Below are 121896 nucleotides of genomic sequence, written 5' to 3'. Positions count from 1 at the left end.
CCAAGATGCCACTTGCCACCAGTTTGGCCATATTTCAGAGCTGCAACATCACTGGAGTGCCCAAAAGCACAAGGTGTGCAATACTCAGAGACATGGCCAAGGTAAGAAAGGCTGAAAGACGACCACCACTGAACAAGACACACAAGCTGAAACGTCAAGACTGGGCCAAGAAATATCTCAAGACTGATTTTTCTAAGGTTTTATGGACTGATGAAATGAGAGGGAGTCTTGATGGGCCAGATGGCTGGATTGGTAAAGGGCAGAGAGCTGCCAGTCCGACTCAGACGCCAGCAAGGTGGAGGTGGAGTACTGGTTTGGGCTGGTATCATCAAAGATGAGCTTGTGGGGCCTTTTCGGGTTGAGGATGGAGTCAAGCTCAACTCCCAGTCCTACTGCCAGTTTCTGGAAGACACCTTCTTCAAGCAGTGGTACAGGAAGAAGTCTGCAAGGTAAGAAAAACATGATTTTCATGCAGGACAATGCTCCATCACACGCGTCCAAGTACTCCACAGCGTGGCTGGCAAGAAAGGGTATAAAAGAAGAAAATCTAATGACATGGCCTCCTTGTTCACCTGATCTGAACCCCATTGAGAACCTGTGGTCCATCATCAAATGTGAGATTTACAAGGAGGGAAAACAGTACACCTCTCTGAACAGTGTCTGGGAGGCTGTGGTTGCTGCTGCACGCAATGTTGATGGTGAACAGATCAAAACACTGACAGAATCCATGGATGGCAGGCTTTTGAGTGTCCTTGCAAAGAAAGGTGGCTATATTGGTCACTGATTTGTTTTTGTTTTGTTTTTGAATGTCAGAAATGTATATTTGTGAATGTTGAGATGTTATTTATTTTTACCAGTGAAACCAATATAATTGAAATGGGTATATATTTGTTTTTTTTTAGGTTGCCTAATAATTATGCACAGTAATAGTCACCTGCACACACAGATATCCCCCTAAAATAGCTAAAACTAAAAACAAACTAAAAACTACTTCCAAAAATATTCAGCTTTGATATTAATGAGTTTTTTGGGTTCATTGAGAACATGGTTGTTGTTCAATAATAAAATTAATCCTCAAAAATACAACTTGCCTAATAATTCTGCACTCCCTGTATAACCTACAGACATCACCCTACTACACAGCCCCCCTCTCAGCATACAATGCAACACAGACCCCCATATACAATCCAGACAAGACACCTTAGAACACAGCCCCCACCCCCCCCATACAACCAGATACCCCCTGCCTCATCCATAACCACCCCACTACCACCTCAGTGTACAATCCCACACAGTCCCCCTCAAATACAACCCAGACACCACCCTCCTACACAGCCCCCCATTTCAGCATACAATAAACACAGCCCCCCCATACAGACAGATACCCCCTCCCTCAGCATCCTCAACCGCCCCCTACCATCTCAGTGTACAATCCCTCACATAAAACCCACAGATACCACCCTACTACACAGCCCCCCATATACTACCAGATACCCCCTTCCCTCCGCATACACACAGCTGCCCCCCATCTCAGTGTACAATCCCACACAGCCCCCCCATACAAGACACCCCCTCCTCATACACACAGCTGCCCCCATCTCAGTGTACAATCCCACACAGCCCCCCCATACAAGACACCCCCTCCTCATACACACAGCTGCCCCCATCTCAGTGTACAATCCCACACAGCCCCCCCATACAAGACACCCCCTCCGCATACACACAGCTGCCCCCCATCTCAGTGTACAATCCCTCAATGCACGTGCGCTACACAGCCGCCATTCTCCTAACCACAAGCATCACACAGCAGCCCCCACGTCTCAGTGTACAGTCCCTAAGTACAAAATAAGTTACTAAATCAGTAGGTTCCGGTACTTCTACTGCAGGGGTTTTAGTTCACGCCCCGCGCTGCTGACACTCGCGGCTCTCCTGTTTCCGATCCACGTGATCTGGGAGTGCCACGTGATGTTGTGACGTCAGTAGGTCCTTGCCAAGTACAGTATTTAGCCATTACCCTATATGTTGATGGCAACAGTGGGAGGGAGTCATATTATTTACATGGGACGGAATGTTGGAGGTGTCTGGGGGGAGGAGTGATGTTATTTACATGGGACTGAATATTGAGGGGGGGGTTATTTACATGGGACTGTATGTTGGAGGGCGCTATAAATAGAGAGGGATGTTATTTACATGGGACTGTATATTGGAGGGGGCTGGAGAGATGGTATTTACATGGGACTGTATATTGGAGGGAGGAAAATAGTGTTATTTACATGGGACTATATGTACTCCTCCTCCAGTCATGTACCAGTAACTATATATGATGTACTAGTTATGTACTCCTCCTCCAGTCATGTCCCAGTAACTATGTATGATGTACTGGTATGTACTCCTCCTCCAGTCACATTGTATGCCGAGACTCATTTGCATATTAATAAAATGCTGGAGTTCTGTGCATCCGATCTGTGTAGTTAGTTTACTATGGGTAAGGGTCTCACAGAGCAGCCCCTTCCCCAGTATATAATCTCACAGAGCAGCCCCTCCCCCAGTATATAATCTCACAGAGCAGCCCCTTCCCCAGTATATAATCTCACAGAGCAGCCCCTCCCCCAGTATATAATCTCACACAGAAGCCCCTCCCCCAGTATATAATCTTACACGGCAGCCCCCCCCCAGTATATAATCTCACATGGCAGCCCCTCCCCAGTATATAATCTCACACAGCAGCCCCTGCCGCAGTATATAATTTCACACGGCAGCCCCTCCCCAGTATATAATCTCACACGGCAGCCCCCCCAGTATATAATCTTACACGGCAGCCCCCCCCAGTATATAATCTCACACAGCAGCCCCTCCCCCAGTATATAATCTCACACAGCAGCCCCTCCCCCAGTATATAATCTCACACGGCAGCCCCCCCCCAGTATATAATCTCACAGAGCAGCCCCTTCCCCAGTATATAATCTCACAGAGCAGCCCCTCCCCCAGTATATAATCTCACACAGAAGCCCCTCCCCCAGTATATAATCTTACACGGCAGCCCCCCCAGTATATAATCTCACATGGCAGCCCCTCCCCAGTATATAATCTCACACAGCAGCCCCTGCCGCAGTATATAATCTCACACGGCAGCCCCTCCCCAGTATATAATCTCACACGGCAGCCCCCCCAGTATATAATCTCACACGGCAGCCCCCCCAGTATATAATCTCACACAGCACAGCAGCCCCTCCCCCAGTATATAATCTCACACAGCAGCCCCTCCCCCAGTATATAATCTCACACAGCAGCCCCTCCTCCAGTATATAATCTCACACAGCAGCCCCTCCCCCAGTATATAATCTCACACGGCAGCCCCCCCAGTATATAATCTCACACAAAAGCCCCTCCCCCAGTATATAATCTCACACGGCAGACCCTCCCCAGTATATAATCTCACACAGCAGCCCCTGCCGCAGTATATAATCTCACACGGCAGCCCCCCTGCCCCAGTATATAATCTCACACAGAAGCCCCTCCCCTAGTATATAATCTCACACGGCAGCCCCCCCCAGTATATAATCTCACACGGCAGCCCCTCCCCAGTATATAATCTCACATGGCAGCCCCTCCCCAGTAGATAATCTCACACAGCAGCCCCTCCTGCAGTATATAATCTCACACAGAAGCCCCTCCCTCCCAGTATATAATCTCACACGGCAGCCCCTCCCGCAGTATATAATCTCACACAGCAGCCCCTCCCGCAGTATATAATCTCACATGGCAGCCCCCCCCAGTATATAATCTCACACAGCAGCCCCTGCCGCAGTATATAATCTCACACAGCAGCCCCTGCCGCAGTATATAATCTCACACGGCAGCCCCCCCTCCCCCAGTATATAATCTCACACAGAAGCCCCTCCCCCAGTATATAATCTCACACGGCAGCCCCCTTCCCAGTATATAATCTCACATGGCAGCCCCTCCCCAGTATATAATCTCACACAGCAGCCATATAATCTCACATGGCAGCCCCTCCCCAGTATATAATCTCACACAGCAGCCCCTGCCGCAGTATATAATCTCACATGGCAGCCCCTCCCCAGTATATAATCTCACACGGCAGCCCCCCCAATATATAATCTCACACAGCAGCCCCTCCCCCAGTATATAATCTCACACAGCAGCCCCTCCCTCAGTATACAATCTCACACAGCAGCCCCTCCCCCAGTATATAATCTTACACAGCAGCCCCTCCCGCAGTATATAATCTCACACGGCAGCCCCCCCCTAGTATATAATCTCACACAGCAGCCCCTGCCGCAGTATATAATCTCACACGGCAGCCCCTCCCCAGTATATAATCTCACACGGCAACCCCCCCCCCCCAGTATATAATCTCACACAGCAGCCCCTCCCCAGTATATATTCACTTTAGAAAAAAGACGACTGAGAGGAGATCTAATTAATATGTATAAATATATCAGGGGTCAGTACAGAGATCTCTCCCATCATCTATTCATTCCCAGGACGGTGACTGTGACGAGGGGACATCCTCTGCGTCTGGAGGAAAGAAGGTTTGTACACAAACATAGAAGAGGATTCTTTACTGTAAGAGCAGTGAGACTATGGAGCTCTCTGCCTGAGGAGGTGGTGATGGTGAGTACAATAAAGGAATTCAAGAGGGGCCTGGATGTATTTCTGCAGTGTAATAATATTACAGGCTATAGCTTCTAGAGAGGGGTCGTTGATCCAGGGATTTATTCTGATTGCCTGATTGGAGTCGGGAAGGAATTTTTATTTCCCTAAAGTAGGGAAACTTGGCTTCTACCTCACAGTTTTTTTTTGCCTTCCTCTGGATCAACTTGCAGGATGACAGGCCGAACTGGATGGACAGATGTCTTTTTTCGGCCTTATGTACTATGTTACTAGCCCCTCCCCCAGTATATAATCTCACACAGCAGCCCCTCCCCAGTATATAATCTCACACGGCAGCCCCTCCCCAGTATATAATCTCACACGGCAGCCCCTCCCCAGTATATAATCTCACACGGCAGCCCCTCCCCAGTATATAATCTCACACAGCAGCCCCTCCCGCAGTATATAATCTCACACGGCAGCCCCCCCCCCAGTATATAATATCACACGGCAGCCCCTCCCCAGTATATAATCTCACACGGCAGCCCCTCCCCAGTAGATAATCTCACACAGCAGCCCCTCCTGCAGTATATAATCTCACACGGCAGCCCCCCCCAGTATATAATCTCACATGGCAGCCCCTCCCCAGTATATAATCTCACACAGCAGCCCCTCCCGCAGTATATAATCTCACATGGCAGCCCCTTCCCAGTAGATAATCTCACACGGCAGCCCCCTTCCCAGTAGATAATCTCACACGGCAGCCCCTCCCCAGTACATAATCTCACACGGCAGCCCCTCCCGCAGAATATAATCTCACATCTCTCCCCTGCCAGTGCTACAGACTCTGCAAACTGTCTGCCAGTGCCCGTGATACCAGAGCGTACCAGCTGACGACCCACGTGACCTAGGGATGTCATGTGATATTGAGACGTCAGGACTCTCAGGAGGTCCTTACGGAGTATAGTACACGGTCGGTGACATACCGGACTGGCATCCGGTGCTATGCCGCCGCCGTACAGTACTACACTCCTGTGATCTGTACTAGTGTAGTACTGTACAGCGGCGGCACAAAGCAACCAAGGCCGCCTGCGCTACCGCACTAAGGATGCCAGTCCGGTATGTCACCGACCGTGTTCCATTTATTGGCCTTCACCGACTCGGAAAGCAGAGAAGGGCGCACACCCGGAAGGGGCGGAGCCAGCACACAAGTCCTCCCACGTGCTATATCCGGCTGCCGCGCCAGCGCTTCTCTCCCTCTCATTCACCGCGTGGCTGGAGAGCAGACATGGCGGAGGACGCTGGTGAGCGGAGGCCTCGGAGCCTGAACGCCTTCTTTATGGGGCCTTCAGTAAAGGGCAGAATAACGCAGGTCCACGTCACGTGGTGCGGCTCCTGATTGTTTAATTTTTTTTTTTTTTTTTTAAAGGTTCAAAGAAAAAGTCCAAGAAGCGCAGGAGTCAGACGCTGGGGGAGATCGCGGTGAGTGAGTCTGCGGCTTCCCTCCCTGTGCGCCGTCAGCTGAGCACGTGGTGCGAGTGGCTGCAGCCGCCTGTGGGCAGAGACCTCCACGTGGGCAGCAGCTCCAGAGCCTTTATGGCTGCAGCTGTCCTGTGGGCAGAGACCTCCACCTGGGCAGCGGCCCGAGCCTTCGTGGCTGCAGCCGTCCTGTGGGCAGAGACCTCCACCTGGGCAGCGGCCCCGGAGCCTTCATGGCTGCAGCCGTCCTGTGGGCAGAGACCTCCACCTGGGCAGCGGCCCCGGAGCCTTCATGGCTGCAGCTGTCCTGTGGGCAGAGACCTCCACCTGGGCAGCGGCTCTGGAGCCTTCATGGCTGCAGCTGTCCTGTGGGCAGAGACCTCCACCTGGGCAGCGGCTCTGGAGCCTTCATGGCTGCAGCTGTCCTGTGGGCAGAGACCTCCACCTGGGCAGCGGCTCTGGAGCCTTCATGGCTGCAGCTGTCCTGTGGGCAGAGACCTCCACCTGGGCAGCGGCTCTGGAGCCTTCATGGCTGCAGCTGTCCTGTGGGCAGAGACCTCCACCTGGGCAGCGGCACCGGAGCCTTCATGGCTGCAGCCGTCGTGTGGGCAGAGACCTCCACCTGGGCAGCGGCTCTGGAGCCTTCATGGCTGCAGCCGTCCTGTGGGCAGAGACCTCCACCTGGGCAGCGGCTCCGGAGCCTTTATGGCTGCAGCCGTCCTGTGGGCAGAGACCTCCACCTGGGCAGCGGCTCCGGAGCCTTCATGGCTGCATTTCCTGTTGCCATTACTCCTAGAAGCTCGGTCTTCCCTGCAGCTGGTGCGCCCCCTTGATTGGCAGGCACGGCCGGGCATTGTGGACATCCTCACACCTGGCCCGTCCTTCAAGTTTCCTGCTGCTCAATGCGGTTCAGTAACTGGCGCAGTACAGCAGAGCCGCTGCCCTGTACTACACCTGCATCTTACGGAGCAGCGTCGGGTGCGGTGACACTGACGTGATATCAGGCAGACTTCGTTTGGAGTAATTCGGAGATATTGGGTTTGCATCAGCCATAGATACATTTATCAATCAATACAAATCTACAACTGTAGATAAAATAAAAAAATAGCCGGCATTAAAATATCCAGCTGCCCCTCTGTTTGCTGTGTATGGAACAAGCGGATTAGATTATCTCCCTCACAGCAACCAATGAGGGGCTACAAAAATCTTTTCCTCTAATTGAATCCAGTTGTTAATGTTTTGTAGATATCAGAAAACATTCTGTAAAAGGTATATAGAATATGTAATTCTATTGTCTTTCTTTCCAGTATAATATATGACCATTTCCAAAGGATACTCTGTATTGTATAATTATATAGTTCACTTAAACAAAACATTTTCAAAAAGGTATATAGAATATTTAATTATATATATTTTTTCTCCAGTATAATATAAAATATATGAACGGTTCCAAAGGATATAATTATATAGTTCACTTATATTTCCTGTGTGCTGATCGGCGATATGTAAACAAACAACCGCTTCCAATGGATGCTTTGTGTTATATGATTGTGTGTATATTTACCGTATATTCACAGTGCGCTGATTTCAGTCTTTTATAATAATGTTCACTTTATAATGAGTTTGTACTCACTGTTTAAAGATAATATATTGCTCCCCTCCGTGGCATCCCACGTGGTAGCTACAGCTCTCCTATCAGATACATCGTCTCTTGCTGTCTCTTGCTGTCTCTGCCACGGGTAGTCATACCTGTATTGTGATGACTGAATCCTGGCGTCCCACGTGGTGAGGCACTGTCTTGACTGGCCACTGAAGGAGTCGGTATAAGGGCTCATGTGCACGGCCGTTCCATGCATTGCTGACTACAATTTTCGTTCCCCAATGCACGGGCAACATCGGTGCGGCAGCCAGGATGGATCGAGACCCATTCAACTGGAATGGGTCTGTGAGCCTTCCGCACCGTGTAAAAAAATAAATAAATAAATAAATTTACATGTTTGTTTTTTTTTTTTGCGGCGGCACGGACAGAAACATCACAGAAGCACTCCTTAGTTCTTCCATTCCACATCTCCAGGATTCAAGTGAATGGGTCCGCATGCGGGTTGCACACGGCTGGTGCCTGTGTACTGCGGAGCCGCTGTATGCCGGCCGTGTGCATGAGCCTTAACTCCGATACGCATCTGGTACAACAGAAATATTAAGTCCAGGACCCACCTCTTTGGAACAAGGATAGATGAAGTGCGGAGCGCTCCACATACAATACGTGAGACGCTGTATGTCTGGGCAGTCAAGACACAGCGCATCTCACCACGTGGGACGCCAGGATTCAGTCATCGCAATACAGGTATGACTACCCGTGCCAAAGACAGCAAGAGACGCTGTAGCTACCACATGGAATGCCACGGAGGGGAGCAATATAGGGTATTATCTTGAAACAGTGAGTATAAACGCAACTATTATAAAAGACTGAAATCAGCGCACTGGGAATATAAATGAACCACACAATCGTATAACACAAAGCATCCATTGGAAGCGGTTGTTGGTTTACATATCGCCGATCAGCACACAGGAAATATAAGTGAACTATATAATTATATCCTTTGGAACCGTTCATATATTTTATATTATACTGGAGAAAAAAAATATATAATTACATATTCTATATACCTTTTTGAAAATGTTTTCTGATATCTACAAAACATTAAAAACTGGATTCAATTAGAGGAAAAGACATAAATAGCAGGTGGAGACCATATTTGTAGTCCCTCGTCGGTTGCTGTGTGGGAGATGATCTAATCCGCTTGTTCCATACACAGAAAATAGAGGGGCAACTGGATATTGTAATGCCGGCTATTTAACTTTTTTATTTTTTTTTATTTACATTTTTGTATTGATTGATAAATGTATATATGGCTGATGCAAACCCAATATCTCTGTAGTCTGCCTGTCTATTTCTGTAATCCATTTAAGTTTGACGGGGTGAGACATAAAGTCAGAGCACCTTATCCAGAGCAAGAAGGGGGTGAGCCGCTAAATGAAACATTTCTGATGATTCTCCGTGTCTGGTTCTGTCAAGGTGGAGGGAGAATGGCGCCTCAAGGAGTAATGTCGATGCCCCAGTTGCCCCTAGAGGCTCATTTCTGTATATTAAAACTTCTTTCATCAAAATGCAGCCACGTATCAGGATGGGATCAAGACAGATCCGTTCTGACCAGCGTGGAGGTCTAAGGTTAACCTGTTCTAATGCTATGAAACTGGTGGCCGAAGCCCTTTATCCACAGTACAAATTGTTTGTGTTGAGACTTGTTCCCTTCTTTACAGGATATACAACATGAAGAAAGCTTTTTGATACAGCCAGAGTCCAAAATTGCCCAGTTGGATACATCTCAGTGGCCCCTGTTGCTTAAGGTTAGTATTGGTGGTCATGTCCGTATACCCTGTAGTGCTGGGCTTGTCAGAGTGGAGGATCTTGCTAATAGATTCCATACATTGAAAACGTAAGATGTTTGTCCATTGGGGATTCATGTGCGTTTCAGTTGACTTGTGGCGCATGTCCCATTGTGTAGAATATATTGTGGACCCAGCCCTTGCAGACAAACCTGAAGTCGTTTTCTCCTGACCCGAATCGTGAATCTCTGATTCAGTCGGCTCTGGTCAGTTCAGGAGATGCGGCCGACACAGACCCTGTTTGAGCGGGCACAATGAGTCTTAAGGTGGGTTTAGATGGGCCGACTGCTTATGTGGTGGTCTTAACTTATTTACATGCAGTGAATCGCTATATCTGTCGTCAGAATCGTGGCTTCTGAGCAGTAGATTGCTGTTAAGACCTCACGATCTGCTGCTCCGGAGCCAGGATCGGTGGTGCCTGCATGAGTAACAGGATCAGCCGATGAGTGAGCATTTCGCTCGTTTATTAGGTGATCGCCGGCACACTTAGACGGCTAGATCGGTCTCTCCCAGTAATCTGTATGCTTATTGGTGCGTCTAAATGCGCCTTTAAGCTGCTCAAAATGACTTCAACGCTGAAGCCCAGACTTGAGTTTGTCCTGTGGTGGGTGTGGGGAGGCTGCATCTTGTATCTGTCCACTAATTTATCTATCAATTTGACAGAACTTTGATAAGCTAAATGTTAGGACAACACACTACACTCCCATTCCGTCCGGGTCAAACCCTTTGAAGAGGGACATCACAGAATACGTTAAGTAAGTATTAAGGGGTGTGGTAAATTCCGTACTCTGCACGTTCAGATTAGGCCCATTGAGGAGAATGGTGTGAATGGCGGTCGCAATGCTACCGGACAACCTCTTTAATCCGCATTTGTTTGCATTGGTCATTTTGAGCATCAGCTTGTCTGTTCCGTCAGACTTGTTGTTTTTGACGGGAGAAAGTCCTGTCTTGTAATTAACACTGAAAGTTGAAAAGTCATTCCATTGATCAGATATTCAGTCCATGTAATGGATGCTTTTTTTTTTTCTGTTCCTCTGGAGCACAGTCGCCTACATTTACTAATGTCTGAGCCAAACATGTCTGCAGCACAATTTTGTCAGATCTAGCTGTAAAAGTATGAGCCCACCGATCATGAGGGCACACCTCCTGTACAATGACACAACTACATCATGGATAGCCTTGCATATAAACAGTTTTGACTAAAGTAAGCTAATGGCTTTTATCATGTAGATAAAGTTAAAAGAGTTATCCTATGACTAATGCAAAAAATGATAATCGGACCTTATACAGTACGTGACCAACAAAGCTAGAACCAGCCCTGCACCTCGCATGGGTCCTGAGATCTCCCCAGTCATTGCTCTGCTAGATTTATATCAAGCTGGAAGCTCAGGGGAGTGTCTTTTCTGCTGCAGCTAAGGGGGCATGTCTCAGCTCTCCCTATCACAGCTCAGGAGGCGTCTCAGCTCTCCCTATCACAGCTCAGGAGGCGTGTCCATGCTCTACCTATCGGCTCAGGAGGCAGTTTAGGATGAAACTGAGCATGTGCGGCCATCTCAGTGAGCTGGACAAATAAGAAAACTGGTGGCGCCATACAGAAATGTTGTTGAATAATTTAATGACTAAGTTTAGTACATGCAGTTACAAAAGAATCGAGGTCCAACCATAGAATTTTTTTAATGGAACAACCGCTTTAATGCAAGGCACTTATTAATGTATGTGGTTTTCCTTCCTGTTATACACTGCACACTTCCAGGGGCCATCAACATCACTGCAGCGCAGATACAGGATGGGAGCTGCTGTGCATGCGTGCTCCCACGGTCACAGCCACCATTGCTGGACTGCACGGTGGTTGTAACCCTTGGAAACAAACAGTTTATAATGTGATGGAAAAATGAATCGCCAGCAAAGGAGGCAATATGGATAATCGCAGTACATAAGTAAATTTCTTGTATTAAATGAGTGTTCTAGTTCCAATCTCCTATCCACAGCGTGTTCTAATGACAGTAGAAAAAAAAAAACACCTCCCTGGATGTGACTCTCTCCGCTGTGATTAGACCACGCTACAGCCAAGGAGAAGGAGACGCCCATTGAGAAACGGGGCCATCTACTCCTCCCTGTTCAGATGCTAAAATAAGCATACCAGGCGGGAGAATACAAAAGGGGCCACAGCGGGGGAACTGAGCCGCGCACAGTAACAAGAGTAAGGACAGTTAGATCCCTGCTCTATTACCTACATATCCTGCTACTTATTTTATAATGTCCAGACCTATAAAAGGTCCTCTTTAACCTCTGTAATAGCATGTACGGCGATGGTCACACTAGCGTTTAGATTTTCAGTTATCGTGATCAGTCATGGGATCTCAATACCGGAGAAAAAACGCTTCCATTTTGTCCCCATTAATTGTCAGTGGGGACAGAACGTACTGCTCCAAAATGCATTCTGTTCCATTTGGTTGCGTTCCCGTACCGGAGGGTAAACTACAGAAAGCTGCGTTTTTCTTTCGGTCATGGGATGCAGAGCAAAATGGATCTGGCATGACCCACATTGTAAGTCAATGGGGACGGATCAGTTTTCTGACACAACGGATTCGTCCCCCATCTACTTTCAATGGTGGTCATGACGGATCACTCATTGCTATGTTAAATATAATACAATCAGATCCATTCATAACGGATGCAGATGGTTGTCTTATCAGTAACGGAAGCGTTTTTGCTGAACACTGCCGAATAAGGCGAAAGCTCAGGTGTGAAAGTAGCCTAAGATGTCGTCTTCATTTTTTTACTTTGACAATACTTGCTTTTAGTTTGTGTATTATGTTCTGTGCAGAGCTTTAATTGTGACTCCTTTTCAGAACAGGTTTTATTAATCTGGATAAACCGGCTAACCCGTCCTCGCACGAGGTGGTTGCATGGATTCGTCGTATTTTAAGGGTAGAAAAAACTGGTCACAGTGGGACGTTGGATCCTAAAGTCACTGGTTGTCTTATAGTATGCATTGACCGTGCCACCCGACTTGTGAAGTCACAGCAAAGTGCAGGTGAGCTAAAAAAAAATATTTAAACTCGATGGGATACAATGTAATGTAAGCAAAAAGTGCTGCCATCTCCCATTTTTTTTTTATATATGATTTTGTTTTTATTTTTCTGTTCCTCCAATCAAAACGGAATAGTTTGAATTGCTTCCCTGGTGATCACTTATTATTCTTGTGCAGCCTTGCCTGGCTCTAAAATGGTTGGAGCCTTCCTCTACTGCTCTATCTGCAATACGTTCAGGTATATTAGAGGTTGTTCCATCTGGAACATTTATGGCTTATTTCTATGATATGCCGTAAGTGTTGGATAGGTGCGGGTTTGGGACCTGCTCCAATCTCCAGAACAAGGACCCAAAATGAAGGGGGATTAAGCCATGAATGTGCTGCCTCCCACTATTTACCCTTTGAGACTTTCAAAAATAGCTGTGCGCTGAAGGGGACGTCCGCTTTCAGCCTTGCCTTTGGCAAAACCTGCCAGTTTAGCTGCAGGTGTAAGGGGTTACGCTACTTTGTCACTATACCATCTACTGGTCGGTTTACATGTGGAGACATTTTTACGGCATAATTGTGACACACATGGACCTCTTGTGCCGACCTTCTCACAAAGCTCTGCCTCTTTCTGCTAAGCCCCAGCTCTTGCAGAGCATGTCAGGAAAAATGAGGCACCAATTTGCACCACGTTTTAGACACATTTTTGGCACACATTTGTAAATATTGGCCACTTTTGCACAGACTAGTCAAGATTTTCTTCTGCTTGCTTCTATCGTTCATATTTTGGTTAAGTTAGGCTACTTTCACACTTGCGTTCGGCTGTCCGCTTGTGAGTTCCGTTTGAAGGGACTCGCAAGCGGCCCCGAACTGATCCGTCCAGCCCTAATGCATTCTGAGTGGATACGGATCCGCTCAGAATGCATCAGTCTGGCACCGTTTGTCCTCCGCTCCGCAGGCGGACACCTGAACGTTGCTTGCAGCGTTCGGGTGTCGCCTGGCCGTGCGGAGGCAAACGGATCCGTCCAGACTTACAATGTAAGTCAATGGGGACGGATCCGTTTGAAGTTGACACAGTATGGCTCAATTTTCAAACGGATCCGTCCCCCATTGACTTTCAATGCAAAGTCAAAACGGATCCGTTTGCACGTTTTTTTTTTTTTTTTTTTGTTCATGGTAATGCAAACGGATCCGTTCTGAACGGAGCCACCGTCTGCATTAATATGAGCGGATCCGTTCAGAACGGATCCGATCGAACGCTAGTGTGAAAGTAGCCTTAGAAGATATTTGGAAATATGTCACCACTAAAGCAAATTATTGGTTGCAGTGGTACACGTGGCCATGCCCACGTCCCAAATGGAAGATTGAGAATCAGGGAGCAGGTAAGTGTTAATCCTTGAGGAGCAATACATGCCGGAGGCTTTATCTCAATGGCTAATATTACCGGAAAACCCCTTTTAATATTTTCATTTAGGTCTGTTTGATAAGTAGCTTTTATAATTTTAAGATGTTGTCCCTAATCCCCTAAATAAAATGAATATACTTTATTTGATTTAGCAGAGCAGGCAGAAGCAGGAATCCGCTCCCCTCAGTTAATCCTGGCAGGAACCCGCTCCCCATGTACTATGCCAAGAGTTAGTAATTGTCCATGCGCTGCTGCGGCCCCATTCATAAATGAGTTCTCCATACACTGCGGAGCTGTCAGCGGCGCAGGGAGAACAGAGTTCTAAGGACACACTGGTGCACTTTAGGGATATAAAAGTACAGTAAAAACAGGAAATTTATAAAGTATATTGGAAAAACTTTAGGGGATTAGGGACCACATATTAACGTTTAGTTACTCTTTAAGGCTGAACTCGCATGTCTGTGGAGCGCGGTCTGTGAGATCCCAGCCTGCTGAGTGCAGGAGCGCACGGTGTCATTGGTTGCTATGACGCCGTGCGCTTCGTGCCGCTGCTGCTGTACAGTAATCCTCGAATGTATTACTGTCCTGCACTCGGCAGGACGCCAGGCCGGGATCTCACGGACCATGGTCCAGACGTGTAAATTCAGCCTAATGTCAAACATATTTTATTAAAAGATCAATATTTGGACGATTTTAATTCCACATTCCAGGGATGTCTGTTTCCTAAGCTAGACCTGTCCATGACGCGTTTTTAGCATGAAGAATGTTTAAATTTTGTTTTACAGGGAAAGAATATGTTGGTATTGTCCGACTGCACAATGCAATAGAGAATGAACTGCAGCTTTCGCGGGTAAGTGACCTCTCCTCGGTGCTTTGGTTGCTCTTAAGGAAGTGGACCTGCCGGTTTACATGATGACACAGTTTATCCATTCGCTGATCCTTGGTCTGTCTCTAAAGCACTTGCTTCCTGTATTGGGATCTGGTGTGCTCGGAACACTGTTGGAGCCGGTGACCTGCGTCTTGCAGTGTGACTTGCCCCTAGTGTGAAGAGCAGGAGGTAACAGACCAAGGTCAAGAAGAGACTTGCCGTCTGATTAACCTGGAATGTCTTGTTGGTTCTGCGCTGCGGTGATCATTGCTTTTTCTGAATCTTGGTTCCTCCCTTGCAGACTCTTGAGACCCTCACCGGTGCACTGTTTCAGAGACCGCCATTAATAGCTGCTGTAAAGAGGCAACTGCGCGTCAGAACAATCTACGAAAGCAAACTCATAGAATACGACCCCGAGCGTAGACTGGGTGAGTAACGGCTCGCCAGATTAATGCCATAAAGAATAGTCAGGCTGCTCATTCACACAATCGTATTTTGCATCTGTCCCCGTCTGGATCGTGGTTTTTACGCAAATTATAGAAAATGCTAATCTTGTCTGTATTGTGGACAAGAAGAATGGATTCTAGTGATGGGAGTGAGAATAAATGGGGATCGCACACTGAAGGAATCTGGTTTGTAGGCCTCAATTCGGCTATGGTTCTGCCTGAGGCCTAAATCCCTACTTTCCGCTGTGAGGCCTTATGCCCATCCACATCGAAGTCATTTCTGTACCTATTTTCACACAATGTTGAAAGGCATCAGTCACCCATAGGTGCCCACATTTAAGTGTGTGGTGTTTTCTCTAGGGCTTGCCTCTGTAGAACAGCGTGGTCTGCTTCATGTGGTCAGGATGTGCGTTGTTGTCGTGGCTCCTGCCTGTGGTTGGCTGCAGTGACTGCTGTGTGGCTAGTTATTACCCAGGTGGAGATGACTGGTAGCAGCAGATGTATTGATCAGGGGATCCTCCGGCCGCCTTTTATTGCTCTCTGGACAAGTGGCGCTTAACCTTTTCTCACTAGTATTTCGTGTCTTTATATTTGGTACGTAGGTATTGAGCACGTTGAGCCATATGATGTATGCAAACGGTCATGAACTTTGTGATGGTGACATTTATCTATCACCCAGTGACTGATGGCTCTTAAGCGAAATAAAATGTGTATTTTTTTTAAAAGGACAAATGTGTAACTTCTATCTTCACTTTCCTCAGGTATATTTTGGGTGAGCTGTGAAGCCGGTACATATATCCGTACTTTATGCGTTCACATGGGTTTGCTGCTTGGGGTTGGTGGCCAGATGCAGGAGCTTCGCAGGGTTCGTTCAGGTGTCCTAGGAGAGAAGGTAATTACCTTTCACAGTATACTAACCCCCCAGCCCCCCTTCTCCCCAAATGCGTTGAGTTCAGCCACAGGCTTCTCCCTCTGGTTTGATAATTGGCTTTGGGACAATAATACGCTGTCAGGATAAGGCAAACTTAGTCTTGCCCTGGAGCTGACAATTATATCTCAACAATATCGGTTTTCTCTAATTTGTGTGTAATCTTTTCTAGGACAATCTGGTCACGATGCATGACGTTTTGGATGCTCAGTGGCATTATGATAACAATAAAGATGAAAAGTATCTTCGCAGGGTTGTCTTTCCACTGGAAAAGCTTTTGGTGTCTCATAAAAGATTGGTTATGAAGGACAGTGCAGTAAGTTGGCTCTTCATATTGTGTCGCTAGATTACCGGAAGCAGAACGTCGCCCAGTGACTTCATGGCGCTTTTTTTTCCCCCCCCCCCTTTTAAGGTGAATGCTATATGTTATGGGGCAAAGATCATGCTTCCCGGTCTTTTGAGATACGAGGATGGCATTGAAATGAACCAGGATATTGTGGTAATCACAACCAAAGGGGAAGCTATCTGCATTGGTAAGTATAATATGGTAATGATTGGATAGAATTTATAGCGGGAAGCTTAAAATGTAAAGAGAATAATAAAAAAAAAAATGACCTGGCTTCTGGGCCTTTAGTTAAAACATTGGGGGCCATGTTTCCCCGATCGGGGGGCTGGGGGACCCGATCGGGGCATAATTGAGAACCTTTGCAAGGGTGGCGGTGGCCGGCTTATAGTGTGCGCATGCGCCAAGCCGCCGCCATCTTTGAGGACGGTGGGGGGGGGCAGGGGGTGAGGATTGGGACCCAGCTTTCCCTTATGGGGAAGCTGTGGGGACCCTATCCCTGCACCGGAAACTTTCTCCCTCCTCTTACATGAGGGAGGAAGCTTAATAGCTCCCGGCATTTTCGGTGATCACTGCAATACACTATCGCGGTGATCAGAGACCGCTTGTCACAGTCTCTGATCACTGCCCCGAGCCCTCACTACCTCTGGTAGCTGCGGGCAAGGAACTACAGTGCTTTGATTTAAGCGCTAACTTAGGCTGAAGTGCTGCCGTAAAAAGGCGGCGCTCCAGCCCAAGGCCCCTTGGTGACCGCTGTAAAAACACACGAGTGGTCACTAAGGGGTTAAGTTTCAAATATGTGCAGACCTTAATCCTCACCGTCCTGAATGTGACATGATGACACAGTTTATCCATTCTCTGAACTTCCAGGCTTCCTTGCATCTCTGCACTCCTAGGGGTGCGGAGTCCTGCTCGCTTGTTGGCGCCGGTTGCTGTGTTCTGCAGATGACTCGCCATAAGGGAGTGGGAGCAGGACGGCTGGCTAAGTGCGCAGGATGATGAAGCTGCTCTGATCACACCTTCTAGAGGCTTAGGCTAAGCAAATGTTTTGTACTTGACCATCAAAACGTGTATCCCTTTCCAGGTACTGCCCTTATGACTACAGCTGTGATATCTACATGCGACCATGGAGTTGTGGCAAAAATTAAACGTGTAATTATGGAGAGGGATATCTATCCCCGCAAGTGGGGCCTTGGTCCTAAGGTAAGTTTGTACAGTCTACATTGGCAACCGTTGCAGTTTGCCAAGGACTTTGAGCCATATGATGTGTATGTTTGATGAACCCTGTAATGATGACTCTACATCTATCACCCTATAACTGATGGCTCGCCCCTAATCTCACAGGGAATCGGTCACCACTTTACACTGCCCACTTGAGGGTGGAATTAAGTAGTAACTGACTAATTGGTTTCATCATTGTATATTATGTGCCCATGGTGTACTTAATGCTGCCAGTGTTCACATCGTACTGTAAGCCCGGAGTCTGATATTCATGAGCTGCGGGTTCTTCCATCCACTGAACTTTATCCCTATGGAGAGTAACTGGGGAGAAAGCTGTCATTTATGGTAGGGGCCCAAGGTACATGAATGGGCAGCACGGCTTAATGCAATCGCTGCAGCAAGTCTTCCCAAAGTACACCATGGGCACACATAACGGTCTTACATTGTGCCACCACTTCATGCCACCCTCAAGGCATCATGAACATGGTGACAGATTTCCTAGGTCATAGCATGCATTATATTCTGACCCACTTTACATTTCACTGTTCAGGCCAGCCAGAAGAAGATGATGATCCAGAAAGGAATGTTAGACAAGCATGGAAAGCCCAATGAGAACACCCCTGCAAGTTGGAGCCAAGGATATGTTGATTACAGGTAATGGCGGCAATGTCTAACTACTTAGGCCTCTTTCACACGGGCGTCATGTTTTTGGCCCGGAAAAGATGCGGGTGCGTCGCGGGAAAATGCGCGATTTTTCCGCGTGAGTGCAAAACATTTTAATGCGTTTTGCATGCACGGGAGAAAAATCTGCATGTTTGGTACCCGAACTTCTTCACAGAAGTTCGGGTTTGGGTTAGGTGTTGTGTAGATTGTATTTTCCCTTATAACCATGTTATAAGGGAAAATAATAATTATCGGGTCTCCATCCCGATCGTCTCTTAGCAACCGTGCGTGAAAATCGCACCGCATCCGGACTTGCTTGCTATTTTCATGCAGCACCATTCATTTCTATGGGGCCTGCGTTGCGTGAAAAATCGCAGCATGCTCTATTTTGTGTGTTTTTCACGCAACGCACAAGGCATGCGTGAAAATCACTGCTCATGTGCACAGCCCCATAGAAGTGAATGGGTCCGGATTCAGTGCGGGTGCAATGCGTTCACGTCACGCATTGCACCCGTGTGAAAGGGGCCTTAGGGTTTCTGTTTTACACTGGGTTTATTATGTGTGTTTTTCTTTTGTAGTGCGGGACAGAAGAATGTGATCAGTACAGCGGTAGAGCCACCAGTGAAGGTTCGTTCTTGCTCTACTATTCACATATGCAGGAAGTTATCCCCTTCTTGCCGATCTGTGGTATTTTAGGGGAGTCGCCCTGCAAAATCAACTTGCTTGTCCTAATCGGAGAAGCAGCAGGTTTCTTCTGTTAAGGTACCAAGCGCACATGTGACCGTTTATTTTGCTTTCTGATAACCTGGATTTTAATTTTTTTCCTTAGAGGAAGCATGTAAGCGAGTCAGATAGTGACACAAGAGCGCAAACTTCCACCAAAAAGAGAAAGGTAAGCCGTATACACAGTACAGCTGTCCCTGCGTTTTGTTCAGTAAAGGGTATACAGTACTTGTTCGATCAACTGAGTTACAGCAACAACCCCGACAAACATGTCTCTAAACAGCCAGCGTCTTCTCCTCCACATGAACCCGTGGCAGCTGTAAATAAATGTGGCCAGACCTGTGGAGGGAAGTAATACATACCTGCTCCACACCCCACGTGTCCACTAACAGTTTGCCGGCTGCCTCAGCAGTTACACGTCCTGTGACCTATTGATGTGATGCAGGGGAACGTGCCCCTGCTGTGGCCAGTGAATAAATCCTATATAAACCAACAGTAGCAATATGTGCCATATACATCACCTGGAGGGAGCAAGTAGATATTTGCTTCCGTCGTATGTCTGGCCATGTGATTTTGATGGCTGCCTAAAAGGTCCCTGAAGGTGGGAACCCATTTATTGATGGCTTGAGAGGCTACATACACTTACTTTTTTTTACCTTTGATATCAATACTTTGGGCTCTAACAAATTTAAATTGAGCTTTATTTCGACTCTACTTTAATGTAGCCTTACATGAGGTCCGCAGAACACCTTTTGAGGGGCTGGAGAATGACCAGTCTGATGGACCTCACTGGACAGCATTTTGCAGCATAAACTGGGAAACCTAGATGCGGTTTCATCTGTCAGCATGATTAACCGTATTAATCTAGGCATATTGCTTGCTAGGGTTAATAATGCCAAGTAAAATGTTTAGCTTTTTACATCTAGTCTAACTCTGCGTTCTCGTGCCTGCCCCGCATTGATTGCTTGCTGAGTGGACCAGATGCGGCTTCCAAGCTCATCAGATTAGCGGCACAAGTGCAGCCACTGAGCAGACTGGACACTTACACAATGGATCTGCTACTTCCCAAAGCGCGAAGCAGTATCTCATCCACTGCCCTGTAATTCGCAGGCCTGCACAGTGGCTTTCTTAGCGGTGACCTAAGAGCTGAGGCCAGCCCCTTGGTGCTCAGAATTGCTAATTTGCATACATTTAAATACAAATATGAATCTGCAGCAATGCAACCTACAGTAATCTATAATGTTACTTGGCATTATCACCCCAGGCAATATGCTTGAGTTGATCATCACGACAAATGCTCTTTAAAAGTGAAGCCTCTTAATAATGTTAAATTAAGTTTTGTTCCCCCCCTTTTCATTACAGAAAAAAGGCAGTGACGGTGAAGAACCAGATGCAGACACATCTGTAAAGGTAACATTGACAGTACATGTAGAGGCTAAACTGCCACTTGTGCTCCGTGCCGTCTGCTGTAGTTTATGTAGTGCGGTTGTGCTGTGTATGTTGGCACTTTTCTCCGGTCATTGTGGCTCAAACCTCACTCAATGCGTTCTTGTGCTTTTATGGATTTCCTTTTGGTTTAAGTTTCTCTTTGGCGTCCACCAAACTTTATCGTTGACTTTTTTCATGATGAGAGAGGTAGCCTGACTAAGGAGTAATTACAGTCCCTTGGGAACAGTGGTCAGTGCTCTGTAATCCCATATAAAGATTTGACATGTTCAGTGGTCCTAAAGACTAGGACACTCAGAGACAAGCAGTTAGGATATAAGTGTCTGAAAGGTAGGTTCCTTGCTCTGGATCCCTCCCCTGTCTGGGCCACTGCAGAGAATGCTATTAGAGTAGCTGCCCACATACTAACTGGAACTGCTTAATGGGCTAAAATGCTTGAATTTAAAAGGAGAATACAGTTTCAGTAATCTGAAGGATTATCTGCATTCAGAATTGTGATGGCTTGTCAGAATACGCCATCAATATCGGATCAATGTGGTCCAACGCACCGCTGCAAATGAGCCATTTGAGGACACTAATCGTTGAGCTTGGCAACCCCTTGAAACGGGGTATATGTTTAGATGTGCACCCTTAGCGGTATGTCATGTATTCAGGTGTAGGGAAGGGGTATAATAATCACGATTACCCCAAAAAATTGGCAGCACTGTGTTTGGTTGTTTGGAAGGAAATGAGAAATAAAAAGGAATAACTCCTAACTTATTAATTCTTCTGCTGGATCCACATCTTAAAATGCTGTGAGACTCCACCCTAGAAGGTCCCACCATTAATAACGTCTTTCCCCACAGATTACCGGTAAATCGGAGACTGGTAGTGACGGTGAGAGTGCCTTAAAACCAAAGAAAAAGAAGAAAAAGAAACAAGAGGAAGAAGTGACTGTGACGGAGTCTCCTCAGGTAAAAGCTTGTCTTTCCAAAACTGTCCAGAATTGTTTTGATGCGAAAATGGGTTGTCTGGGAATGCTACCATGAAGACGCCCCCTCCTTTTCTAATGTGTCAGTACTTGTGGCGAACACTTCACGTATGCTCCATATCCGTAACAGAATGGTCTGTGTAATAACTGTCCGTATCCCTTCTTGGAAAGACAGATTTATGTGAACTTTTTTTTCCTGCCTTTATGAGCTATAATTTGACAAATGTGCCATAATTCAGTTGTATAACTCGTACGTTCTACGCCAACATCTCATGATGCGCTTTTTCTTTTCTAGTTGACAAAAAGCATGAAGAAGAAGAAAAAGAAACACAAAGAAGATCTTTCTGAATAAAAATATCCGTGCCTACTATTCAGTAGTGAACCGTCCAGGCTTCTTGGCTACGACTACTGAGCTATGTCCTGTTTTAAGGATTGTATAGACTTTTTACAATGTGACCCTTTTGTACATGAGTAGATAAATGTCATCGCCATTATTTTAGGTTAGTCCCAAACATTTGGACTATTCCTATGGATCTTGTTTGGAAAAAGATTTGGTTAAACCCAGATTTTTTTCCCCATTAAACATTCTTTGAGTACTATATTATTGGTCTGCCATTCGCTGGTGCTCGAGTGCTGCTAATATGGGCGCTGTTACTAGACAGGGGGCGCAGTATGGATGCCTGTGGGCCACATTAGTGAGCAGTTAGGCCTCTTTCACACGAATGATACAGATTGTCAGGATGTGTTCAGTAAAAACTTCAGGCAGTTTTGTCTGCAATTGCGTTCAGTATCCTGCACCCCCGCGTGGGTGCAATTAGTTTTGATTTTAATTAGGGGTGCACCGAAATGAAAATTCTGGTCCGAAACCGAAAATTCAGGATGCCCTTGACCGAAAACCGAAACTGCCTTTTTGCCCAAATACTTTTAAAATACTTTTTTTTTTTTTTTTTTTTTTAATGATTTTATAACAGTGCCATCCACAGACCCCCACCCACCCCATAACAGTGCCATCCACAGAACCCCCCCCCATTGCCGCTCCAGTACAGACTAGTTATAAAATGTGTACAATTAATAAGGATTCTATTCATGAGGCCCCCTCTGCAGTAGAACATTCAATATAGCCACATCCTACTCACAGGGCTGTTATCTTAATGCTGGCCGGCCGGGCAGACGAGCGGCAGCGTCACGACTGATGTCACATGCCTGCGCCGCCTCCTTCATTCAGAAAGTAGGCCGGGCACATGACGTCAGTCGTGACGCTGCCGCTCGTCTGGCCGGCCGGCCAGCATTAAGATAACAGCCCTGTGAGTAGGATGTGGCTATATTAAATGTTCTACTGCAGAGGGGGCCTCATGAATAGAATCCTTATTAATTGTACACATTTTATAACTACTGGAGCTGGGGGCCGGAGCACAGTGAACGCACCGGCCCCCAGCTCCTCCTCCCAGTCCCTCCCCGCTGATACATCGCAGGCTGCGATGTCAAAAGGTGGCGGAACGCCGTTCCGGTGCGTTCCGCCAGAAAAAAAGCCCTGTATATAACCAACCATATTTTCTGCCGATATGTACCAATATCGGCCGAAATGGATTAGGCCCATTATCGGCCGCCGGAATTTCGGTGCACCCCTAATTTTAATGCGTGTGAACAATATCCCCTAGCAACCATCAGTGAAAAACGCATTATATCTGGTTGCAATGCATTTTCCACTGAAGCCCCTTTCACTTCTATGGGGCCAGGGCTGCGTGAAAACCGCAGGATATAGAACACGCTGCGATTCTCATGCGACACAGAAATGAGTGGAAAATTCAGTGCGGGTGCTGTGCGTTCACTTCATGCATTGCACCCAGGCTGAAAACTCGCTTGTGTGAAAGGGGCCTTAAGGTTCTTAATGGTGGAGATGGCTAAAGGTAAAGGACCTGAAAGGGTGGGAGGGTATACAGTTACTTTAGCCCTTTTCCTGACTAGTGCTGTACTAGTATGGCGCTGGCCCGGTCTTTAAAGATGGCGCCCTCTCCTGAGTGTGTGGGGGTCATGGATGGAGGAGTCAGGATCAAAACGATTGATTTGTTTACCTTACTATACAAACCTATGGGGTCGTTTATCAAACTAGTGTAAAGTAGAACTGGCATAGTTACCCATAGCAACCAATCAGATTCCAGCTTTCATTTTCCAAAGGAGCTGTCAAATATGTAAGGTGGAATCTGGTTGCTATGGGCAACTAAGCCAGTTCTACTTTACACCAGTTTGATGCTATACAAACCCATGGGGTCATTTTAAAGTAAACCAAATCTGCTTTGGTCCAGACCCATCATCCATGAACCCTTAGCTCCCCCTGCTAATTCCATCAACTTCATGTGTTTGGGCGGCTTTTGGTTGATCATCATTATAGCTTCTAGTTTTCAGACTTCACTCTGGGGCCAACACAAAACATATTACCTAACTTGATCAGCTGTTTGAGGAGGCTGCTCCACTACTGTGTGCGCCATGACCAGCTCTGTGCCATGCACTGAATAGCGGGCGGGCGTTCCATATTGCAATTGAGCCCTATTCACATAAATGGGACTGGACTGCGCCTAGGCCACATGACCAATGACATCACTGAAGAGGCCACAAAGCACCAAACAGCTGAGCAATGTGGTCCTGGATTTGGGGCCTCTGCCTGAGCATAGGTCATCAATATTAGAATCTCTTTTAACCTCCTTTTTGGCCCCCATTAGCTCCAGCGCTTGCGCAGCAGTCTGCTGTGCTGGGACTTAAATGCCTTGGGTTTCATCCTTTTTTCCATCCGACATTTCGCAGAGGCTCTGAACAGATCCAATGACTAGATTTGTGACACATGCGCCAAGTCTTTTAAATAAAAATATGCGGATCTAGTTCTCGGACTCCGGTGCTGTTCATCTCTAGTCACTTTTGTTATTCGAGCCATTATGTGTTAAGGGCAGATTCTTCTGTCACTGTGAACCCATTCCCTACATTGTAATGAGGTTGGTCCTGCAGCACGTGCATAAAACCCATCTGATGTGGGGACTAGTCACCGCAATCTCTGCAGCCAATCGCACAAGTGCATCCGTTCGTCCGTCATTTTTGGTGACGGTTCGTGCTGCCTCAGTTTTACAATTGGAACAAGCGGCAAATGATGCAGTCATTAACTCTTTAAGCCCACCTGCCCTCTTAGTGGAATATGCGTGGATCACTGCACACTGGTGTTTGCTGCATTGCAGAATCGAATGTAGTTCTGAACAGTGCAGCACTTCCAGGTGTACTTTACCTGTACGAGCACTAGAGCTGTGACCGTTTTATCCCATGGTAGGTTGCGCTAATTGTACCACATCCCCATAACTATTGAAGGGTAGTTCTGAATTTATTTTACTCTTATATAGCGCTGACATAATCCGTAGCGCTTTCTAGACATTGGCACCAAGCTGTCCCTGCTGGGGCTCACCATGTAAGTTTCCTATCAGTCTTTGTGTGGGTTTCCCACCGCACACGCTGTATTGGAACGCCATCCCCTTACGCTACCAAGGGTTAAAAAAATAAATATCTAAAATCAAATTGAAGATATCCAGAGGAACAAGACAAACTGCAATCAACCCGTGAGATCTGACCATGAATAATTCCAGCTTAACCCTGTAAATTGAGTGGGTGGGCACAGACTCTGTGCCAGTAGCAGTGGGTGCCTGCTAGGACTGTAGGTAACTATCAGCAATCTTCACCATTTAGGTCTGTGATGGCTTTACCTCCTGTACTCCAGCTGTGGTAAAACTACAACTCCCAAGATGCATACTTACTTGCTTGGCTGTTCTCAGAACTCCATACATGCTGAGTGTTGTAGTTTCACTGCTTTTTTTTTTAAATCAAATCATTTTTATTGAAATTGAAATTTCTGTTTTCTTTTTTTCCAAAAAAGACATTTTCAGGGTTCACAATCACAATATGACAAAATGAATAACAGAATAAAATTCCATCATGGCTCACAGCAACAAGCATAATAATTATTACCATAGCACAGCATACTCACACTTGAGTACATGAAATCGCAGAGAGTAAACATCCCCCAAAATCTACCATATCCCTAAACAGGTCAACTTTCCCTTGACCAACAGGACATCTCCCCCCCCCCTCCCCCCTCGTCCCCCCCCCCCCCCCCAACAAAGAAAAAGGAGTATTAAACCTTCAAACCCATTTTATAACATGAGATGAGTATGAGACAACCATTCATTCCACAGTTTTTCAAACTTCTGAGGGCAGCCACGCTTTACAAACACACTCTTTTCCAAGATCAACATGTCATTCACCTTCCTTTCAAACTCTTCTATAGTTGGCGGACTCCCCTGGATCCACCTCTGCGCCACCAGTTTCCTAGCCACATAAAGCAGTCTTCCCACCGCCACCTTAACCAACTCACTCTCTCCAATCTCAGCTACATATCCCAGCACACACATCTTAGGATCTCTTTGCAATCTCAGCCCCATGTTCCGGTTAATCCTATTCATCACCCTTTCCCAATATCCACTTATAACCGAGCACGACCACAACATATGCACCAGATCCGCTCCTTCCACCATACATTTCGGACACCTATCATCGGTCCTGACCCCAATTTTCCGTAAAAACACTGGTGTCTTATACACTCTGTGAATGATAAAAAGTTGTGATAATTTTGCCTGCTCGCTGAGAGACACTCTGGGAACCGCCTCCAATATATCATCCCACTGATCCTTCGAAACTGCACCTAAGTCCCCTTCCCACTTCATCATCCTTGACCGGGGGAATCCCTCCAGAAAGCTATCCAATAACACCGTATATACCTGAGAAATCAGTCCTCTCTTCCCGCCCTTCGGAAGGATAAGTTTCTGCACCACATCCATTGTAGCTATACGACACCCTTTTCTCACCGTGACCTCATATGCATGCCGCAATTGCAGATACTGATAGAACCAATTCTTGGGGACATCAAACTCTTGTTGCAGACCCTGAAAAGATTTGAATACCGTGCCATCAAGTAATTGACCTATCCTCATGACTTCCCTAGACTCCCAGTTCCTAAGTCCCGACAGTGACATGAATTCTGGCAACAGACAGTTGTCCCATATTGGGGAAAGCTCCCCCACTCCTCCCACACCCCTAATTTGCTTCACCGTCGCCCACACTTTCTTCATAAGATCAATTACTAGGACCCTATCTTTCCCCCCATGCATGCCCGCCCCCTCCAAAATGCACATAAGGTCCCTACTACCCACCCAATGCTGTAATATCTTTCCCGTCACATCCACGGCCTGAAAGTCAATCCAGCCCTTAAAATGCTGACACTGAGCCGCCAGGAAATACAACCAAGCATTAGGTACAGCCAAACCGCAGTTTCACTGCTTTAGGTGCTGTGGTCAGCAGTAACATCCCGTCGGTACAATGCCTTTGTGGTTATCGTGGCAGCTGGGTTCTGTGTTGACCTGTTAGCTGCTGCATGAAGAAAAATCCTTTGCTGCCCATGCGTTTTTACAGGTGCATTTCAATAAATGAGTATCATTGAGCAGTTAATTTATTTCAGTAGAACAATTCAATAGTAGAACACATTCTATAGTCACTATACATTGATGTATTTCAAGTGTTTTTCCTTTATTGCGTATTATTTGATACAGCTAATGAAAACCCAAACATTAGTATCTCAGAAAATTAGATTATATAATACTACCGTAATTAAGATTTTTAATACAGAAATGTTGGCCTACTGAGAAGTATGTAGAGTATATGTACTCACTCGTATGTGCGCTCTTTTTTGCATTAATTACTGCATCAATATGACTTGGCAGGCTCGGGTGTTATCAAAGCCCATCTGGATTGTTTGGTCTGGTGTCTTCTTCTTGACAATACCCCATAGATTATCTATGGGGTTTAGGTTGAGTACGTTTGCTGGCCAATAAAGCATAGTGGTACCATGGTTCTTAAACCAGGTATTGGTACTTTTAGCAGTGTGGGCAGGTGCCAAGTCTTGCTGGGAAAAATAAATCAGCAACTCCATAAAGCTTGTCTACATTGGGAAGCAAGAGGTTCACGGACTCTGAACTTGATATAACACAGTGGACCAACACCAGCCGTTGACTGCTCCCCAAACTATCACTGAGGGCTCGAGCACACGAACGTATTATATTTCTGTTCCTTTTTTTTTTTTTGCAGACAGTATGCGGAACCATTCACTTCAATGGGCCGGCAAAAACAACGTAAGGTAATAGTGTGCATTCTATTTCCGTCCCGCAAAAAAGTAGTGCATGTCCGCAAATCACGGTCCGAGGCCCCATTCAAGTCAATGGGTCCGCAAAAAATATCGTAGATTCGCTAACAGGGATGTTAGCATATGCCAGAGACACTTGTAAGTCTTTAGCTGACACTCTATGATTCTTCTTCACCTCATTGAGCAGTCTGCGCTGTGCTCTTGCAGTCATCTTTACAGAACGGCCACTCCTAGAGAGAGTAGCAGCAGTGCAGAACTTTCTCCATTTATAGACAATTTGTCTTACCGTGGACTAATGGACAGCAAGGCTTTTGGAGATACTTTTATAACCCTTTCCAGCTTTATGCAAGTCAACAATTCTTAATCGTAGGTCTTCTGAGAGCTCTTTTGTGCGAGGCATCATTCACATCAGGCAATGCTTCTTGTGAAAAGCAAACCCAGAACTGGTGTGTGTTTTTTATAGGGCAGCTGTAACAAACACCTCCAATCTCATCTCATTTTCCACCTGCACTGTGAATGTTTACATGGTGTGTTCAATAAAAACATGGTAACATTTAATTCTTTGTGTTATTAGTTTAAGCAGACTGATTTTCTATTGTTGTGACTTAGATGAAGATCAGATCACATTTTATGACCAATTTGTGCAGAAATCTATATCATTCCAAAGGGTTCACATACTTTTTCTTGCAACTGTATATAAGTACTAAGCAAAAGTAGATTGTATATATCCCCTATAACAAGAAACCCCACCCCAACATAACCAGAGCAGGTAATAATAATAAAGTCCATGTATGGTCTCCTCCTAGACAAGAAAATAGACATACAGAGCAATAAGCGTAATACCCATTATCAGTAGTATGACCCATTCAGTCACCTCCGGGGTGTCAAATACTTCCGGGGAAGAAGCCAGGTCTACTGGCGAAACGGCGTTGGGTCAGGAGTTGGCTGAGAGATCTTTGCACCATTCAGGATATGTTTTAATAGTGTTCCTTTGTGTTCCCTTCATCTCAACCTCAATCTCTATAATCGCCTCCTTTGCATTGAGTTTGGAGCGTTGCTGCTATGAGGTTTTGAGGTATGCTCTTTTTCGCTAGCATTCTTTTTCCCTGTGTTTTCGTGCACTGACCTCCCGGCCTCTCCTTGGGTCCTGCTCCTTATCTTTGTGTCCTGCCTTGTGCTGCCTATTTTATAATACATGTATGTACTGTTCATATATATTTTTTGTATGAGGTTCTTCACGGACATACACCTAGCCAAACTCCGGCCAACACATGAGGTTCTCCGAGGTACTCTACTTCTTGGATCGACGCACATGATTAGGGAAGGGGGGGGGGGGGGGTAAGATGTTCTGTTTCTTATGATTGTTCTGTCCACTGATGATTATATCCTCTAGTATATACTGTTTTGATACTATATTTGTCGAATTGCATATACCTGTAATATGTTGGAAAGCCAATAATAAACAGATTTATAAAAAAAAATTGCATACTATAATATTGAGATTACCAGATAGCAAACAATATGAAATAATGAAAAAGCGCAGCGCAAAGATACCTGGGACACCAGGAACAGACAACGAAAGAAGAAAAGACAGTAAAAAAAAAAGTGGGCAAAGAAAAAAAGCAACGACGGCAGGTCAGGCCAGGACTACACAAATCCCCAAAAAAGAGCACTAGGCCACCGGAGGGGGAACAACTATTACCCTGGCAGCAAAACTCTCTATTTCTTATCAAGGAGGCTGACAAAGAATGTAATGTGGTTTTGTGGGCTATCAATCTCTATTTGAGAGAAGCCAAAAGAAAACAAGAAAATCACTACTTTTATACTTCTTTACCTACAGATCCTACCATGACTTTTAAGGCTAAAAATTGCATAGGCTTCTTCAATCTGCATTGCAAATGAACATCATCACTAGGAGAGAGAGGGATTTCCTGGAGATGAAGAGCCCAGTGGTACCTACTTTTTATATGCTCCCTAAGGTACACAAAGATCTGAATAATCCTCCGGGGCGCCCCATTATGGCTGGTAATTGGTCTGTGTGAACAAGCGTGTACGGTATTTATCTTGATTTCTTTTCACAACCTTTTGTTCTAGGACTTGACTCTTACCTTAGGGATTCTATGCATTTGATTGAGAGTAGAGATGAGCGAATCGACTTCGGTTCTAACATCCAAAGTCGATTTGCATAAAACGTTGTTCTATTACAGTATGGAGCGAGAGCTCCGTACAGTATTAGAATGTATTGGCTCAGATGAGCCAAAGTTATTACGTCGCAAAGTCTGGCATGACTTTGATTAATAACTTCAGAGATTAATTTTTACTTTAAAAAAAACATTTTTCCGAACTGGGGTTTGGTTCCAAGTGGTAATCATAATTACTTTTTGTTTGATCGCACTGTTTACAGACAGGTCTCTTGGACCGCGATGGGTGCACATTGTGGGCCTTTCTATGCTAAACTATTTTTAGGTTGGTGGCAGGAGAAACATGTGTACCCATCGCCACTTTACAAGAAACACATTTTAGGTTGGCATTGTTACATTGACAATGTTTTAATTTTTTCAGAGGGCACATAAGAAGATTGCTAATACTTTGTTTGTAAAAAAAAAAATAATCAAGATAAATACACGCTTGTTCACACAGACCACCAATACCAACCACAATGGGGTATGCCGGAGAATTATTCAGATCTTTGTGTACCTTAGGGAGCATATAAAAAGTAGGTACCACTGGGCTCTTCACCTCCAGGAAATCCTTCTCCTCCTAGTGATGATGTTCATTTGCAATGCAGATTGAAGAAGCCTATCCAATTTTGCCTTACAAGTCATGGTAGGATCTGTAGGTAAAGAAGTATAAAAGTGGTGATTTTCTAGTTGTCTTTTGGCTTCTCTCAAATAGAGATTTATATCCCACAAAATCACATTACATCCTTTGTCAGCCTCCTTGATAAGAAATAGAGGGTTTTGCTGCAATCCTTGATGGCTATAAGTTCTGAATTGGCCAAGTTTATATTTATAACAGGGTTTGGTCGAAGTCTTCTAATTTACCATACCATAGCTTGGAAAAAATAGGCTAATGTTAGTATTTTCCCTAAGAGTAGGAGTAATGGTTGAAGGTCTGCATGATGTGAACCATCTCCTACCTGTATCTGACTCATTTTCTTTCAGTTGATCCATCAAATCCAAAAATGCTCCTCTTTCATCATCAGTGAGTTGGTGTAAAATGTGTTAAATCTCTTTTTATTATTCAATGATATTCTGCAGGTCATAGAATACAAAATACAAAGAAAGTCATTTTCTCACAATAAACAGCACAATCATTTAAAGGTTTAAATATGAGCCATTAAATATGATCCAAATTGTTCTAATACAAACAGACTGGTCTCCAACTGACTGCATTTGGATGTCTACCTCTACAGTGGTAGTGAGATGTGGATCAACACATTCGAAAAAACAGAACAATAATTAGAGTGGTAAAAAGAGAGAGAGAGAGAAGAAAAAAAAAGTTCAGGGTGCAAGTAGTAAACTATAGATAAAATAAAATTCAAGGCTGTGTAGAAGCCAGGCGGGATGTGTCCATGTATTTGGATTGTATCCAGGGATCCCATATTTTGAGGAAGGATGTTCTGGTCATAGCTTTCCAGTGAGCTAGATCCTCTAGTCAAAGTATTTGATTGACCTTATTGGCCCAGTCTTGTAGGGTTGGAGGCCTTGGGTTCCGCCAGAATGTTGGGATAAAAAAATTTAGCTGCAGATAGTAATGATGTGGGTAGATTGTGTTTCCGTGGCGTAAAAGGAGGAGGTTGGGCACCACAGAAGAACCACTTTACTTCATTTATGCCATTTTCGATAGCTCCCCAACAATCTTTGATAAGAGGACAATGCCACCAAAGGTGAGATAAGGTGCCTCTACCAGATCGACATCTCCAGCAAGTATGTGGGATCTCGGGATTTAATTGTGTGGAGAAAAACCAGGGTTTTGTACCGTGTTAATAATTTAAATGAGTTCTCTTGAAGCTTTACACAACGTGAAAATCCATGTGATCTGGAAAGCAGAAAATGTAATTCTGGATCAGAAAAAGTCTTACCCAATTCCTCTTCCCATTTAGACACATATTGGGGTTTAAATTGAGAATCATTGGTTAAAAGCCAATTATATAGAAAAGAAATATCTTTGGAGTGAGGCGACCTTTTCAGTAAGTGCAATTCTAGCCATGTATCCTGACGGTTGGATGGCAGTTTCTTGTAAGCAATTTTACAGACAGAGTCGTGTCGCTGTACAAAGTTGGGAGGATGAATTTTGGTCTTTTGTAGTCAAATGTCTGATGTGGGAAAAGTATCTGTATAAAATACATCTGCTACTGTTAGAAAGTTGATCCCAGAAGTTTCATGAGGTTCTTATAACTGGGTTAACATACTTCGGTAGGAGGCTCAAAGGCATTATAGGCGATGGTGCGGAGATCAGAGCTGTTTGTTTATTGAGCTTTTGCCACACATCGGCAAAATAGGAGGATGATAGTTGGCGGGTTTAGAGATGCCCCACCAACAGCAGCGGTCTGCCAGGGTGAAAAGATGGTTTTCAATGTTGGCATATAGATTAGATGGTGATTGTGATCCTTCTACTAAGCTGGTTCGCTTTATAATAGGTGAGAAGGTCTGGGAGCCCAAAACCTCCAAACTTTTGTTTGCATTTCAGAAGTCTAAAGGGAAGTCTAGGGCTCGTTGTGTTCTATAGGAATGAATTTACATGGATTGTATTTTGAAAAGAATGAAACGGGAAGCCAAATAGGGAGTGTTTGTAAAAGCTAAAGTGATTTGGGTACAATATAAGCTTTAAGGAAGTTTTTCCTGCACGTCCACGAAATGAAAGGTAGATGTAGCTTTTGAAGCTGTTGAGTTATGTCATAAAGTGCTGGCAGATAGTTGGCTTTATATAAGGCAGCTGGGTCCCCCGTTAGGTTAAGACCCAGATATTTAAAGGGAGTCTGTCACCACATTTGACCATATTAGACAGATCCTATAGCGTTATATGTGCCACCCAGCAGTTAAAAACGGTACCTTTGTTGCATATAACCGAGTCTTCTTTCTGCCAAAAATGAACTTTGAAGACTGTGTAAACGAGCCCTCTCAAGTGCCCAGGGCGGTGTCTCAATCTTCCGAGCCCAAGACCGGACCTCCCTAACGGCTCATAACCCTGCCCTCCTTGTGCCTGTGCCCGCCCGTTTACTCCCCTCCCCTCGCCTTTTCCATTGCGGCTGCGCGGACAAATTCGTAGCCGGCGCATGCGCAGTAGGTATTGCGATGCCCTGCCAGGACCGGGCATCGCATTGCGCATGCGCCAGCTACGAGACTCGTAGCTGGCGCATGCGCAATGCGATGCCCGGTCCTGGCAGGGCATCGCAATACCTACTGCGCATGCGCCGGCTACGAATTTGTCCGCGCAGCCGCAATGGAAAAGGCGAGGGGAGGGGAGTAAACGGGCGGGCACAGGCACAAGGAGGGCAGGGTTATGAGCCGTTAGGGAGGTCCGGTCTTGGGCTCGGAAGATTGAGACACCGCCCTGGGCACTTGAGAGGGCTCGTTTACACAGTCTTCAAAGTTCATTTTTGGCAGAAAGAAGACTCGGTTATATGCAACAAAGGTACCGTTTTTAACTGCTGGGTGGCACATATAACGCTATAGGATCTGTCTAATATGGTCAAATGTGTTGACAGACTCCCTTTAATGGAATCTACAGGCCGAGTGTATTTAGATTGAAGCTGAAGTTGGTGTGTCTGATGTAGTAGAAGCGTTATATTTAGAATTTCCGATTTGCTGAAGTTGACTTTAAAGTTTGACAGACTTCCATATTGTTCCAGCAGAGCAGAGATACGTGGAAGAGACTGCAGAGGATTTTTGGTCAATATCAGCAAATCATCTGCAAAAGCCGCAGTGGTGTGTGAAAGATCAAGGCCTGTATTGGAAAATGGTAGATGAAAAAGAAAGCATTAAAAATCAATGACTGAAATGAAATTAACATTACTATGGTCACTAAATAGGGCTAACCCTGACCAACTAGCAGTTCTAAAGAGTAAACCTAGAGAAGGTAGATAAATCTGTTAACAACATTCTACAAAACAGATGAGTAACACCTAAAGAATAAACTACGCCCCACACATATCCACAATAGGTGGAGTAAAAACATATTGCGGCTAATAGAATCCCTTTAAAAAAGAAAAAAAGAAAAGGATATCGGTATCAAGAAGGTGCTTCTTCCAGAGAGTTGAAGTGTTATCCAGTGGCAAGGTGTCTTGAGGTGAATTTCCCAGTTTTCTTCTTCAATCAACTACTTCCCATGGGGTGGGAGGAGCAACCAAAGTGATTGTAAGGAGGTCTTGACCCATGGCCCAGTCTGGTATGTGGAGATGAGGAGCTTCTAAAGCATGAAGAAGCGGCGGTAGTTCTGCATGTTCTCGGATAGTGAATCTTTTACCATCTACGGACAAAGTGAGATCAAACGGGAACAGCCATCTATGAGGAATTCTTCTATCACGTAGCAGATCTGTCAATGTTTGAGAGTCCTTCTTTTGTTGAGAGCTAGATCCTGAAAAGAGATATATCAATGTCTTCAAAAGAGATAGCTCTACTGTCCCTTGCACATTGGAGAAAAGCTTCTTTGACTCTAAAGTCCACTAGTCTACAGATGGTGTCACGCAGGGGTTTAGTAGGTCTTGCGCGTAAAGGCCTATGAGCTCTTTCTATAATGATTTGTTCTGAATAGTCATCCCCTAGTAGAGATGTTTCACAGTATCTGATATTGATTCTGGTGGGATTGCTTCGGGTAGGCCTCGAATTGTCAAGTCTTTTCTGTGGCCTCTGTTTTCCTGGTCTTCTAAGTGATCAAATGTTGGGGTAAAAAGCTAAGGTCACATGGGCATTTACGCCATAATGAATACAAAAATATCAGATTAGTAAGGTTTGTAAAGTAAAATGAGATAGATGACCACTAGATGGCAGTGTGGATTTATAGCCAAAGGCAGATGGTGTTTTGTGAAGACCTCTAGCAATGCTTGGGATCCAAGAGGCTCCACTAGGTAAAACTTCAATATGGATTTTGCAGGCTTCAATTGGCAGACATGAAGTTTAGGTACCATGTAGCATGTAAAAAAAGAAACTAACCAGGATTCACTTAGTTACGGCCAGTGAAGAGGGAGGAGCCCAGCGCTAAATCCCTGTGCACCCGGCGGACGCGGGAAATATGGCGTACGGGAGATCGAACCTACTCCGACGTCGCTCGCAGGGGCCCAAGTCTTTGTGATCAAGGCCCAGTCCGCAGATGGTTTTAAGCCGGTAACTGCACCTAGCCCGGTCTCCCTGCAGCCCAAAGCGGGTGGTAAACTCCATCTTTTCTTTTCTGGCGCTGAGTTCCGTCCTAGGGGTTAGTGTATGAATGCACTGGAGGCGGGCCTCGACTGGGCAGTAGATCAGGGGGTAGGCCGCTAGGTGTCCCAGGTATCTTTGCGCTGCGCTTTTTCATAATTTCATATTGTTTGATATCTGGTAATCTCAATATTATAGTATGCAAATTTCTTAATCATGTTGCATTTTCTAATTTTGGATCTATTACCCTAATTCAGTATTATTTCCACATGGGTAAATATAATTTTTGTTAGGATTATTTATCAATCCTCATTATAAATTCACCATTTTATGGCCTCCACCCCCTGTATTGGGGGGTCACTATTTACACAGGGACACAGTTATGGGGGGATCTGTGGATAACACATATATAGCATAAGAGCAGGGGTGTATCTATCACAAGGCAAACAAGGCATTTGCCTAGGGCGGCACTTGCCAATGGGGCGGCAAAATGCCTTGTTTGCTTAGTGATAGTTACACAATATGCTAAATATTTTTTTTGCCCCTTGTCCGATCCAATCCTTCACTATGCGAGCGGCATCGCCGGCGCCGAGTGAAGGAGTTGAAAGACTTACTTCCTCCTTCTCCTGACTTCCTCCCGACGTCCCCTGCCTTTTGCGTCCGCACGTTGCCGTTGTGACGTCACACGGAGGTGGAGTCACGGGCCGGCAACGCTAGGGTGAGCCTTATCTCCTCCAAGTGCAGAACGGACCCTGCACACGGTCACTGTGAAAACTGAGGCCAGGCCCCGGCCACCTATGCACTGATCCCTGAGCCTGCTGTCTTCAAAAACTGTAAGTACTTAAATTACAGTAATTCACAAAACATGAATTACTTAGTTGTTTTATGGGGTAAGGGGGTTGGGACCCGTTGGGTGGTTAGAGGGGGGAGAATTAGGGAGGGGTTAATACTGTACTATCGCTAGCTCTAACAGGAAAGGGTGGGGCCTAAAGAGGAAGGGATGGGGTTTACAGATGAAGGGGTTTGGCCTTGACAGGAAGGGGTGGGTCAAATTTATATTAGGGGGGTGCCCGAGTTTAGTCTTGCCTAGGGCAGCACAAAACCAAGATACATCACTGCATAAGAGTATATGTATCCACAGATCCCTCCCATAACAGTGCCATCCACAGATCTCCCATAACAGTCATCTACAGATCCTCCATAATAGTGTCATCCACAGGCCACCATTCGTTTTTTTTTTTCGTATTTCCTCCTCAAAAACTTAGATGCGTCTTACGGGCAGGTGCGTCTTACAGGGCAAAAAATACGGTAAATATTTTTTCATTGATTGCTAACTATGTCCTATTTATATTATATGTGTTTTCACTATGATCGATTATCTTATGTATATTTGCAATATTAATTTTGTACACTAATTGAGCTTATTTATTTTATTTTGTTCTATTTAGTTTGCGCACTCTATAACTGGGACGCATGATACTTTCTCTTATGGCCAATTGACTTCCTTTCATTTGGAACGCAAATGTGTTTCATGCTTGAAATAAGTATTTCTTGCAATCAGCATTTTTCTTTGTCACTTCCGGTTTTCGTCCATTTTGCGCAGGCGCGATCTGTAACCTGTGACACCAGTAACACACGTACTATGTCTCCATCAAATAAGCCGATACAGGTGATTGTATTTTATATGTGTTAGGCCCCTTTCACACCAGTGAGTTTTCCGCGGGGTGCAACGTGTGACGTGAACGCATAGCACCCGCACTGAATACTGAACCATTCATTTCAATGGGGCTGTCCACATGAGCGTTGTTTTTTACGCATCACTTCTGCGTTGCGTGAAAATCGCAGCATGTTCTATATTCAGCGTTTTTCCCTCAGCACTGGTCGCATAGAAGTGAATGGGGCTGCGTGAAAAACGCAGACGCAATGCGTTTTTCACTGATGGTTGCTAAGAGATGTTGTTTGTAAACATTCCTTTTCACACAACAACTAAACACAAATCGCAGACAAAACTTGCTTGCAAAATGGTGCGAGTTTTACTAAATGCATCTGGACCAAATCCGTATAGTTTGTGTGAAAGGGGCCTTAATATCTTAAGTATCTAACTATCTGGGTATTTATAGGGCAATCGTACATGAAGGCTTTTACCCCTGAGGAAGCTGGGTTCACTCGGCGATACGCGTGGGGCGTTCTCTTTGACATAGGCCACATACGTGTCTGGGATTAGTATTTTTGCACTTCATCTTCTTCAGGTATTGCTGAACATTATTACTATATTATTTATTTTCTTCTTTTGGTATTGGATTGAATTTTGTGTTACCCCGGACTGCACATGTTTGGTCCCTATTTGTGGGCTTGTTGTCTGTGCCTGGTTTTACCCATACCAGCACATCTGTCATTGTACACAATAAAATTGTTTATGGATTTTATAATTACTGGATGTGCATCTCATCGCGGTTTTCTAAGCCCACTGGCTTTTTGGTAGTGAAATGTGGTGTCATATTCTAATCAGCTAATCAACACAATACCTGCAAAGGTTTCCCCAAACCTTTAAAGGGGTTTTCCCATCTCAGACAATGAGGGCATATCGCTAGGCTATGCCCCCATTGTCTGATAGGTGCGGGTCCCACCGCTAGGACCTGCACCTACAATGAGAACGGAGCTGGGAAATGAACGGAGGACGCACTGCGCATGCAGCCGCCCTCCATACATTTCTATGGGGCCGCCGAAAATAGCCGAGCAGATGCGCATGTGCTTCCATTCACTTCTATGGGAGCAGCGCTTGGTGGTGAATGGCCCCTTGGGAAATCCGGGGTCCTCCAGTCACAGTGCTCCCCGCTTAGTTCTCGTTGTAGGTGCGGGTCCCGCACCTATCAGACAATGGGGGCCTATCCTAGCGATACGCCCCCATTATCTGAGCTGGGAATATCCCTTTAAATGGTCCATTAGTCTGGTTTAGTAGGCTACACAATCATGGGGAAGACTGCTGACTTAGTGGTCCACACTATTTACTGTCTCTGCTCTCCTGAATGTACAGTCGTGGCCAAAAGTTTTGAGAATTACATAAATATTGGAAAAGTTGCTGCTTAAGTTTTTATAATAGCAATTTGCATATACTCCAGAATGTTATGAAAAATGATCAGATGAATTGCATAGTCCTTCTTTGCCATGAAAATTTTACTTATTCCCAAAAAAAACTTTCCACTGCATTTCATTGCTGTCATTAAAGGACCTGCTGAGATCATTTCAGTAATTGTCTTGTTAACTCAGGTGAGAATGTTGACGAGCACAAGGCTGGAGATCATTATGTCAGGCTGATTGGGTTAAAATGGCAGACTTGACCTGTTAAAAGGAGGGCGATGCTTGAAATCATTGTTCTTCCATTGTTAACCATGGTGACCTGCAAAGAAACGCGTGCAGCCATCATTGCGTTGCATAAAAATGGCTTCACAGGCAAGGATATTGTGGCTACTAAGATTGCACCTCAATCAACAATTTATAGGATCATCAAGAACTTCAAGGAAAGAGGTTCAATTCTTGTTAAGAAGGCTTCAGGGTGTCCAAGAAAGTCCAGCAAGCGCCAGGATCGTCTCCTAAAGAGGATTCAGCTGCAGGATTGGAGTGCCACCAGTGCAGAGCTTGCTCAGGAATGGCAGCAGGCAGGTGTGAGCGCATCTGCACGCACAGTGAGGCGAAGACTTTTGGAAGATGGCCTGGTGTCAAGAAGGGCAGCAAATAAGCCACTTCTCAACAAAAAAAACATCAGGGATAGATTGATCTTCTGCAGAAAATATAGTGAATGGACTGCTGAGGACTGGGGCAAAGTCATATTCTCCGATGAAGCCTCTTTCCGATTGTTTGGAGCATCAAGAAAAAGGCTTGTCCGGAGAAGAAAAGGTGAGCGCTACCATCAGTCCTGTGTCATGCCAACAGTAAAGCATCCTGAGACCATTCATGTGTGGGGTTGCTTCTCATCCAAGGGAGTGGGCTCACTCACAATTTTGCCCAAAAACACAGCCATGAATAAAGAATGGCACCAAAACACCCTCCAACAGCAACTTCTTCCAACAACAGTTTGGTGAAGAACAATGCATTTTCCAGCACGATGGAGCACCGTGCCATAAGGCAAAAGTGATAACCAAGTGGCTCGGGGACCAAAACGTTGACATTTTGGGTCCATGGCCTGGGAACTCCCCAGATCTTAATCCCATTGAGAACTTGTGGTCAATCCTCAAGAGGCGGGTGGACAAACAAAAACCCACTAATTCTGACAAACTCCAAGAAGTGATTATGAAAGAATGGGTTGCTATCAGTCAGGAATTGGCCCAGAAGTTGATTGAGAGCATGCCCAGTCGAATTGTAGAGGTCCTGAAAAAGAAGGGCCAACACTGCAAATACTGACTCTTTGCATAAATGTCATGTCATTGTCCATAAAAGCCTTTGAAACGTATGAAATGCGTGTAATTATATTTTACTACATCACAGAAACAACTGAAACAAAGATCTAAAAGCAGTTTAGCAGCAAACTTTGTGAAAACTATTTGTGTCATTCTCAAAACTTTTGGCCACGACTGTACATGCCACACAGCATGGATAGATTTAGAGTAGGACCCACCTGGTTGAGACCACCTTGGAGTGAGTAGGCGGGCAAATTTGTGTTTTGATCAGTCTAAGATTTTATTCTATCAGAATGAGGGCATATTCCATATATATGTTTGCATCTATGTTTTAGCGCATTATTTTCTGATGATTTTCTTGCAAAATTGTGGCCATGTATTTTTTTTGTCAAGAGCCACCACACAAAGATGTATCTAGAACGTGGGCTACAACTTTCCTTGTGTCAAGCCACTGATGACTGAGAGGCATCAGAAGTGTCTAGTCCTTTTTCTCTATAGCGCAAGGTAAAACTCAGTGGTCCAAAGTCCTGCTTTCAGATAAAAAATTTAGCATTTCATTGAAATCAAGGTCCTAGAGTCTGGAAGAAAAGTGGAGAGGCCGTGTGACGTTCCCAGTCAGTGATAGTTTGGGGAGCAGTCAAGGGCTGGTGTTGGTCCACTGTGTTATATCAAGTTCAGAGTCTGTGAACCTCTTGCTTCCCAATGTAGACAAGCTTTATGGAGTTTTTTTTCCCCAGCAAGACTTGGCACCTGCCCACACTGCTAAAAGTACCAATACCTGGTTTAATAACCATGGCACCACTATGCTTTATTGGCCAAACGTACTCAACCTAAACCCCATAGATAATCTATGGGGTATTGTCAAGAAGAAGACGACACCAGACCAAACAAGCCAGATGGGCTTTGATAACACCCGAGCCTGCCAAGTCATATTGATGCAGTAATTAATGCAAAAATGGTGCGCATACGAGTACATATACTCTACATACTTTTCAGTAGGCCAACATTTCTGTATTAATAATCTTAATTACGGTAGTATTTATATAATCTTATTTCCGGAGATACAGCTAATGAAAACCCAAACATTAGTATCACATAATCAGCAATAAAGGAAAAAACACTTGAAATACATCAATGTATAATGACTCTATAGAATGTGTCACTTATTGAATTGTTCTACTGAAATAAATTAACTGTTCAATGATATCCTAATTTATTGAAATGCACCTGTAAAAACACATGGGCAGCAAAGCATTTTTCTTCATGCAGCAGCTAACAGGTCAACACAGAACCCAGCTGCCACGATAACCAGAAATGCATTGTACCGACGGGATGTTACTACTGACCACAGCACCTAAAGCAGTGAGGGCTAACCTCCAGCTGTGGTGAAACTACAACTCTCAGCATGTATGGAGTTCTGAGAACAGCCAAGCAAGTATGCATCTTGGGAGTTGTAGTTTTACCACAGCTGGAGTACAGGAGGTAAAGCCATCACAGACCTAAATGGTGAAGATGGCTGATCGTTACCTACAGTCCTAGCAGGCACCCACTGCTACTGGCACAGAGTCTGTGCCCACCCACTCAATTTACAGGGTTATGCTGGAATTTTTCATGGTCAGATCTTGCAGTTTGTCTTGTTCCTCTGGATATCTTCAATTTTTATGTTTTAATCCTTGGTAGCATAAGGGGATGGAGTTCCAATACAGCATGTGCGGTGAGAAACCCACACAAAGACTGATCGGAAACTTACATGGTGAGCCCCAGCAGGGACAGCTTGGTGCCAATGTCTAGAAAGCACTATGGATTATGTCAGCGCTATATAAGAGTGTAAAATAAATTCAGAACTTCCCTTCAATAGTTATGGGGATGTGGTACAGTTAAGAGTAACCTACCATGGGATAAAACGGTCACAGCTCTGGTGCTCGTACAGGTAAAGTACACCTGGAAGTGCTGCACTGTTCAGCACTACATTCGATTTTGCAATGCAGCAAACACCAGTGTGCAGGCGCGTAAGATATGCCGATTACTGCGCTCCTGCAGCAGATTAGATGCAGTTTTTCTGCAGGGTGAAATCCACAGATCAAATCAAATCTGTTTTGGTACAGACTCATCCATCCATGACCTCCCCTTCAATTTGCTGGTTTCCTATGAAGCTTTATTACAGGCAAAGGCTCCATAGGAAATACTATGCAGCAGCTTCCTGCCATTCACAAAGACCGGCTCCTCCGATCACCACACGGGAAGACAGAGCACAGTGCATGCTTCCGGTGTTACCCGTGGTCAGGATTGCCCACGGCATCTGAGGGGTTAGATATCCGCGATAGACATTACTGCTGGTTGCGGACATTAGCCGCTTATGTCTGCTATAAGAAACAGCAGGCCACCCGCGGCTATGGCACCAGCTCAGGAGAGGGCACCATCTTTAAAGACCAGTCCAGCACCATACTAGTACAGCACAGGTCAGGAAAGGGCTAAAGTAACTGTATACCCTCCCACCCCCTCAGGTCCTTTACCTTCAGCCATCTCCACCACCAAGAACCTTAAGGCCCCTTTCACCCAAGCGAGTTTTCAGCCTGGGTGCAATGCATAAAGTGAACGCACAGCACCCGCACTGGATTTTCCACTCATTTCCGTGTCGCATGAGAATCGCAGCGTGTTCTATATTCAGCGGTTTTAACGCAGCCCTGGCCCCATAGAAGTGAAAGGGGCTTCAGTGGAAAATGCATTGCAACCAGATAATGCGTTTGTCACTGATGGTTGCTAGAAGATAGTTTTGATGTGTTTTTCACACGTGTGAACACCACATCAAAACTAACTGCACCCGCAATTGCAGACAGAACTTGCAAAATAATGCAAGTTTCACTGAATGCGTCCTGACAATCGGTATTATTCGTATGAAAGAGGCCTAACTGCTCACTAATGTGGCCCACAGGCATCCATACTGCGCCCCCTGTCTAGTAACAGCGCCCATATTAGCAGAACTCGAGCACCAGCGAATGGCAGACCAATAATATAGTACTCAAAGAATGTTTATTGGGGGGGAAAAAAAAAAATCTGGGTTTAACCAAATCTTTTTCCCAAACACAAGATCCATAGGAATAGTCCAAATGTTTGGGACTAACCTAAAATAATGGCGATGAGATTTATCTACTCATGTACAAAAGGGTCGCATTGTAAAAAGTCTATACAATCCTTAAAACAGGACATAGCTCAGTAGTCGTAGCCAAGAAGCCACGACGGTTCACTACTGAATAGTAGGCACGGATATGTTTATTCAGAAAGATCTTCTTTGTGTTTCTTTTTCTTCTTCTTCATGCTTTTCGTCAACTAGAAAAGAAAAAGCGCATCATGAGATGTTTGCGTAGAACGTACGTACGAGTTGTGCCATAATTCAGTTGTATATTTGTCAAATTATTGCTCATAAGGCAGGAAAAGTTCACATAAATCTGTCTTTCCAAGAAGGGATACGGACAATGAGTCGATGATTCAGTTATTACACAGACCATTTTGTGTTACGGATATGGAGCATACGTGAAGTGTTCGCCACATTAGAAAAGGAAGGGGCGTCTTCGTGGTAGCATTCCCAGACAAACCATTTTAACATTGCATCAAAATTCTGGACAGTTTTGGAAAGACAAGCTTTTACCTGAGGAGACTCCGTCACAGTCACTTCTTCCTCTTGTTTCTTTTTCTTCTTTTTCTTTGGTTTTAAGGCACTCTCACCGTCACTACCAGTCTCCGATTTACCGGTAATCTGTGGGGAAAGACGTTATTAATGGTGGGACCTTCTAGGGTGGAGTCTCACAGCATTTTAAGATGTGGATCCAGCAGAAGAATTAATAAATTAGGAGTTATTCCTTTTTATTTCTCATTTCCTTCCAAACCAAAGACAGTGTTGCCAATTTTCTTGGGTAATAGTTATTATACCCCTTCCCTACACCTGAATACATGACATACCGCTAAGGGTGCACATATAAACATATACCCCCCGTTTCAAGGGGCTGCCAAGCTCAATGATTAGTGTCTTCAAATGGCTCACTTGCAGCTGTGCGTTGGACCACATTGATCCGATATTGATGGCGTATTCTGACAAGCCATCACAATTCTGAATGCAGATAATCCTTCACATTACTGAAACTGTATTATCCTTTTAAATTCAAGCATTTTGGCCCATTAAACCCTTCTAGTTAGTATGGGGGCAGCTACTCTAATAGCAGTTGCAGTGGCCCAGAGCAAGGAACCTACCTTTCAGACACTTATATCCTAACTGCTAGTCTCCAAGTGAGTGTCCTAGTCTTTAGGACCACTGAACCCAGATACTGAACATGTCAAATCTTTATACGGGATTACAGAGCACTGACCATTGTCCCCAAGGGACTGTAATTACTCCTTAGTCAGGCTACCTCTCACATCATGGAAAAAGTAAATGATAAAGTTTGGCGGAAGTCAAAGAGAAACTTAAACCAAAGGAAATCCATACAAGCACAAGAACGCATTGAGTGAGGTTTGAGCCACAATGATAGGAGAAAAGTGCCGACATACACAGCACAACCGCACTACATACACTACAGCAGACGGCACGGAGCACAAGTGGCAGTTTAGCCTCTACATGTACTGTCAATGTTACCTTTACAGATGTGTCTGCATCTGGTTCGTCACCGTCACTGCCTTTTTTCTGTAAGGAAAAGGGGGAACAAAACTTAATGATTTAACATAGTTATTAAGAGGCTTCACTTTTAAAGAGCAGTTGTCGCGATTATCAACTCAAGCATATTGCCTGGGGTGATAATGCCAAGTAAAATTATAGATTACTGTAGGTTGCACTGCTGCAGATTCATATTTGTATTTAAATTTATGCAAATTAGCAATTCTGAGCACCAAGGGGCTGGCCTAAGCTCTTAGGTCACCGCTAAGAAAGCCACTGTGCAGGCCTGCGAATTACAGGGCAGTGGATCAGATACTGCTTCGCGCTTTGGGAAGTAGCAGATCCATTGTGTAAGTGTCCAGTCTGCTCAGTGGCTGCACTTGTGCCGCTAATCTGATGAGCTTGGAAGCCGCATCTGGTCCACTCAGCAAGCACAATCAATGCGGGGCAGGCACGAGAACGCAGAGTTAGACTAGATGTAAAAAGCTAAACATTTTACTTGGCATTATTAACCCTAGCAAGCAGTATGCCTAGATTAATACGGTCAATCATGCTGACAGATGAAACCGCATCTAGGTTTCCCAGTTTAAGCTGCAGAATGCAGCAGTGGCACGTCCCCCCTGCATCACGTCAATATGTCACGGGACGTGTAACTGCTAAGGCAGCCAGCAAACAGTTAGTGGACACGTGGGGTGTGGAGCAGGTATGTATTACTTCCCTCCACAGGTCTGGCCACATTTATTTACAGCTGCCGTGGGTTCCCGTGGAGGAGAAGACACTGGCTGTTTAGAGACATGTTTGTCGGGGTTGTTGCTGTAATTCAGTTGATCGAACAAGTACTGTACACCCTTTACTTCCAAACAACGCAGGGACAACTGTACTGTGTATACGGCTTACCTTTCTCTTTTTGGTGGAAGTTTGTGCTTTTGTGTCACTATCTGACTCGCTTACATGCTTCCTCTAAGAAAAAAAAAAAATAATCCAGGTTATAAGAAAGCAAAATAAACGGTCACATGTGCGCTTGGTACCTTAACAGAAGAAACCTGCTGCTTCTCCGATTAGGACAAGCAAGTTGATTTTGCAGGGTGACTCCCCTAAAATACCACAGATCGGCAAGAAGGGGATAACTTCCTGCATGTGAATAGTAGCGCAACAACGAACCTTCACTGGTGGCTCTACCGCTGTACTGATCACATTCTTCTGTCCCGCACTACAAAAGAAAACACACACGGTAAACCCAGTGTAAAACAGAAACCTTAAGTAGTTCGACATTACCGCCGTTACCTGTAATCAACATATCCTTGGCTCCAACTTGCAGGGGTGTTCTCATTGGGCTTTCCATGCTTGTCTAACATTCCTTTCTGGATCATCATCTTCTTCTGGCTGGCCTGAACAGTGAAGTGTAAAGTGGGTCAGAATATAATGCACGCTATGACCTAGGGAATCCGTCACCATGTTCATGATGCCTTGAGGGTGGCATGAAGTGGTGGCACAATGTAAGACAGTTATGTGTGCACATGGTGTACTTTGGGAAGACTTGCTGCAGAGATTGCATCAAGCAGTGCTGCCTATTCATGTACCTTGGGCCCCTACCATAAATTACCGCTTTCTCCCCAGTTACTCTCCATAGGGATAAAGTTCAGTGGATGGAAGAACCCGCAGCTCATGAATATCAGACTCCGGGCTTACAGTACGATGTGAACACTGGCAGTAATAAGTACACCATGGGCACATAATATACAATAATGAAACCAATGAGTCAGTTACTACTTCATTCCACCCTCAAGTGGGCAGCGTAAAGTGGTGACCGATTCCCTGTGACATAAGGGGCGAGCCATCAGTTATAGGGTGATAGATGTAGAGTCATCATTACAGCGTTCATCAAACATACACATCATATGGCTCAAAGTCCTTGGCAAACTGCAACGGTTGCCAATGTAGACTGTACAAACTTACCTTAGGACCAAGGCCCCACTTGCGGGGATAGATATCCCTCTCCATAATTACACGTTTAATTTTCGCCACAACTCCATGGTCACATGTAGATATCACAGCTGTAGTCATAAGGGCAGTACCTGGAAAGGGATACACGTTTTGATGGTCAAAGAACAAAACATTTGCTTAGCCTAAGCCTCTAGAAGGTGTGATCAGAGCAGCTTCATCATCCTGCGCACTTAGCCAGCCGTCCTGCTCCCACTCCCTTATGGCGAGTCATCTGCAGAACACAGCAACCGGCGCCAACAAGCGAGCAGGACTCTGCACCCCTAGGAGCGCAGAGATGCAAGGAAGCCTGGAAGTTCAGAGAATGGATAAACTGTGTCATCATGTCACATTCAGGACGGTGAGGATTAAGGTCTGCACATATTTGAAACTTAACCCCTTAGTGACCACTCATGTGTTTTTACAGCGGTCACCAAGGGACCTCCGGCTGGAGTGCCGCTTTTTTATTGCGGCACTTCAGCCCAAGTTAGCGCCTAAATCAGAGCACTGGAGCCCCATGCCCGCAGCTACCGGAAGTCACGATCTCTGATCACGTGATACAGTTTATTGCAGCGATCACCAAAAATGCAAACTTCCTCCCTCTCATGTAAGAGAGGAGGGAGAAAGTCTCTGGTGCAGGGATAGAGTCCCCCAGCTTCCCCATAGATAGTAAAAATAATATAGCAAAAACAGACAGGTTCACTATGCGGTCTTACTAACCCTCGTAATGGTGTAAAATTGAGAATTAGCCAACATGTCATGCTTGGAAGACATGTCTGAGCCCGAGCACTGCGCCAAGGTTTCTCGAGTAGCTCGCCTTTATTACCATCCACAGGCAGCATTCTGGTGCACATGTGAGGCCCGGGCTATATCAGCGAGACTTGGGTGGTGCTCAGAGCTCTCTGCCTCCCCCCATTGTATGCATGGTCACATGCTGGAGGTTACTGGGAGATTGCTGTGAGTCGGACCTTGCGCTCCTGTAATTCACCCACTGGCCCCTGGTATTGCCCATACGGCCCAGGTAGGTTTAGTGTTAGGTCCCGAGCTACTTGAGAAACCTTGGCGCGGTGCTCGGGCTCGGGCTCAGACATGTCCTCCAAGCAGGATATGTTGGCTAATTCTCAATTTTACACCAGTACAAGGGTTAGTAAGACCACATAGTGCACCTGTCTGTTTTTGCTATATATTATTCCTATGGTGATTGACTAACCATCCATAGCACCGGAGCAGTGAGGGAAATCAAACAGATGTCTTATTCTCTTTACATGTTAAGCTTCCCGCTATAAATTCCATCCAATCATTACCATATTATACTTACCAATGCAGATAGCTTCCCCTTTGGTTGTGATTACCACAATATCCTGGTTCATTTCAATGCCATCCTCGTATCTCAAAAGTCCGGGAAGCATGATCTTTGCCCCATAACATATAGCATTCACCTTAAAAGGAAAAAAAGCGCCATGAAGTCACTGGGCGACGTTCTGCTTCCGGTAATCTAGCGACGCACAATATGAAGAGCCAACTTACTGCACTGTCCTTCATAACCAATCTTTTATGAGACACCAAAAGCTTTTCCAGTGGAAAGACAACCCTACGAAGATACTTTTCATCTTTATTGTTATCATAATGCCACTGAGCATCCAAAACGTCGTGCATCGTGACCAGATTGTCCTAGAAAAGATTACACACAAAATTAGAGAAAACCGATATTGTTGAGATATAATTGTCAGCTCCAGGGCAAGACCAAGTTTGCCTTATCCTGACAGCGTATTATTGTCCCAAAGCCAATTATCAAACCAGAGGGAGAAGCCTGTGGCTGAACTCAACGCATTTGGGGAGAAGGGGGGCTGGGGGGTTAGTATACTGTGAAAGGCAATTACCTTCTCTCCTAGGACACCTGAACGAACCCTGCGAAGCTCCTGCATCTGGCCACCAACCCCAAGCAGCAAACCCATGTGAACGCATAAAGTACGGATATATGTACCGGCTTCACAGCTCACCCAAAATATACCTGAGAAAAGTGAAGATAGAAGTTACACATTTGTCCTTTTAAAGAAAAGTACACATTTTATTCGCTCAGTAAGAGCCATCAGTCACTGGGTGATAGATAAATGTCACCATCACAAAGTTCATGACCGTTCGCATACATCATATGGCTCAACGTGCTCAATACCTACGTACCAAATATAAAGACACGAAATACTAGTGAGAAAAGGTTAAGCGCCACTTGTCCAGAGAGCAATAAAAGGCGGCCGGAGGATCCCCTGATCAATACATCTGCTGCTACCGTCATCTCCACCTGGGTAATAACTAGCCACACAGCAGTCACTGCAGCCAACCACAGGCAGGAGCCACGACAACAACGCACATCCTGACCACATGAAGCAGACCACGCTGTTCTACACAGAGGCAAGCCCTAGAGAAAACACCACACACTTAAATGTGGGCACCTATGGGTGACTGATGCCTTTCAACATTGTGTGAAAATAGGTACAGAAATGACTTCAATGTGGATGGGCATAAGGCCTCACAGCGGGAAGTAGGGATTTAGGCCTCAGGCAGACAATCATAGCCAAATTGTCTACAAACCAGATTCCTTCAGTGTGCGATCCCCATTTATTCTCACTCCCATCACTAGAATCCATTCTTCTTGTCCACAATATAGACAAGATTAGCATTTTCTATAATTTGCGTAAAAAACACGATCCAGACGCAAAATACGATTGTGTGAATGAGCAGCCGACTATTCTTTATGGCATTAATCTGGCGAGCCGCTACTCACCCAGTCTACGCTCGGGGTCGTATTCTATGAGTTTGCTTTCGTAGATTGTTCTGACGCGCAGTTGCCTCTTTACAGCAGCTATTAATGGTGGTCTCTGAAACAGTGCACCGGTGAGGGTCTCAAGAGTCTGCAAGGGAGGAACCAAGATTCAGAAAAAGCAATGATCACCGCAGCACAGAACCAACAAGACATTCCAGGTTAATCAGACGGCAAGTCTCTTCTTGACCTTGGTCTGTTACCTCCTGCTCTTCACACTAGGGGCAAGTCACACTGCAAGACGCAGGTCACCGGCTCCAACAGTGTTCCGAGCACACCAGATCCCAATACAGGAAGCAAGTGCTTTAGAGACAGACCAAGGATCAGCGAATGGATAAACTGTGTCATCATGTAAACTGGCAGGTCCACTTCCTTAAGAGCAACCAAAGCACCGAGGAGAGGTCACTTACCCGCGAAAGCTGCAGTTCATTCTCTATTGCATTGTGCAGTCGTACAATACCAACATATTCTTTCCCTGTAAAACAAAATTTAAACATTCTTCATGCTAAAACACGTCATGGACAGGTCTAGCTTAGGAAACAGACATCCCTGGAATGTGGAATTAAATAGTCCACATATTGATCTTTTAATAAAATGTTTGACATTAGGCTGAATTCACACGTCTGTGGACCACGGTCCGCGAGATCCCGGCCTGGCGTCCTGCCGAGTGCAGGACAGTAATACATTCGAGGATTACTGTACAGCAGCAGCGGCACGAAGCGCACGGCGTCATAGCAACCAATGACGCCGTGCACTCCGCAGGACACCAGGCTGGGATCTCACGGACCGCGCTCCACAGACATGCGAGTTCAGCCTTAAAGAGTGACTAAATTTTTTTAATATGTTGTCCCTAATCCCCTAAAGTTTACTAATATACTTGATAAATTTCCTGTTTTAACTGTGATCACCAGGGGAGCAATTCATTAAAACTATTCAGTTTTGATTGGATGAACAGAAAAATAAAATCATATTAAAAAATCAGATGGCAGCACTTTTTGCTTACATTACATTGTATCCCATTGAGTTTAAAATAAAATTTGAGCTCACCTGCACTTTGCTGTGACTTCACAAGTCGGGTGGCACGGTCAATGCATACTATAAGACAACCAGTGACTTTAGGATCCAACGTCCCACTGTGACCAGTTTTTTCTACCCTTAAAATACGACGAATCCATGCAACCACCTCGTGCGAGGACGGGTTAGCCGGTTTATCCAGATTAATAAAACCTGTTCTGAAAAGGAGTCACAATTAAAGCTCTGCACAGAAAATAATACACAAGCTAAAAGAAAGTATTGTCAAAGTAAAAAAAAAAATGAAGACTACATCTTAGGCTACTTTCATACTTGCATTTTCTCCTGATCCGGCAGTGTTCAGCAAAAACTCTTCCATTACTGATAATACAACCGCCTGCATCCGTTATGAACGGATCTGGTTGTATTATCAACATTGCCAAGACTGATCAGTCATGAACTCCACTGAAAGTCAGTGGGGGACGGATCCGTGTTCTATTGTGTCAGAGAAAACGGATCTGTCCCCGTTGACTTACAATGTGGGTCATGCCAGATCCATTTTGCTCTGCATCCCATGACAGAAAGAAAACCGCAGCTTACTGTGGTTTACTCTCCGGTACAGGAACGCAACCAATGGGACAGAATTCATTTTGGAGCAGTACGTTCTGTACCCACTGACAATTAATGGGGACAAAACGGAAGCGTTTTTCCTCTGGTATTGAGATCCTATAACTAATCTCTAGAACGAAAAATCTAAACGCTAGTGTGACCATAGCCGTACATGCTATTACAGAAGTTAAAGAGGACCTTTCATAGGTCTGGACATTATAAAATAAGCAGCAGGATATGTAGGCAATAGCGCAGTTAGATCCCTGCGCTTACTCTTGTTACTGTGCGCGGCTCCGTTCACCCGCTGTGGCCCCCGTTGTATTCTCCCGCCTGGAATGCTTATTTTAGTATCTAAACAGGGAAGAGACTGCCCCGTTTCTCAATGGGAGTCTCCTTCTCCCTGGCGGTAGTGCGGCCCAATCACAGCAGAGCGTCACATCAGGGAGGTGAGTTTTTTCCCCTGGCTGAGACCTTTTGTGATTAGACCGCGCTACAGCCAGGGAGGAGACGCCCATTGAGAAACGGGGCCGTCTCCTCCTCCCTGGTGAGATGCTAAAATAAGCATACCAGCCGGGAGACTAACAGGGGCCACAGCGGGTGAACGGAGCCGCGCACAGTAACAAGAGTAAGGACAGTTAGATCCCTGCTCTATTACCTACATATCCTGCTACTTATTTTATAATGTCCGGACCTATGAAAGGTCCTCTTTAATGCATTTAAATAGTGAGTGCCAATGCCGGGGGGGGGGCACACTTACTACAAGCAGGTATTCAACTACAATAACTGGGTATATAAAGCACACCTACTGTCTAACTCCAAAGAATGAGAAGTTTTACCAGCAGACCAATACTGTATTGTATTCCATAGGTCAAGGTGTGTATGAGGTCTTCAGGTTTACGTTCCAGTGAAACACAAGCAAGCACAGAAATGAATGGAGCGATGGCACACGTTTCTGACCAGTCGCTGTGGATAGGAGGTTGGAACTGGAACACTCATTTAACACAAGGAATTAGTAATGTACTGCGATAATCCATATTGCCTCCTTTGCTGGCGATTCATTTTTCCATCACATTAAATACTGCTCGTTTCCAAGGGTTACGACCACCGTGCAGTCCAGCAGTGGTGACCGTGGGAGCACGCATGCACAGCAGCTCCCATCCTGTATCTGCGCTGCAGTGATGTTGATGGCCCCTGGAAGCATGCAGTGTATAACAGGAAGGAAAACCACATACATTAATAGGTGCCTTGCATTAAAGCGGTTGTTCCAGTAAAAATATTCTATGGTTTTTTTTTTAAACCAGCACCCGGATCTGAATTCTTTTGTAACTGCATGTACTTAAACTTAGTCATAAAAATTATTCAATAAAATTTCTGTATGGCGCAAGTTTTCTTTTTTGTCCTGCTCACTGAGAAGGTCGCACATGCTCAGTTTCATCCTTCATCCCCCCTGAGCTGTGATAGGTACAGCACGGACACGCCCCTTACCTGCAGCAGTAAAGACCCTCCCTCGAGCTTCCAGCACAATATAAATCTAGCAGAGCAATGACTGGGGAGATCTCAGGACCCATGCGAGGTACAGGGCTGGTTCTAGCTTTGTTGGAAAGATACTGTCATGTACCTAAGGTCCGATTTTAATTTTTTGCATTAGTCATAGGATAACCCTTAACTTTATCTACATGATAAAAGCCATTTGCTTAATTAAGTAAAAACTTTTTAATGCAAGGCTATCCATGATGTAGTTGTGTCATTTTACAGGAGGTGTGCCCTCATGATTGGTGGGCTCATACTTTAACAGCTAGATGCGACAAAATTGTGCTGCCATCATGTTTGGCTCAGACATTAGTAAATGTAGGCGACTGTGCTCCAGAGGAACAGAAGAAAAAAGGCATCCATTACATGGACTGAATATCTGATCAATGGAATGACTTTTCAGTGTTAATTACAAAACAGGACTTTCCCCCTTTAAAAACAAGTCTGACGGAACAGACAAGCTGATGCTCAAAATGACCAATTCAAACAAATGCGGATTAAAGAAGCTGTCCGGTAGAACTGCGACCGCCATTCAGACCATTCTTCTCAATGGGCGTAATCTGAACGTGCAGCCTCAAACAAGAGCGGCGAGTACAGAACTTACCACACCCCTTAACACTTACTTGACGTATTCTGTGATGTCCCTCTTCAAAGGGTTTGACCCGGACGGTATGGGAGTGTAGTGTGTTGTCCGAACATTTAGCTTATCAAAGTTCTGTCAAAGTGATAGAGAAATTAGTGGACAGATACAAGATGCAGCCTCCCCACACCCACCACATGACAAACTCAAGTCTGGGCTTCAGCGTTGAAGTCATTTTGAGCAGCTTAAAGGTGCATTTAAACGCACCAATAATTATACAGATTACTGGGAGAGACCGATCTAGCCATCTAAGTGTGCCGGCGATCACCACATGAACGAGCGAAATGCTCACTCATCGGCTTATCCTGTTACTCATGCAGGCACCACCGATCCTGGCTCCGGAGCAGCAGATCGTGAGGTCTTAACAGCAATCTACTGCTCAGAAGCCACGATTCTGACGACAGATATAGTGATTCACTGCATGTAAATAAGTGAAGACCACCACATAAGCAGTCGGCCCATCTAAACCCACCTTAAGACTCACTGTGCACGCTCAAACAGGGTCTGTGTCGGCCGCATCTCCTGAACTGACCAGAGCCGACTGAATCAGAGAATTATGATTCGGGTCAGGAGAACCACGGCCGGTCTAGTGGGAGATGTGGTCCACACATGCGCCATGTTTCACGGCCGTGTGAATCAGCCCTAAATTGAAGATAATGACTGAAGTGTTCTTCTAGCTAGCCCAAACATTCTGGTGAACCTACAATTACAATCTGGAAAGCTTATCCACATAGAATAAAGATAAACATTCTGAAGTGTTCAAGGGCACAAGCTAGCAGAACCTTCTCATTTTAAGCAGCTGTAGGACTTCTCCAAGGTTTTTAATTATCTCAGACGACCCCTTTAAAAAAACTACTTCAGGTTTGTCTGCAAGGGCTGGGTCCACAATATATTCTACACAATGGGACATGCGCCACAAGTCACCTGAAACGCACATGAATCCCCAATGGACAAACAACATCTTACGTTTTCAATGTATGGAATCTATTAGCAAGATCCTCCACTCTGACAAGCCCAGCACTACAGGGTATACGGACATGACCACCAATACTAACCTTAAGCAACAGGGGCCACTGAGATGTATCCAACTGGGCAATTTTGGACTCCGGCTGTATCAAAAAGCTTTCTTCATGTTGTATATCCTGTAAAGAAGGGAACAAGTCTCAACACAAACCATTTGTACTGTGGATAAAGGGCTTTGGTCACCAGTTTCATAGCATTAGAACAGGTTAACCTTAGACTTCCATGCTGGTCAGAACGGATCTGTCTTGATCCCATCCTGATACGTGGCTGCATTTTAATGAAACAAGACGTTTTAATATATACAAATGAGCCTCTAGGGGCATCGACATTACTCCTTGAGGCGCCATTCTCCCTCCACTTTGACAGAACCAGACACGGAGCATCATCAGAAATGTTTCATTTAGCGGCTCACCCCCTTCTTGCTCTAGATAAGGTGCTCTGCATTCACAGCGTCTTGCCGTCTGACACGTGGTGTTTCTCTCCGTGCCTCCGCACAGCAAAAAAATAAAACATGTTCTATTTTTTTTTTACGGTGTGGACAGATCATGGACCTATTCAAGTTGAATGGGTCTCAATCCACCCTGGCTGCCGCAAAATTGCAGTCTCCAATGCATGGAACGGTTGTGTCCATGAACCCTTAGGCTCCATTCACACATACGCAATTCTGGAACAGAATTGCGTACCTATTCATGTCCCGGATCCGGAATTGTAAACCTGCACTTTCAGGTATATATATATAGCGGAACGCACATTGCCAGCAGGTGTCACGAGCCACGCCTGACTCTGTTGTACCCGGGGTCAGGAGGTCGCAGCGGTTGGCTGCACGCTCTATGTAAGATAGGGATGCTTCCTTATTGTAGCTTTCTGGGTTTGCTTTGCAAACCCTTTTGGCTCACTCAGGGATCCGTAGCTCCTTCTCTCAGCTGTTCCTTGTCCAGCACTCCCAATCCTCCTTATATTCCCCTCTCACACTTCTCTGGTTGCCAGATATAGAGCTTCCTGCCTGGACATCTATTCTGACCCACTGGAGCTGTGTTCTCTGATTGTTGCTTTAGAACGCTACCCTCCGGATCCCTGTTGGACCTTTGTGGACAGTTGTTGTCGTCCACCTGGGTGTTTGTCTCTCCTCTCCCTGGTGTTTCCCTCTTAGTGCAGTGGTGAGGACTAGCGATCCCACCGGCCGTTCATTATCTAGGGTTCATTTCAGGGAAAGCCAGGGTTTAGGCACGTGATCGCCGCACGGGTGAGGAACCCATCTAGGGGCGTCAGGGCAGTCAGGTGCCAGCCGCAAGGAGAGTCAGGGGTCTCCACCTTTCCCTCTCCCTTGGGCAGGGCTTTCCCTTTTTCCTCCCTGTGCGTGTTGCCGGTCATTACAGCAGGGCTGTGGAGTCGGAGGCAATTTTGGGTACCTGGAGTCAGCAAAAAATGAACCGACTCCGACGATTTAAATTGGAATAAAAAAAGCAAGTTTAAATGTCACAATTCACAAAAAGTTATTAAATTACGCCCTATAAGACACACCTAGGTTTTTGAGGAAAATAAGAAAAAAAATATTTTGAACCAAAAGGTGTGCTTATGGTGGGTTTTGAACTAATGGTGGTCTGTGGGTGGCACTTATGAGGGCATCTGTGGGTGGCACTGTTATGGGGGCATGAAGGGTCTCCGACAGAAATAGCACAAACGGATACCAAGGGCGCATAACGGACTCTGGATTTATTTTACACAGAATACTTTATTTTTCTGCTGGATCAATAAAGCTGCAGCCATGAAGGCCCCGGAGCCACAGCCAGGGTGGAGGTCTCTGCCCACAGGACGGCTGCAGCAATAAAGGCTCTGGAGCTGCTGCCCACGTGGAGGTCTCTGCCCACAGGACAGCTGCAGCCATGAAGGCTCGGTGCCGCTGCCCAGGTGGAGGTCTCTGCCCACAGGCGGCTGCAGCAACTCGCACCACGTGCTCAGCTGACGGCGCACAGGGAGGGAAGCCGCAGACTCACTCACCGCGATCTCCCCCAGCGTCTGACTCCTGCGCTTCTTGGACTTTTTCTTTGAACCTTTAAAAAAAAAAATTAAACAATCAGGAGCCGCACCACGTGACGTGGACCTGCGTTATTCTGCCCTTTACTGAAGGCCCCCATAAAGAAGGCGTTCAGGCTCCGAGGCCTCCGCTCACCAGCGTCCTCCGCCATGTCTGCTCTCCAGCCACGCGGTGAATGAGAGGGAGAGAAGCGCTGGCGCGGCAGCCGGATATAGCACGTGGGAGGACTTGTGTGCTGGCTCCGCCCCTTCCGGGTGTGCGCCCTTCTCTGCTTTCCGCGTCGGTGAAGGCCAAATACCATTCACTGTCACAATATCACGTGACATCCCTAGGTCACGTGGGTCGGCAGCCTATGCCTGACAGAATGCTATACCCGGAAGTGACGCGGGCCGCACCGGAATAAGCTGGAGGAGGATGAGTGTGGATCTGGCCCAAGCGCAGATCCACTGGATTCGTAAAAATAATTTTTGCATGTGTGAAACTGTACACCGCGCGTGCGCACTCAGGGGGTAGATTGATTTTTCAGTGCAAAATGTTCCTTCAGATCTCCCTACCCCAGCGTGCGCGTGCACGGACACATCATCTGGAGCAGTTCAGCCTCACCACATAGCAGAGCTGAGTGCAGGATATTGGGGTGGTGGGGTCACCACATAGCAGAGCTGAGTGCGGTCCCTGAGTGCACACGCGCAGTGTATGGTTTTGCGCATGCAAATGAAGTAGTTGCTTCTCCCGCGGTGGTGCAATTATTTTAACGAATCCAGTGGATCTGCGCTTGCGCAGATCCACACACACCCTCCTCCAGCTGCTTCTGGTGCGGCCGCGTCACTTCCGGGTATAGCATTCTGCCATGGTATAGGAATCTGGCAGAACACCGGTATGCTGTCCGTGACAGCAGCCGTCCAGGGGCAGAAGCTTTAATCCGAGCGTTTTGCAGCGCCTGGATTAAAGAGCTGCCATGACGTCTATACACCTGCTAGCTGCACGGAATATGTGCAAATAGCACGTATATAGCCGTATGGCAGTCGGGAAGGGGTTAAGAAGGAGAACTGCAGGAGACAGCACTGCTGATGTCCTGTAACATGGAGACTGGGCCTCTCTTTCCCAGAAAGCACTGCACTCTCCGCAATACTTTGCACCTCCCAACAATACAATAATTTTTATTAAAGGGAGTCTATCACCTAAAATGACCATTATACACCCCAAACATGACGATATCCATTACATTCCCCATTTTATAATCTTACCTTTGATATTGCTGTCCGTCGCCTATTCGCTCTTAAAAACACTTTTATTCCATATGCTAATCGGGTTCTGAAGGTGCCCAGGGGCGGCGTTTATGCGGCCGGTGCCCAGGCTCCACGGCGCTGTTCAAATCAAACCCCTCCCCTTTCACCCCTCTGGCCCGCCCTCGGTTCTTCAGATACCATCCTCCAGTCAATGACAAATCCGGCGCCTGCGCCCTCCATTACTCACTAGGGCAGAGGCAGCAGAGCGTTTAATGCGCATGCGCCGGCCCGTACATCCCGATCTAGCCGGCGGAAGTAAACTGCCAAAGTATCGGGATGTACGGGCCGGCGCATGCGCATTAAACGCTCTGCTGTCTCTGCCCTAGTGAGTAATGGAGGGCGCAGGCGCCGGATTGCTCATTGACTGGAGGATGGTATCTGAAGAACCGAGGGCGGGCCAGAGGGGTGAAAGGGGAGGGGTTTGATTTGAACAGCGCCGTGGAGCCTGGGCACCGGCCGCATAAACGCCGCCCCTGGGCACCTTCAGAACCCGATTAGCATATGGAATAAAAGTGTTTTTAAGAGCGAATAGGCGACGGACAGCAATATCAAAGGTAAGATTATAAAATGGGGAATGTAATGGATATCATCATGTTTGGGGTGTATAATGGTCATTTTAGGTGATAGACTCCCTTTAACAACAAAACACCGCTAGATGGTGCTATGAGTATACTGATGTTCAGCGGCTCACCCACCTTCTCCCCAAGGACCTGGTGCTCACTCCACGGATTCACCCAAATCCGATACAGAAAAAGCAAGATAAATAAATAGAGGGCACTCAATTACCTGAAAACATCCAGTATAGGGTGTCAAATAACCTATTTATTGCACATAAAATACTCACATAAAAGGCTGTCATAATAGATTTCATGGGAGGATACCACAGAGGAAGCCACTGCTGTCCAAAAAACACATTGCAGCACGTTTACAGTTTGCACAAGAGCACCTGGATGTTCCACAGCAGTACTGGCAAAATATTCTGTGGACAGATGGAACCAAAGTTGAGTTTGGAGGAAACACACAACACTATGTGCCAGATTTATCATTAGCTCAAGTCAGAATAATGGAGTGAAAAAGTTGCAAATTCACTAAAACTGCGCAAAAATTTGCGACTTTTTTCTGCTCTGCACTATGCTCGCCAGTTTTCTGAAAGTGGGCGTGTTTTCTTATGTAAATTAATCTCTAGACACTTTTCACTCCAGTGAGGACCATGCTTATCTTATGAGACTTTTTAATAGAACATGCGACTTTTTCGTAAAGATGTGCGACTTTTGTAAAGCTGCTTACTGACGGATAAACTGCTACCGTCAAACCACATTTATTACAGTCTTAAAGGGCCAATCATAAATCTGACTTGGCTAAAACTGACTTTAGCCATATGGGAAAGTGGAGTGAGCTGTCAGAGTAATGGTAAATCTGGCCCAATGTGTGGAGAAAAATAGGCACAGCACACCATCAAAACCTCATCCCAACTGTGAAGTATGGTGGTGGGGGTATCATGGTTTGGGGCTGCTTTGCTGCATCAGGGCCTGGACGGATTGCTATCATTGAAGGAAAAATGAATTCCCAAGTTTATCAAGACATTTTGCAGGAGAACTTAAGGCCATTTCTCCACCAGCTGAAGCTCAACAGAAGATGGATGTTGCAACAGGACAACGACCCAAAGCATAGAAGTAAATCAACAACAGAATGGCTTAAACAGAAGAAAATACGCCTTCTGGAGTGGCCCAGTCAGAGTCCTGTCCTCAACCCAATTGAGATGCTGTGGCATGACCTCAAGAAAGCGATTCACACCAGACATCCCAAGAATAGCCCCCTTGGCATCAGCCTACCAGGAAATTTCCCTGTAAGGTCTACGGCCAATCCACCCCTAGCTCTGTACGTGTGTAGCGTCTATGACGGTACTGGAGCTCAGCTCCAATTCAAGTAAATGGAAGCTTACTTTTCGGTGCCAGTAACTGCACAGAGGACAGAGCCCTCAGCTTCCAGCTCCATATACATGTATCGTTTCTGGAGGCTACTCAAAACGGATGATCATGGTGGCCTATCTTGAGGGTAACGCTGGGTTCACACCTGAGCGTTCTGAAACGAGCGCTCTGTATGCGCGATTGTACGGGCGTTTACAATCGCGCATACAGAGACAGGGGTGCACACATTGTCGCGCGTTCCCGAATTTCTATGTGCGGGAACGCGCGACAAACGCCCAAAAAAAAGCTCGAGCACTTGTTTGAGCGTCGGGCGTTTTACAGCGCGATCGTACGCGCTGTAAAACGCCCAGGTGAGAACCATTCCCATAGGGAATCATTGGTTCTTGCCTGTTGTGCGTTTTACAGCGCGTAGGAACGCGCTGTAAAACGCTCAGGTGTGAACCCAGCGTAAGTCATGAATATCTAAGTCTGGGAACACCTCTTTAAGGCATGTCCTCCTACTGTAAAAGTCTGATGGATGAGAAGCCCACACCCGACTCCAGAATAAGGCATCACTCTGCGACCATGTGAGATGGCGGCTGCTGCATCCAGGTGGAGAATGAGGGAAAAGGTGGCTGTGGTTCGTTCTATTCATTTCTGTGGGAGTTACTGAAGCAGGAGAACATGCTTTTATGCTGCCATATTTCTATCAGTGCTCCATCTGGGTGTGGCAGCCGCCTCACCGTGCAGGTTCAGGGCCCCTATTGTCCACTTTAATGCAGGTTCCACCTCTCAGACTCTATTAGACATTCCTGTAGATATGCCATAAATGTCTATGTTGTTTTTTCCCCTTTACTGAAAACTGATCAGTCACCTGGAGGTACCAGATTATCAGATCATAGGATCATCATAGGAGGTTCTGGCTTTTGCAAACATCACATAATCTCAGACTTTCTGGATTATCAGGTGCTGGAATGTAGTTGTATTTTTAGCTCACCCCTGCCTTCCCCCTCCACCCAGAAAACTTGTAGCTATTCGATCTTGTCTGCTCTATGTAACCGCCAACACTCCCAACAGGCACAGAAGTATCTAAGCAGTTTTGAAGCCACGCACTGTACCCCCCTCCCGGCCAGCGCCTTCCATATGCCCTGGAGTATATAACCCTGGACGTGACACCGCTGCCTTTGGTTAGATGCAACTGCTCCTAACTTTCCTTCATCCCGGTACCTGTGATGGTAGCGAACACAGAAGAGAGACGCCGCCATCCCACCATCCCTCATACCTCTCTGGACTATTTTTTTTTTTTAAGAAATGGCTTAAAGGGGTTGTCCAGGTTCAGAGCTGAACCCGGACATACCCTTATTTTCACCCCGGCAGCCCTCCTGAGCCTAGCATCGGAGCATCTCATGCTCCGATGCGCTCCAGTGCCCTGAGCTAGATCGCGCAGGGCACGGGCTCTTGTGTTTTCAATAACACACTGCCGGGCGGTAACTTCCGCCCAGCAGTGTGTTCGGTGACGTCACCGGCTCTGAGGGGCGGGCTTTAGCTCTGCCCTAGCCGTTTTACTGGCTAGGGCAGAGCCAAATCCCGCCCATCAGTGCTGGTGACGTCACCGGGGTTCCTGTCAGCCCCATAGAGAGCCCGGTACGTCACCGGAACTCAGAAAAATGCCTTTGCCCTGTGCAATTTAGCCCAGGGCAAAGGAGAGCATCGGAGCATGAACTGCTCCGATGCTCATGTGAGGGGGGCTGCCTGGGTGAAAATGGAGGGCTGTCCAGGTTCAGCTCTGAACCTGGACAACCCCTTTAAGACTGAAATTGAATGATTAAAATGTGAACAGTTCTTGGGACCTGCACTACTGTCTCTATACCTTCTTGGGGTTGGTTGTCCTACCAGTGGCCACTTTCAGATCCTGTGTTCTGCATAGGCCTGTAATATTTCTGTTCTGTCTGTGCATTTAACCACTGAGCCACTTTGTTGCCAGAGATGAGTATAGGTGGAATTACTGGTAACGGCTCTGGAGACTCTCAGTACTGTAACCACGATGGCTGTCGGCTGTATATAAATGATTAGGAATGTTCTAGCATCATCCTGGTTGGATCTGTTGTGTCCTCTAGAGCCTCATACATTCCATTACTGTCGTAGATGACCGCCACTCATCGGACCTCGTCCATTAGGCTTACGACCTCAATAAATTCATGTGCATGTCTTCATAACGTGGTGTTACTATCTGTTTTTAGACACTTGTTCATGTAGCCAAGGATGGGGATGGTGGACCTGTGGTCAGGTCTTCCTCTGGATGCCAAAATTGGTCAAAGTCCTTTGGTTGGATGAAGACAGTTTCTTTAGGTTTAGCCAGGAGGACAGAAGATCCTAGGAACCAAAGATATATCTCTTATTACTTTTGTTGAACATGTGACTGTCTTATAGTCTATGTCTACCACTCAAAACCAGTGTTGGCCTTTTCTGTCTCTAAGTGGTAAATGTTTCATGGTGATGAGATCCCACCGATGGCTAGAACCACTCAGCTGATCACTTTGACCTTTTGGCTCTGGTCTGCTCGAAGAGTAAAGCATGCAGCGTCCAGATCCATAGCAAGTATCCAAACACCAGATCGGAGGTCAGCAACCTTCGTCACTCCAGCTGTGGTGAAACTACAGCTCCCAGCATGTACACTTGCTCAGCTGCTCTTAAACTTCCTATAGAAGTGAATGTAGCATTCTGGGAATTGTAGTTTTAGAACGGTTGGAGTGATGGAGGTTGCTGATCCCTGCCCCAGATGTTCTGAGGAAAGTCAATCGATGCCGAAGGAGCACCGCATCCCTTTTATTTTGGAGATCAATGAAGGAGGCAACTGGATCCAAGCTAATCAAAACTTCTGAGATGCCACTATGAAATGTCAAAAAGTTTAAGAAACGATAGATACCCTTTGAGGCTGGTGCACCGCATTGTTTTTGTGCAGTTACACTCCGTCCTATTAAAGGTGAATGGGACAGTGGAGCTGTAATTACGCTGTTCTCCACTGCAGCGAGTGGCAAACAGTGTAGAGAACGCAGCGCTCACATAAGCACTGTGTTCTCTTCAAACAGCTGATTGGTGGGGGTGCCGGGAGTCAGACCACCGCCAGTCTGATCTTGATGATCTATCCTGAGTTTTCCTTTATACCATTTTGATAAATCTCCCTCATAGTCTTTGCTGGTACTGTATTACTATTGAAAAGTGGCATAGGGCAATAGTGGCCGAATATTCGCCATAAATGAGCAAATTCGTGATTGCTTGGCAATATAATATGCACATATTGCGTGCGCAATTTCATTACTCATAACATATAATAAACAGACAATCACACAAAAGCTATATGCCAAAAGCCGGGTATGTAGAAGACAGCAACCTATCCATGAGACCGGTGCAGTCAACATACCTTACAATGGCAGCCTTGTGCACTATGACACATTCAAGACCAGCTCTCTTTATTTTTTATTATTAAACTAGAAAATATACATTACAATCAGCAAATTAGAGAAAAACGATAAGCATACCTAGCTCAAAATATATATCCTTATCCATTTAATCTCAAAATTACAATCTATCTTATCAAAAGAAACTTTCTATATTTTAACTAAACTGAACTGTTCCACATATATATGTTCCATAGTTTGGCAGCTGTTCTTCCCATTTTCTTCCGGTCCTGCAAATAATATACATGTATTTCGCTTAAAGCCAGATTCACACAGTCTTTTTCCTCAATAAGCTCTCTTTTGAAGAGCAGGATGTTGCGCGCCTTCCAGATTGCATTTTTTACACAATTGAGCATAGTCCACATTACTCAATTTTTTCTGGTCTTACTGTATTTTCTAATCTATATAATACAAGTTCATGATCAAGTCTCTGAAGGTCGCATGTATGTTTCAAGATTACCCCAACTCTTCTCCATACATTTTGTGCGAACATACAATTCCAAAAAACATGCATAGTGGTTTCAGCGCTTAAACAGTTCCCTCCGGGACACTTGGGTGTTTCACATAATCTCATCGGTACTAAAAGTCTCTAGTTAGAACACACTCATGCATTATCGTCCATGCAAGGTCTTTCAAATTGTTGGACATACACTCACCTAAAGAATTATTAGGAACACCTGTTCTATTTCTCATTAATGCGATTATCTAGTCAACCAATCACATGGCAGTTGCGTCAATGCATGTAGGGTTATGGTCCTGGTCAAGACAATCTCCTGAACTCCAAACTGAATGTCAGAATGGGAAAGAAAGGTGATTTAAGCAATTTTGAGCGTGGCATGGTTGTTGGTGCCAGACGGGCCGGTCTGAGTATTTCACAATCTGCTCAGTTACTGGGATTTTCATGCACAACCATTTCTAGGGTTTACAAAGAATGGTGTGAAACAGGAAAAACATCCAGTATGCGGCAGTCCTGTGGGCGAAAATGCCTTGTTGATGCTAGAGGTCAGAGGAGAATGGGCCGACTGATTCAAGCTGATAGAAGAGCAACGTTGACTGAAATAACCACTCCTTACAACCGAGGTATGCAGCAAAGCATTTGTGAAGCCACAACACGCACAACCTTGAGGCGGATGGGCTACAACAGCAGAAGACCCCACCGGGTACCACTCATCTCCACTACAAATAGGAAAAAGAGGCTACAATTTGCACAAGCTCACCAAAATTGGACGATTGAAGACTGGAAAAATGCTTGCCTGGTCTGATGAGTCTCGATTTCTGTTGAGACATTCAAATGGTAGAGTCCGAATTTGGCGTAAACAGAATGAGAACATGTATCCATCATGCCTTGTTACCACTGTGCAGGCTGGTGGTGGTGGTGTAATGGTGTGGGGGATGTTTTCTGGCCACACTTTAGGCCCCTTAGTGCCAATTGGCCATCGTTTAAATGCCACGGCCTACCTGAGCATTGTTTCTGACCATGTCCATCCCTTCATGACCACCATGTACCCATCCTCTGATGGCTACTTCCAGCAGGATAATGCACCATGTCACAAAGCTCAAATCATTTGAAATTGGTTTCTTGAACATGACAATGAGTTCACTATACTAAAATGGCCCCCACAGTCACCAGATCTCAACCCAATAGAGCATCTTTGGGATGTGGTGGAACAGAGCTTCGTGCCCTGGATGTGCATCCCTCAAATCTCCATAAACTGCAAGATGCTATCCTATCAATATGGGCCAACATTTCTAAAGAATGCTATCAGCACCTTGTTGAGTCAATGCCACGTAGAATTAAGGCAGTTTTGAAGGCAAAAGGGGGTCACACACTGCATTAGTATGGTATTCCTAATAATTCTTTAGGTGAGTGTATAAGACATATTACACATTTTCCAGAAATCGAGGGATTTATTTGGAGGATAATTCGCCATCGTTTCAGTTTGTCAAGAATAGCTTCTTTGGATTATTACTGATATTTTTTTTAGCTTGTACATGACGTCCCTCTTTAATTTTTCATTCTTTAAACTCCAGATGAATTGGAAGCAGTTTCCCTGTAGTTGTTTTATACAGTTCTCATCTGGTGGGAATACTTGTGACAGGTACAGCATAATTGGTATTAGTAGTGCTTTCATTATTAGATTTTTCCCTTCAATTGTTAGTTTTCTCAATCTCCAATAATCTAATTTTTCCTATATTTTCTTTTTTACAGCATCCCAGCTTTTCCTCCCCTTATTTTCTATATCAAAGATGACTCCGAGTATTTTTATCTCTTCTGACTGGATCTTAATATCATGCAAGTGTACGTCTGACCAGTCTCCAATCACAAAACAGTCACACTTTTGTCTACTTAATTTGAAACCTGAAGCTTGACAAAATAATTCTGTAACTTGGAGGGCTCTTCTGAGTGATGGTGCATTAGTACAGAATATTGGTACGTCATCCATATATGCATTAGTTTTAACAGACAGACCACAACCTCCAGGGATTGGTACCCCTCTGATGACTTTGACTATTCTTAATGACGCTAGTAGTGGCACCAGTACGCAGATAAAAAGTATTGGCGACAGGGGGCAACCCTGTTTCACTCCGGATGTAAGGTACACTTTTTCTGACAGAAACCCATTAATAGATACTTGACTGTATGCCTCATTGTACAGTGCTGAAATCTGTTTGATCATATTTGTCGGGAAGTTCATATGTTCTAAGACTTTCCACAAGAACTCATGAGATATACGGTCATATGCTTTAAGGAAATCCATGGAAGCAAACGCCATGGATGCAGTGGTGCAGTACGCTGTGTACCGCCTTGGCTTCAAGCTGCAAGACATTGTGTACGCCTGGGCTATCGGGGGCTTCACAGGTGTGAGACAGGAACCGCTAGCACATAGGACAGACAGGATACATCACCACCTGACAGAAAATGACCCTCTCTGTTCTCTCTCAGTTTTTTTCTAGGTATCAGGGTCCTATACTACTGATCAGAAGAACAAAGGATGAAATAATGACAACCACATACAAGGACATTCTAAGTGAGCACACAGAAAAATCGCCACGCTCATTGGTTCTTTCTGGTTTCCACAAACGACATTGCATCAAACAGAGGAAATGATCTTCTCCTCAGTCTACTGCAGCATCGGTTGAGTGTAACCCAGCAGATGTTTCCGAAGAAATCCTCTATATTACAGGAACTGTACGGTCTGGAGGGAGACGGATCTGATACTGATGATCTATCCTGAAGATAGGTCATCAATCAGTGCTGAACAACCCCTTTAATGATACAGCAGAAATATCACCTTGTGGTCGGCTCTGGTTTCTCTTAACTTTATGTCCTTCAAGAACTGCTCTGCTTGTATCTGCAGTTACCCCAATGTGATGACAGAACAGGGTAGTGAGAATGTGGCTCTCAGCCGCCACTCCAGAAGAAGAAGGTGAGCTGTTTCGTCCTACATATTGTCCTGCACGCCTTTACACTGTGTGGAGGTGTGATCATCTACATGGCGTTCTTCTACTTTCAAAACTTGATATGTATCTTGTCTTCGTGCAGCCTCTGTATTAAGTTGCTATGGGTAGAGGAGGACTGGTGTCTGTTTGTCCTAGCGTCATATAAAGCAGAGAACTTGGGACAGTATCTGTGGGGTGAAGGTAAGTACCGGGTTCCATCTGAAAGCCTGATGAGGGAGAATTCCAAAGAGATTGACTAACCCTTGCTGGGGATGCTCTGTTCATGCTTGGTGAACCTACGGTCATATTGTAGTTAGTTGCCGGGCTGTTCCCACAGTTAGATCTGTAAGTTGAGTGCCATATGGTATCGAGGGGAAGAGAAGCTGTAACAGTCCTGGAATATTGGGGATGTTGTTCCCTCGCTTCTGATCTCCGGATGTTGCATTAAAAAAAAAATCTAGATGTTCAGTGTTTATCTTATCATAATGCCTTGTCATGACCCCTTCTGTTAACCATGATTTTAGCTAAGATTTTATAGTCCACATTTAGCAAAGTTGTGGGTCTCCAGTTTTCTAGATTTTCTCTGTCTCCTTTTTTATACAGCAAAGTGACTATGCCTCTCCTCTAAGATGCTATGGCTATTTTCAGAAGTCCCATAGTGGCGTCCTTTCCTTTACTTCGGGGGGCCCAGTTCTGTAGGTGGAACACTCACCTATCTAACGTTAATGGACTATTCTATTCCTATGCCATCAATGTCCCAGATAGGACAGTTAAAGGGGTTGATGGGGTATTGTTAGGCTGTGCTATCACTTTATTATCAGTGGGGGTCTGATCATTGGATTCAGAGAATGAAGGGGCTAGTGCTCTGATGTAGCTCTGCATCTCCACTGTTTTTCCGCTGCACAGTAGCCCCATTACAGTGAATAGGGCCGGCTGCAGTTCCCTGCACAGCAGGGTGGCTGAGATATCAGATGTGCCGGACAAATGACTGCATCCTGTTCATTCTCAGCATCGGTTGGGGTCCCAGAAGTTGGACTTCACCAGTCACTGTATGAGACCAAAAATCTCCTTTTAAAACAACCTTTACTATTTTACATAAAGACCTTTTGTAGTGTGTACTGTTTACTGCTTATTTTTTTTTAATTTACTTTTTTTCCAAATTGGTTGGTTTTAAAGCACTAATGCTATATATTTTTTTTTCAGCTCGTTACTCTGTCCCTGGCTGGAATTACCCTGGTTTTGCAGGCAGTACGGTAAATGGATGATCATGGGTTGAGGAGAAGTCGCTGAATGTCATCTGGGTACTTCAGCTTAATAACCCAAACTCTTTCCTGTCCCGGATGAGCCACCAACATTTACCTTGGAGAGGTTCTCTCTGCCGAACTTCTAGATTTGCTTCTTTTCGCAAGGGTGTACCTTTTTCTCAGAACGAAGCAAACGCCATGGATGCAGTGGTGCAGTACGCTGTGTACCGCCTTGGCTTCAAGCTGCAAGACATTGTGTACGCCTGGACTTCACAGGTGTGAGACAGGAACCGCTAGCACATAGGACAGACAGGATACATCACCACCTGACAGAAAATGATCCTCTCTGTTCTCTCTCTGGTTCTTTCTAGGTATCAGGGTCCTATACTGCTGATCAGAAGAACAAAGGATGAAATCATTACAACCACATAAGTATACAGGACATTCTAAGTGAGCACACAGAAAAATCGCCACGCTCATTGGTTCTTTCTCGTTTCCAGAAACGACATTGCATCAAACAGAGGAAATTATCTTCTGTAACCCAGCAGATGTTTCCGAAGAAATCCTCTATAATACAGGAACTGTACGGTCTGGAGGGTGACGGATCTGATACTGATGATCTATCCTGAAGATAGGTCATCAATCAGTGCTGAACACTGACGGTCACTGGTGCTTTAAGGTGATACAGACGCCTTCTGATGGCATAGAAAGTTTTGCTCGCCTTGTCTTTCAGTGTTTCCATGGCTTTCTTAAAACCCCTGATTGGCTGATTTCTAGGCCCAGGTAGGTGTAGCTGTCTGTTTCTGAAATTGGACAGTTGTTTAGCAGGAAGGGAGGACGCCCGGCGGCTTTTCTGTTTCTTTTCTGGAATACCATGATGTTGGTTTTCTTTGGATTGATGGGCAGTGCCCACGTGTTACTAAACGTCTCCAGGATTTTTAGGTTATCTTGGAGACCTTTCTCAGTTGGTGATAATAGCAGAAGATCATCTGCATAAAGGATAAATTTTACCTCGGTGTCATGGAGTGTGAGACCAGGTGCTGTGGAGGACTCCAGAGCCGCCACCAGCTCATTGATGTAGATGTTAAACAGGGTTGGACTGAGGCTGCAGCCCTGTCTGACTCCTCGGCTCTGCCGGAAATAAGCCGTTCTCCTCCCATTTACCTTCACGCTGCATCTGTTCTCAATGTAGGAACTTCTGATCACATCATATGTTTTTCCTCCTATTCCGCTTTCAAGAAGTTTCAGGAATAGGCCCGGATGCCACACTGAGTCAAAGGCCTTCTTAAAGTCCACAAAGCAGGCATAGATCTTTCCATGCTTTGTATTGTGGACATGGCTCTTGATGAGGCTCTGCAGGGTGTAGATGTGGTCCGTGGTCTGGTCGTTTGGTATAAAGCCTGCTTGGCTTCTGCTGAGGATGTTGTGCTGGGTGAGAAAACTGAGGATCCTCTTATTCAGGATACTGCTGAAGAGTTTTCCCAGGTTGCTGCTGACGCATATCCCTCTATAGTTGGCTGGGTCATACCTGTCTCCGCCCTTGTGTATGGGGGTGATGATGCACAACATTGTAGAGTTTTACTAATGCGGCCTGGATACCTGGCGGGCTGTATTTGATCATTTCTGGAAGGATCCTATCTGGGCCGCTGGCTTTTTTACTCTTTATCATTAAGATCATCTCTGTTATCTCCTGCAGCATGATCAGTGTGTCTAGAGGGTTTTGGAAATCAGCTTTTTCGTGATTTATTTTTGTTCTAGGCTTTGGTCCTCCCACTCGAGATGGCTTTGTAAAGATCCTTGAAGTACTGGAGCCAGATGTTGCCGTTTTGGATGTGGAGGTTGGTGTTCTTGCTGGTTTTGTCCATCTGCTTCCATAGTTCCCAGAAGAAGTTGTCCTGGAGAGCATCTTGTAGTTGGAGGAGCTTGGTTCAGATGTTGCCTTGCTTTTTCTTTCTGAGGGTATTTTTGTATTGCCTTTGTATGTTGTTGTAGGCTTCCCTCAGACTGGGGTTGTTCAGATCTTGCTGTTTCCTATTTGAGGCCATTCTTAGCGCCTTCCTTATATATTTACACTCCCGGTCGAACCAACTGTTGGGAGCTCCTCTTTATACCAGGTGGATTGCTCCATGGTTTGTGCCTCTGATGGCCATATTTTGGGTAAAGGTCACCATTTCCAGTTTGTTGAGGAGGGTATGAGGTTTCAGGTCTATTTGTTGTTGGTGACTTTTCCATAGGCTTTTGTTTTGTGTGGGGTCTGATCCGGGGGGTCTCTGTTGAGCACTATGTCTTTGAATTCTTTGGCTACATAGCTGACTCCTTGGTTATTGAGGTGTTTATTGTCATATAGGTGATAATGGTTTATGGAGGGGTGTTGTGCCAGGGTGATTTCTAGCATGGTGCGGATTTTAGGTGCCAGCTCTGTGTTGATGCTCTGGATGATGTGTTCAGGGATGTCCTTTCTTGGGAGCAGAGATTACAGGATGAATTTACAGCTGGGGAACTTCTGCTGTGCCTGTCCTGCTATCTGCTGGTGCTGGTCATGAAGGTTGTTGGTGCCTGTATATATGATAATGTGGTTGGGTTTAATAAAATATGGATTATTGATGATGGCTGCTACTTGTTCGATAATAGAGCAGCGAATTTTACTGACTCTTTTTCCTGGGAAAAGTCGCTTTGTGTTCAAGTATTTACCATTGGAGTATATAATCAGAACAGTATCAGGGCACTGTGGCTTACTGCTCATGTCTGTGTCCTGCCTGCTGCTCGGACTTATTGTAGGAAGCTTCTGTGTTAGGATTCTGGTAATAGTCGGCTCTGTTGTTGGGGTCTGTTGTGGTTTTGTTTTGGGGGTTGTCAGCTCTGGCCCCCCTTTTATTACTCTGCGGTTCTTTGCTTTGCTTTCATCTTCTGTTAATTCCATTTGGCAGTTCATTGATGTATTGGTGTTATGGCTGCTGGCTTTCATTTGGTTCTCACACCCTTCTTTCCCTGGGTTCTTCTCCTTGATTAGAGGATAAGTCTGGGATTTCAGTTTTTCTATCTCTCGTCTCAGTTCTGTGTTTTCTTGTTGCAGTTCTTGTAATTTACCTCTTATTTCCTGAGGCCTGTTCACACTTCAGTCTAGGTTATCTCTTCAGCTACTTGGTCATTTGTATTTTTGCCACCAGAATTTCTTTGAAGCTTCTCTTTAAAGTGTATAAAGTCTCATTCTAGCTGAGATAAGCAATCTCTGAGGATCTCTAGGAAGGGGTGTGAGGAATTAGGACATGGGGCTGAAGGGGGGTCTCTGGTGGTTTCCTCTGTAGGGGTTAGGGGGTCTCTGGTGGTTGTCTCTGTAGATTTATGATCATCACTACTCTTAGTTCTTTGTAGATTTGGGCCTGGACTTTGATATGAGGGAAGATATCTTCAAACTGGCCGAGATTGTCCTCAGTCCTCAATCTTTCTAATATCTTCCCATATCTATATATCTCATATCTATATATCTATCTAACATCTCTGAGCTACGTTCCCGATACATCCCCACGCGTGCTCTCCGATCTCTCCTCTCCTCTTATCACCTCTTCCCACAATCGCCTGCAAGATTTCTCCCGTGCATCCCCCACACTCTGGAACTCGCTACCCCAACATATCAGACTCTCACCTACAGTGGAATCCTTCAAAAGAAACCTAAAAACCCACCTCTTCAGACAAGCCTACAACCAGTGACCCTGCTGCCTCTATACCGCCATGACCAACTTTACCCACATCTACTGTGTCCTGTAAGCCCTCATGGGCAGGGCCCTCTCTACTTCTCTACCAGTTTGTAACTTGTCTTGTTTATGTTTAGTGCAATTGTCTGTATTATGTATGTATACCCCTTTTCATATGTACAGAGCTATGGAATGATTGGCGCTTTAATAATAAATAATAATATCTCATATCTATCTATCTATCTAATATCTATCTCCTATTATCTATCTAGCTATCTCATATCTATCAATCTATCTAATATATATCTCCTATTATCTATCTATCTATTTAACCCTTTGTGAAAGTGAAAAATTGGGGTCTGCTACTAATTTTTCATTTTTACAAATATGTGCTTTAAAATGCTTTTCACAAGTAATTCTGCCTTTGCTAAAATGTACCCTTTCCACCACTTAAAATGTTCGTACGGGGGTGCTCTTTCCAAAATGGGGTCACTTCTTGGGGTTTTTCATTTCTGGTGACCTCAGGAAATTTTGTAAATGTGACATGGCAGCTAAAATCCATGTCTGTTTTTTCAAGCCTGCAAAAACCATATTTTGCACTTTGTGTCTGGAGACCTGCTGTGTGCCAATACAGCAGGCTACGACCACATATGGGGCGGTCGCAAAATGGGGAAGATATATTAGGGTGCATTTTCTCCTTTAACCCCTTGTAAAAGTGAAAAATTGGGGTCTGCTAGTAATTTTTCATTTTTACAAATGTGTGCTTTGAAATGCTTCTCTCAAGTAATTCTGCCTTCTGTGAGACACCTGTGTTCTAAAAGTACCCTTTCCACCACTTAAAATGTTAGTACGGGGGTGCTCTTTCCGAAATCGGGTCAATTCTTGGTATCTTTTTATTTCTGGGGACCTCGGGAAATTTTTAAAATGCGACATGGCAGCTAAAATCCATGCCTGTTTATTCAAGCCTGCAAAAAACATATTTTGCACTTGGCCTCTAGAGACCTGCTGTGTGCCAATACAGCAGGCTACGAGCAGATATGGGGTGTTCACAAAATGGGGAGAAAATGGGGAAGATATACTAGGGTTCCTTTTTTTCCTTTAACCCCTTGTGAAATTGAAAAATTGGGGTCTGCTAGTAATTTTTCATTTTTACAAATGTGTGCTTTGAAATGCTTCTCTCAAGTAATTATGCCTTCTGTGAGACACCTGTTTGCTGAAAAAGTACCCTTTCCACCACTTAAAATATTCGTACAGGGGTGCTCTTTCCGAAATGGGGTCAATCCTTGGGGTTTTTAATTTCTGGGGACCTCGGGAAATTTGTAAAATGCGACATGGCAGCTAAAATCGATGTGTGCCAATTCAGGCCTGCAAAAAACATATTTTGCACTTTTTTGTCTAGAAGCCTGCTGCGCGCCAATATAGCAGGCTACGAGCACATATGGGGTGTTTGCAAAATGGGGAGAAAATGGGGAACATATATTGGGGTGCATTTTTTATCATTTAACCCCTTGTGAAAGTGAGAAATTGGGGTCTGCTAGTAATTTTTACAAATATGTGCTTTAAAATGCTTCTCACAAGTAATTCTGCCTTCTGTGAGACACCTGTTTGCTAAAATGTACCCTTTCCACCACTTAAAATGTTCGTACGGGGGTGCTCTTTCCGAAATGGGGTCACTTCTTGGGGTTTTTCATTTCTGGGGACCTCAGCAAATTTTTTTTATGCGACATGGCAGCTAAAATCCATGTCTATTTTTTCAAGCCTGCAAAAACATATTTTGCACTTTGTGTCTAGAGACCTGCTGTGTGCCAATACAGCAGGCTACGAGCACATATGGGGTGTTCGCAAAATGGGGACGATATACTAGGGTGCATTTTCTCCTTTAACCCCTTGTGAAAATGACAAATTGGGGTCTGCTAGTAATTATACATTTTTACAAATGTGTGCTTTCAAATGCTCCTCGCAAGTAATTCTGTCTTCTGTGAGACACCTGTTTACTAAAATTTACCCTTTCCACCACTTAAAATGTTCGTACGGAGGTGCTCTTTCCGAAATCGGGTCACTTCTTGGGGTTTTTCATTTCTGGGGACCTCAGGAAATTTTTTAAATGTGACATGGCAGCTAAAATCCATGTGTGTTTATTCAAGCTTGCAAAAACCATATTTTGCACTTTGCCTCTAGCAGGCTACGAGCACATATGGTGTGTTTTCAAAATGGGGAACATATAATGGGGTGTATTTTCTCCTTCAACCCATTGTGAAAGTGAAAAATTCTGGTCTGCTAGTAATTTTTCATTTTTACAAATGTGTGCTTTGAAATGCTTCTCTCAAGTAATTCTGCCTTCTGTGAGACACCGGTTTACTAAAAAGTACCCTTTCCACCACTTAAAATGTTCATACAGGGGTGCTCTTTCCGAAATGGGGTCACTTCTTGGGCTTTTTCATTTCTGGGGACCTCGGGAAATTTTTAAAATGCGACATGGCAGCTAAAATCCATGTGTGCCAATTCTGGCCTGCAAAAACCATATTTTGCACTTTTTTGCAGGCTACGAGCACATATGGGGTGTTTGCAAAATGGGGAGAAAATGGGGAACATATACTGGGGTGCATTTTCTCCTTTAACCCCTTGTGAAAGTGAAAAATTGGGTTCTGCTAGTAATTTTTCATTTTTACAAATCTGTGCTTTGAAATGCTCCTCGCAAGTAATTCTGCCTTCTGTGAGACACCTGTTTGCTAAAATATACCCTTTCCACCACTTAAAATGTTCGTACAGGGGTGCTCTTTCCGAAATGGGGTCACTTCTTGGGGTTTTTCCATTTCTGGGGACCTCTGGAATTTTTTTTAATGCGACATGGCAGCTAAAATCCATGTCTGTTTATTCAAGCCTGCAAAAAACATATTTTGCACTTTTTTGTCTAGAGGCCTGCTGTGTGCCAATACAGCAGGCTACGAGCACATATGTGGTGTTCACAAAATGGGGAGAAAATGGGGAAGATATACTAGGGTGCATTTTTTCCTTTAGCCCCTTGTGAAAGTAAAAAATTGGGGTCTGCTAGTAATTTTTCATTTTTACAAATGTGTGCTTTGAAATGCTTCTCTCAAGTAATTCTGCCTTCTGTAAGACACCTGTTTGCTAAAAAAGTACCCTTTCCACCACTTAAAATATTCGTACAGGGGTGCTCTTTCCGAAATGGGGTCAATCCTTGGGGTTTTTCATTTCTGGGGACCTCGGGAAATTCGTAAAATGTGACATGGCAGCTAAAATCCATGTCTGTCAATTCAGGCCTACAAAAAACATATTTTGCACTTTTTTGTCTAGAAGCCTGCTGTGCGCGAATATAGCAGGCTATGAGCACATATGAGGTGTTTGCAAAATGGGGAGAAAATGGGGAACATATATTAGGGTGCATTTTCTCATTTAACCCCTTGTGAAAGTGAAAAATTGGGGGCTGCTAGTAATTTTTCATTTTTACAAATGTGTGCTTTGAAATGCTTCTCTCAAGTAATTCTGTCTTCCGCGAGACACCTGTTTGCTAAAATGTACCCTTTCCACCACTTAAAATGTTCGTACGGGGGTGCTCTTTCCGAAATCGGGTCACTTCCTGGGGTTTTTCATTTCTGGGGACCTCAGGAAATTTTTTAAATGTGACATGGCAGCTAAAATCCATTTGTGTTTATTCAAGCCTGCAAAAACCATATTTTGCACTTTGCCTCTAGCAGGCTACGAGCACATATGGTGTGTTTTCAAAATGGGGAGAAAATGGGGAACATATACTGGGGTGCATTTTCTTATTTAACCCCTTGTGAAAGTGAAAAATTGGGGTCTGCTAGTAATTTTTCATTTTTACAAATGTGTGCTTTGAAATGCTTCTCTCAAGTAATTCTGTCTTCCGTGAGACACCTGTTTGCTAAAATGTACCCTTTCCACCACTTAAAATGTTCGTACCGGGGTGCTCTTTCCGAAATGGTGTCACTTCTCGTGGTTTTTCATTTCTGGGGACCTCAGGAATTTATTTAATGTGACATGGAACCTAAAATCCATGCCTGCCAATTCAGGTCAGCAAAATCCATATTTAGCTGTTTGTATCTAGAGCCCTGCCATGCGCCAAGACATCATTTTTTGAGCACATATGTGGTGTTGGCGTGTTCGGGGGGGAAATAGGGAACAAAATGTGGGGTGCATTTTGTCCTGTTATCCCCTGTGAAAGTAAAAATGTGGGTGTAAAGAAACTTTTTGGGGAAAAAATTGTCATTTTTTATTTTCACAACCAAGCGTTTCCTAATTCTGTGAAATGCCTGATGGGTCTAAGTGCTCACTACACACCTTGAAATATTCCTTGAGGGGTGTAGTTTCCAGAATGGGTTCACTTTTTGGGGGTTTCTGTTACATCAGGAGAGCAAGTGCCATGGTTGTGTGTCATGAACTGTGCAGAAATCCTATTGTCTCCATAGTCTGAGAGCCAAAGTTTTCTCAGTTTTTATGCCATTATCTTGGTTAGGGTATGATTTTTGCGGGATGAGATGACGGTTTTATTGGCACTATTTTGGGGTGCGTATGACTTTTTGATTGCTTGCTATTATACTTTTAGTGATGTAAGGTGACAAAAAATTGCTTTTTTTTACACTTTTTAAAAAAAAATTACAGTATTTACCTGAAAGGTTAGGTCATGCAATATTTTTATAGGTACAATAGAGCAATGAGGCGGCACTGCCAGCGTCTTCAGCCAAATCAGAGGTGGGAACTGCACAGATCAGTCAAAGAAGTGCCCTTCAGTGGTGCTCTGCTATCAGCAGGAAAGTTCACAGTAATGATATAACAATGGAGAAGAAATGATAGCGGCACTTACCCGGGTGTAGCAAAAAGATGTCTTTAATCCAGAAAAGACGAATACAAAGTAACAGCAGGCTGGGGCGGATACAGGCGTGTGTGCTGAGTGCTTTTTTTACACCTTTTTTTTTTCTACTTTTTTACGGTATTTACCTGAAGGGTTAGGTCATGTGATATTTTTATAGAGCAGGTTATTACGGATCCGGTGATACATAAATAAATAAAAAGAATACATATTAGGTACGTTTTACACAATAATATCATTTTTGAAACAAAAATATAATCATGTTTTAGTGTTTCCAGATTTCGAAAGCCATAGTTTTTTTCAGTTTTTGGGCGATTATCTTAGGTAGGGTCTCATTTTTTGCGGGATGAGATGACGGTTTGATTGGTACGATTTTGGTAGGCATACACCTTTTTGATCGCATGCTGTTGTACTTTTAGTGATGTAAGGCGACAAAAAATTTTTTTATTTAGCACAGTTTTTATTTTTTACGGTGTTCATCTGAGGGGTTAGGTCATGTGATATGTTTGTAGAGTTGGTCGATACGGACGCAGCGATACCTAATATGTCGGGGAAATTACGTTTTTTTTTTACTTGAACCTTTTAATTTTTTTTTTGGGGGGGGGACGGACGTTATTTTTTAAACTTTTTTTCACTTTATTTTTTGTCCCACTTTGGGACTTCAACTTTTGGGGGTCTGATCCCCTTTACAATGCATTCCAATGCTTCTGTATTGGCATGCATTGGCTTAATGAGTAATACAGTGTGTATTACTCATACAGCTTCCTGCCTGTGAGATCCAGGGGGCTGGATCTCACAGGCTCTTCACCAGAAGGCATCGCGCTGCCTTCCATGCCATCGGGTCCCCATTACAGCCTCACGGGGACCCGACCACAACTCCTGTAAACCGCAGGTCTGAAATGACCTGCGGTTTGCGGCGATCGCCGACACGGGGGGGTCACTGGACCCCCCCTGGGCATTGACCCAAGGTGCCTGCTCAATGATTTGAGAAGGCACCTTGTTCCGATCACCGCACGCCGGTGATCGAAATTACACAGGACGTACAGGTACGCCCTGTGTCCTTAAGTAACAGGACATCAGGGCGTACCTGTACGCCCTGTGTCCTTAAGAGGTTAAATGGGTTGGCCACCTTATGCATAAAAATAAATAAAATGGCCCCAGATAATAACTAAAGCCAAGAGGTATTAGTATAATGATAGATATACTGTGTATGTATAATTTTTCTAATGTGTTCAGCATAGCATGCTCCCATAGATGAGAGGCTGTGTGGCCGGAGCAGCTGCAAAGTGAAAGTAAAAATCCCAGCATGCATCACAGCAAGCATCTTCAGAGGAGCGGTCACATGACATCCCTGGCCAACTGTAAAACCATAGTAACAACAGCACCTCAGGTGTCATTTCATCACAGACAAGTCAGCATCTGTCTGTCTATTATCTATATCTATCTATTCATATATCTATCTCATATCTAGAGGAAAAAAGAGACAATGCAGCAGCACCCTGCAAATCAGAAAAAGTACAATAATGCCATAGTCACAAAAATGATAGTGTTAATGCTACGCTTATTTATAAAGTGAGATGCTTGGCCAATGCATTGTGTACAAAACCATCTGAGCCCGTCTGCCAAACGTCAAGGCGATCTCTGTTAGACGGGTCCTAACACTAAATACTACCTGTTATGCGCCATAATGGCCGCCATATGATTCATAAAATTCATATCTATCTATCTCATATCTATCAATTAAATTCAATAAAGCTTTATTGGCACGTCAAAGTCTATCTATCTATCTATCTATCTATCTATCATCTATCTAATATCTAATATCTATCATCTATCTATCTATCTATCTAATATCTATCTAGCGGAAAACAGCCAGCAGCACACAATGGAATTCAAAGGAAAACGTGCGGTTTATTCACCCAGTGTCATGTAGCAGCCTTGTTGCGGTCTTTCTCAAGCTATGTGAACATGTGTTACAACCACATTATAAATCGGTGTGTCAATTAATGATACAATAAAATCAATCAAATACAGAAGTGAAAAAAAATCATGATATTAACATTTAAAATATGTAAAAACAAAACTCATTATCAGTGTCCAGAGTGCATAAATAAAATAAATATTGCAGTGCTATATAATCAAGTACATGATATGTTGCAAACATACATAGTAGAATATAATTAATCTTCACACAATACAGGTGCGCCCATTACATAGTGTAAATTAAAAGACTCACACGATCAGCTGATCACCTGCACTCATGGAGCATCGCGGCCTCAGCGGCGTCCCCACTTAGCTTCTGCGCGTGAACGGGAACACTAAATATCGTGATCCCTCAGGCGCAGAGAAACTCAATAGAGCCCATATCAAAGATGGCTCGATCCAACCATGCTCAGATGTGTGCATGTCTATGTAGTAGAGGCCTCCCACTTCTTGTCATGTGATCATTATCATGTGATTCGAACCAAACCAGGTAAACAAAATAATGTAAAAACTAAGTGGATGACTGTGGGTCAAGCTCGCATGAACACCCAAGTTCACCAGTGGTATGCGGATCTCGCACACACGGGAACTTCGGGTCAGACGTCCTGTCAACCCTCATGTCTTAATGCAGATCCATTCTATCAGTGCATGTTACGGGAGAGGGTAGTGTCCCACAGCTGAGACCAACCGGACCAACAGTAAGCTCATCGCCGCGATCGGGTGACGGCGGCGCCGCCGCGAGTCACCGCGGCGAACCGTTCCCGCCCCCCATGAGTCACCACATAAATCCACCCAGTGCACTGAATGGTAAAAGCAAACCCTGGTATAACCCTTTATGAAAAGGGAGCAACGACTTTTTACTCAAATATCAAAACTATTCTCCGTGTGGGTAAACCTACAACTAACATATACCAAGCGCCACATATATAGCACAGTTCAGATCGCGTCATCATGCATGATGTTAATTGTAAAATATAGAACAGAATGCGGGCAGCTGGCAAGACCCCGAATGCTCTTGTTCTTGTGCAGGATGTCAGTCATGATCGTGATTGATAGCCAAATCTATAAAAAAATTCAGAAAAAGAGAATGTTAAAAACACTTCATCTTGGTTGTTTTGTACAAATGTTCACTATACCCAACATAGGGACTGAGGACAACACGGTACACGAGGAGAGACACCACTAATCCACCCTAAAGTCAACATTCAGGCCATTAGGCCTCAGGGTTTTCAAAGTAAAAATCCAAAATAGCTCTCGCTTCTTAAGGAGGGCCTTCCTATGTCCACCACGTCTGCCCATTTGTATCTGCTCTAATATTCGAAACCTAAGATCTTTTTCCGAGTGCCCCGGCTCTTTAACCACTTCAGCCCCGCTAGGTGAAACCCCCTTCATGACCAGAGCACTTTTTACACTTCGGCACTACACTCCTTTCACCGTTTATCGCTCGGTCATGCAACTTACCACCCAAATGAATTTTACCTCCTTTTCTTCTCACTAATGGAGCTTTCATTTGGTGGTATTTTATTGCTGCTGACATTTTTACTTTTTTTGTTATTAATCAAAATGTAACGATTTTTTTGCAAAAAAATGACATTTTTCACTTTCAGCTGTAAAATTTTGCAAAAAAAACGACATCCATATATAAATTTTTCACCAAATTTATTGTTCTACATGTCTTTGATAAAAAAAAAAATGTTTGGGCAAAAAATAATGGTTTGGGTAAAAGTTATAGCATTTACAAACTATGGTACAAAAATGTGAATTTCCGCTTTTTGAAACAGCTCTGACTTTCTGAGCACCTGTCATGTTTCCTAAAGTTCTACAATGCCCAAACAGTAGAAAACCCCCACAAATGACCCCATTTCGGAAAGTAGACACCCTAAGGTATTCGCTGATGGGCATAGTGAGTTCATAGAACTTTTTATTTTTTGTCACAAGTTAGCGGAAAATGATGATGATTTAATTTTTTTTATTTTTTCTTACAAAGTCTCATATTCCACTAACTTGCGACAAAAAATAAAAAATTCTATGAACTCACCATGCCCCTCACAGAATACCTTGGGGTGTCTTCTTTCCAAAATGGGGTCACAAGATGTGATTGCAAAGTACTTCTCACACATATGGGCCCCTAAATTGCCAGGGCAGTATAACTACGCCACAAGTGACCCCATTTTGGAAAGAAGACACCCCAAGGTATTCCGTGAGGGGCATGGCGAGTTCCTAGAATTTTTTATTTTTTGTCGCAAGTTAGTGGAATATGAGACTTTGTAAGGAAAAAAGAAAAAAAATTAAAAATCATCATTTTCCGCTAACTTGTGACAAAAAATAAAAAATTCTAGGAACTCGCCGTGCCCCTCACGAAATACCTTGGGGTGTCTTCTTTCCAAAATGGGGTCACTTGTGGGGTAGTTATACTGCCCTGGCAATTTAGGGGCCCAAATGTGTAAGAAGTACCTTGCAATCAAAATGTGTAAAAAATGGCCTGCGAAATCCGAAAGGTGCACTTTGGAATATGTGCCCCTTTGCCCACCTTGGCTGCAAAAAAGTGTCACACATGTGGTATCGCCGTACTCAGGAGAAGTTGGGCAATGTGTTTTGGGGGGTCATTTTACATATACCCATGCTGGGTGAGAGAAATATCTTGGCAAAAGACAATTTTTCCCATTTTTTTATACAAAGTTGGCATTTGACCAAGATATTTTTCTCACCCAGCATGGGTATATGTAAAATGACACCCCAAAACACATTCCCCCAACTTCTCCTGAGTACGGCGATACCACATGTGTGACACTTTTTTGCAGCCTAGATGCGCAAAGGGGCCCAAATTCCTTTTAGGAGGGCATTTTTAGACATTTGGATCCCAGACTTCTTCTCACACTTTCGGGCCCCTAAAAAGCCAGGGCAGTATAAATACCCCACATGTGACCCCACTTTGGAAAGAAGACACCCCAAGGTATTCAATGAGGGGCATGGCGAGTTCCTAGAATTTTTATTTTTTTGCATAAGTTAGCGGATATTAATTTTATTTTATTTTTTTCTCACAAAGTCTCACTTTCCGCTAACTTAGGACAAAAATTTCAATCTTTCATGGACTCAATATGCCCCTCACGGAATACCTTGGGGTGTCTTCTTTCCGAAATGGGGTCACATGTGGGGTATTTATACTGCCCTGGCTTTTTAGGGGCCCTAAAGCGTGAGAAGAAGTCTGGAATATAAATGTCTAAAAATGTTTACGCATTTGGATTCCGTGAGGGGTATGGCGAGTTCATGTGAGATTTTATTTTTTGACACAAGTTAGTAGAATATGAGACTTTGTAAGAAAAAACAAAAACAAACAAAAAATTTCCGCTAACTTGTGCCAAAAAAAATGTCTGAATGGAGCCTTACAGGGGGGTTATCAATGACAGGGGGTGATCAGGGTGATCACCCCCCTGTCACTGATCACCCCCCCTGTAAGGCTCCATTCAGACATCCGTATGATTTTTACGGATCCATGGATACATGGATCGGATCCACAAAACACATGCGGACGTCTGAATGGAGCCTTACAGGGGGGTTATCAATGACAGGGGGTGATCAGGGTGATCAGGGTGATCACCCCCCTGTCAATGATCACCCCCCCTGTAAGGCTCCATTCAGACATCCGCATGATTTTTTACGGATCCATGGATACATGGATCGGATCCACAAAACACATGCGGACGTCTGAATGGAGCCTTACAGGGGGGTTATCAATGACAGGGGGTGATCAGGGTGATCACCCCCCTGTCACTGATCACCCCCCCTGTAAGGCTCCATTCAGACATCCGCATGATTTTTTACGGATCCATGGATACATGGATCGGATCCACAAAACACATGCGGACGTCTGAATGGAGCCTTACAGGGGGGTTATCAATGACAGGGGGTGATCACCCCCCTGTCAATGATCACCCCCCCTGTAAGGTTCCATTCAGACATCCGCATGATTTTTTACGGATCCATGGATACATGGATCGGATCCACAAAACACATGCGGACATCTGAATGGAGCCTTACAGGGGGGTTATCAATGACAGGGGGTGATCAGGGTGATCACCCCCCTGTCAATGATCACCCCCCCTGTAAGGCTCCATTCAGACATCCGCATGATTTTTTACGGATCCATGGATACATGGATCGGATCCACAAAACACATGCGGACGTCTGAATGGAGCCTTACAGGGGGGTTATCAATGACAGGGGGTGATCAGGGTGATCACCCCCCTGTCACTGATCACCCCCCCTGTAAGGATCCATTCAGACATCTGCATGATTTTTTACGGATCCATGGATACATGGATCGGATCCACAAAACACATGCGGACGTCTGAATGGAGCCTTACAGGGGGGTGATCAATGACAGGGGGGTGATCAATGACAGGGGGGTGATCAGGGAGTGTATATGGGTGATCACCCGCCTGTCATTGATCACCCCCTGTAAGGCTCCATTCAGACGTCCGCATGTGTTTTGCGGATCCGATCCATGTATCCATGGATCCGTAAAAATCATGCGGACGTCTGAATGGAGCCTTACAGGGGGGTGATCAATGACAGGGGGGTGATCAATGACAGGGGGTGATCAGGGAGTGTATATGGGTGATCACCCGCCTGTCATTGATCACCCCCCTGTAAGGCTCCATTCAGACGTCCGCATGGTTTTTACGGATCCATGGATACATGGATCGGATCCACAAAACACATGCGGACGTCTGAATGGAGCCTTACAGGGGGGTTATCAATGACAGGGGGGTGATCAGGGAGTGTATATGGGTGATCACCCGCCTGTCATTGATCACCCCCTGTAAGGCTCCATTCAGACGTCCGCATGTGTTTTGCGGATCCGATCCATGTATCCATGGATCCGTAAAAATCATGCGGACGTCTGAATGGAGCCTTACAGGGGGGTGATCAATGACAGGGGGGTGATCAATGACAGGGGGTGATCAGGGAGTGTATATGGGTGATCACCTGCCTGTCATTGATCACCCCCCTGTAAGGCTCCATTCAGACGTCCGTATGCTTTTTGCGGATCCGATCCATGTATCCGTGGATCCGTAAAAATCATACGGACGTCTGAACGGAGCCTGACAGGGGGGTGATCAATGACAGGGCGGTGATCAATGACAGGGGGGTGATCAGGGAGTTTATATGGGGTGATCATGGGTGATCAGGGGTTTATAAGGGGTTAATAAGTGACGGGGGGGGGGGTGTAGTGTAGTGTGGTGTTTGGTGCGACTGTACTGACCTACCTGAGTCCTCTGGTGGTCGATCCTAACAAAAGGGACCACCAGAGGACCAGGTAGGAGGTATATTAGACGCTGTTATGAAAACAGCGTCTAATATACCTGTTAGGGGTTAAAAAATTCGGATCTCCAGCCTGCCAGCGAGCGATCGCCGCTGGCAGGCTGGAGATCCACTCGCTTACCTTCCGTTCCTGTGAGCGCGCGCGCCTGTGTGCGCGCGTTCACAGGAAATCCCGGCCCTCGCGAGATGACGCGTATATGCGTGACTCTGCGCAGGACCGCCACCTCCGGACCGCACATCTGCGTTAGGCGGTCCGGAGGTGGTTAAAGTGCTTGGACACTGGCAAATCCATTTTTTATTTTCTAATAGAGTATCGGCGATGATTTAACAGTGTCTTGACGTCCCACGTGGTCTCACCAACATACCACCGCCCACAGGGGCATGATAGTAGGTAAGTGAAAGGTCTGTGCGGCGCATTGCTTATAGCACAGATCTGTCACTTACAAGTAGAAGGAGCGCCTGGCCGGTGACAGACAGCCGTCCCGTTTCCGTTATGCAGAGGAGCCCTCTCCTGATCCTGAGTCCTCTCCTGCATAACTGAAACAGGACGGATCCGTTTTGCAGCCCATAGACTTCTATTATGACAGAATGAATAACGGAATGCCTCTAAAGCCATTCCGTCATAGAATTGCGTTATGGTCCGTGGTAACAGAATCCATAACGCAATTCTGCTTTTACCACCAAACGAATTTCAAAATATGAAATTCGCTCAGCTCTAGTCCCCTGCATAAATCCCCAGCTCTTAGGCCCCGTTCACATCACCACTTGTTATTTCTATTGTTCTGCTTATCTAATGGAGCAGAACGACGAAAATAACGGAAGTGCTGGATCGGGCATGTAAGGGTTTTTGTCATATGATCAGGACTCTGCAGGATGGGAAAGTGTAGTATAGTTTTTTCCATCCTACAAAGTCCAGCAAAAAAAAATGTAGACTGACTTATTTTATTTATTTTTTTACAATGGAATTCTATGGTGACAGATGCCACAGTATGGAGTCTGTGTGAGGCGTCTGTTAATGTATATACAGATTTTGTGTGTACGTTAAATATATGGAAAAAATGTATTGTGAACCCGGCCTAACTGACAGGGAAGAAGCTGAACAACCCCCGCCGACTGATGGGATCTGTTCAGATTCCATCCACGAGTCTTTTTACCGACCAAAAAAGTGCTGCATACAAGACAGAATCTGCAACAGAGGCTCCAAACGCAGATGTGAGCGAGTGTAGGGAGACATATTATGTATTTGAATTACTGCAAATTTAGTACTCAGATAAAAATACTCCTCAAAAATGGTCGGAGGAGTATTTCTATTCTTCTGGAAAAATTGTGCGACCTCTGACAGTAACTATATGCTGGCACACGTTTGCATGCCATCATATTGTGGTTGTGCTTAAAGAAACTAACCAGTGCATAATGACCTCCAGTTCCAGCGATCATGGCAGAGGACTCTGTGTCATTATACAAGAGGATAGTCTATGGGTGCGAACACACGTTTCAGAAAAGCAGCAGATTATTGCAGTTTCCTAAGCAAGTCTGTTAGCATGTGAAAATCTGCAGCACTTCTGCAACATGTTCACATCCCGTGTAAATTGTGAGTAATGAGGGCAGCACTTCCATGTGGGACTGGTAAGAGCATGGCCATCTGTGGCATCAATGGTATTCAATGGAAATTTAGTATGGCAACTAGGTAAATTGTATTGAACTGCCTAAACTAACATACTGCGGGTTGTATCACCTAACCTGGAGTAGGTGACGGCTGACCAGCCAGAATAGAGTCCATAAAACAAGTCTCAAAGGGTCAGGCAGGAGCAGTGTCTGAATATAGGCCAAGGTAGTCAGTCATCTAGTCAGGGCCGGTAGCATAGGTGCAGGTCGGGTCAGGAGCGGGATATCGGAACCGGGATTATAGGTCAAAGAAGAGGAACACAAGCCGGGTCAGGTACACGGATAAATAGAATTTCTCCCCCTTATTAGAACATGCACTTTCCTTATAAATATCAGGAAGGGAGCACACGCCACCCCACGGGCAGACACTGTGCATGTGTGTCCCAGCATGGAGGAGCAGTGAACAGACAGCATGTATGGAAGTTGTCTTGACTGCCCCCCTTGTGAAGTGAGTGAATTTGATTTTAATATTATCATTATTTTATGATCTCCAACATCACCGCTATAGAGCTGAGGTGTTTTTTCTAAACTCCAAGCTCTCTAAACAGACCTAGGTGAAGGTCTTTTCTATATCTTATACACAAAAAAGAATCAATCTGTATCTTCATCACGACTAATGACTAAGTGATCTGGCGCCTGGTACGTGTTTCAAACTTTTTCTCCACGGGTGTAAAGGGCTTCTCTTTCTTTGTCCTCTCCACGCCGCCTATATCTCTTCAAAAGTGGGCAAGGGTAATCCTTGACCCTCTGAAACACTTGAGCTGCCTATCTTGTTCCATAATTGCAGACGAGCATAACTCCTATACACACATATATATATATTGTTCTCTATAGAACTCACCTCCGCCCCCTGGCGCCTCTGATAGCTACTTGGTCTCCTGGTCCGCTTTTAAGACCAGGGAGTTCAAATTGTACCGTAATCCTCTTTTTGTATTTCTACATTCTGATGTATGGAAGTTAACAGGGATACTGTGTCTGCTGGGAGAAGTAGTACGCTGGCTGGCACAGACTGATAGCATTGCATAAATATATCTGTCTTAGATAAATACATTTTACAAATCCATTTTTAGGATACACATTCTACCTAATTTGTTTGCATTGGACGCCTAGAAATAGTAAATTTAGAAGGGGTTTTCCCGTTTATACAAGTGTGCGGCATACTATGGAGTCACTCTACCATAGACTTCTTTGGGAGAGCAATCTATCCCATAGAGGTCTATTGAAGAGCGGCTGCAGGACACAGCCACGCCACAGCATCGTAGATGGAGTCTAGTCTGAGAATACTACAAGGTTGACCGCATTTCAACGGTATGTCCTGCAGAAGCTCGGGTTGGTTTTAAATATTTGTTAGAAGAAACAAACGCCGAGTTCATAAAGTGTATCATAGATGGATATATGTGCTACTAATGTGTCAGAGGAATCCCGGCCCAACCGCCCATAAAACAATGAAACAGGAAAAGGTCCTTCTGGAGTCCAGGATATAGTCACTTCTATGTAATCTGGCTGTATCCCATCACTCAGAGGGACCTCTCCTACATGACACCTTCTCAGTATATAATAGATAGAAAAGGTCCTTCTGGAGTCCGGGAAATAGTCATTTCTATATAAGCTGGCTAAATCTCATGACTCTGAGGGACCTCTCCTACATGACACCTTCTCAGTATATGATAGATAGAAAAGGTCCTTCTGGAGTCTGGGAAATAGTCATTTCTATATAAGCCGGCTAAATCTCATGACTCTGAGGGACCTCTCCTACATGACACCTTCTCAGTATGTAATAGATGGAGAAGGTCCTTCTGGAATCCGGGAAATATGTACAAAGACTTTATTATCCACCGTTCACCTGTGTTACTTTAGTCAATGCTACAAAGTGAAACAAATAATAATAATGTCACTGAAGCTTTACCAGAATGGTTCTTGTGGAGAGAATGGGATTTAGCTAATTCACTGTGAAGCTAAATACTATGATAGATCAGGTCCAGGACAATAGGAGAATAAATGGTTCCTGAAGATTGTAGGAAATAGACGGCTGCTTTAGAGCTGGCCATTCTCCACTATTAGTGAGGACCAGGTCCTTCAGAGTCATGGGAAATAGCCAATTCACTGGGACATGGCTAAATACTATATCTATGCTGGACCTCACCACTAGGGGGCCAAAAGGTCCTTAACAGTTATGGGAAATAGACAGCTGCTGCAGAGTTGGGTAAATCCCATGACTGGGGAGGACCAGCACAATGGACTACTTCTGTGTAACAAAGCCTTCATAAACCCGGATTTCCTGCCGGGGTTGGCGATTTGTACGCATGCGCTTTCACGTCCACAAGATTTCATACTGCGCGTGCTCATAAGCTCCATGTATCACCTGCCCAGTGACGGAGCGGCGTCTTGCCTCCCGTGCGTGCGGGGGGGGGGGGGGGGGGTGATCAATGACAGAGGGGTGATCACCCATATAGACTCCCTGATCACCCCCGTCATTGATTACCCCCCTGTAAGGCTCCATTCAGACGTCCGTATGATTTTTACGGATCCACGGATACAGGGATCGGATCCGCAAAACACATACGGACGTCTGAATGGAGCCTTACAGGGGGGTAATCAATGACGGGGGTGATCAGGGAGTCTATATGGGTGATCACCCCTCTGTCATTGATCACCCCCCTGTAAGGCTCCATTCAGACGTCCGTATGTGTTTTGCGGATCCGATCAATGTATCCGTGGATCCGTAAAAATCATACGGACGTCTGAATGGAGCCTTACAGGGGGGTGATCAATGACAGGGGGGTGATCAATGACAGGGGGTGATCAGGGAGTGTATATGAGGTGATCACCCCCCTGTCATTGATCACCCCCCTGTAAGGCTCCATTCAGACGTCCGTATGTGTTTTGCGGATCTGATCCATGTATCCGTGGATCCGTAAAAATCATACGGACGTCTGAATGGAGCCTTACAGGGGGGTGATCAATGACGGGGGTGATCAGGGAGTCTATATGGGTGATCACCCCTCTGTCATTGATCACCCCCCTGTAAGGCTCCATTCAGACGTCCGTATGCGTTTTGCGGATCCGATCCATGTATCCGTGGATCCGTAAAAATCATACGGACGTCTGAATGGAGCCATACAGGGGGGGTGATCAATGACAGGGGGGTGATCAATGACAGGGGGGTGATCAGGGAGTCTATATGGGGTGATCAGGGGTTCATAAGGGGTTAATAAGTGACAGGGGGGGGGTGTAGTGTAGTGTAGTGGTGTTTGGTGGTACTTTACTGAGCTGCCTGTGTCCTCTGGTGGTCGATCCAAACAAAAGGGACCACCAGAGGACCAGGTAGCAGGTATATTAGACGCTGTTATCAAAACAGCGTCTAATATACCTGTTAGGGGTTAAAAAAATCACATCTCCAGCCTGCCAGCGAACGATCGCCGCTGGCAGGCTGGAGATCCACTCGCTTACCTTCCGTTCCTGTGAACGCGCGCGCCTGTGTGCGCGCGTTCACAGGAAATCTCGGCTATCGCGAGATGACGCACGGATGCGTCCAGGAGGAATGAATCAACCACCTTCCGGACGCATCCGTGCGTTAGGCGGTCCGGAGGTGGTTAAACTCCCAAAAATCCCTTTAATTCATCTAAAATTTAAAAAATTTAGCAAGAAATTATAGGATAGTTTGTTTTTGGTTACCATGGAAACATATGTCTGCATATTAGCTGTAAACACAAAGCAATAGGATTTTTTATATTTTCTTAATTAAGTTAAGTTGCTTTTTTTATTTTAGATCATAGGGACAATTTGAAATTTTTTTTAGCATGAAAGAGATACTGTCCTATCTGAGTTCATATCAGTCACCACGGAGTCTAATGAACATATCTGTGGTCACCTGTAGTGGAGTATTTTCTATGCACTGATCAATGGTCATGGCCAGCAGGACTTACTGCAGCCTAGTAGAGGACAGTGTCATGGTTTGAATCTCTCTGTGACAATGGCCACACCCATCTGCCTCCCAGCCAAGCTCTTGAACCAATCCCTGCTTACCTCATTTGCATAGCCAATCAGAGGGGGTTTTACAATTTACCAATTGAAAGAGGTGTTCCAACTGTCAATACAAATGTTTGTCAGTTTGAACTCACATACAGCCTGACTGGTGTTAGTTCTGGGAGAATTAAAACGACACGAGCGGTCGTAGCAGATATTGTGGTCACATCAGGGAGTGCCGTGAGCAGAATAGAGCGAGCAGGGGCTCGTTACACACCCCAATCAATCTTTGGGGAAGTAGAAGTCTATATTTGTCAGAATGTGACATTTTTCTCTGAATTTGGAACTTTAAAATAATGATAGGTCAATATCGGATATGTCGGTTGGGGTCTCACACAGCTTACATCTACCTGGACGCCATCTACTTGGTAGTGGTGATGCAGGGCCCCATTTACTTGAATAGGAAGGACTATGTTGCAATTTGCTGCCCTACCACTACTAAGTAGAAGATGTGCTGGGTGAGAGCACCACCGCTACCGAGTAGGTGATGTGCCGGGTTGAGAGCACCACCGCTACCGAGTAGGTGATGTGCCGGGTTGAGAGCACCACCGCTACCGAGTAGGTGATGTGCCGGGTTGAGAGCACCACCGCTACCGAATAGGTGATGTGCCGGGTTGAGAGCACCACCGCTACCGAGTAGGTGATGTGCCAGGTTGAGAGCACCACCGCTACCGAGTAGGTGATGTGCCGGGTGAGAGCACCACCGCTACCGAATAGGTGATGTGCCGGATTGAGAGCACCACCGCTACCGAATAGGTGATGTGCCGGGTTGAGAGCACCACCGCTACCGAGTAGGGGATGTGCCGGTTGAGAGCACCACCGCTACCGAGTAGGTGATGTGCCGGGTTGAGAGCACCACCGCTACCGAGTAGGTGATGTGCCGGGTGAGAGCACCACCGCTACCGAATAGGTGATGTGCCGGATTGAGAGCACCACCGCTACCGAGTAGGTGATGTGCCGGGTTGAGAGCACCACCGCTACCGAGTAGGTGATGTGCCGGGTGAGAGCACCACCGCTACCGAGTAGTTGATGTGCCGGGTTGAGAGCACCACCGCTACCGAGTAGGTGATGTGCCGGGTTGAGAGCACCCCCGCTACCGAGTAGGTGATGTGCCGGGTTGAGAGCACCACCGCTACCGAGTAGGTGATGTGCCGGGTGAGAGCACCACCGCTACCGAGTAGATGATGTGCCGGGTTGAGAGCACCACCGCTACCGAGTAGATTGTATTTAGTAGTTGATTCGGGTGGGAAGGGGGCCGCAGAGAGTCGGATACCCTCTGATCTGATACTGATGACCCATCCTGGAAAACCTCTGTATGGACCGTGGACGTGGCCCTTACTACAGCTCCGCACAGGATGCACGAGGCCATACTGTAGTTTTGTGTAAAGAATAAAAACCATGCACGCCTCATCAGACTCCTTATTACTCATTGCTTCTAGGGGAAAATACGGTGCATCACAGAGGTGCCATGTGTCGTCATGTCATCATAAGGCATCATAGGCGGAAGTGCAGGTGGTGCCTCTTTCTCTGGAGGCATGGCTTTGTGTAAGGGGCCCTGTACACAGTGTATTTCTGGCCAAATCTGTCAGAACAGAAGTTTTTTCTGACAAGCTAAGGCCCCATGCACACGGCCGTGTTTCACGGCCGTGTGCGGGCCGTGGAACCGCGGCCTGGATCCCTCCTGAGAGCAGGAGCGCACGGCGTCACTGGTTGCTATGACGCCGTGCGCTCCCTGCTGCCGCCGCAATACAGTAATACACTGGTATGATCTATACCAGTGTATTACTGTACTGTGCCGGCAGCAGGGAGCGCACGGCGTCATAGCAACCAGTGACGCCGTGCGCTCCTGCTCTCAGGAGGGATCCAGGCCGCGGTTCCACGGCCCGCACACGGCCGTGTGCATGGGGCCTAATGTGTATGAGCAGCTCTGGATTCTCCCCCGACAGATTATTATTATTTTTATTTCCAATCCTTTTGTTCTCCTAGAAGATAAACCTCCACCAGAAGTGTCTTTCTCCCCCCCCCCCCATTATTAGCAACACATACATGGCCAAATTAAACAGAGCGAGTCGTTAGCCTGACGATGTCTGATCTGCAGGCAGCAGGTTATAGAGCAGGAGGAGCTGAGCAGATTGAGATATAGCTTTGTGGGAAGGTTTCAGGATGATCTCACACTTTATACAGATACGTAGGTAGACGTTCCTTAATACCAATAGATTCACAGCCTGATGAACGTTTAAAAGAAAAAAAAAAAAAACTTTATTAAAGTCTGTTTAAAAGGAGGGCAAAAAGCCTATATGTCACAGTCTGTGACCATCAGGCAACCAGACCCAAAAATTGTGCAGAGAAGGAGTATAAATAAATCCTCTGTACAATTATAGGTCTGGACTAGAGAGCTGACTTGCTAGCAAGTAGTTGCTAATCAATTGCAAGCCGGATGTTAGAACACGGTTCACACTATGAATGGACACTAGTATGTTTGTTGCAAGTGGCCCTATAGGATATATTGCTCAAGTGTGGCTAGTCCAGCTAATTCCTGGCCGTGTGAGGCTATGTTTAGCTGATCGCACTGACTATACTGAGTGCTGCACCCTTGGTCTGCGATTGAGATCAGTGTATCCAGTACATATACGCTAGACCATTATATCTGGAGCGACTATTTAATAGCCTACCTCATCCAGATGATTATACAGCGTGCTGCGTTAGTAAACTCTCTGTGGACATATATACGCCCTCATGTAGTGCAGTGTTCAGACCAGCCTCTCAGATAGCCTGCGGCCAGTATATGTGGCTATATCCAGTCAGTATATTTTGGCTCCATCCACACACCTGCAGCCAGTGATCAGTGCGATCAGCTAAACATAGCCTAAGGCCTCATGCACACGACCGTTTTTTTTTTTAAGGTCCGCAAAAACGGGGTCCGCAGGTCCGTGATCCGTGACTGTTTTTTCGTCCGTGGGTCTTCCTTCATTTTTGGAGGATCCACGGACATGAAAAATGAAAAGAAAATCTAAGTCAAGTTTGCCATTGAAATGATAGGAAAAAACGGACACGGATCCCGGACACGGATCACGGACGCAGATGACAATCTTGTGTGCATCCGTGATTTTTCACGGACCCATTGACTTGAATGGGTCCGTGAACCGTTGGCCGTGAAAAAAATAGGACAGGTCATATTTTTTTCACGGCCAGGAAACACGGATCATGGATGCGGCTGCCAAACGGTGCATTTTCCGATTTTTCCACGGACCCATTGAAAGTCAATGGGTCCGCGAAAAAAAAACTGAAAACGGCACAACGGCCACGGATGCACATAACGGTCGTGTGCATGAGGCCTTACACAGGCTCTTTAGGCAGGGTTGCATGAGATGCGGTATTAACCTGATAGCCTGAGTGTGTGCATGCAGCCAAAATATACTGCCGCAAGTGACTGTATACAATTCAGGCCTGTCAGCAAAATTCATATTTTGCCTTTTGCCTGCTGTGCGCCCATACAACAGGCTACAAGCACATATGGGGTGTTTCCTGAATGGGCAGAAAATAAATGGGGAACACAACCTGGTGTGCATTTTCTCATTTAACCCCTTGTGAAAAAAAAATGCGGTCTGCTAGTAATACTTTTTTTTTTTACACAATTGGGTGATTTGAAATGCTTTTTCAAGTATTTCTGTCTTTTGTGAGACACCTGTTTGCCAAAAAGTACCCTGTCTACAACTTAAAATGTTTGTAAGTTTTTTTTTTTTTCCAAAATGGGGTCACTTCTTAGGGTTTTTCATTTCTGGGGACCTCAGGAATTTATTTAATGCGACATGGCACCTAAAATCCATGTCTGCCAATTCATATTTAGCCTTTTGCCTTCTGTGCGCCCATACAGCAGGCTACAAGCACATATGGGGTGTTTCCTGAATGGGGAGAAAATGTAGAACACAACCTGTGCTTTTCTCCTTTATCCCATTATGGGGAAAAAATTGGGGTCTGTTAGTAATTATAATTTTTTCCACAAATGTGTGATTTGAAATGCTTTTTCAAGTATTTTTGTCTTTAGTGAGACACCTGTTTGCTAAAAAGTACCCTTTCTACCACTTAAAATGTTTGTACAGGGGTGCATTTTCTAAAATGGAGTCACTTCTTGAGATTTCTTATTTCTGGGGACTTCAGAAATTTATTTAATGCGACGTGGCACCTAAAATCCATGTCTGCCAATTCAGGCCTGTCAGCAAAATTCATATTTTGCCGTTTGCCTGCTCTGCGCCCATACAGGAGGCTACAAGCACATATGGGGTGTTTCCTGAATGGGGAGAAAATGGGGAACACAACCTGGGGTGCATTTCTCCTTTAACCCCTTGTGAAAAAAAATGGGGTCTGCTAGTAATACTTTTTTTTTTACACAATTAGGTGATTTAAAATGCTTTTTCAAGTATTTCTGTCTTTAGTGAGAACACCTGTTTGCCAAAAAGTACCCTTTCTACTACTTAAAATGTTCGTACGGGGGTGTTTTTTCCAAAAAGGGGTCACTACTTGGGGTTTTTCATTTCTGGGGACCTCAGGAATTTATTTAATGCGACATGGCACCTAAAATCCATGTCTGCCAATTCATATTTTGCCTTTTGCCTGCTGTGCGCCCATACAGCAGGCTACAAGCACATATGGGGTGTTTCCTGAATGGGGAGAAAATGGGGAACATAACCTGTGTGTTTTTTCCTTTATCCCATTATTTAAAAAAAATTTGGGTCTGCTAGTAATCTTTTTGCAAATGTGTGATTTGAAATGCTTTCTCAAGTATTTCTGTCTTTTGTGAGACACCTGTTTGCCAAAAAGTACCCTTTCTACCACTTAAAATGTTTGTACGGGGGTGTTTTTCCAAAATGTGGTCACTTCTTGGAGTTTTTGATTTCTGGGGACCATAGGAATTTATTTAATGCGACATGGCAGCTAAAATCCATGTCTGCCAATTCAGGCCTGTCAGCAAAATTGATATTTTGCCGTTTGCCTGCTGTGCGCCCATACAGCAGGCTACAAGTACATATGGGGTGTTTCCTGAATGGGGAGAAATGGGGAACACAACCTGGGGTGCATTTTCTCATTTAACCCCTTGTGGGGAAAAATTGGGGTCTGCTAGTAATAATTATTTTTTTTTCACAAATGTGTGATTTGAAATTATTTTTCAAGTATTTCGGTCTTTAGTGAAACACCTGTTTGCCAAAAAGTAACCTTTCTACCACTTAAAAAGTTTGTAAGCAGATGCTTTTTTTCCAAAATGGGGTCACTTCTTGGGGTTTTTAATTTCTGGGGACCTCAGGAATTTATTTAATGCGACATGGCACCTAAAATCCATGTCTGCCAATTCAGGCCTGTCAGCAAAATTCATATTTTGCTGTTTGCCTGCTGTGCGCCCATACAGCAGGCTACAAGCACATATGGGATGTTTCCTGAATGGGCAGAAATGGGGAACACAACCTGTGCGTTTTCTTCTTTATCCCATTATTTTAAAAAATTGGGTCTGCTAGTATTTTTTTTTCCCGCAAATGTGTGATTTAAAATGCTTTCTCAAGTATTTCTGTCTTTTGTGAGACACCTGTTTGCCAAAAAGTACCCTTTCTACCACTTAAAATGTTCGTACGGGGGTGTTTTTTCCGAAAAGTGGTCACTTCTTGGGGTTTTTGATTTCTGGGGACCTCAGGAATTTATTTAATGCGACATGGCAGCTAAAATCCATGTCTGCCAATTCAGGCCTGTCAGCAAAATTGATATTTTGCCGTTTACCTGCTGTGCGCCCATACAGCAGGCTACAAGCACATATGGGGTGTTTCCTGAATGGGGAAAAAATGGGGAACACAACCTGGGGTGCATTTTCTCATTTAACCCCTTGTGAAAAAAAATTGGGGTCTGCTAGTAATAATTTATTTTTTCACAAATGTGTGATTTGAAATTCTTTTTCAAGTATTTCGGTCTTTAGTGAAACACCTGTTTGCCAAAAAGTAACCTTTCTACCACTTAAAAAGTTTGTAAGCAGATGCATTTTTCCAAAATGGGGTCACTTCTTGGGGTTTTTTAATTTCTGGGGACCTCAGGAATTTATTTAATGCGACATGGCACCTAAAATCCATGTCTGCCAATTCAGGCCTGTCAGCAAAATTCATATTTTGACGTTTGCTTGCTGTGCGCCCATACAGCAGGCTACAAGCACATATGGGATGTTTCCTGAATGGGGAGAAATGGGGAACACAACCTGTGCGTTTTCTTCTTTATCCCATTATTTTTAAAAATTGGGTCTGCTAGTAATTTTTTTTTCCGCAAATGTGTGATTTAAAATGCTTTCTCAAGTATTTCTGTCTTTTGTGAGACACCTGTTTGCCAAAAAGTACCCTTTCTACCACTTAAAATGTTCGTACGGGGGTGTTTTTTCCGAAAAGTGGTCACTTCTTGGGGTTTTTGATTTCTGGGGACCTCAGGAATTTATTTAATGCGACATGGCACCTAAAATCCATGTCTGCCAATTCAGGCCTGTCAGCAAAATTGATATTTTGCCGTTTAACTGCTGTGCGCCCATACAGCAGGCTACAAGCACATATGGGGTGTTTCCTGAATGGGGAAAAAATAGGGAACACAACCTGGGGTGCATTTTCTCATTTAACCCCTTGTGAAAAAAAATTGGGGTCTGCTAGTAATAATTTTTTTTTCACAAATGTGTGATTTTAAATGCTTTTTCAAGTATTTCTGTCTTTAGTGAGACACCTGTTTGCCAAAAAGTACCCTTTCTACTACTTAAAATGTTCGTACGGGGGTGCTTTTTCTAAAATTGAGTCACTTCTTGGGGCTATTCATTTCTGGGGACCTCAGGAATTTATTTAATGCGACATGGCACCTAAAATCCATGTCTGCCAATTCAGGCCTGTCAGCAAAATTTATATTTTGCCGTTTGCCTGCTGTGCGCCCATACAGCAGGCTACAAGCACATATGGGGTGTTTCCTGAATGGGGAGAAAATGGGGAACACAACCTGTGCGTTTTCTCCTTTATCCCATTGTGAAAAAATTTTTGGGTTCTGCTAGTAATTATATTTTTTTTTTTTGCAAATGTGTGATTTGAAATGCTTTCTCAAGTATTTCTGTCTTTTGTGGGACACCTGTTTGCCAAAAAGTACCCTTTCTACCACTTAAAATGTTCGTACGGGGGTGTTTTTTCCAAAATGGGGTCACTTCTTGGGGACCTCAGGAATTTATTTAATGCGACATGGCACCTAAAATCCATGTCTGCCAAATCAGGCCTGTCATCAAAATTCATATTTTGCCTTTTGCCTGCTGTGCGCCCATACAGCAGGCTACAAGCACATTTGGGGTGTTTCCTGAATGGGGAGAAAATGGGGAACACAACCTGGGGTGCATTTCTCCTTTAACCCCTTGTAAAAAAAAAAATGGGGTCTGCTAGTAATACTTTTTTTTTACACAATTAGGTGATTTGAAATGCTTTTTCAAGTATTTCTGTCTTTAGTGAGACACCTGTTTGCCAAAAAGTACCCTGTCTACAACTTAAAATGTTCATACGGGGGTGTTTTTTCCAAAAAGGGGTCACTACTTGGGGTTTTTAATTTCTGGGGACCTCAGGAATTTATTTAATGCGACATGGCACCTAAAATCCATGTCTGCCAATTCAGGCCTGTCAGCATTTTGCCTTTTGCCTTCTGTGCGCCCATACAGCAGGCTACAAGCACATATGGGGTGTTTCCTGAATGGGGAGAAAATGGCGAACATAACCTGTGTGTTTTTTCCTTTATCCCATTATTTTAAAAAAATTGGGGTCTGCTAGTAATCTTTTTGCAAATGTGTGATTTGAAATGCTTTCTCAAGTATTTCTGTCTTTTGTGAGACACCTGTTTGCCAAAAAGTACCCTTTCTACCACTTAAAATGTTCGTATGGGGGTGTTTTTCCAAAATGTGGTCACTTATTGGAGTTTTTGATTTCTGGGGACCTTAGGAATTTATTTAATGCGACATGGCACCTAAAATCCATGTCTGCCAATTCAGGCCTGTCAGCAAAATTGATATTTTGCTGTTTGCCTTCTGTGCGCCCATACAGCAGGCTACAAGCACATATGGGGTGTTTCCTGAATGGGGAAAAAATGGGGAACACAACCTGGGGTGCATTTTCTCATTTAACCCCTTGTGGGGAAAAATTGGGGTCTGCTAGTAATAATTTATTTTTTCACAAATGTGTGATTTGAAATTCTTTTTCAAGTATTTCGGTCTTTGTGAAACACCTGTTTGCCAAAAAGTAACCTTTCTACCACTTAAAAAGATTGTAAGCAGATGCTTTTTTTCCAAAATAGGGTCACTTCTTGGGGTTTTTAATTTCTGGGGACCTCAGGAATTTATTTAATGCGACATGCCACCTAAAATCCATGTCTGCCAATTCAGGCCTGTCAGCAAAATTCATATTTTGAGGTTTGCCTGCTGTGCGCCCATACAGCAGGCTACAAGCACATATGGGATGTTTCCTGAATGGGCAGAAATGGGGAACACAACCTGTGCGTTTTCTTCTTTATCCCATTATTTTAAAAAATTGGGTCTGCTAGTAATTTTTTTCCCCGCAAATGTGTGATTTAAAATGCTTTCTCAAGTATTTCTGTCTTTTGTGAGACACCTGTTTGCCAAAAAGTACCCTTTCTACCACTTAAAATGTTCGTACGGGGGTGTTTTTTCCGAAAAGTGGTCACTTCTTGGGGTTTTTGATTTCTGGGGACCTCAGGAATTTATTTAATGCGACATGGCACCTAAAATCCATGTCTGCCAATTCAGGCCTGTCAGCAAAATTGATATTTTGCTGTTTGCCTTCTGTGCGCCCATACAGCAGGCTACAAGCACATATGGGGTGTTTCCTGAATGGGGAAAAAATGGGGAACACAACCTGGGGTGCATTTTCTCATTTAACCCCTTGTGGGGAAAAATTGGGTTCTGCTAGTAATAATTTATTTTTTCACAAATGTGTGATTTGAAATTCTTTTTCAAGTATTTCGGTCTTTGTGAAACACCTGTTTGCCAAAAAGTAACCTTTCTACCACTTAAAAAGATTGTAAGCAGATGCTTTTTTTCCAAAATAGGGTCACTTCTTGGGGTTTTTAATTTCTGGGGACCTCAGGAATTTATTTAATGCGACATGCCACCTAAAATCCCTCTATAATTATTCATCCCTCTATAATTTGAACCCTTCCCAGGAGAACTCAGAGGGTTTTCTAGCAGAAATTAAAGCATACTTAGACACTCTCAATCTACCGCGGATTGCAGCTGACCAACTAGAAGGGTTGTGCTGTCCGTTCTCCTCTACGGAACTTCAGAAAATCATAACCTCCCTTCCCAACCATAAAGCCCCGGGACCTGATGGCCTCTCAAATACTTATTATAAGACGTTTCACAATATTCTCCTTCCATATATGAAAGATGCCCTGCAGGAAGGTTTTTCAAATGGATCCTTTCCGTCTGAAATGCTCTCAGCAGTTATAGTCACCATCCCAAAACCGGGCAAGACGCCTGATGTCCCGCAAAATTTTAGGCCCATTTCACTGTTAAACACAGACCTAAAAATTTACGCAAAGGCCTTAGCTGCTCGATTAGCCCCGGTTCTTCCCTCCTTAATAGACTGTGACCAATCTGGGTTTATTAAAGGTCGACAAATTAACGGAAACACGAGAAGGGTTCTGAACATAGTGGACTACATAGAGGGATCGGGCGTGGAGGCGCTGCTGGTTACCCTGGATGCCGAGAAGGCGTTTGACCGTATTAATTGGTCCTTCGCCTTCTCGGTGTTACAAACTATGGGACTGTGTGGCCCATTCCTTGGAGCTGTTAAGGCTCTTTATAGCAATCCCTCTGCTAGGGTATATGTAAATAGCGCTTTATCATCACCATTTAAGATAACTAATGGTACCCGCCAAGGATGCCCCCTCTCCCCTCTCATATTTATTATCTCCATTGAACCATTAGCACAAGCTATTCGCAATGCAGAGGAGGTGAAGGGGGTTAAAATTGGAGGTAGAGCACATAAACTATCCTTATATGCTGATGATGTCATACTGACACTCAGCTCCCAGACATCCTCTCTATCCGCAGTTATGGATATAATTCGGCAATACGGCACCTACTCCTACTATAAAGTTAATGAGAAGAAATCTCAAGCGCTACCTATTAACGTTAGAGCAGGTCCTCTATCAGATCTCCAGTCTACATTCCAACTAGATTGGCAGGCTGAGGGGGTACAGTATTTGGGGACTAAAGTGGCCAGAAGCACCAAGCTCCTATATAAACTCAATTACCTCCCCTTGCTAGATACAGTAGGAAAGGATCTGCTTCAGTTTAGAAAACACAAAATTTCGTGGATAGGCTGCATAGCAACCTTTCAGATGGTGACCCTCCCAAAAATTTTGTACGTATTTAGAACGGTGCCCATTTCTCTCCCAACATAGTTTTTTCATCGAATTAATAAACTACTTAATACTTACCTTTGGTCACCCAAAGACCACGTATTGCAGGCAAATTATTGAACAAGTTTAGGAAAGCTGGTGGTCTGGGCCTGCCCAATGTATACGATTATTACTTAGCCTCACAAGTGGGTTCCCTGACGGAGTGGTGGCGTGGAGACCTAGCACATCACTGGATTCATATTGAGACGGTTACGACTCCGAAACGTAATTTGAAAGCTTTGCTTATAGCAGCTCTCGACCCCTCACTCTCTTTGGGATCTCTACCAAGTCTCCCATCCTCCTCGGTATCTGCGTGGAGGTCATTTCACTCCAGAGCCGCCAAGGTGGAATTCTCGACTAAGAACTTCGCTCCCTTAGAGACACTAGATTTCTTCGTCCCCGATCTAAATTTAACTAAATGGCAGCTCAGCGGACTTTCCTGCATATCGTCTCTCTTTGATGGCCCCCATTTGAAGCAATTCTCCTCCTTGACCTCGCAGTATTCCATTTCACATAGAGAATTTTATAAATATCTTAGAATACGCCACCTGCTGAACTCTAGGGACCCGTTTCGGGTGCATGCATGTAAAGAGGTTATTGACCTTTGGAACACACCATCCCACGCCACGTCTGGCCTGCGTCCTATATATGCCGCACTTAATTCCAAACAGGAATTTGTGAAATCAGCTCCGTTCTTATCCTGGGAGAAAGAATTAGGCCAGGAATTCACCGCCCCAAACTGGTCCGCCTCACTTTCTTTTATCTCCAAAACTTTCATATGTGTTTCACATTACGAGGCAGCTATCAAAACCATGTTAAGATGGTATTTAACCCCGGATAGATTGAGTCACATTTATCCAGGAACGTCTCACCTCTGCTGGAGGGGGTGTGGAGGCAGGGGATCTCTTTTACATGTCCTATGGTCCTGCCCCAAAATTACAAGTTACCTCTGTTTTGGGAAGAAGCGTAAAACCTTCCCCTGAACTAGCGTTACTTTTTCTGGGTATAACGGATCATCCGTTGCAAGATAGATATCTAATGGGACATATCCTAATCTCTACCAAATTGGTGTTAACGCGGTATTGGAAATCCCCTGCTATCCCCCCCACTCAGGAAGTGGTTACACTGCTGAACACTTCTTGTGCGTACGAAAAAACGATGGCATATATGAACTGCTCTTATAGCTCTTATGTAGCCCATTGGAAACTTTGGTTAGCTTCGAGCCATGCAATCATCCCAAGTAGTTGATGCTCCTACTTTATACTCACACTGCTGGAACTCTCTTAGAACAGCTTACTGTTGTTTACCAGCTTTTCTTAGTTTTGTTTCTTTTCTTTTCTGTTTGTTAATGTACTCTTGTATTTTGAAGGAAAATGCAATAAAAAACATTTGTTCTAAAATCCATGTCTGCCAATTCAGGCCTGTCAGCAAAATTGATATTTTGCCGTTTACCTGCTGTGCGCCCATACAGCAGGCTACAAGCACATATGGGGTGTTTCCTGAATGGGGAAAAAATGGGGAACACAACCTGGGGTGCATTTTCTCATTTAACCCCTTATGAAAAAAAATTGGGGTCTGCTAGTAATATTTTTTTTTCACAAATGTGTGATTTGAAATGCTTTTTCAAGTATTTCTGTCTTTAGTGAGACCTGTTTGCCAAAAAGTACCCTTTCTACTACTTAAAATGTTCGTACGGGGGTGCTTTTTCTAAAATGGAGTCACTTCTTGGGGCTATTCATTTCTGGGGACCACTGGAATTTATTTAATGCGACATGGCACCTAAAATCCATGTCTGCCAATTCAGGCCTGTCAGCAAAATTCATATTTTGCCGTTTGCCTGCTGTGTGTCCATACAGCAGGCTACAAGCACATTTGGGGTGTTTCCTGAATGGGGAGAAAATGGGGAACACAACCTGTGCGTTTTCTCCTTTATCCCATTGTGAAAAAAAAATTGGGTTCTGCTAGTAATTATATTTTTTTTTTTGCAAATGTGTGATTTGAAATGCTTTCTCAAGTATTCCTGTCTTTTGTGAGACACCTGTTTGCCAAAAAGTACCCTTTCTACCACTTAAAATGTTCGTACGGGGGTGTTTTTTCCAAAATGGGGTCACTTCTTGGGGACCTCAGGAATTTATTTAATGCGACATGGCACCTAAAATCCATGTCTGCCAAATCAGGCCTGTCAGCAAAATGTATATTTTGCCTTTTGCCTGCTGTGCGCCCATACAGCAGGCTACAAGCACATATGGGGTGTTTCCTGAATGGGGAGAAAATGGTGAACACAACCTGTGCTTTTTTCCTTCATCGTCTTGTGAAAAAAAAATTGGGGTCTGCTGGTAATTCTTTTTTTCCGCGCAAATGTGTGATTTGAAATGCTTTCTCAAGTATTTCTGTCTTTAGTGAGACACCTGTTTTCCTAAAAGTACCCTTTATACCACTTAAAATGTTCGTGTAGGGGGTGCTTTTTCTGAAATTGTGTCACTTATTGGGGCTATTCATTTCTGGGGACCTCAGGAAATGTATTTAATGCGGCTGAGAGCAGCCAGCCCGAGTTCTCCATATGCCGGCCTAGCAGGACACTGCCGGACTCCTATTGACTATAGTGGTATCCTGACAAGAACTGTTGCATGCAACGGTGGGTTGATCCCATTGTAGTCAATGTGAACTGGCAGTGAATAGCAGAATCTGTGAATAGCACTGAATCTGTGAACTTGCAAATAGCAAATGTGGAGAGCTCTGGCGGGCTGTTCTCTGCTGGAGCAGCCTGTCGGATTTGTTTAAGGCAGGTGTGAGCCTACCCTCATTGTGCCACTTATTCTCTACCATGATTGGAGAGTCCGTTGTGTAACCAGATGGTTGTATGCAGTGCACGACATCAACTAATACAAGGGTAACTTCTCCACTGCAGGGTCCACAGTTACTCGACCCTTTAAAATCTGTAGGTTCAGTTAAGCAACCCTAGATGTCATCAGGCCTGTTATTATTGGCAGTAGTTCCTAAACCATGTTTTGACCAAGAAGATTGTGCTTTAGGGTTAAAAATGAGTCCCTTCTGTGGTTTGGAGATTAGAGTTGTCGGGGTAACCGGCCAGAGACTGAGATGATAAAAATAAGACTGAAAATGTATTTCGAGTAACCAACAATTTTCTAAAGGAAAACTAAATACGGCCTTGTTGGACATATCATGGGCACAGGAAAAGCCCTCATTGGGAAGGTTTTAAGTTCTGTTATGACAAGCTAGTGTTGTCCAAATTCTGTAGATTGACATGCTGAAATATTCCTCAGTAGATACTTTATATTTATTGGCACTTCTGTTATTTGACTGGTAGTATGCCGGTTGCACACAGTTCTACTGGACTGACCTTAGATCATCCTAGAACCTCAAGGCGACTTAAGTTTTGTTCTATAGGCCCAGAAGAGTCCAGGTGTTGTGGGTTGAAATACAGATGTTAAAAAGTGGCAGTGTGAACGTGGCATATAGACAGATCCCTTTTATTACACATGACGTCAGAGTGCTATCCAGCCACCAGCTGCAGAGCTTCTCTTATTAAATGTGAGGTATGTGTTCCCTTTCCTTTCCCCCCCCCCCCACAATTTCTAGGATTCGCGTCCCCATCTATCCCTTGGTTGAACTTGATGGACTTATGTCTTTTTTTCAATCGTATTAACTATGTAACCATGTGACATGGCAGCTAAAATCTATGTCGGTTTATTCAGGCCTGCAAAAAACAGTTTTTGCACTTTGCCTCTAGAGCCCTGCTGTGCGCCCATACAGCAGGCTACAAGCACATATGGGGTGTTTGCAAAAAGGGGTGAAAATGGGGAACACAACCTGGTGTGCATTTTCTCCTTTAACCCCTTGTGGGGAAAAAAAATGGGGTCTGCTAGTAATTATTTTTATTGCAAATGTGTGATTTCAAATGCTTTCTCAAGTATTTCTGTCTTTTGTGAGATACCTGTTTGCCTAAAAGTACCCTTTCTACCACTTAAAACGTTTGTAAGGGGGTGCTTTTTCCGATATGGGGTCACTTTTGGGGTTTTTCATTTCTGGGGACCTCAGGAAATGTATTTAATGCGACATGGCAGCTAAAATCCATGTCGGTTTATTCAGTCCTGCAAAAAACAGTTTTTCCACTTTGCCTCTAGACCCCTGCTGTGCGCCAATACAGCAGGCTACGCGCACATATGGGGTGTTTCCAAAAAGAGGAGAAAATGGGGAACATATACTGGGGTGCATTTTCTCCTTTAACCCCTTGTGAAAGTGAAAAATTGGGGTCTGCTAGTAATTTATAATTTTTACTAATGTGTGATTTGAAATGCTTTCTCAAGTATTTCTGTCTTTAGTGAGACACTTGTTTGCCAAAAAGTACCCTTTCTACTACTTAAAATTGTCATACGGGGCTGCTTTTTCCAAAATGGGGGCACTTCTTGGGGTTTTTCATTTTTGGAGGTCTCAGGAAATTTATTTAATGCGACATGGCAGCTAAAATCCATGTCAGTTTATTCAGGCCTGCAAAAAAACAGTTTTTGCACTTTGCCTCTAGAGCCCTGTTGTGCGCCCATACAGCAGGCTACAAGCACATATGGGGTGTTTCCAAAAAGAGGAGAAAATGGGGAACATATACTGGTGTGCATTTTCCCCTTTAACCTCTTGTAAAAAGTGAAAAATTGGGGTCTGCTTGTAATTTTAGATTTTTACAATTGTGTGCTTTGAAATGTTTGCACAAGTATTTCTGTATTCTATGAGACACCTGTTTGCTGAAAAGTACCCTTTCCACCACTTAAAATGTTCGTACAGGGGTGCTCTTTCCGAAATGGGGTCACTTCTTGTTTTTTTTTTCATTTCTGGGGACCTCAGAAATGTATTTAATGCGACATGGCAGCTAAAATCAATTTCTCTTTATTTAGGTCTGAAAAAAACATATTTTGCACTTTGCTTCTGAGACCTGCTGTGCGCCCATACAGCAGGCTACAAGCACATATAGGGTGTTTTCAAAAAGGGGAGAAAATGGGACACATACTGGAGTGCATTTTCTTCTTTAACCCCTTTGTAAAAGTGAAAAATTGGGGTCTGCTAGTAATTTTTAATTTTTACAAATGTGTGCTTTGAAATGTTTGCACCTAGTGCACCTGTCACAAGTGCTGGACAAACTTTCAGCGGCTGGACTGACGGTTACTCCTAGCAAGTGCCAGCTGGGTATGAATGAAGTACACTACTTAGGACACAGAATAGGAGGAGGCACACTGAGGCCTGAGACAGAGAAGGTGGAATGGCCCACCCCTCTCACCAAGAAGCAGGTTATGTCTTTCTTGGGGACAGGCGGGTACTACAGAAAGTTTATCCAGAACTATAGTGCCCTGGCCAAGCCTCTGACAGACTTGACCAAGAAACATAGAAACATAGAATGTGTCGGCAGATAAGAACCATTTGGCCCATCTAGTCTGCCCAATATACTGAATACTATGGATAGCCCCTGGCCCTATCTTATATGAAGGATGGCCTTATGCCTATCCCATGCATGCTTAAACTCCTCCACTGTATTTGTAGCTATAACTTCTGCAGGAAGGCTATTCCATGCATCCACTACTCTCTCAGTAAAGTAATACTTCCTGATATTACTTTTAAACCTTTGCCCCTCTAATTTTAAACTGTGTCCTCTTGTAGCAGTTTTTCTTCTTTTAAATATTCTCTCCTCTTTTCCCTTGTTTATTCCCTTTATGTATTTAAAAGTTTCTATCATATCCCCTCTGTCTTGTCTTTCTTCCAAGCTATACATGACAAGAAGAAGCTGCCCAGGATGGTGTCATGGGCACCTGAATGTGAGCAAGGTTTCAAGGCCTTGAAGGATGTACTAGGCAGTGCTCCTGTGCTACAGGCTCCAGACTTCACCCGGAAGTTTGTGGTCCAGACAGACACTTCCACCTTTGGCCTGGGTGCAGTTCTGTGTCAGATAAACCAGGTAGGAGAGGAGCATCCTATCCTGTACCTGACCAGAAAGCTGCTTCCCAGAGAGATAAGTTATTCCACCATAGAGGAGGAGTGTTTGGTCACTACAGAAGCTACAACACTATCTGTATGGTCGCAGCTTCACTGTGATCACAGATTATAATCCCCTCAGTTGGTTGAATCGTCTTGCAGGTGACAATCCAAAACTATTGAGGTGGAGCTTAATTTTGCAGCAGTACAACTTTACCGTGCAACACAAGAAAGGAAGTGAGCATGGCAATGATGATGGGTTGTACCGACAGGGGGAGTCTGCAGAAGAGGGTTAGGTAGCAGTGGAAACCGCATGTGGCCTTTCTCCATGTGAGGGAAAGGTGTGACGAGGGGAACCCCAAGTAGAGTCCCCTTTTTAAATACACATACACTCACAGGCCTAGAGGCCCCCTTTATTCTGCTTCAAAAGAGAAATATCCCCTTGCTTGGAGCTGCTGTGTCCTAGTAATTGAAAATTACACCTCCCTGTCATGAAGATTAGGATGGGAGCTTCAAAAGCACCCCTGCCGAGGCTCATCGTAAAATACTGGATCCTGGGATAACATTAGCCACACATTCTGACTACGGTCCCAGCAGGGGACCAGAGAGTGCTGGGAAAGCGACCTATTGAACCTTTGAGGGACTTAAACATAGTCATTTTTCAAATTTGTGCGTAGGCAAATTCTGCACTGGCTAAGGCGGGATTCAACCTCCGTGGACCAGTGCGATCACGAATATATCAAACAGTATGTTCTTATGCCCTTGGAAAACTGAAAAGCCAGCTTTAAGCCGTCCTGGAGAACCACAAGCCTCAGCAGAGTCAAGTTTGGTCTTGTTAGACTCGTAAAATCATAAGGGTCATTAATATCTAAATGTCATAGCTGTATTTAGTGTTTCCACAGAGCTGTGGGCTCAGCCAGAATAAGGACATTCTGGGCTGCCATTAGCTGGGTCATAAACCTTTCTGACAACTCCTCGACCCTGCCAACACGTTCGTACCATCGGAGGGCAGAATTGCTGGCACCTCCTATTTTAGAACTGTTATAAGATGCTGTCAGGGCATTGTATGGCAACCCTGCCTTGCCTTAACACCTGGATTTGTATCGCATTCTGAATGTCAGTGCTCAGGGTCCACTGATATTATACCAATCGGATTGCACAACGGCTTCAAGGACTGAAAACAGTGGTCTGATTGCACAGGCGCAGGCAGTAGGTGTTACTGCGCCTGCGCGAGATTTCAGCCTGGACTAACTGAAGATTCCTGGTGCGTGGCTTGAATAAATTAACTGACGTAGCAGAGGGGGCGGCGCCGTTAAACTAGGCTGTGGGACGGTACTACATAGTGAGCAGGCGTGCTTGGGCTCTAAACTAAGGCGATAGGCACTGCAGGGGGCGTTACTGGGCTCAGAGGGTGAAGAATAACGCCCCTCTGGGCACCTTCAGGGTTCATTTGCAGATTACAAAAATCCATATTTTAGCAAAATGAAAGCATGAATATAAGAAAGAAGACCACTGCAGGAGATAAGGTATTTTATTAAACATGGCAATGGTGAGAGCTTAATATGGTCAAACCAGGTGACAGATTCCCTTTACGTATACTTTTCATCCATTATCCCTTTTTATTTTAACTGTCGTGAATTACTATTACCTTGAATTATTATTATCTAGAATAGTCATTTTTCTGTAAATGTATATATGCACTGTTTTTCCTTTTATTAAAAGATTTGCTAAGTTTTCCGTGTTCTAAGCAAAGGAATTAACGAGTCCTGTCTCTGAAGAGAGTAACGTTACCATTTTGTGTGAGAAAGGTCATTTTGATTGCTTCTTGGCTGAACGATTGCGATCGGTCAGCAAGCGGTTTCTGGTTCATTCCCTGCTCTGCATGAGGGTGAATGACCGGTAGTCGGTTCGTGTGCCGTTAAAACAAGTGGTGGCAGTATACCGAATTGTATCTATAAAGGGTTAACCGGAAGTTAACCACCCCTACGTGTGGTATCCGTCTGCGTACAGGTAAGTTCGTGACACTGTTTGCTGAGTAGATTAACCTCACCGACTCGTACTTACAACTGCGACTATTGTGTGATAACTAAACAGACACTTACCAGCAGTAATTGCATACCGAGGACCAATACCATCTGGTGGTGAATAGATGTAATAACATCTGATGCAGAGAGAATACTTATCAGCAGTAGGTGCATATTGAAGAATAACACCATCTGGTGGGGAATAGACGCAATAACAGCTAATGCATAGAAAATACCAGTTTGAAAGCTGGCAAATACTGCCATCTAGTGGTCAACAAAGATAATGTATTAACCTTTTTTAGTTTTTATATATTTTTAACCTAGAGGTTTATTTATTAGAATTTTTGCATGCATTTTAGTTAAGTGTAAACTATTATAGAGATAATAAAGTATATTTATCCAAATTATATCACTTACCCTTGCTCTTTTGCTCTCCAGTGCACGAATAATGCGATATTTTACACAGTATATAATATATTCTAACTGTCCCCCTTTTATGTGCTACCAATTAATGTTTTGAGGGTCTTATAGGTTTATCTATTGCTAATATGTATTTTAAAGATGTGAGAGCAGTTGCCCACTCTTAAGATGGCACCTATGTCACGTGAGTCGGAGACTGTTGGTTGTAATTAGCATACATCGGCATACTGGGCCTTTTAGGGATGATGCAATGACGTCACCTCCTCCTTGTTTGTCTTTTAGGAGGGACGGTAATTGTGCCTCATGTGATGTTTTTTCAGGCTGTGGTTCGCGTGCTATCGCGAGATTAGTGTATCATCGCGGGTTTTGACGTCATTTAGATTGAACATATATTTAAATCACCTCAGGTGTTTTTCTCCTGTTGGTGTCAGGATTAAACACGTCCCCAGGAAGAAGTCGGGCGAAGCGTGCGTCAGGGTGGTGGCGCTCCTCCTACTCTGGGTCTGTACTTCACCATACCTTGTTGATAGTGTTTTGATGTGCTATACACTATATGTGTGTGTTTGGCACGCCAGTTTATGTATCTTGCATGTCACATGATTGAATGATCCCACACCACTTTTGTGTTGCTCCAAGTTCTGTACTATTCACATTATTCATTGCCAATTTGGGCTATCACCCGGAGGTTATTTGATGTTTGCATACTGTAAGGTTGTCACGATACCAAAAAAAAAGTATTGCGCAGTTTTTATTTATTCGTTCACCACATAGGAGATTTTTTTAATATTTTAATAGACTTTCCAGACGTGTCGATATGTAATATGTTTATTTATTTATTGTTTATATATTTTATATGTAAAAATGGGAAAGGGTGTAATTTATACTTCATATTTTGGAGTTTGTTTTTTTTTTTTACTTTTCATTTTTTTACTTTTTATTTAACCACTTGCAGACCGGGCCATTTACCCTCTTCCTGACCATGCCTAATTTTGCAAATCTGACATGTGTAAATTTATGTGGTGATAACTTTGGAACGCTTTTACTTATCCAAGCCATTCAGATATTGTTTTCTCGTGACACATTGTACTTCATGACAGTGGTAAATTTGAGTCGATATATTTCACCTTTATTTTATTTTTTTTAATCCAAAAGTTAATGAAAATTTTAAAAAATTCACTGTTTTCTAAATTTGAATCTCTCTGCTTTTAAGACAGATAGTGATGCCTCAAAAAATATTCATTAATTAACATTCCCCACATGTCTACTTTATGTTGACATTATTTTGGTAATGTAATTAAATTTTTTTAGGATGTTAGAAGGTTTAGAATTTTTTAAGCATTTTTTTAAGAAAATTTCCAAAGTCAACATCAAAGTTTTTGGAAGGCAGATTTTGCTGGACTAGTTTTTAGATGCCATGTCCTATTTGAAGCCCCCCTGATGCACCCTTACAGTAGAAACTCCCAAAAAGTGACCCCATTTTGGAAACTAGGGGATAAAGTGAGTTTTATTGGTAATATTTTGGGTACATATGATTTTTAATTGCTCTATATTATGTTTTTTTGTGAGGCAAGGTGACCAAAAAAAGGCTGTTTTGGCACAAATTTTATTTTTTACATTCATCTGACAGGGTAGATCATGGGCTATCTTTTAGAACGGGTTGTTACGGACGCGATGATATCAAATATGTCTACTTTCTTTGTTTGTTTCAGTTTTACATAATAAAGCATTTTTGAAAAAAATAAATGTTTTAGTGTCTCCATTTTCTGAACGCCATATTTTTTAATTTTTCTGCCGATCGTCTTGTGAAGGGGCTTGTTTTTTACAGGAACAGTTGACGTTTTTATTGGTACCATTTTTGGGTACATATGATTTTTTGCTCATTCATTATTACACTTTATGGGCCAAGGTGACCAAAAAATTGGTTGTTTTAGCACAGTTTTTATTTATTTATTTTTACAGCATCCACCTGAGGGGTTAAGTCATGGGACATTTTTATAGAGCAGATCGTTATGGGCGTGGAAATACCTAATATGTATACTTTTTCTTATTAATTAAAATATTACACAATAATAGCATTTTTGAAACAAAAAAATGATGTTTTAGTGTCTCCATAGTCTGAGAGCCATAGCTTTTTATTTTAGGATCTAAATGGTACTATTTGGGGGGGGGGGGGCATCCGCCTTTTTGATTGTTTAGTGTTGCACTAATTGCTTTTTGTAACAATAGAAAAATGAGCGAGCACTCATACACTTGGCAACCAAATTGACATATGCAGAAAATATTTATTATTAAATCCCCATAAAATTCAAGTAATAAAAATAATAAAAACAGTGTTTTATAGCAATGACATACAAAACCTACAATCACATAAACTATGGTAGATATTCGATAATAAAATATTCGATACTATTCAATAATAAATTCACTGATATATCACACACCCAAAACTTCAAGTATTGTCCAGGTCTTATATATGCTGTTATTGTGAAGGGGGACGTATTTCCTCTGTGAATTCCCACATTCCAGATTGGGAAAATGAGTGTCACTTTAACTATTGTAGGTGTATTTCCCCTGGGAACGTAATGTATTCATAAAATGTCCACAGGAATCCTGATAATGTTGGAATAAAAAGTCTCTTATGGTATTTCCTCTTAAAGTCGGGCTAACCTTTAAATCAGTATTTGGCTTATCGTCTGGTGTCTGCTGTCTCCCTGTTGCTTAAGTGGAGCTTTAAATGTCTGCCGGCTTATTTGATCGCTCCTTCCAGCAAGCTGGTTCAAATTTCGCGGGAGTTGCAAAGGTCGCGGGAGTTGACACTCTGTTCCGCAATTTCCTTCGTTACAGCTTTTCGACGATAAAAGTAGTTGTTCCTTTACTGTAAGAATTTTTCCTTTCTCTTTCTCTGTATGGCCATACAGTTTTATCGGAGGCTTCTCAATACAGGTACATCACTTGTTTCACCATACGCGTTTCGGGTAGATTCGCTCTCCCTTCCTCAGTGGTTTATTTCCTGCTTCCCACTACATCATATGCAATATTAAATGATGGCATTGGAAAGGACAACTTGCCCCGAAAAAACAAGCCCTCGTATTGCTATGTGAACAGACAAATAAAAAAGTTATGGCTCTGGAAGCGCAAAGCGAAAATGCAAAAAAAACACCTCCGGGGCTGAAAGGGTTAAGATAAGCAGCAGGTCAATGTCTTTTGTCTTGTTTACTCTCACCATAGGGGTGTAATTGAGGGGGCAACTGGGCATGTGCCCAGGTGCTGATAGCCAAGGGGTTCAAGAAGCCACTTTGCCTGGGCCAGGGTATTTAGATGAGATTGGTGAGAAAAACTACTGCCCCAGGTAAGGCCCCTTGCGAAGGAGCATGTCCGGATTAGGTCCGGATGCATTCAGTGAAAACTGTGCAATTTCGCAAACAAGTTATTCAGTTTTGTTTGCAATTGCTAAGTTTTTATCGCGCGGGTGAAATGCGCATTGAATGTTTACAAACACCATCTCTTAGCAACCATCTGTGAAAATCACATTGCATCTGCTCTTGCTTTCGGATGCAATGCATTTTTCACGCCGCCCCATTCACTTCTATGGGGCCAGCGTTGCGTGAAAATCGCTGAATATAGAACATGCTGCGATTTTCACGCAATGCACAAGTGATGCGTGAAAACCAATGCTCATGTACAAAGACCTATTGAAATGAATGGGTCTGTATTCCGTGCAAAGTTTACATTTATTTTTACACTATTTAGACAGAGAGAATAGACATAGAAAAAACCTATACATATGGGGTTTCGTTGTACTCATACTGACCCAGAGAATGAAGGGCATGGGTCATTTTTGCCGCAAACAAAACGCTGTGGGAACAAAACCTGTAAACCGGTGGAGGAATTGCGTTTTTTTTCCAAATCCACCCCATTTGGAATTGTTTTACTGCTTCCCACTACATTGTAACATTGTATGCCATAATTAATAGTGGCATTAGAAAGTACAACTTGTCCCGCAAAAAATAAGCCCCCATACAGGTATGTGAACGGTAAACTAAAAAAAAGTTATGGATCAAGAAAGAAGGAAGAAAAATGAAAATGAAAAAACATCCGGTAGTGAAGAGATTGATTAGGGTTCATGCACACAACTGTATGTATTTTGCAGCCCGCAAAACACGAATTCGAAAAAAAAAAAAAAAAAATGATATCGCTGTGACGTCCTCGTTGCACCCTTTTGCGGATCCATTGTAACAAAGCGGAACGAGCTTGCAGACATACAGAGTTATTTCTGTTTTGTTTTTTTGCAGCCCCATTGAAATGAATTGTTCTGCATACGGTCTGCAAGGGACCACCAGAGCTGTCCCAGGGAGAAAAACAACCAAGTGGGGAACTTCTACAACCCATGGAAATTGCTGAATGCACACACATGTCTGCCGACAAAAAGATAAGTCTGGCCGATACCAGCAGAAAACAGCTGCAGCGCAAGTTAAGCTCTGCTGTGGAGCCATTTCTTGTCCAGAATTCACCACCTGCTAAACTAAGACTGAAGAGAAAACTAAGGAGATCCATCTTGAAAAGTTTTCCAGTCCAAAAATCTATAGCAGGGAAGGGTGAGGTCTTGTCTTTGCATAGTGAGACAATGACGAAAACCCTTCAAATCTTGGACATGAAAGTGGCTGAGCCTAAAAAAGATGTTATGAAGGCGTCTGGTGAAGCTTTCATAGTGAACCGTAAAAGGAGAAGACCAACCTCCATGGAGACATGAACCATCTGTCTGCAGAGCACCTATCCATCCTGGGGAGCAGCGGGGAGAGAGGTATGCTGGACGATGACATCATCAACATGGCCCAAGATCTCCTGCAGATTCTGTTTCAGGACTTCCTTGGCCTGCAGCCCGCCGCTGCTCTTCTAGTGCCTGGGTACAGCCTACAAATAAAGGCTGTACAAATCCACTATGATGAGAACGGGGTGCACTGAATCACAACATGCTTCAGTAATGGTAGAATCCTGGTGGCCGACAGTATCAACACCAACAGAATGTCACAATCTATCTGTGAGCAGATCAATAACATCTATGGTCAAGTGCTCCTAGACCCTCTGAAACATGTGCAAAATTGTTTTTTTTTTTCAATATCCATCTCATATCTTGCCTGAAAAATGGCAGGATCACGGCATTTTCCCCAAAAACTTAATTACTGACTCTGTTTCTTCTAGGATACGTGGAGTTTTGGGAGGGCCGAAAGATCCTCTCTACCTACCCACCGGATCATGTATCAGCTACAGTCCACACCACCCCAGATTACTACCAGTCATCCATGACATGGATGGGTCCTTGGCACACAGACCTGTAAGCACCGGTAATAAACCATTGCCTTTCCTGCTGTTTTTAGTCAGCTCAGTAACCCTAATATACTGTTTATAATATTTGCATAGAGGGAAAGGGAAAGGGAAAGGGAGCTATTCCAGGGAGATGTCTGATCTTCATTCCTTTTACTTTCTTTGCAGAAAAAAGCATGAAGCCATGGTGTGGAATAAGAAGTAAACGGACATTAGGATGAAAAGATGGAGAATTCGGGAAACAATGAATGGCAGAACTGAGATCTATGAGAACCTAAAAAATAAATGAGATAGACAGGATTAGAATTATAATGTCTAGTTTAACAGAACATTTAATGCATATTTAAGCAAATATATAGTCCTTGTTAAGGCCACCAGGGCCATGTGTATCAAGACGGCGGATCCATTGCATTTCCCTATGGTGCAATACTTCTTCACGGTTGCCTCCTCTACGTAATGGGGGCACCCAATCGATTACTTGGAATCTGAGATCTATGAGAACCTAAAAAAATAAATGAGATAGATAGGATTAGAATCATAACGTCATAACGCCTGGCACATTCCCAACAGCAAAAAAAGCTGCATTAGAAGGCACCGGTATTTTCCTACCACCAGTCCTAGGTCTTCCAGAGCAGAGGACATCACCAGAAGTAATGCCGCCTGAGAGCACACAGAGAGAGCACAACATGAACCATCTGTCTGCAGAGCACCTATCCATCCTGGGGAGCAGCGGGGAGAGAGGTATGCTGGCCGATGACATCATCAACATGGCCCAAGATCTCCTGCAGATTCTGTTTCAGGACTTCCATGGCCTGCAGCCCGCCGCTGCTTTTCTAGTGCCTGGGTACAGCCTACAAAGAAAGGCTGTGCAAATCCACTATGATGAGAACAGGGTGCACTGGATCACAACATGCTTCAGAAATGGTAGAAACCTGGTGGCCGACAGCATCAACACCAACAGACTGTCACCATCTATCTGTGAGAAGATCAATAACATCTATGGTCAAGTGCTCCTAAACCCTCTGAAACATGTGCAGTTTCTCCAAGTAGACCAGCAGAGAAACTCCTATGACTGTGGAGTAATCGCCATAGCCTTTGCCTATGAATTTTTGGCAGATGTCGGAAAACCCACAACAATTTACCAACACCACATGATGAGAAATCATGTCATATCCTTCCTGCAAAATGGCAGGATCACCGCATTTTCCAAAAAGACTCAATTACTGACTCGGACGGATGGGTGCTTGGCACACAGACCTGTAAGCACCGGTAAGAAACCATTGCCTTTCCTGCTGTTTTTAGTCAGTTCAGTAACCCTAATATACTGTTTATAATATTTGCATAGAGGGAAAGGGAAAGGGAGCTATTCCAGGGAGATGTCTGATCTTCATTCCTTTTACTTTCTTTGCAGAAAAAAGCATGAAGCCATGGTGTGGAAGAAGAAGTAAACGGACATGAGGATGAAAAGATGGAGAATTTGGAAAACAATGGATGGCAGAACTGAGATCTATGAGAACCTAAAAAACAAATGAGATAGACAGGATTAGAATCATAACGTCTAGTTTAACAGAACATTTAATGCATAACTGTATGTATTTTGCAGCCCGCAAAACACTAATTTGAAAAAAAATAATAATAAATGATATCGCTGTGACGTCCTCGTTACACCTTTTTACGGATCCATTGTAACTAAGCTGAACGAGCTTGCAGACATACAGAGTTATTTCTGTTTTGTTTTTTTGCAGCCCCATTGAAATGAATTGTTCTGCATACGGTCTGCAAGGGACCACCAGAGCTGTCCCAGGGAGAAAAAAAACCAAGTGGGGAACTTCTACAACCCATGGAAATTGCTGAATGCACACACATGTCTGCCGACAAAAAGAAATTTGTGGCCGATACCAGCAGAAAACAGCTGCAGCGCAAGTTAAGCTCTGCTGTGGAGCCATTTCTTGTCCAGAATTCACCACCTGCTAAACTAAGACTGAAGAGAAAACTAAGGAGATCCATCTTGAAAAGTTTTCCAGTCCAAAAATCTATGGCAGGGAAGGGTGAGGTCTTGTCTTTGCATAGTGAGACAATGACGAAAATCCTTCAAATCTTGGACATGAAAGTGGCTGAGCCTAAAAAAGATGTTATGAAGGCGTCTGGTGAAGCTTTCATAGTGAACCGTAAAAGGAGAAGACCAACCTCCATGGAGACATGAACCATCTGTCTGCAGAGCACCTATCCATCCTGATGAGCAGCGGGGAGAGAGGTATGCTGGACGATGACATCATCAACATGGCCCAAGATCTCCTGCAGATTCTGTTTTTAGGACTTCCATGGTCTGCAGCCCGCCGCTGCTCTTCTAGTGCCTGGGTACAGCCTGCAGTGTCCCAGGGGGTCAGTAGTGTATGCTGGGCTTTGTAGTGCAGATTAACCCACTAACCTGGGATCCACTGTCGTCTTCAATCTGGGGCAAATACTGGAACAGGCAGTTATTTAATGTTCGTGACGCCAGTGTCAATTAAACGGTGACACGCCGTGTAAAGTAAAGTGGAATAACGGAACAACCACGGGATAGCCAACCAAAACTGGAACTTTACTGAATGTCAGTGAGAATCATACATGGACGCAGTTGGAAGCGCAGTTCCATGGAAGACAGTTGGTTTCATATGAATACAGTTGGTTCTTAGAAGTACAGACTGGCCGGTCTTAGCAATGTTCTTTACAGAGTGTTAATTACAGGAGATGCAGTACAGGCGGCTTGCACTCTATTCCTGACTGGTCCTGAAACATGTGACTTATTCTCCAAGGTCTAATGCCCTATATCTGGCGTATCCTTGAAGCTGTCTTTATCTAGTACCTCCTCTGTTATCTTGAGTACCTCTTGCTTTATCAGATTGGCCTCTGTTGTATTCTGTGTCCCGGCTGGTTGCTTATGATGTTTCAGCGAAAACGGATGATGACTCAGGAGGGGAACCTTTTCCTTGGATCCGGAACCCGGTTACAGGGCCTTTACTACCCTCTCCTAGTCGGCAGGCTTCAGGCCTGCACTACTCTCACAGGCCCATAGCCTGGCCTTGACTTCGACACAGGATCATCTCTGACTCCTTTTCCCACTGTCTGCCTGCTTACTACTTCCTGACTGGGCCTTATATAAACTAGGGTTCCCTAGCTCCCTCTAGTGACTCAGAGCTGGAATGACACCCTAGCCGGCCTGCACATGCACATTTCACAGTAACAGGAAGTACATAGCATTACATTAGCAAGATGTTTTATACCAACCTCCCCATAAATACAGGGGGAACGACAGTACCCAAGTGACCCTTCTGTAGTGACGGGGTATTACTCTCCCGTACACTACATACCCCGCTGCTTTAAGCTGAGTACGACCTCGTACTCCATCAGGGCCCGCCCAACTGGAATCATTACCTGAAATAGAGAAAGACACATGCATGCATACGTATATGTCAATTACACTCATATCAGACCCAATTGGCAAAGGTGAAGTGCGGTGACAAGGGGCGTCGATCTCTTCTTCTCAGGATAGTGAGTGGAACTGGGGCGCTGACCTGGCACAGCGGATGTTTAAAGAACCAGGATAGTCCATGACAATAAATAAGTCCATAATAAAATTAACCTCTCAGAGGCTTGCACATAGGAAGTCCATCTCTGGGCACATAGGCATGAATAAAAACCGGTTATTAAATACTGTCAGCAGCACATATATAAAATGACAATACAGGACTCTGACAATACCAGGGCCATGTTATCCTGGCAAGTCCTGCTTACCCTTTAAAACAGTGCTGACATAAAAATGTCTTTTCAACCTGAAATGGGGGTAAAAAGGGGGAAAATGGTGCAAACTTTAAGGCACAACTGGGATATTAGCAGCAGGCCGGATGTCTCAAACACAACATAGGCAGGCTGGGAGCTGTGGTATACAGTGGCACCGTTTCTTGGTCATCATGCCACCGGCCGTGTATAACTGGCAGCGAGCTTCACCAGCTTTGCCAAACGGAGGGACAACTCGGCCATTAGGGAGGAGAACTTATAGTAAGGCCTACTCACAAACGAGTGTCATACTCCTCATCCGAGGAAGACTCGATAAAAGTTTCCTGCAACAACTGTTCCGGTAAGGCAGGCCACATCTGGAATCCGTCCCCTCTGATAATCTTTAAAGGGGGAGGCTTGTCTTTCATTGCCTCCATTTCTGCATCCGTTCTGGGAAACGGGATACACTGCACGCATCCTGCGTACCCGAGGTCCTCCACCCAGTAAATTCTCTTGCGCAGAGCCTCTATGTCAGCCTTTGTGCAGGTCATTGGGGCTACCGGAGGTCCGGTGACAGTGGCCTCTAGGGTAACGGTGGCAGCCGCTGCTAGACGTCGGGCCTCAGCGCATTCTTCCGCCCGCTGGCAGCTGTCCAGCCGCTCTCTCTCCTCTTCTCGCCTCACCGCATCGGGAGGGGGGTATGGTTCTTCCGGCCCCTGCAAGATGATGGGCTCCCAAAAGACATTGGGGTTTAGATAAATCTGACTATGCAGGTGAGTGGTTCGGGCCGGCCCCATTCTCGCCTCCTCTGCCTCACTCGGGTCTGTCTCCTCTTTCTCTGTGTCCCAAGTTTCAGCCGGCGCCTTCGGGCGAGTGACGGCGGTAGCATAGGGGCCCCTTAAACTTTCTGCTGGGGTATACTCAACTATTTCCCCCAGGGTCAGGTTATGGAGATGCTCCGGAAGATAGTGCCGCTTTACTGAGCGCCGGTTGACAAAGAAGTCCCGGCCAGTCCCCAGCTCCTGGATGAATCCGAACCCCCTCTCCTTATCAAATGCCACCACGATCCCGCAGCGCCGTTCCAGCTGGGGCTTACCTGGGAAGGAGTCCCCTTGAATAGATTTAGCCATCTCTTCGAATCTTTTCTTCCGGCTGGTATTCTTTTTCGCGACCGCGGCTTTTAATTCGGCCATGATTGTCGGCCATTGCGCATGCCGGCGACGGATCGGTGGGGACCGGGGACGAGTTATGCTCAGATCCATGGCTTGTCCCCAGGAACTGGCCGTCCAGGCTAGAGGGTCCCATGCCTCCAAATCGGGAAAGTCCGGTGGAGTGGCGCCCCACTCACACGTGGCATCGAACTCCGGCTCTCCAGCGCACGCCATAGCCATCTCTTCTCTCACTGGGTGCAGAGTCGACACTGGCTCCTCCCACACACTGGGCCGGTCTACCTCCATCTGAGGCCCGCCTCCCAGGCGTAGCTCTTCAGGGAAGTCAGCCGCATCACCACTTCTCAAGGTGGGTGGCGCTCCAGGACAATCTCCTCCTCCTTCTTGGAGGGTTTTGGCGCCAAATATTCGCGCCTCTGTACATCGTGATGGCGCAGCAAAAAGCCTCATGGCGTCGGCGGCCATTTTGGATGTCCTGATGCTGCAATTCAATGACAGCAAGCAGGTTGATGGAAAGTCCAATAAATCACAGTCCATAAATACGATTTTCTCCCTGGGGGTAGCGCAACACAGTATAGCGTCTCTGATTCCTCCCAGGCACAATTGTAATCCACAGATTTGGGAATAAAGGTTACAGTCCTCGCAATACGGTGGTGAAATAGTTAAAGCACACAGTTCACACTTCTCTGCACTTCAGAAGTATGCGGATCCTGTTCGTGACGCCAAAAAGAGCGATGCAGTGTCCCAGGGGGTCAGTAGTGTATGCTGGGCTTTGTAGTGCAGATTAACCCACTAACCTGGGATCCACTGTCGTCTTCAATCTGGGGCAAATACTGGAACAGGCAGTTATTTAATGTTCGTGACGCCAGTGTCAATTAAACGGTGACACGCCGTGTAAAGTAAAGTGGAATAACGGAACAACCACGGGATAGCCAACCAAAACTGGAACTTTACTGAATGTCAGTGAGAATCATACATGGACGCAGTTGGAAGCGCAGTTCCATGGAAGACAGTTGGTTTTACATATGAATACAGGTGGTTCTTAGAAGTACAGACTGGCCGGTTATAGCAATGTTCTTTACAGAGTGTTAATCACAGGAGTTGCAGTACAGGCGGCTTGCACTCTATTCCTGACTGGTCCTGAAACATGTGACTTATTCTCCAAGGTCTAATGCCCTATATCTGGCGTATCCTTGAAGCTGTCTTTATCAAGTACCTCCTCTGTTATCTCGAGTACCTCTTGCTTTATCAGATTGGCCTCTGTTGTATTCTGTGTCCCGGCTGGTTGCTTATGATGTTTCAGCGAAAACGGATGATGACTCAGGAGGGGAACCTTTTCCTTGGATCCGGAACCCGGTTACAGGGCCTTTACTACCCTCTCCTAGTCGGCAGGCTTCAGGCCTGCACTACTCTCACAGGCCCATAGCCTGGCCTTGACTTCGACACAGGATCATCTCTGACTCCTTTTCCCACTGTCTGCCTGCTTACTACTTCCTGACTGGGCCTTATATAAACTAGGGTTCCCTAGCTCCCTCTAGTGACTCAGAGCTGGAATGACACCCTAGCCGGCCTGCACATGCACATTTCACAGTAACAGGAAGTACATAGCATTACATTAACAAGATATTTTATACCAACCTCCCCATAAATACAGGGGGAACGACAGTACCCAAGTGACCCTTCTGTAGTGACGGGGTATTACTCTCCCGTACACTACAAGCCTACAAAGAAAGGCTGTACAAATCCACTATGATGAGAACAGGGTGCACTGAATCACAACATGCTTCAGTAATAGTAGAATCCTGGTGGCCGACAGTATCAACACCAACAGAATGTCACGATCTATCTGTGAGCAGATCAATAACATCTATGGTTAAGTGCTCCTAGACCCTCTAAAACATGTGCAAAATTGATTATTTTTTTTCAATATCCATCTCTTATCTTGCCTGAAAAATGGCAGGATCACGGCATTTCCCCCAAAAACGTAATTACTGACTCTGTTTCTTCTAGGATACGTGGAGTTTTGGGAGGGCCGAAAGATCCTCCCTACCTACCCACCGGAACATGTATCAGCTACAGTCAACACCACCCCAGATTACTACCAGTCATCCATGACATGGATGGGTCCTTAGCACACAGACCTGTAAGCACCGGTAATAAACCATTGCCTTTCCTGCTGTTTTTAGTCAGCTCAGTAACCCTAATATACTGTTTATAATATTTGCATAGAGGGAAAGGGAGCTATTCCAGGGAGATGTCTGATCTTCATTCCTTTTACTTTCTTTGCAGAAAAAAGCATGAAGCCATGGTGTGGAATAAGAAGTAAACGGACATTAGGATGAAAAGATGGAGAATTCGGGAAACAATGAATGGCAGAACTGAGATCTATGAGAACCTAAAAAATAAATGAGATAGACAGGATTAGAATTATAATGTCTAGTTTAACAAAACATTTAATGCATATTTAAGCAAATATATAGTCCTTGTTAAGGCCACCAGGGCCATGTGTATCAAGACGGCGGATCCATTGCATTTCCCTACGGTGCAATACTTCTTCACGGTTGCCTCCTCTACGTAATGGGGGCACCCAATCGATTACTTGGAATCTGAGATCTATGAGAACCTAAAAAATAAATGAGATAGATAGGATTAGAATCATAACGTCATAACGCCTGGCACATTCCCAACAGCAAAAAAAGCTGCATTAGAAGGCACCGGTATTTTCCTACCACCAGTCCTAGGTCTTCCAGAGCGGAGGACATCACCAGAAGTAATGCCGCCTGAGAGCACACAGAGAGAGCACAACATGAACCATCTGTCTGCAGAGCACCTATCCTTTCTGGGGAGCAGCAGGGAGAGAGGTATGCTGGCCGTTGACATCATCAACATGGCCCAAGATCTCCTGCAGATTCAGTTTCAGGACTTCCATGGCCTGCAGCCCGCCGCTGCTTTTCTAGTGCCTGGGTACAGCCTACAAAGAAAGGCTGTGCAAATCCACTATGATGAGAACAGGGTGCACTGGATCACAACATGCTTCAGAAATGGTAGAATCCTGGTGGCCGACAGCATCAACACCGACAGACTGTCACCATCTATCTGTGAGAAGATCAATAACATCTATGGTCAAGTGCTCCTAGACCCTCTGAAACATGTGCAGTTTCTCCAAGTAGACCAGCAGAGAAACTCCTATGACAGTGGAGTAATCGCCATAGCCTTTGCCTATGAATTTTTGGCAGATGTCGGAAAACCCACAACAATTTACCAACACCACATGATGAGAAATCATGTCATATCCTCCTGCAAAATGGCAGGATCAGCGCATTTTCCAAAAAGACTCAATTACTGACTCGGATGGATGGGTCCTTGGCACACAGACCTGTAAGCACCGGTAAGAAACCATTGCCTTTCCTGCTGTTTTTAGTCAGCTCAGTAACCCTAATATACTGTTTATAATATTTGCATAGAGGGAAAGGGAAAGGGAGCTATTCCAGGGAGATGTCTGATCTTCATTCCTTTTACTTTCTTTGCAGAAAAAAGCATGAAGCCACGGTGTGGAAGAAGAAGTAAACGGACATGAGGATGAAAAGATGGAGAATTTGGAAAACAATAGATGGCAGAACTGATATCTATGAGAACCTAAAAAACAAATGAGATAGACAGGATTAGAATCATAACGTCTAGTTTAACAGAACATTTAATGCATAACTGTATGTATTTTGCAGCCCGCAAAACACTAATTTGAAAAATAAATAAAAATAAATGATATCGCTGTGACGTCCTTGTTAAACCTTTTTACGGATCCATTGTAACAAAGCGTAACGAGCTTGCAGACATACAGAGTTATTTCTGTTTTGTTTTTTTGCAGCCCCATTGAAATGAATTGTTCTGCATACAGTCTGCAAGGGACCACCAGAGCTGTCCCAGGGAGAAAAACAACCAAGTGGGGAACTTCTACAACCCATGGAAATTGCTGAATGCACACACATGTCTGCCGACAAAAAGATAAGTGTGGCCGATACCAGCAGAAAACAGCTGCAGCGCAAGTTAAGCTCTGCTGTGG

At 44.6% G+C, this 121896-nt stretch overlaps 2 protein-coding genes and 4 non-coding genes across 9 annotated transcripts; 3 read left to right on the top strand and 3 right to left on the bottom strand.

Annotated features, from left to right (window-relative positions):
* Window positions 1-5588: 5588 nt before the first annotated feature.
* Window positions 5589-22174, top strand: LOC122946253 (H/ACA ribonucleoprotein complex subunit DKC1-like). Of its 3 annotated transcripts, XM_044305734.1 has the most exons (17): window positions 5589-5921; window positions 6047-6099; window positions 9418-9504; window positions 10207-10298; window positions 12396-12580; window positions 14753-14817; window positions 15137-15263; window positions 16043-16173; window positions 16382-16525; window positions 16622-16742; window positions 17637-17755; window positions 18324-18427; window positions 19015-19063; window positions 19266-19328; window positions 20522-20569; window positions 21451-21558; window positions 21871-22174. In XM_044305734.1, the coding sequence occupies exons 1-17, from the start codon at window positions 5726-5728 to the stop codon at window positions 21925-21927; spliced, it is 1749 nt and encodes a 582-aa protein (XP_044161669.1). In that variant the 5' UTR covers window positions 5589-5725; the 3' UTR covers window positions 21928-22174. The 3 variants fall into 3 exon arrangements, with proteins under 3 accessions (XP_044161669.1, XP_044161670.1, XP_044161671.1); XM_044305735.1 differs by lacking the exon at window positions 19266-19328; XM_044305736.1 differs by lacking the exons at window positions 19015-19063; window positions 19266-19328; window positions 20522-20569; window positions 21451-21558; window positions 21871-22174 and having other exon boundaries at window positions 18324-18431.
* On the top strand, window positions 15900-15972 carry LOC122919969. The gene has a single exon (XR_006386848.1). It is a non-coding gene; the product is annotated as a small nucleolar RNA SNORD83 (small nucleolar RNA).
* Window positions 17809-17879, top strand: LOC122919973. The gene has a single exon (XR_006386852.1). It is a non-coding gene; the product is annotated as a small nucleolar RNA SNORD83 (small nucleolar RNA).
* Window positions 22175-42568: 20394 nt separating the features above from the next.
* Window positions 42569-56138, bottom strand: LOC122946687 (H/ACA ribonucleoprotein complex subunit DKC1). 2 transcript variants are annotated; one of them, XM_044306450.1, is made up of 17 exons: window positions 55977-56138; window positions 55805-55857; window positions 53839-53925; window positions 52767-52858; window positions 50041-50225; window positions 49404-49468; window positions 48958-49084; window positions 48056-48186; window positions 47703-47846; window positions 47494-47614; window positions 46152-46270; window positions 45480-45583; window positions 45357-45405; window positions 45093-45155; window positions 44178-44225; window positions 43197-43304; window positions 42569-42877 (listed from the first exon to the last, which is right to left on the bottom strand). In XM_044306450.1, the coding sequence occupies exons 1-17, from the start codon at window positions 55990-55992 to the stop codon at window positions 42821-42823; spliced, it is 1569 nt and encodes a 522-aa protein (XP_044162385.1). In that variant the 5' UTR covers window positions 55993-56138; the 3' UTR covers window positions 42569-42820. The 2 variants fall into 2 exon arrangements, with proteins under 2 accessions (XP_044162385.1, XP_044162386.1); XM_044306451.1 differs by lacking the exons at window positions 42569-42877; window positions 43197-43304; window positions 44178-44225; window positions 45093-45155; window positions 45357-45405 and having other exon boundaries at window positions 45476-45583.
* Window positions 46028-46098, bottom strand: LOC122919972. Its single transcript, XR_006386851.1, has one exon. It is a non-coding gene; the product is annotated as a small nucleolar RNA SNORD83 (small nucleolar RNA).
* Window positions 48260-48332, bottom strand: LOC122919971. Its single transcript, XR_006386850.1, has one exon. It is a non-coding gene; the product is annotated as a small nucleolar RNA SNORD83 (small nucleolar RNA).
* Window positions 56139-121896: the final 65758 nt, after the last annotated feature.

Source organism: Bufo gargarizans, chromosome 9 (genome assembly GCF_014858855.1).
Source record: "Bufo gargarizans isolate SCDJY-AF-19 chromosome 9, ASM1485885v1, whole genome shotgun sequence".
Lineage (NCBI taxonomy): Eukaryota > Metazoa > Chordata > Amphibia > Anura > Bufonidae > Bufo > Bufo gargarizans.
The sequence above is the reverse complement of the archived record's forward strand: the minus strand, read 5'-3'. Positions and strand labels throughout refer to the sequence as shown.

Coding starts and splice junctions, on each gene's coding strand:
- LOC122946253 (XM_044305734.1), top strand. CDS start 5,726: ATGCCAGTCCGGTATGTCACCGACCGTGTTCCATTTATTGGCCTTCAC. Junction 10,299..12,395: donor GACATCACAGAATACGTTAA/GTAAGTATTAAG, acceptor ACTCCTTTTCAG/AACAGGTTTTATTAATCTGG. Junction 20,570..21,450: donor ATGCAGACACATCTGTAAAG/GTAACATTGACA, acceptor CTTTCCCCACAG/ATTACCGGTAAATCGGAGAC.
- LOC122946687 (XM_044306450.1), bottom strand. Junction 47,615..47,702: donor TGGTTATGAAGGACAGTGCA/GTAAGTTGGCTC, acceptor TTTCCTTTTAAG/GTGAATGCTATATGTTATGG. Junction 45,584..46,151: donor AGTGGGGCCTTGGTCCTAAG/GTAAGTTTGTAC, acceptor TTCACTGTTCAG/GCCAGCCAGAAGAAGATGAT.